This window comes from Phyllostomus hastatus, unplaced genomic scaffold (genome assembly GCF_019186645.2).
Source record: "Phyllostomus hastatus isolate PE091 unplaced genomic scaffold, TTU_PhHast_1.1 phas_contig_86, whole genome shotgun sequence".
Classification (NCBI taxonomy): Eukaryota; Metazoa; Chordata; class Mammalia; order Chiroptera; family Phyllostomidae; genus Phyllostomus; species Phyllostomus hastatus.
The window spans coordinates 58295692-58439870 of record NW_025333977.1 but is presented as its reverse complement, the minus strand read 5'-3'; the positions used below and the strand labels follow the sequence as shown (position 1 = coordinate 58439870).

Here is a 144179-nt window from a genome sequence, read left to right as displayed (position 1 = left end):
GTCTTAGTGAAATTGTTACAGAGGCCCCCTTTCCAGCACAGCATCTCAAGGGTTTCCCATACGATTGTTACAGAAGCCCCTTTTCTCAGCACAGAAGCCCCTTTTCTCAGCACAGTCTCAAGGACTTTCCCTTCTTCCTGTGCTATTTTGCTTGTAATATTTGGGACAACGGGAAATCTTATCAAGCCGAGTTCAGGACTGCTGACTTAATTGGTGAGACATGTCTCCCTTTTGTTTCTAGCCTCCTATATTAAGTTCTTTGTTAGATTGTAATGGCAAGGGCCCTGCCTTTATTTCCCCGCTGGCCACTCATTCCTAGCTGCTGACAGAACAATTCTTATAAATTCTTATAAATTACTCATAGCAATTACTTTAATTTTTCACTTAATGTTAGAAATAATTTAAAGGAAAATACATGGAAAATCACATTTTCTTTACAACCAGAAAGAATTATGTATAACAAGCCCTCCATCATATTTTTCACAGATCAAGTTATAACAACCTATAGTAACTGGAAATTATGGCCAGATCTGATATTTTAGAATAAACAAAATTGTAAAATGGAAAACATTTTACTCTTAAAAAGCTTGTTTGAAAAAATGTTAGGAATCTTTGAGAAGTGAAAACTAACACCGAGGCAAGGGAAATTGAGCAGCTGGGAATAGGCCAGAGAACAGTAGTTGGAATTAGCAACATGGAGAAACATTTGCAGAGACAGCAGCGCAGGGTTGCCTACGGGTTTGGTTGTCACAATGCAAATGAACTAATCGTGATGTTATCTCTGAGGAAGATGAAGGGGAAAACTAGTTTGTCTGTCTATCCAGTGCAACAGTAACTGATACGCTTTTGTGAAACACGATGTATTTTTTTATTAAATCTGACTCCAAGTGCACTTATATCCAAATAAAAAAGCCAGCGAGTAAAAACAGCAAAGCAAACAACAACAAATGTATTTTAATGTCAAACTTTTTAAAACTGAAACACATTTTCTTGAGCTATGTTTCAACTTTCAAAGGCATTTTTGATTCAAAAGTTGTCATACTTTCATCTTTTCCAGGAAATCTTTTTCAAATGAATTTTAGCAGGGGTGATAAAAGAAAAAAAAGTTTGTTACATGTTGGTTTTCTGAAGGATTTTCATTCTGTTCTTGAGTTGAAAGAACAGTTTTGAATAACACAGGGTTCATAAAAATGGTGGAAAAAATCTTGAACTATCAGTAAAGCTCTACATTCAAATATGTGAAAAGAAAAGAACTCGTAAGGCGGGCCATTATAACAGACTTCAGAATAGAGCACTTAGGGAAATCAGCATGGAAAATAAAGTGCCCATTATCAAGTGATGATTTACTGTATAATTTATGGTAAGGTACAGTGTGCTTGAAACTGCACTTATCACCTGGATGCCATGGAGTATAAATTGAAATAAAATGTTTTCATGAAATTCCATAAATAAGGGGTATGATGTTGGTTTCCTTTCTATTTTGTTTCTGTTTACCAGAGAGCAGTGGTAAACTGAGGCAATATTCAGTAGCTTCTACTGGATTATTTCTTAGATTCATAAAACCTTGGTTTTCAGAGTTTAGTAATTATCAGTTATAATCTCTACTTTTTTTCTCTCTCTCTCCTTCTCGCTCTTTCTCTGCTCTCTCTCTCTCTGTGTCTCTCTTCCCTGCACTGTGTTGTCATGCAATAGCCCTGACAGATGCAAACCTAACACATGAAAATACGTATTCTAGAAGATTGTTACTTATTTATTTAACAATTCTATATCATCTATCTGATATGTTTCAGGTATAATTTTTAGCACTTGAGATATATTGGTAAACAAAACTCAATCAAAGTCTTTCTTCATGGACCTACATTCCATAATGGCAAGTGGTGGGGGGCTAGTTCAGGGCACTAATCAAGGTTCTCCAAAGAAACAGAACCAAAAGAATGTGTATAAATCAACAGGAGAAATTTATTTTAAGGACTTACTCATGTGCTTGTAGAGAATGGCAAGTCCAAAATAAACAGAGTAGTTTTGAGTACTGGTGTTCTTGATCCTTGGGTTTTTCACTTAAAGCAGGGATTTATTCCGTCAGTTCCATCACTTTCCTCCTTATTCTCAAGCCTTTGGACTCAAACCTAATTATACCACTAGCTTTTCTGGTTCTCTAGTTTCTAGAAGTTAGATCAGGGGAGTTCACAACCACATGTGCCAGTTCCTATAATAAATTATATGTAATAATTCATATATAATTTATATGCAATAATTCATATACAATAGGTTATATAGCAATTATATATAACTATAATAATGAATTGTATATTTATATAAAACTCTATATAATTATATATATATAATTATATATAATTTTTGTTTTCGTTTTCCTGGAGATCAGTAAATAATACACCACAGAAGAAATGCAGGGCAAGGGTCACCCAGCTAAGCCATCTGTAAGTTCTTGATCCTCAGAAACTGTGAGATGCTTATAGTTGTTTGTTTTAAGCCACTAAGATTTCGGTTATTACATACATATGGGACAACAAAAATTATGTGTTCTAATTTTAACCATAGCTCTTTACAGGTTGTCCAGCCAAAGATGGGTTCCCACTTATGGATGATGGAACAATGTATCTCAGCTATATGCTTTATGCAAATAATCTCTTCTAGCTTCCCACCTCATATCAAATCTGTGTTATGAACCCCTGTCTTTATATGGATTGTGAAATTCTAGTCCCTATGATGTAGATCTTTAAGCAGCTTATTTACTTCACTAGTAGCAGGTCCCCTTTTATATCTGTAATACAATAATTTTTCATTTTTGCACAAAATGAAATAGTCTGGCATACTAGGAAAGTCATGTTTTATCAAAGTATTATAAAAAATTCAATTTCTCACCAGACAAAAATTAAAAAGATTAATACTATTTATGAATCCACCCTCTGCCAATGCAAGTCTTACAGTTTGAACGTCCATCTTTTTGTGACAAAAAAACTTCACCTAGCAGTGCTCATAACATTCCATTAATGCCTGCCTTATTCTATGAAAGTCATTTTCCAAAATTACTTTTTAATTTTCAAAACTAGGATTCAGATTCTGTAAATCCTCCAGAGTCCAATGGAAAATATTAAGAAAGTGTTTGCTGAATGAATAATTTCATTAAAATAAGTAAATATTTATTTGTAATGCAGGATCATGGGTCTCAAGTCTAGGTCTACCAAACTGGGTTATTAAATTTTTCAGAGTGTCAATATCAATAGGATTTTAGCTGAAATTTTAATATGTCCTAGTGCTGTGCTTGCAGAGAATCTGATTTAATATGTCTGAGTAAGAGGCTGTAAAGCTGCATTTTAACAATCAAGACAGGGAATTTTGACAAAATTGAAGTTAATAATCACCCTTTGAGAAATACTGTCAATATTGTTTCTCATATCCATTGATATATTTTTCATTCATTTCTTAGCCCTCATTCTTTAGAAGCATTTTTTTCTTTTCTATGCATTTTTTCCCTTGTTTGTTTGGTTTGTTTTTATATGGCTTTCAAAATTGTGATAAAAGGTGCTATTGTCATAAAAGTAGGTAGAAAGAAAAGGAGCAGCAGCAATTATTCATGAGTGAAGATGTTTGTAAATCATGTTTTAATAAGTCAAAAACAGCTATATAATAATTCTGTGACAATCCAATTAAAATAATAATGTATAATGCAACATAAAATGCAATTAAACTGTAAAATGCATGTCACAACAATGCCAAAATATTCTAAAAAAATGGTAATATAAGCCATAGTAGGCTTTTATACTTGTCTTCAGTTTATTGGCAAGTGCTATTTTATAAATATTAACATAAAAACTGATATCAGGATCAGAAATGTTGGATAAATATGAAGATTTTTGATTGAGGTTTAGGGTTGAAAATACATGTTCAATTTATAAAAGCAATTATGCCTCTTAAAACACAGCAGGTACATCACATTCTTTATAAGATGTGATGTGAAGATCTTAAAGACACATATGCATTTGTTTTTGTTTTTTTTTATCTGATTGATATAAATTAGTTTATGATCCTTATAAAGAGAGAGAAGAAAAGCTACATTCAATGTAAGAGGATACTTAATCATTGCTTCCAGAGCAGCAGTCAGGAAAAAGTAATAAAAAAAATACACACATATTCATGTATAAAAATTTGAAATATATTTAAATACTGTGACATAGGTAAAACTTAAGGAAAATTATAATAGAAGAAATCAGTGAATATTTATATGTGCTTTTAATTTGTATATAAAATAACAAAATTCTTAGTATTACTTTTGATATTGAAAAGTCTACTTGTGTAACCGGGAAAGACACCGGTGTTCGAGCTGCCTGTCATTACCAAATCCAATAAGCAATGACAGTGATTGAATCTTTTATGGGCACTTTATTCAAATGGCCAGCGATCCTAGAAGATGGTGGGTTCACACCCTAACGAACCATGTTCCCTTCCCTTTCCTGGCCAGATCTTTTATAAGGGGGTGTGGGAGGACAAACAAGGTGTGGTGAGGGCTTTGAAATTCAGGGAGGATTAGGTAAGTGAAGCTGCAGCCTTCCAGTTCTTGTCAGTTAGCTATTCCCAAGGTGGGGGGGGTCGTCACACAAAAGTCCCAGATGCCTCCAACGTGTCCCCAGGTGGTAATCTCTAGCCAGTGCCCTAGGAGGTTGGCTGCTTTTCTCAGGAGCCAGGATGGGCCTTTATCTGTAGTTTCTGAAACAAAAGCTTAACATACACATTACTTGCTAGACTTACAGCTTTTTACCTTAAGCTAAAATTTTCCAAGTCTTGAGTCCCCTATCACTTGTGCATTAATACATTAAGATGCCATGTAATTGATTAACAAAATGGGATTTTATGTGCTTATTATACTGTGAAGAAGATAGAACTTGGAATGCAAAGTTCTCATTCAAAATGAGCACGATTTTAGTTTCAGCCATCTATGGATAACCTAGAAAGTTTCTGACTTTTTGTAGTTTGTGATTTTGCTGAGCTGAGGTAAAAATTTTAATTGCTTGTATTTCAAATCTCACAGGAGAAAAGCATATTGAAAAAGGTAAGAGATTTGTGCGTCCTGAAGAGAAACCAGAGTATGGGAGAAAAGCATATTGAAAGTGAATGAACATATTCTGTAGTATATATCACCATCTTAAACCTCTCTTTTAGCCTCCATTAATTATGAAATATGTATTACATGAAGAAAAATGAGTTCAGGTAATCCCAAATATTTTAGGAACATATCTAGGTTAATATTTCCTTTATTTTATAAGAATTTGCCTGAGACTCAGTTTCCTATTATAAAACAATCTGAATATTAATTAGATGAAATTTCCTAAGACTCATGTTATAAGCAAGTACAGAGTGAAGGTCCTCTGAATATAGGAGAACAACCCCCACATCCTTGATTGGAGGAATGAGGGGAGTGGATGAAACCTTGATTAAAATACATTGCATAGCAAAAGGCAAGTTAATAGCTGTGCCTTCCTGAAAGGTAGAGGGCTGTTGCCCAAGGCAAATTGTATAAGTGACTGTGAAAATGATCAAGGACTCTTGACATACCAAGGTAGAGATCACAGTGCACCTGTAGGAAAGGCAGGGAGCAGATGCCCATTCCAGAAGTCACTGAGAACTTTTGCCCTGACTAAAGATGGCTACAGAAAGAAGGTGAAGGATACTGGGGAACTAGCAAAAATTGTGGATACTAACACACCATAGGAAGGGTTGGATATGAGGTCACGCAGGAAGTCCAAGGCCAAGCATCTAAATGAGGGTGGGCTGAAAGTAAGAGAGAGAAGCCACATGGTCTGGAGTATGAGAGAGAAGGTCTAAAAGCCAGAACCCTGGTGAGTTGTCAGAGCTGGCAGTGCAGCAGGGGACCTACCCAGCCACCTAGATTCAAGTCTGGTGGCAGAACTGGTGAAAATTCTAAGCAAGGGAAATGTAGACTTTGTTTAATTAAAATATCTTTACTCAATACTAATAAAATACCGAGATAGAAAGTTGAAATTAAATCAAGTAATATAATAAAATATTAATTCATTAAAACTATGTAACAAATATAAATAATAAATATAATTTTTCATTACATAAACCTTGATTTAAGATATTACTAGTAATCATGCCTCAGTTACCAATATCTTACATATTAATATATTTGCAATTTTATAGGAAAAAAATTTTCAAATTTAAGTTACGTATATGAGTCCCTTTCAGAGTGGAACAACATTTTAACCTATAATTTTAGATTTCATCCATTTCTTAAAAACCTGTTGTTATATCTGGAACAAATAATATTTAAAAATAGCATCAGATTAATTTATATCAATACTTTTCTGAGTAAAATTCAATGTTTTTGAGTGCCAACAATGTGTCAAATATTAGACAAATAATAAATGTACTATGAAAAGTTTACCAAATAAAATTAGATGAAAAAAGATAAACATTTGTGTTAAAAAACACACACAATTTACCAATACTGATACAGAATTTTGAACTGCCTATCTTAAATCATGGCGAATACGTCCTGGAATTTCTTGGACAACAGTCACATGTGCTATAAGAATAATCTTAAGACAGACCCCATTCAGAAAATAGAAGGGAAAAAATGCCCACAGCAGTGCCAGGTTGAGGACTGGCAAATAGACCTTATGTAAAGACTGAGGGTCCGAGGGTGGAAACATTTGTTTATCCTTTTTGATACTATTTCAGGATGGGTAGAGGCCTATCCTACCAGAACTGAGAAATCCTCAGAGGTAATGAAATCTCTACTGAAGGAAATAATTTCTTGTTTTGGCCTACTTGGCAGCATTCAGAGCAATAATGGACCTGCTTTTGCTTCAGAAATGACATAAAAGTTTAATAAATTTTTAAGATAAGATGGAGACATCAGGTTTCTAGGAATGCAGAGAAAATGAATCACACCTGGAAGAAAAATGTAGCCAAACTTTGTCAAGAAACTCATTTCCATCAGTTTCATGCTTTACCTACTGCCCTGCTAAGAATAAGGGTGGCTCCTCGAAATGGGATTCATTTGAGTCCTTATGCAATTGTATATGGTGACCATTTCAGGCTATGACTGAGGTGGGAGACATATGAAGATCAAGAAGTGAAGGTAAATAACTATTGCAACATCTGAGTCAGAATTTAGCTGTGATTAATGACTTTGCTTGTATTAGAGATCTCTCACCTACAGTTTTGTTATATTCTTTTAAGCCTGGAGATAAGGTGCTACTCAAGACTGGGAACACAGGTTCCCAGAAAGCCAACTAGAGGAAAAGTGAACTGGATCTTGAGACATCTGATATTTATAATTGGGGTCCTAGAGTAGCTCTAGAGGACAGGGGAACATTTTCTTTAAAAATCACTAATATAGCCACGGCTATAGAGTGTGCAACTTTTGTCAACTGTGCTAAAAACTTTTTTATGTGCTCTGGCTGGTGTGGTTCAGTGGATTGAGCACGGGCCTGTGAGCTAAAGGGTTGATGTTTAGATTCCCAGTTAGGGCACATGCCTGGGTTGCAGACCAAGTCCCCAATAGGGAGTGCTTGAGAGGCAACCACACACTGATGTTTCTTTTTCTCTCTCCCTCCCTCCCTCCCATCCCTTTGTCTAAAAATAAATAAATAAAATCTTCACAAAAACAATTTTATGCTTTTATCAGATGCAGGCATGAATTATATCACTACCACTAATGTATCTTATGCCTTTAGTTATGTCAAATTGCTTGCAGGATGGTTTCTAATATGTGGAAGAACTGTTTATTCAACAGCAAAATTATTACTTCTATATGAAACTAATCTGATAGAAATTAGATAATTAAAAACTAACAGTGCAGAATGATAGGGGAACTTAAGAGTTAGAGAGTTTAGGTAGAGTTATAGTTGGTAGGCTTAAGTGATTAATGCATGTGGAAAGCTATTATACCAGGAACTGGAATGCATGACCTATGTGACACCAAGAGGTTGACAAACACTTCAACCTTTGTGCCCAGTGGGGCCTTGAAGTGATCGAGACGGTATTGGAGTCATTGTGATCCAGGGAGGGAACATCCCTGATGCAAACAAACAATTGTTAATCAACAGATAAAGAAATACTAGGAAATTGCCACAGAACTGCAACTCTCATTTGATTCACCTTTCCCCAAACCTCTTACCTACCCTTTTCTTCTTCTTATAAAACTGTCAGCTTGAAATAGGATATTAAGATGGCTTTTAGGGGTCATAACCCACTGTCTTTTCAGATCACCAGCATCTAAATAAAGCACCCATAAAGACTCAGTCCTGTCTCTACTTATTTGTTCTGGTAGTGACAGGCAGAACAAATGCTGACTTTTCCAATGTTAGCTATACAATTTAATACAGTATTGAGAACTCATGTATTTAAATAATTACAATGGCACATCTTATTTTATGAAAATTATACCTCAATAAAGTTTTTATGTGTAAAATTTACAAAATATAGTTAAGAAGAAACTACACAAAAAACTAAATAAATGGGATTATATTATCATACTTTTAAGACATTAGACATTTTTATGAATTTATAATGCACCTAAAATAAATTCTAAACACTGTTAAGAAAGCCCTGCAAGAACTGACACAATACGTTTTCCTATCTCTTGAGCCATGTTTCCTCCTTTCATTGTGTTCCAGGTATCCTAGCTACTTTGTTTTTGCAAACTGTGAGGTTGCTTTTTTTAAAAATTATCAGTCAATATTGTGCTCCCTGAACTACTAAGTTTTTGCCTTCTGCCACCTCTAACACTTTAGCCTCTCCTTATTGTTGATGTGTCATCTCATTCATTTGTTTAACATTTGTTGAGCATCTAGTGTGTGTCTGGTTCTTCTCAACTCTTGGATGTAACACCAAACCAGAGATAATCCCTGCCTTTCAGATCTTCATTCTGGTAGGTGATAGAGAAAATAAATAAATATTCAAATACACATGCCATAGGTCAGCTGTTGATTTGTATTATTATTTTAAAAACCAAAAAAAAAGTAAATCCAACCTTCTTCACAATGGAGGAGTGTTGATATTTTATATAGAATACCAGAGAGACAAGATTGGAACAGAAGCCTGAAGAATTGAGAGAGAGAGAGAGAGAGAAAGAGAGAGAACAATATAATTAGCTGGGAAAGTGTGTTTCAGACTGAAGAAACAACATTTGGTTGTTTCCCTGAATTTTCAACTACCTCCATTGCTCCTCTTTGTTGTGGTTTGTTTTGTAGATGTGCTTACTTAACAGCATTTTAATTTTTTAATAATTTTATTGTTATTTTATTTTTTTAAGATTTTATTTATTTTTAGAGAGGGAAGGGAGGGAGAAAGAGAGAGAGAGAGAAACATCAATGTGCGGTTGCTGGGGGCCATGAACTGCAACCCAGGCATGTGCCCTGACTGGGAATCGAGCCTGCAATGCTTTGGCTCGCAGCCTGCGCTCAATCCACTGAGCTATGCCAGCCAGGGCTTTAACAGTATTTTTAGTTGTAATGTGAATAGATTTGTCTTTTTCCATAAACACTATACACTCATTATGAGAATAATCTCTGTTTACCATGGTTTATAGAATTACAGAAAACGAATGCCTATGGTAGACATTAGTTAAATATTTGTTGAGTATATATTGCTATATATAGATAAGTACATTATAGGATATATTTGTTTAATACTATGCAAGTCACAAATATTTGGTTTGATTAAGGACAAATAAATTAGTAGATTATTAATCTATGTCATTTAACGTAAAGACATGCAAAACAGAAAGAAGAGTCAATTTGCAATAACATTGGGGAAATAGTTTTCTTTTCAACATGTTAATTTAAAGATAACTGTGAAGTATTCAGGTGACAGTGCACAAGTAACACATTTGAAGTATTTTAATCTGTGTTCCTCTTAATACACTTACCTTTTTACCTATTAAATATTTTCTCATATACTTATTGCTTTTTAATCACTATTCCTGAAGCTAGAAAGTCACAGATTAAATTTTCCATTTCCAATTATGTATTACTTATAACTTGTCATAGTATCTTTTGAGCAATAAGAGTAAAATGAATTGTTTCAACAAACACACAAATAGATTAAAATCATCATCTTAATCAACATAAATTATATTAATGAGGCTGATGTGATTTAAGTTTTTATGTAGGGCATCGAAAAGCATACTTCAAGTGGTATTATGACTATCACACTCAAATAAAGAAAGTTGAATGGCATTTTAGAATAAGCATAAATTTTGATAATCAAAGAAAAATAATATCAAACATTTCTGGGGCATTACCAAAAATTGAATATTTGTCTAAGCAATTAATACAGATAATCTTATTTGAATCTTATAATTTTGTCATGTGAACATTACTAAAATTTTGCAGATGAGGAAACTAAAGCACACAACACTTAAAACTTGTCCAAATGTTAATTGATAGAAAAGGGTCTAACAAATTTTGAAACCAAGTTGCAGGTTTCCAGAGCCCTCACTTTTTTCTTTTTCTTGTTTTTTTTTTTTCTTTTCATTGAATATACTGGGGTGACACTGGCAACACTTTCATTACAGTTTTTTAATTTGCTTCAGTTCAGATTGTCAGATTTTTCCCCACAACTACTTATGTACTAGATGACTGAAGTTTCATTATTTAAACTATGCAAGAACATGTGGTGTTTTAGGAAATTAAAGTATGTGAATCCACATAATGCTAGGCTTATCAGAGACACTCAGAATTTTTAGTCCTCTCTCCTTTTTCATAAACTTAAGGATGAGAGCTCCTGTTATTTCACATTCTGTTCCTGTTTGGATCAAGTTTCCTGTGGGCTGTCAGAGCTGCTAAATCAGATGTCTTCATATATGCCACTTAGAAGAGGCAGGAACACTGTCTTCCCACAGCTCTTGGGCCCTTTAAATACAGAGGGAGAACCTCTCATAGGTCTCTGGGCAGCAACTCACTGTCAGCATTTCACTGCAGTCTGACCCACACAGGAGCCTGGAGCTCCTTGATAATACAAAGAGAGAAGTGTCTGCTCCTTGACAGACACTGGTGGCAGAGGCTGCCACTCCCAGCGGGCTGTAACTTGGGCCACAACCAGACACAACATGCCACAGGCTGAATTCATTTTGATGAAATCAGATTCTTTTACTGTATAGGAGATTTGATTGGTCTCATTTAAATTAGGTTGTAATTCTCACCGAAGCAGACAGATTTTGATAACAAACAATATTTTCTTGAAATGTACTAAGTTATATAGGAATTTATGTACTAAACTACTCTTGCAACATGACTTTAGGGCAGAACTGCATTTTGCAATTTTTTTAAATTCTGATTTCTAAAACCATTGTTTCACCTGGAGTCTGTTTGTTAAGTTAAAAATATTTTAAAATCCCAGTCTCCCCCTCATTTCATCACTTCATACTTTTTCACACTGGGCTTCCTTAAAAAATGTTTGCTTTTACCTGTATGTTATTTTATTTATTTTTTTTCTTTTCCCAGAAACTTTAGGTTGGCTTAGGGATAGATAGAACATAAAAAACAGAAAGAGGCATAAATATTTGATTTGGTAGCTCATTTTATAGATGAGAAAGTGGAGAGTATCTCTAGCTTTCTTTGTTAATTCAGGGTAAAAGCAAGGACTTAAAAGTCTTTCCCTTCAGTGTAACATACCCTGAAATTTGTCATCCATTCATATACAAGTAAAATGAAAGGCAACATCTCTGAAGTTAAATTTGCATTGTAAATTCTGCTTATGTAGTATCATACACATTTATGTAATCATAACATTAATATACTAATCAGGTTTTTATGATGTATTAAAAATGAAAATCCACTAAGTATTGAGAAACAGGAATCTATTCTTGTGCAGTAAAGAAAATGTTATAGAGCCAAAAAGTAGGGTTAGAACTGTATTATCAATACTTTTCCTTTTAATTTCACTTTTCAAATTTTCAACTATGTAAAATGTTGTGTATTTTAATGTATATCAAGAGATAAACTAATATTCTAACTTAAAGATGGTTTCCCAGGTAAACAAATTTGAACTTCAAAAGTAAATATATTAATTTTCATGCAATAAAGTAATATTGATCAATCAGTCATTTCGGATAGTGTTATAATGAAAGAAGCTCAGACATCTATATTTGCCTTTAAAACCTTGTGTCCAGATTTACATCTTTCATACCCCTTTTAATCAAAGAGCCAAGTTCACATTTCACATCATTCCTTATCTCAGTGTATCAGCAGACCTCTAGTCACTCTAAACCTTATGATACTGAATTTTTCACTATTCTGTTTAATCTAAGAATTATGATTACTACCATAATATTTAGGAAAAAAGTAATCATAAGTGAGAGAGTGTAGTATTACCATATTTGGAAGATTAGAGACTTAAGTTGTTGAATTCTTTTCATTTTTTAGAGTCAAGTGAAGTGCCCTTAGTTTTGATATTTTTCTATGTTCCTACAATAATTCTCAAAAATTAAAAGTGGTAAATAAAAAAATAATAGAGATAAATACAAAATTTACAAAATGTATTTTACATATGTATTTGTAAGGATTGCTCTAGGATGTTAGTTGAGAATTATCTAAAAACAACATTTTAGGCAGTCTGTGAAACAAAAGAATCAAATATAGATTTGGTCATGACATTATTTAAATTTCAGGTTACTCATATTAACTTTAGGAAAACTTTTTTATATATATTAGAAGCTCTCCAATAAAACACAATCATGACTAACAATCATAATTTGGCTAAAGAAAGATATTATAAAAATCATATAAAAATTTCTGATACAAAAGATACAGTAATTTCAAATACTATCATATATTGTTTGCTCTAATTCTACATATATAAAAATGCATAGTTAGGTTAAAACATAATTCAAATATCAATGTGGACTAGAAAAGAACACCAAAAACAAACAAAAAATTAAAAAAGCATAGAACAAAACAAACCAACAGAAATGTCATACCATTGTATTTGTTGAACTATAAAAGTGATATTGAAGCCCCTAGCTAAAGAAGCAAGCCCTGGGGCCTGGGACTTTAGCTGTTTTTGGACAATGAGGACAAAATACGTTTCATTCAAGATGGGTGGCCTGAAGCCAGACTTGAGTCTTTGAGTCCACTTAAGGGGTAACATTCTCTGTCTTATGAAAAGAAGCAGGGCTATAGTCTATAACAATTGATGGCCCAAACGAGAGGAAGCAGAAACTCAGGCTCCTGGCCAGAAGCTGAGGCACAATGCTCTCTGTCATTGTGCCCAAGCACAGTATCTCAACATTCCTGAAGAGATGGAAATTCCAACTAGGAGATGATGTTGTGGACAGAGGACATGGAGGGAATAGAAGATAGGATTATAACATAGCTTCAAAATCATAGAGAGTCAGAAATGAGGAAAAAGGGAGAGGGAAATAGTAACTAAACAAAATAACATAAAGCACAAAAACTTCCTTTCAAAATGAACTTAAAAATTTTGAAAATACAAAGGAGTTTACTCAATAACTAACTTGAATACACATTAAAATTGTCAGCAAAGAATACACTTCTGGCACATAAATGTACACCAGAAACATATACATAAAATAGATTAAATAATCACAAAGAAATACATTTTGAAATGATTAAAAGTTAAATTATTAAAGAGCATATATGTAACATTTTAGAACTAGAATAATATTATATTTAATTAATGACAAATATAGTATGAGAGAAAAATTCTATACTTGAGAATTTAAAGTACAATATTATGTTATATCTGGTTGTAAAATAACTTTTCAACTGAATTACTGTGGCAATGCTATGTATCAAAAATCAAGGTATGTAGTTGAATCAATACTAAGCAGAAAAGTTAGAACCATAATTGCTCTGAAAAGCACATGTATACACTCACTCAAGAAGTATCAATAATAATTTTGTTGAGCATTCTACTAATAATGAGAGTAATGGAAGAAAACTAAATGTAGAAGTGGGAGATAATAAACACATAACATAAATAAATCAATTAGAACACATCAAAAAGGAGCAGCTTAGACCAATAACAAAATTCTTCTTTGAAAAATACAATAGACAAGTCATTAACAAGACACTTTTTAAAAATTAATGATATACATCTACATGTATATATGTGTGTACGTATATATACACCATAATATACTACACATATATATACATAGACATATGTAAAACAAAGTAAGGATTAAATTTTTAAAAAATAAAATGATTAATTAAATTTTTCACTATTTGTGTTTTCTCTCTACTCCAGGAAAGCAATATCAATAGAATTTAAGCACAATTCAAAAACATTTAATGAATATACATGATTCTTATATAAAACTGCTGTTAGAGAATAGTGAAGTTGAAGTTATCTAATACAGTCTACTAGCCTAGTAAATTGTTAATCCTTATGTGGCAGAAGAAAATAATTTTGTAAGAAGAAGTTAATTTATAAAGCAATCTCATGTAAGAACAATTATGCAAAATTACTAATTAAAATATTGAAAAACAAAACACAGTACTGTAATAAATTATGCAAAATCTCAATTGGATTTATTTGAGTAAAAGGATGCTTCAACATCAGAATATGTGCTCAAATGATGCATCATATAAACACATTAACTGAGAATTAAGCATCTGAAAAGTTATGAACACATATCATTTACCATTTGACAAGTACCCATGATTTTAAAAAAATACTCAAAATGACCTAAGAATAAAAGAAAATGTCCTCATCCTGAAAGAAGTCATGAATGAATTATTTATTTTTGTCACCTAGTAAAACATCCTTACCCCTATTCTCTTCTCTGTATTGCTGTGGTTTAGAACCTACAAATTACATATCCCAGAACTCCTTCCCAATAAGCTTGCCTAAATTATGCCAGTCAGAAACAATGATTGGATAGCGAAAGGCAGGAGGAAAAGAGTAATTTTTTCTTGTTATTGTTATGGTAGCAAGTGGCGGCATGATGCCAGAACCCAGCATTTTGAGCAGAAGATATATAATTTGTGCAGTTCAAGTACTAGTTGAGGTTGTGACGTTTGATGAGTTCAGAACAGACTGAAACTGTCTCCAACAGAGCAAGTGCAGGTGCATTCTCTTGGATTTCAGGACTGGATCATTGGCAGGTTAGAAATGGAGTGTTACCCCCAATTTTTTACCCTGTAGACAGGCTTCTCCTTTTGATATTTAATACTTCCAGGTTTTTTTTTTAAACAAACAAATGTATTGAAATGCTATATGAATTATTGTGTTTTTCTGACTAAATATGATGCTTACTATCACCATCTGTACCTAACATTATACTGGATATATAAGGCATTGCAATAGGCCAAGAAAAAGAGGGGAGAAAGTCATAATTTTTGATAGATAATTAGGATAATTGCCCAAAGTTTATCTGAAGACATGGATAATATATTAATTTCAAATACAGCATATAACATTTAATAACATTATTATGCAACAATATTTATCAATTAAAATGTAAAGGAAAATCTCATTTACATTAGTAACATAATTAGAACCAAATTAAGAGGAAGTTTAAGAAAAGCAATACTAGAGACCTATGGGTATTACTAATATTATTAATATTCCTGGAAAAGAGTTAAGCTTAATATATTGAGACACACCCTTGGTTATAAATGAGAAAACCTAGTACATAATTGTTCAATTTTTTCTATAACTTAGATTTATAAAATCTAAGCAATGACTTGAGGATAGACTAGGCAGAACAGATACCATGTTTATACATATAAATTAGCTATATTTCAGAAAAAGCACTGCAAAATGTTGATAAAATTTTAATTATTTGTGAAAAAATGTCTAAATTTGCTTGTTATCCATTTGTAAATACTGGGTTGGCCAAGAAGTCCATTTAGTTTTTCCATAAAAAATACCTTTTTCATTTTCACCAATAGCTTTATTGATTTGGATATTATGATTATGTTGGCAATCTCCTGCTATTGACTTATAATGGGTAGAAGGCAGGGGTGCTGCTAAACATCTTCCAATGCATAAGACAGTCCCACAGAAAAACATTATTTGGCCAGAATATCAATAGTACCAATAAATTTATCAAAATACTTTTGACACATTAAGTCAGTCACAGCACCTTCTCCATACACTACACAAATCTATTTTTGTATTTCAGTTGTTTTTATCTTTCTTGAAATAATAAAGCATAATACATCGGAAATGTGTACTGTCTTCCTTCTTTAATATTAAATGGCTGCACAAAAATTCACCAATTTTGATTTGTTTTAAATGCATGTTGATATGATGACTGCCGCAATACAATCTAACAAAATTGTTTCAAATGAAATTAGACAACTAAGCACTACTAGAGCCATCATATGGAAAAAAACAAATAAACTTTTTGGTCAGCCTAATATAGTAGACCATTCTGTGTGGCATGGGTCCAGATCCCACTTAAAGATGCACAGGATTCATGCCCACGGATAGGTTCTCCTGTAGGGAATCAGGCCTGCAATGTATCTAGGCTGCTATGAGTCTTGCTTTTTTGCTAAAACTTCCTCACCCTGAATTGAGGACATTTACTGCAAAGCAACTTCCTAAAAACTACATTAAACCTTCCAAGGATGAGTGTAACTGGTCCAACTACTATTGCCTATTCATTTGCAAAAATCCCTCTTCTGTGATATGATTAGCAGTATTGGCTCCTTGATTTCTATAAAAGGTAACCACCTAAAGAGAACCTGTGCACAGTAAATGAGGGCCATCATGTAATGGGCAGAGAAACTCAATAAAGGCCTTTCATGGTGGAGACCGTGGCTTTTGCCCACCTTGAGAGAAAAGCCAGGCTGTCCCTTTTCCTCCACTGGACTCGGTAATACATCTGAATGTCTTATTTCATCCATAATGAAGTGGACACTGTGAGCCGGTGTCTGCATCACCTAATATCTGATTTCTTCTGTATAATTTAGACATACAGACAGTAATAGAAACAGACTAATAGATACAAAGAACAGACTGAGCATGCCAGAAGGGAGGAGGGCTAAGGGGATGGATGTGAAGGGTGAAGGGATTAAGTACTCATTGGTAGTTACAAAATAGTCATGAGGATGTAAGTACAACATAGGGAATATAGTCAATAACATTGTAATAATTATGCTTGGTGCTGGGTGGGTACTCAAAATATCAGAACACTTTCTAAAGTGTATGATTGTCCACCACTATGCTGTACACCTGCAGCTAGTACAAAATAATGTTAAATGCAAACTGTAATTTAAAAAATTATTAAAAACTAATAATATACAATAATATTATTTTATTATCTTTAGCAGCAAAGCCATATGAGACTCTCATTATAATCTAGATGTAAAAAAATATATTTTTAAATTTATTTTTAGAGAGAGGGGAAGGGAGGGAGAGAAACATCCATGTGCGAGAGAAACATAGATAAGTTGCCTCTCAAACACGCCCAGCCAAGGATCTGGCCTGCAACCCAAGCATGTGCCCTGACCAGGAACAGAATTGGTGACCTTTAAATTTGCAAGACAGTGCTCAATCCATTCACTAAGCCACGCCAGCCAGGGCTGTCCTAGATTTTGAAAAATATTTCTAAAATTAATGAAAAGAGGCCAATATTTAATCAAATTAGAATATTTGTCTATGGAATTAAAACATATTACATGTGAATATATAAACCATGAAAAAGACAAAAATAGTTGCCATTTCTATAACTAACAGTGTTTTACTGACATATATTGGTTTTGTGTAATAAGTCTTGTGCATTCTTATAGAAAACTCAGAATGGGAGGAATATAATCATGACTAACATTTTCAGTGCATAATTTGTGGCAGGTTGTTTTCCTCACAATACTCCTGTGATTATTATGACCCCCAATTTACAGAGGTAAAATTAGCAACAAAGAACTTAAGTCATATCCTGAGGTCTACAAAACTAGTAAACACCTGGGGTTTATACTTGGTGAAGCTTCCACTCTTAAACAATGAAAACACAGTTCTGATAATACAATATATGTAAGGTATGGAAAGCTTATCAACTCTAAACATTTGTAGAAAAAAAATGTGTTAAAACAATGAAATGACATTTTACACAGTCTGATTAGCCAAACATTAATACACTTGGAAAGCATCAGGTAATTTGTTTTATATTAAGAAATTTGTGTAAGTACATTAATTAAATATACTGCTATTGAAAAATGCATTTGGAGTTTTAGCAACAACCTTAGGTAAATATATAATATGCACCAAATGTTCACCAAAATAATACATTATTTATGCTATGAAAATGTGGGGTCCTTACCATGATTGGGTTGATGATTATAATTAATAATCATAAAATAATAATTATGATAGTGATATTAAACATTCCATTTGATCATTTGAGTTATTTTAATAAATACAGAAAATATGGGGAATATAAAAATATCATCTATACTTCTACAGTTCAAAACAAAACCAACTACTATTGCATTTGTATTAACTGGCATCTTTTCAATATTGAAAACTTGAAGATATATAGCACTATGCTTAAGTTCTCATAAATTTTGAGTGAGGTATTTTGCTTTATAGAATCGATTGTATGTGGTACAGAACACCTTCCTCTCTTTTACTAAATGTAGAAACAGGCTATATTTCCTCTTTACCCTGAAAGATCCTCTATCAAATATAATGTTATAGAAGTTGTTGGAAAAAGTGCTTTAGAGTTGCATTTTTCACTGTTAGATGTCAACATCTGATTAGAATCATTACAGTTTTAATGATTCTAATTATCCATTTAATTTCAATAATTTATTTTCTTGAAAATCAGATATTATTTGTAAAAACTTTAATAAAAAGATACTATTTTATTGTGTATTAACCCCAAATGTTTAAAGTTTCCTAAAATATAACTAAAAGTTAGAAAAAGTCTATATTTAATTAATAAAAAATCACAAGGTTCTTAAGACCTCATATCTTTCAAACTGTAAAATTACTAGAGTTAGTAACATACACAAAAACTTTTTAAAGATTTTATTTATTTATTTTCATAGAGGGAAAGGAGGGAGAGAGAGAGAGAAACATCAATGTGCAGTTGCTGGTGGCCATGGCCTGCAATCCAGGCATGGGCCCTGACTGGGAATTGAACCTGTGACACTTTGGTTCACAGCCCATGCTCAATCCACTGAGCTATGCCAGCCAGAGCTTAAAGATTTTATTTTTATTTTATTTTTAGAGAGGGGAAGGTAGGGAGAAAGAGAGAGAGAGAAACATCAATGCGTGGTTGCCTCTCACACACTCCCTACTGGGGACCTGGTCCATAACCTAGGCATGTGCCCTGACTGGGAATCGAACCAGTGACCTTTTGGTTCACAGGCTGGCACTCAGTCCATTGAGCCACACTACCCAGGGTGCATACACAAAATTTTTAACAAAATTCTCTTGGCATAATTAAACCTGAGAGTTACATCCCTTTGTTAATAGTAGGTAAAATTTTCAAAATGTGTAATCTGTACTCTTTATGTTTACAGTATAATTTAAAACTCTTCTCACATATATTTTATTTAGAATGATGTATTATATTTTTGTTGAATGTAAACACTGCACACAATTTATTTTTCTGTGAAAACACATGGAATAGACAATGGTCTGCCATTAATTTTTTTTTATGGTTAACATTATTACATTTGTCTACCTCCACCCAGCCTCCTCCCTCCCCTCTCCTGGGCTTCAACACACTATTGTCTTGTCCATGGACCATGTGTATATGTGCTTTGGCCAAGCTCCTCGCCTTCTTATATCCATTCCTCTCCCCACTTCGCCTCTGACATCTATCAGTCTGTTCCATGTATCCATGTTTCTATTCCTATTTTGTTCATCAGTTTATTTTGTTCATTAGATTATACATTTAAGTGAGATCATATGGTAATAATTTCAAGTTCCGTCCATGCTGTCACAAAAGTTAAGATTTCCTCCTTCTTTGTGGCCAACTAGTATTCTACTATGTAAATGTATCACAGTTTTTTTATCCATTCTTCTAAAGATGGTCACTTGAATTATTTCCAGATCTTGGCCATTGTAAATATGAACACAAGGGTGTATATATTTTTCCTAACAGATGTTTAGGATTATTACCATATATTCCAAGAAGTAGGATTGTTGGGTCAAAAGGCAGTTCTAGTTTTAATTTGTTGAGGAAACTCCAGATCGTTTTCCACAGTGGCTTCACAAGTCTGCATTCCCTCCAACAGTGCACGTGGGTTCTCTTTTCTCCACATCCTCCCCAGCACCTGTTATTTGTTGATTTATTGATAACCATTCTGGCAGGTGTGAGGTGATATCTTGTTGTAGTTTTAATTTGCATTTCTCTGATAATTGGTGACATTGAACATATTTTCATATGTCCATTGGCCATCTGTATGCCTTCTATGGAGAAGAGACTATTCAGGTTCTTTGCCCATTTTTAATTGGATTGTTTGCCTTCCTGGTGTTGAATAGGATACGTTCTTCATATATTTGGGAAGTTAACCACTTATCAGATGTATCATTGACACATATATTCTCCCACAGAGTTTTCTTTTTATTTTGTTGATGGTCTCTTTAGCTGTGCAGAAGCTTTTTAGGATGATGTGCTATTGTTTACTGAGATTTTTTTTCTCTTTGTTTCCTTTGTCTATACTGTCTACACATTGGGACCTTACTTTGGAGTTCAAATGCATAAATTATTCACTAGTTCGACAAGATAAATTATTTTTAAATAACCATTAACTGAGGACATGTTTCTATTAATTTTAGAAAAAAACGAGAGAGAGAGAAAGAGAGAGAGATATCAAATGACAACCTCCTGCACATCCTCAACCTGATGATCAAACCTGCAACCCAGGCATGTGCCCCAGTCAGGAATCAAACCAGTTTGGTGCAGGGAATGGTGCTCCAAACAACTGGGCCATGTGGCAAGGGCTAGATAAATTTGTTTTTAAAATCTGTGAAATGCCGTGCCTCTAATCAACTATTCTGTGTTATGCACTTAAAAATCTGTTAAAAGGTAGATATCATGTCAAGTGTTCACACACACACACACACACACACACACAGAATAAAACACAAAAAGGAACAAGAGAACTTTTAGAGAAAATGAATACATGTCTATTGACGTGATTGTGGTGATAGTTTCACAGCTGTATGAGTATGTTCAAATTAACCAGTGAAAGAACAGGTTGTGTAGATCTACTGTTTTACAGTTATTAAGAAATAATGCAAGTCATATAACATCTATAAAAACAAAGAATTATCTTAAGTTTATCATTTTAAGGTGTCAGCTAAACAATCAAATCATGTAATTTAAAAATATGAGGTCTGTCCAGAAAAAGTTCAGCCATTGTTAGTATACTGAGAATGATTTGTAGGACTTGATGTAACCTAGCAGCCAAGGAAAGTGGACTGGAATGCACATGTGTGAACAATGACAACTTGATCATACTAGTCAGTGGGGGAGTTAGATGCCATCGAATAAGCATATGTACTTCGTAGCCATCACATTAAAAAATGACTGAGCAAGTAGAGCAACAAATCCACATCCAATTTTGCATTAAACTTGAACATTCCTCCATGGAAACTATTTGGATTATTCAGAAGGTTGCAACTACGGGCAACTGGTGATTGGCAGCTTCATCACGGCAGCACACCTGCTCATGCATAACTGCTCATGCAGAGTTTTTTGAAAAACATCAAATCACCCAGGTGACTCAGTCCCCTACAGACCAGATATGGTACCCTGGAACTTCTGGCTTCTCCCAAAACTAAAATCACCTTTGAAAGGAAAGGGATTTCAAAATGTGAATGAGATTCAGGAAAATATGACTGGGCAATTGACTGTGATCTCAACAATAGATTTTTCAGTGTTTTGAACAGTGGAAGAGATACGGAGATATATGGCTGGCTTCTGGACTGACCTGTATATCGTGAAACAATGTGGGAAAAATGTAGAATATTTTTGTACATTATTAGCATAAATGATCATAGAACATTTGGTATTGATAAAATACAGGAAGTCCTTTTAAACAAAGGCAAAAATAAGTAAACGTAGCATTTCTTGCATAACCAGATGGCCAGGCATAGCAAATCAGTAGTATGTAAATAACAGCATTTCAAGGACACATAAAAAATGACTAGCTACTTGACATCTACTTTATACATAGATGATTCCACATAGACAAGATAAAAAATATGTACTTTTTATTGTTACTAATACAGTCTCTGGAGTTGCTAGTGCCATTTTGAAGTTCATTTATATAAAGGTACAAAAACAGATGTGTCAGGAACATCTGGATCCTATGCTAAAATCAACTATGAAATATAGTACATATGCAATTCAAAATGCACATAAAATAAAATGGGAAAATATAGTCAACTGTTATGTCACTGAAAGCACCGTTATTCTCCATCTTGAGGTATATAGCAAATATCTTCTCCTTAGTATTAGCAAACATTACATAGAAAACAATTTACATTACTCTAATCAGCCAATGACATAACAAACAAACAATTTTGAAAAAGGTACATGAGCACATTTTAATATTGACATGTTTATTAGTGACAGTTTTCTCTATACTAGCAAAAGTTTATCAAAATATTTGCTTCAAAATAACATTCAAGACATATTTCAGGGAGGTTTCCAGCCAAAACAGGTCATCCAAAGCTAATTATATGGCTTTTGTCTTTGTGCATATATTATGATTGGCAAACTGCCAATGAACCTGTGTAAATAATGAGCAAAGTGATGAATTTAAAAATTCTAAACCACTGGACCAAGCTGCTGTCTTAACAGCAAAGTATTAACTTTCACACCTGATCCCCATTCAGATAATCCTGAAGTATCTTTATCACATTTATTTACATTGTCTGCTCTCAAATATTAACACTAGTAATATGGAAGAGGATTACATCACTTGGAAATAAAATGAAGTTTAATTTGGCTGAAGAACTATTTGATTTAATAAAGTTCTATTTTATAATTGCTTCTAATATCACTCACTTTAACCTATTTCTTTAAATCATTTTCTCATAGTCCTCTATGTCTAGTTTATTTCCACTAGTTTATCCTACATTGAACTCATCCATTTTTATAGTCAGAAGTCAGGTTGTCTCTTCCATTGTATCAAACCTAAAAGGAGCTAGTTCAGTGGTATGTTTGCATTGATTATTCAGATTCCTCCTTTAATGGACCATCTGGTCATGTCATAACTTGAGAGAGAAACAACTATTCATTTTTCCTCTGTAACAATATCTCATGCATTTTAGACCATTAATTTACTCTACAGAGTTATTTTTCTAAGACAAATAATTCTCCCCTAATTCTGTTTTTAAAATTTATTTAAAGATAGGTGTAATATTTTGCAAACACATTAATTACAGATGTTAATTATTTGCCAAAAGTTACATTACTTTTTTTCTATTAAAAAAGAACACATAAATATTGAAGGAATTTAATTTTATAGTTTCTTGTATTATTCAAGAAAATCTCTCCCATTATTTAACCTTTACTGTATCTTGATCTTTCTTCTATGTAAAATGAAACTTGAGATACATTTGACATTTATAGAATATTTGGTTTAGCTTTTCCTATAAATATTCACAATAGCTTTCAATTTTGAAAAATTTACTTTTAAGTAAACTTTCAAAATTTAAAGGGCAAATCATTTTCAGTTAGAGGAGCATATTGCAAATATGAATCATATACATCTTGCTTTTGTAACTTTTACTAAGAATGACACACATATACTGTATTTCCCATCATTATAAATTTTTATATTACTAGTAGGGGCTGCTGATCATGTACAACATTTTCAAACTAGGGTGAAGCTGGGCTTTGACATATTTCCTATAATGGGACTACAATAGACTACCAATGAATTGGATTTTGTGTTATAAACCAGCTTTTATAATCAGTTGTCTTAAGAATCATTTAGGAAGTTTTGTCATAATATACACTTTTAGGTGTGCTCCCTGTAGATTCTGATTCAATATATCTAGGAATCTGCATTTTGGTATAAATCCCCAATTAATTCTTAATTAGACTGATATACATTTACAGCCAACATTTAGGAATATATGGTTTTCTGAAATACTCAAATCAGTGGTGTATACACACACACACACACACATTTATTTGGTTTATTATTTCTTTTTATTCGATTAAGTAATGTTATGGACTAAATGTTTACCCACAACTTTTTTTTCTATTGGAGCTTAAACCCCTGTGTGGCTGTATTTAGAAGTGGGGATTCTAAGACAATAATTAAGGTAGGGATCTAATCTAACAGGATCATCATTCTTGTAAGAAGAGGATCAGAAAGCTCACTTTCTCTCTTAGCATGCACGCACCTAGGAATGCCATGTGATGACCTAAATAGAAGACCACGTGCAAGCCAGAAAGAGAGCTCTCATTAAAAATCAATTATGGTGGCACCTTAATTTCGGATTTCTAGTTTCCACAACTGTGAGAAAATAAATTTCAGATTTTTAAAAAATCACCCATTCTATGATAGTTTATTTTGGCAGCTTGAGCAAACATTAGATAATAATTTATTTCATTCTTAATTTTTTAAATTATTGTATTTATAGTAAATATCCTTATTTCTAAAAGGAATGCTTTCATTTTTTCCTTTACTTAGTAATTTCAGGGCTTAAACAAAATAAAAAAAGTAGGGGGAAGCATATCAGAGTCAGATGTCAGCCAAGAAAATAAAGTTACTAAGACAAAGGTGGCCAAAAGGTACAAGACTGTGTGGAATATTTAAAGTTGCTAAAAGAGTGAATCCTAAAAGTTCTCATCACACATAAAAAAATTGACTACTGATATGATAGATGTTAATGAACTTACTGTGGGAATCATTTTGCAATATAATGTCAAGTCATTCAGCTCACCTGTGTACACCTTAAACTTATAGCATTGTATGTTAATTATATCTTAGTAAAACTGGAAGAAAAATAGTTATTAAGCACTATTTGCTTTGTTATATGAATTAGACCTCATTCAAATGAGCAGTGGTTGGGGAAAGTTTGAGGGAAAAAAGATCTGAATGGAGGAAGTCAGTAAATCAGAGAAAAGAGTCTGTCTATACTGGTGCACCAATCAGAGCTGCAGGAAAATTCAAGAACATCTGCCTGCTGAAAAATAATGGGAAGGGTGATCTCCCAGCAATATCTGTACAAAGAGGAATTTCCAACTCTTCAGAAACTTTAAAAATTTTTTTCTGAACTTTATGGAAGTTTTGCTCATCTATAATCTGAAGTCTAGGGGAGGGGATTTATGGAAACAACACTCTCAGCCTTAGCTGTCAATATAACACAACCAGCACAAGAACCAACACACAAAGAACTCTGTAGTTCAGCATTCTCTTCATGTAAAGGTTAATTTTCTTCCTGACTCTACAGAGTAAAATAGAGTGTTGATAAAAGGGCACTGAAATGAGAGTCAGAAAAATGGGGAATGATGCTATTTATTCCTCAAATAGGTATATACCACAATCCAGTTCTTTCAACACTTTCAGGATAAACATTTCCTTACATGAAATGAGATTATTAAATTAATCGTGGCTGAAATTCTTTCCTAGTCTAAAATTTCATTATTCTTTTTATTATTGTTCATTGCCTCTTTGTTGGCTATAGCAAAGGAAATCTAAAAATGTGGTTAGCTATTGTAGTCTTTATATATTAAGGCTGGCTGAGCCAATCACACACAAAATGCATTGTTTATTCTTGCCTTTGTATATTATATCTTCTTCAGTGCCTTACATTTTCCTGCTTTATCCCAGGTAAGATTTGCTTTAGGAACTCATTCAGGTTTGTGTTCTTTGTTCTTCAATATCTATGTTATATTTGATTATGATATTTCATCAATATGCACCCAATTTTGGAAGTTGTATTTGTGATAGACATTAAAGTGATGCTGAATTTAGAAAGTGATATTTTATGTTATTTTTTCTAAATATTTTTATATTTATTTTTAGAGACAGTAAGGGAGGAAGAAAGAGAAAGAAACATCAATGTGTGGTTGCCCCTCATGTGGCCCCCACTGTGGACCTGGCCTGCAACCCAGGCATGTGACCTGACTGGGAATCAAACCTGGGATGCTTTAGTTCACAGCCCACACTCAACCCACTGAGCTACACCAGCCAGGGCTTAGAAAGTGATATTTTAATTATCAACATTGCTTTATTTGAATAAAATGAAGAAGAGTATAATTTCTCTTAAATTGTCATATCATATCAAATTGAAGGATGTTTTCTTATTAATGGTTTTATAAAAAGAGATTATTGTTATGAGGGAGAATAAATTAATTATCTTTTACAAATGAATCAAGTAATTTATGAAAATATTCCCTCTCAGGAAGATGGAACTGCTTTGCCTCCTCTTGAGTATGGATTCTGCTTAGTAACTTACTTTGAAAGAGTAAATTATAAAAAGAGGCAGGGTAACTTTACAGGGAAGAAATCTAGTGCACTGTTTCAGGCAGGTAAATATTGACATCATTTATGAGCCCTGTTCATAGCACATACTTCAGGTAATGTGATGAGCATGGTACTTAACCTCTGTGGAATTCCCTACAGATCCTGTCACTCCCCTTTAAGCCCGGGGAGAAAAATATCAGACAACCCCTCAATTGAGTGACATTGTATAGAATACCATACCAGTACTCCTTAAAACTGTTAAGGTCATCAAAAACAAGAACATTCTGAGAAACATCACAAAGAAGCCTAAGGAGACATAATGATTAAATATAATCTGGATGAGATTCTGGAGCAGAACAGTAACATTAAGAAAACAACTAGTGATATGTGAATAAATTGTGGGGTTTAGCTACTAGCAATTTACCAAGTTTGACTCTTGAGTTGGGACAAATATGCCATGAATATATTAAAAATTAAATATAAAAGTGAAGGTAATAAGGGAACTCTGCTCTGTCAATTTTTCTATAGATCTGAATCTAGTCTAGAATAATGTTTATGAAAATCATAGATTATTAGATAAAACATCATTAGTTTATTTATTCATTCACTCAACAGACATTAAATACCTGCAATTAAACACTACCACACATACATCCAGATTTGATTCCTCCCCAAAAAAAAGAAAAGAAAAAAATTCATTGCTTACTAATATCAGTAACATATTCTTTAATAGTAATAGTTATTTGAAGAGGATTGTCTTTTTCCCTTTAGATAGGGTATGGGCTGAGCTGTTCACCATCTAACCCATCCCTCTCATGTATTTTGTCTTTTCTGTCCTTGAAGGCATTTACATTTGTGACTCACAATCTGAGCAGCGAGACAGTACGTTAAACTAAAATTGGTATATAGTGTAATAAAAAAGATGTAGAAATGTTTTTATATCATGTGACAATAGAAATAACTATTCTTTTCAAATTCTAATTTTTTAATTGTGTTGAATTATGCCTCACTGAAATATTCTCAGATATGGAGTGTGGCAGGAAGAAATGTGAGAGTAGGGCAGGATAGGCTGCGATGATAGCACTATATAAGCTTGGTAAGCAGATAAGTTGCTTACTCTCAGTAAATAACAGTGCTTCTTAACCTTGGCTAGTCACTAGAATTACCTGAGAATTTGTTAAAAACACAAATTGCCAGCTGTAGTGTCTCTTAAAGTGAGACCCCATTGCTGGCAATATTAGCATCATGAGAAATTTTTGAAAAATGCAAATTCTTGAGCCCCAACCTAAATATGACTAAGATGTAAACTCTGGAGATGGAGCTCAGAAAGAAGTCTGTGACTTCCAAAGCTATTCATGCAATTCTAATTTCAGGCTAAAATTTGAGAATCATTTCCTAAAATGTCTGATACAGTTATCTTAGCAGCACTATTTTTATCTGGCGTTTATGAGGAGTGAGTGAAATACTGCCCTTACTAAGATATGAATGTTGTGGAGAGATATGTGACTCCATATTCTACTCAACTCATAGATTGCAATAAGTTTACCTTTGATACAGAATAGTAGAAAACAAATAATCAAAGAACAAAAGCATATATCTGCATGCAGTGCTTATCACCTGAGGCTCATTCTAGATTACTACTTCTATGTAAACAACAATTTCTATGTTTTTTTTAAATGATGTTTTGAGACATTATATGGTAAGTGGGAAGAAGTATTCACCCATTTCACATGCCATCTAAAGAGAGAATAGAAAAGGAATGTAGTTGGACAATTTTAAAAAGTTTTGAAAGATGTATATTTGAAATTTTGTCCTGGTATTAATATATGTACCTTTTAAATTTACAGCTATATTACTGCTGTATTTATGACAAGAAATTAATATATATTAACCCGTAAAAATGATCATAAAGTCTGACCTATGAGCACCATGCAAAATTAATTCCTCCTATTAATTCCTCCTATTAATGAGTATAATTTTAGTGATGAAAAATTTCATCAACAAATTATGATACAGTGAAAATTTTAATTATTTTAAGTTTAAAACTATAATTATAGTTTTTAATTTAAAATCTAGACTATTAAGAATCATTTGCATTCCCAAGAAATTTCATAATAAAAACATATACATTTTAAAAAATATATATTAAGTTTAAATTAAGTCTGGTTACATTTTAGATTTTTTCTGGAATGATTTAGCTTATATTAATGGTTTTGATCTATTGATTTTTATATTTGAGATGAAAATAGATCTTTGAAATACTACCACAAACAATTGTAATGGATACTTCTGATAAGGACTCTTTGACATCTTGAAATGTGATGGCTGCAGTGGGCTTTTCATAGCTGTCTCCTACTTGCCATTTGAAAGGAGAATTATACCACTTTACATTAAAATGTACACAAGATACGAGCCATAATGCTTTGTGCAAGGCTGAGAGAAAACAGGGAAAAGGAGACAACTTTCAGCTAATGAGGTCTAGTGTAACTCATTAATAAAAGTTAAGACAGAGATATGACAATATTTTTTACTTAAAACTAAATATGTGAAATACTCAAGTTGTAATTTATAACACAAATGTTTGCTTAGCATGAAACTTAAATTGCACCAGGTACTTTTTCCTAGCTTGTTTTTATAACCCCTCTCCATCCTCCACCTTAATTTAGTATCAAAATAATTGTTAATTATTTTGTTTTCTGTATTTGTTTTGTTTGTTCTTGGTGGTTAAACCTTGGTGTATCTACTTTCCAATCAGAATATACTTTTAAAAACTAATTTGAAAATATCCTTTCCATGGGTTTATATTTGGGGAGTACTAATAATTCCTATTTTCAAAATGAGAAATGCAGTTTAATTGAGAATTTAACTCTTTATGAAAGACAATATTAAATTATATGAACCAGGGTTACCGATCACGTCATATTCCATATTTTCAGTATCTTCTTTGACCCTCAATTTTCAAAGTTTTCTGAGTTTTTCTTTATTTATCTCAAACTAATACTGAAGTTGTTTTCATTCTACCTGTATTGATAAAGTTCCCCTTACTCTGCTATGTTAGAGGTCTTAATGATTGGCTTGTTACAATGCTTAACAGCAGTGAAGCTCTTTTGCATTCATTTTTGCCTTTGTGTCATTGTGAAGGTGAAAAACTGTGGTGCTGCAGCACATCTTCTCTTAGTAAGACTGGTTTTCTTTCACTTCTTCACCCTAAGCACAGCACACAATTCCTCATGTGTGTCTTCCGTCACAGAGAAATACCAAGACTCAAAAGGACTTGAAAAGAGGGGTTAGTTGGATGGCTTAGTGAATAAAACACCTAACCCTTTACCTCAGAGAACATGGTTTACATTCAAACTCCCAATGTAAGTTAAAAGAGATTTATGGAGTTACTGATATTACCTGTATAAGGATTTTGGAATTGAAGCAAAATAGCTGTAATCACAAAAAAAACAAAAATGAACACAAAATTCAAGACTAAATTTACTGGAAACACCACTAATCTCCAGAGCACATGGCTTTAGAATTCAAAATTAGGATTGCTTTATATCCTGAGTTATTATCAGTTTAGCTTTTCAAAGAGTCTTCATCTCTGAGCCCTTTTTAATTTCTTCAGCATCCATAGAAAATAAGACATTTTTAATTAAAACCACCACCTCTATTTATTTTTAAAAGAAAATGACTATTTTGATAAATTTCAAGTGTGCCACTTTTAGATATTAAATAAGTATAAATGAATATCTCAACATCTTTAAAGATTCATTGAAAAAATTCAACCAACTCAAATAATTTATTGCAAATATGCAGTGATATTAAAATAGTACCATAAAATTGATAATGTGTTATACTATATCTAACCCATTTTTGACATCTCTTTTCAATCTACATAATTGTTTTTATTGTTTTAATATATTATATTTTTTAATTTTTTGATTAGATATAAATCATTATAACTGTCTGACTGTTAGGTTACCTCAGTAGAGCTAATCTTTGTTTCCAATATGTTCCTATAAATCTTAATGCATTTTTCATGTGGAATAATAATTGATTGTTTCCTCATCTAAAGCCATTGCTCCCGAGAGAGCTTCATGTCATAAATTTTCCAGTTATGTATTACATCAAATAAAGCACTAGAAACTAGAAAGTTCTTAATTGATATTGAGGGAAAAATGGAAAAAAAGTGAATGTTTAAGTCTGAAAATTTTAATAATTTTACATAATTCAGGAGTTATAAAATTCTTTTCAAAATTTAACTGCTGCTTTGTAAATTAGGAAGTAGTGTGTCACTGCTGTGATTACATAACTGAGGTTTGTAACATGTGTATAGGAAAAATCACCTAAAATATAGAATCTCTTTAGCATTTTGTTTGCTTTCTTTGTTATAACACAGCATTAAAAATTATGTACACCAGAAAAACGGTCATAATTTTCCACTGAGCAAGTACTTCTTATTTATATGTTGGAATTAATTCTATATTATATTATTATGAATTCAAAATATTCTAAAAGTTTTCACAGTTCTTAGAGAACACTATGGCCTCACTGCATTTTTTAATATTCTTGAAGAACTCCAGTTTCCTAAACAAAGCCATACTCTATTGTAGCTTTATCACATTATAATACTGTATTAAATCCTTTGCATTTTTAATTATTTATTTTTTAAGAATTTGCTTTTTAATGGTGTGTACCAATGCTTTTTACACAATTTCTATCTCTCATCTCTATCTCTATCTGTATCTCCATCTATCTATCTCCATCTCTACCTCCATCTATCTTTAAATAAATTGGTACTTTTTCATGCCATCTGTCCAAATCCCAAATCGTGGTTCTTCCCTGAACGTTTTTTTTGCAGATTTCCTGTGGTTATTGAATAGGGATCAAGATGTGACCAAAAGCAGTTCCAGCTGCCTGCTTCTTTGAAAGTCAATATCCGGGAGAAAGGGTCTAGTGTAAAGGAAAGAGGTTTATTTTTAGGTGCCAGCAACCTAATAAGATAAGGGACTCTTGTCTCAAAACTTTATCTTAACATCTCTGGTCAAGTCAGTGATTCTTATAGAGAGTTGGTGGGGATTTGGGAAGGGAAAAACTCTTAGAAGGGGTGCAGACTTGCCATTTCTCTTGGGAGTTAGGGTAAGGGGACTGACAGGAGAATCACACAGCTTCTTCCAAGTTCACTCACTTTCCAGTGTTATCTCTCTAATTGCATTAGCATTTCCCTCTTCCTTGACACCCATGGTTTATGGACAGCACCAGTGTATCTCACAACTGCAAGAAGTGAAGCACAGGACTGACATAACTTTGCTTACTAGATGGGAGATACTGTATTATGGGTACAACCTAACACCTTAGGGTAAATAGAGATTTTACACAAAGAGAGAGGAGAGAGAACGCAGAACAAAGAGATCAAAGGGGAGGGAACATGCAGGCAGTGTCCTTGCTGGTCTCCAAATGGATCTTTATGGTCAGTGTCCTTGAGTCTGTGGGAGTCCAAGGTCAGACTGTTTCTTAGGTTCACACAGGAACTGAGCCTGTTAATTCTAGTAAAGTACATTTAGAAAAAAAAAAAAAACTTTTAACATATAAACTCTAACTTTGAAGGAAAAATCAGGTTAGAGTAACAAACTGGTTTTAATATTTACTAAGATTAATATGGGTAACTTTATATAAGTATAATGTATTAATTCTCTCTTACAAAGGTGCACTGTCCAGGCCCTCTTTTCAGGATCAAATCATTCCCCCTACCTCCTGAAAGTGTGGTTACTGCTAATGACTGTCAGGAACTATAAAAGGCTTGATATTTTACTCTGCCTGCAAGCTAAAAGTTAGCCCACCACAGATTCATGGATGCTAGTAAAAGACACAAGATTCCTGATTTGGTTATAGTGGACTCGGTATTAGTGCAATCACTGTAATCAATATACTAGCATCATTTCTCCAAGTGTGACCTAAAAAAATGAAAGAAGATATGCATACCTGTGTTGGATTGTATCAGTTAAGATAAACCCTTAACTAAGAGAATTTGAATTTTATATAATAAGCAGTAGCATACCTGTCCTTTGCTCTAGCTGGAGGCATTATCTTTATTATACTGAACAGTAAGCATCCCTGTTATTTGCTTCAGAGGGAGACATGATCTCTGTCTTCCAAGGACCTTCATTATAAAAACATACTTGAAAAGATAGTCAGGAACAAACAGGAGTAGTGTCTCACTCACAAAAATATGCAGAATTATCAAAGACTAATAAAAGGTTGAATTGCACAGGGTTGAAAATAACTGCTTCACACAACCTTACTCTTCTACCAGGAACAATTTGTATATAAAGTGTGGTTGATGTAGGAATTCAAAGACAAAGTTCTCTTTTCCCAATTGGGCCGACTCTGCTGGGATCTCCTAGGATTTTCTGAAGCTTCAGTTGCTCTTCTGCCATGTTAAACTTTTCCCTCTGCCTAATCCTGAGCCCATCAATCCATTATATCTTTTTATTTTACTAGTGAAAATAAAAAAATATGCCTTTTACTTTACAGAAAAAAAATTAATGGACTTTTTGGCCAACCCATTATCTTTCACTCTCTTGACAGCGTCTTTCACAGAGGATAAATATGTAATTTAAATGAAATTCAGTTTATCTTTTTTTTCATGAGTCATGTCTTTGATGTCATGTCTTAAAAGTAATCTCCAAATTCAAGATCATCTAGATTTTCTAATATGTTGTATTCTAGGAGTTTTATAGTTTTGTGTTTTGCATTTATACATGTGATCCATTTTGAGTTATTTTTTGTGCAGAATGTAAGGTCTATATGTAGATTCATTCTTTTTGAATGCCAATATCTAGTTTTTCCAGCATCATTTATTAAAAAGACTCCTTGTCTTAAATTATATTTTGTTGATTATGCTATTAGAATGTTCCTGAATTTTGTCCCTTTGCTCCCCTCCACCCAGCACCAGCCCACTACCTCAGGCAATCCCCCCACCATATGTTCTTTGCTTCGTTTCCTGCACTGTACTTTACATCCCTTTGGCTATTCTGTAACTACCCATTTGTATTTTTTAATCCCCACACTTCTTCATCCATTATTCCCTCCCTCACCCATTTGTCAACTATGTGGTAACTAACTTCTTTTCCCTTGCTGCTTTTAAGAGTCTCTCTTTATATTTAACCTTCTGCCTTTTAATTATGATTTGTCTTGGAGTGGGCCTCTTTGCCTCCATCATAATTGGGCTTCTCTGTGCTTCCTGGACTTGTACATCTATTTCATTCACCAAATTAGGGAAGTTTTCTTTCACTCTTCCTTTTCAGATAGATTTTCAATTTCTTGCTTTTTCTATTCTCCCTCTGACACCCCTATGATGAAAAAGTTGGACTTCCTGAAGTTGTCCTGGAGGCTATTTATACTATCCTCATTTTTTGGATTCTGTTTTTCTTCTTCTGTGTGGTTGTTTTGCTTCCTTATGTTCCAAACCATTGGTCTGATTCTTGGCTTCATCCACTCTACTGTTGTTTCCCACTAAATTGTTCTTTATTTCAATTAGTGTGTTTTTTGTTTCTGACTGGTTCTTTTTATGCTGCTGAGGTCTTCACTAAGTTCCTTGAGCATCCTTGTAAACATTGCTTTAAACTATGCATATGATAGATTATTTATCTCCATTTTGTTTAGTTGTTTTCTGGAGTTTTGATCTGTTCTTTGATTTGGGCCATGTTTCTTTGTCTCTTTGTTTTGGCAGCATCCTTGTGTTTATTTCTATTTATTAGGTAGAGCTGCTCTGACTCTATTTCTTAGTAGTGTGCCTAATGCAGTAGATGCCCTGTAGGGTTCAGTGGCACAGTCTCCCCTATCACCCAAGCTGAGTACTCAAGGTGTGGCCTTCATATGGGCTGAGTACACATTCCTCTTGAAGTTGAGCCTTGGTTGTTGTTGGAAAATCAAGGAAAGAGATTTGGTCAGGCCAGTCAGCTGAAAGCCTGGCCATGGTCACTAACCACCAACCTCTGCCTTCTGTGGAGGATCAACTGTGCAGGGCAGGGTGGTGGTGCTCCACTGTGGTCTGTAGCTATCCACCGAGTTTCCTTGGGGTTTCCCAGGTGGTGCAGGCCAAGGTCAACCTTCACCTGTGTTTTTCCTGGGGTACCTTGCCTGAGCTATAAAGCAATCTGAAATAGCTGTTACTTGTGCTGGGCTTGGAGATGCCCAGGTCAAGGCCAGCTGTAAATCTAATTTGGCTACCTCTAGGGCTTACTGAAGTCAGCAGTTGCTTGTTTGTTAAGATTTAAGAGCCAAGATGAGCCATTCTTATTGAAAAGCAGCTTCAGTGGTCCCATAAGTTGGGTTCAGCCGAGCTTCTGGGTATCTCCAAGGTGGGTCAAACAGTGTTAGCCATACTGATGCAGTCTCAGATATGGCAGTTTGCTGGCTCTGTGGAGGGAGGGTTTAGCAAAGGGACAATGATCTCTGCTCACTCTAATGCCACACAATTCAGTTGATCCCTGTGTACCACTTTTGCCTTTCAAGCTGTTACCCCAGTGCTGGAGCTCAAAGGGAGTAAGTCTGAGCAGGTGAGTCTGTGTGTGGCTTCTTTAAGAGGAATTGCTTGGGGATCCAGCAGTTTCTTCTATGCTCTCAATCTCTGCTGGATTTTGCAACAAGAAGTTATGGGGATTTATATTCCTGGCACTGGAATCCTGGACTGGGGCACCTGGTGTGGGTCTGTGACTCCTCGCTCCGAAGATATTCGTCCTGAAGTTTTATCCACTTGGATGTGGGACCAGCCTGTTCCATTTCTGCACTCCTCTTACCAGTCTGGATGGATGTGGTTTCTTTAATTCTGTAATTGTATCACTTCCATTCAATTTGATTTTGTGGTTGTCAGACTTCCATTCAGCTTGATTTCTGATGTTTCTGAGTGATACTTGTTCAATATTTTAGTTGTAATTTTGATGTGGTTGTGCAAAGAGGTAAGCCATGTCTACCTGCACTGCCATCTTGACTGGAATTCTTGAAGAGACTCTCTTTGTTTCATTGTATTGCCTTTGTTCCTTTGTCCAAGATCAGTTGATTATATATATGTGGGTACATTTCTGGGTTCTCAATTCTGTTCCATTAATCTATTTGTCCATTCTTTCACTATTGCCACACTCTCTTGATTACTGTAGTTTTATAGTAAGTTTCAAATTTGGGTAGGACCAGTCCTCCACTTTTATTTTTCAATACTGTGTTGGCTAACCTGGATCTTTTGCCTCTTCATATTAACTTGGAAATGAGTTTATCATAATCTACAAATTTATTTTCTGGAAATTTGTTTAGAAACTTATTGACTCTAGCTAAAGTTGGGAAGAACTTGCATCTTGATATATTAAGCCTTCCTACCCATGGACATAAAATATCTTTCCATGTATTTAGTTCTTTAATGACTTTAAACATATCTTACAGTTTTTTTCAGAATTTGCTTTTGAACTTATGTTGTTCAATTTATGTATAAGTATTTAATTTTGAGATGTGCTAGTGTAAATTTTGTTGTGCTTTTAATTTTAGATTCTACTTCTTAATTAATTGTGTACAAGAAAATGAATTACTTCTATATATTAATCTTTATCCTGTAAAAGTACTATATTTCTTTTTTAAGTATCTTTTCTTGATTATGCTCTTACAGTTGTCTAATTTTTTTTCTCTCCTCTATCCCTCTCTGCCCTGCACTCCCTTACCTCTGGCATCTACCTGTCTTAGTTTATGCCCATGGGTTGTACATATGTTTTTTGGCTTCTCCATTTCCCATAATATTCTTAACTTCTCCCTGTCTATTTTGTACCTACCAGTTATGCTTCTGATTCCCTGTACCTTTTCCTGCCTTCTCCCCCTTCCCCTTCCCTGCTGATAACCCTCCATATTACCTCCATTTCTGTGATTCTGTTCCTGTTCTAATTGTTTGCTTAGTTTGCTTTTGTTTTTGTTTTTATGTTCAGTTGTTGATAGTTGTGAGTTTGGAAAAATCAGTAGTTTGTGGACTCTTTCTAATTTTATACAGTCAAAATATCACTTGAAAACAAAGACTATTTCATTTTGTTTTTCTCAGTCAGTACACTTTTTTTTAATCATTGTTCAAGTACAGTTTCCTCCCTTTTACTCCTATTCCAGCCCACCCACCCAACCCTCCCGACTTCCCTCCCATTACCACCCTTCCCCTAATTTTTGTCCATGTGTCCTTTAAATTTGTTCCTGTAAACCCTTCTCATTCTCCCCTGAAATTCCCTCTTCTCTCCCCTCTGGTCACTGTCAGTCTGTCCCCTATTTAGGTGTCTTTGGTTATATTTTGCTTGTTTCTTTGTTCTGTTATTTAGGCTCCTGTCAAAGGTGAGATCATATGGTATTTGTCTTTCACTGCCTGGCTTGTTTCGCTTAGCATAATGCTTTCCAGCTCCATCCATACTGTTGCAAAGGGTAGGAGCTCCTTCTTTCTTTCTGCTGCATAAAATTCCATTGTGTAAATGTACCATAATTTTTTGATCCATTCATTTACTGATGGGCATCTAGGTTGCTTCTAGCACCTAGTTATTGTAAATTGTGCTGCTATGAACATCAGGGTGCAAAGGTTTTGTATTGGTGTTTTAGTGTTCTTAGGATATAGTCCCAGCAGTGGAATTGAAGGGTCAAAAGGCAGATCCATTTTTAGTTTTCTGAGGAAGTTTCATACTGCTTTCGATAGTGGTTGTACTAGTCTGCAGTCCCACCAACAGTGCACTAGGGTCCCCTTTTCTCCACAACCTCTCCAACACTTGTTGTTTGTTGCTTTGTTTATGATGGCCATTCTGACTGATGTGAAGTGATATCTCATTGTGGTTTTAATTTACATCTCTCTGATAGCTAATGATATTGAACATTGTTTCATGTGTCTTTGGATCTTCTGTATGTCCTCCTTGGAGAAGTGTCTGTTCAAGTCCTTTGCCCATTTTTGAATTGGGTTGCTTGTCTTCTAAGAGTGGAGTTGTGTAAGTTCTTTATGTATTCTGGAGATTAAACCCTTGTCTGAGGTATCATTGGCAAATGTGTTTTCCCATACGGTTGGTTCTCTTTGTATTTTGATACTGTTTCTTTAGCTGCGCAAAAGCCTTTTATTTTTATGAGGTCCCATTTGTTTATTCTTTCCTTTATGTCCCTTGCTCAAGGAGACATGTCAGTAAAAAAGTTTCTCTGTGAAATATCTGAGATTTTCCTACCTAAGTTCTCTTCTAGGACTTTAATGGTGTCACAATTTATATTTAAGTCTTTTATCCACCTTGAATTTATTTTTGTATAAAGTGTTAGTTGATGCTCGAGTTTCATTTTTTTGCATGTAGCTGTCTAGTTCTCCCAACACCATTTGATGAAGGGGCTATTTTTATTCAATTTTATGTTGCTGCTTCCTTTGTCAAATATTAATTGTAGAGACTTGGGTTTATTTTTGGGGTCTCTATTCTGTTCCCTTGGTCCATGTGCCTGTTTTTATGCCAGTACCAGGCTGTTTTGATTACAGTGCCCTTGTAGTATAGTTTAGTGTCAGGTATTGTGATCCCTCTTACTTTACTCTTCTTTCTCAAAATTGCAGCAGCTATTCGGGGTTGTTTATGGTTCCATAAAATTTTTGAAGTGTTTGTTCTATGTCTGTGAAATAAGCCATTGGTACTTTAATCAGTATTTCACTGAATGTGTAAATTACTTTGGGACATTTTGATGATATTAATTCTTCCAATCCATAAACACGGAATATGTTTCCATTTGTTTGTGTCTTCCTTGATTTCTTTCCTCAGTGTTATGTAGTTTTCTGAATAAAGGTCTTTTACCTCTCTGGTTAGGTTTATTCCTAGGTATTTTATTTTTCTTTTTGCTATTTCGAATGGGATTTTTTCCTTGATTTCTGCTTCTGCTGTTTCATTGTTGGTATACAGAAATGCCTTTGATTTCTGGATATTGACTTTGTATCCCGCTGTTTTGCCAAATTCATTTATTAGACCAAGCAGCTTTTTTATGGAGTCTATAGGACTTTTATGTACACTATCATGCCATCTGCAACAGTGACAGTTTTGTTTCCTCCTTTCTGATTTGGATGCCTTTTATGTCTTTTTCTTGTCTAATCGCTGTGGCTAAAAGTTCCAGTACTTTATTGAATAGAAGTGGTGAAAGTGGACAGCCTTGTCTTGTTCCTGATCTTAGTGGAAATGATTTTAATTTTAGCCCATTGAGTATGATGTTGGCTGTAGGTCTCTCATATATGGCCTTTATTATGTTGAGGAATGCTTCTCTATTCCCACTTTGCTGAGTGTTTTTATCAAAAATGCATGCTGTACCTTATCAAATGCTCTTTCTGCATCTATTGATATAATCATGTGATTTTTGTCTTTGCTTTTGTTTATGTGATATATTACATTTTCTGATTTGTGAATATTGTACCATCTTGCATCCCTGGGGTGAATCCCAGTTGGTCATGGTGTATGATCTTTTTAATGTACTGTTAGATGAGGTTTGCCAGTATTTTGTTGAGCATTTTAGCGTCTATGTTCATCAGCAATATTGGCCTGAATTTTTGTTTCTTTGTTGTGTCTTTATCTGGTTTTGGAATTAGGATGATGTTGGCCTCATAAAAAGAGTTTGGGAGTCTTCATTATTCTGGATTTTTTGGAATGGTCTGTGAAGAATAGGGATTAGCTCTTCCTTAAATGCTTTGTAGAATTGTCCTGTGAAACCATCTGGTCCAGGGCTTTCATGTGTGGAGAGTTTTCTGATTACTGCTTCAATTTCTTTTGCTGTTATTGGTTTATTCAGGCTTTCTGCTTCTTTTCCATTGAGTTTTGGAAGATTATATTTTTCTAGGAATTTATCCATTTCACCTAGGTTTTTAGGTTTCTTGGCATACAGTTCTTTGTAGTAATTTCTTACAATCCTTTGTATTTCTGTGGTATCTGTTGTAATCTCTCCTCTTTCATTTCTGATTGTGTTTATTTGGGTCTTCTCTCTTTTTTTCTTGATGAGTCTGCTTAAAGGCTTGTCTATTTTGTTTATCTTTTCAAAGAACCAGCTCTTGGATTCCTTGATCCTTAGAATTTTGCTTTTAGAGTCTATGCCATTTAATTCTGCTCTGATCTTGGTTATTTCCCTCCTTCTGCTTGCTCTGGGCTGTCTTTGTTGTTGTTCCTTGAGTTCTTGTAGACATAGGGTTAGGTTGTTTGTTTGAAATGTTTCTGTCTTTTTTAGGTGTGCCTGTATCACTATGAACTTCCCTCTCAGGACTGCCTTGGCTGTATCCCATAAGTTTTGGGTTGCTGTGAGTTCATTTTCATTTGTTTCCAGAAACCTTTTAATTTCTTCCCTAATATCATTCTTGACCCATTCATTGTTTAATAGCATGCTATTTAATCTCCATGATTTTGAGTGTTTTGGGTTTTTTTCCTTGGGGTTGGTTTCAAGCTTCAGTTCCTTGTGATCCCAGAAAATGCTTGGTATGATTTCATTTTTTTTTTAATTGTTGAGGCTTGTTTTGTGTCCTATCATTTGGTCAGTCTTTGAAAATATTCCATGTACATTTGAAAAGAATGTGTATTTAGCTTCTTTGGGCTGGAGGGTTCTGTATATATCAGTAAAGCCCATTTCATCTAGGGTATTGTTCAATGCCACAATATCTTTGTTGATATTTTGTATGGAAGATCTGTCCATTTTTGATAGTGGGGTATTAAAATCCCCCACAATAATTGTGTTGCTGTCCATATCTTTCTTGAAGTCCTCTAAGATTCTCTTTATGTATTTGGGTGCTCCTACATTGGGTGCATATATATTTACAATATTTATGTCTTCTTGGTGGATTCTTCCTTTGAGTATTATGAAATGACCTTCTGGGTCTCTCATTATGGTCCTTTTTTGGAAGTCTATTTTGTTAGATATGAGTATTGCTAACCCAGCTTTTTTTCCATGTCCATTTGCTTGGAAAATTTGTTTCCAACCCTTCACTTTCAGCCTGTGCAGGTCTTTAATCCTGAGGTGGGTCTCTTGTAGGCAGCATATGTGTGGGTCATGTTTTCTTATCCAATCAGCTATTCTATCTCTTTTGATTGGAGCATTTAATCTATTTACGTTTAAGGTTATTATTGATAGGTACTTATTCATTGCCTTTTATGTACGTGTGTTCCTCTCTCTCTCTCTTTTCCTTCCCTTTCTTAAAGCAATCCTTTTAGCATCTCTTTCAGAGCTGGTTTGGTGGAGGTGTATTCTTTTAGACTCTTTTAGGTGTATTCTTTTGTTTGAGAAACTTCTTATTTGGCCTTTTATCTTGATGGAGAGCCTTGCTGGGCAAAGTAGCCCTGCTTGCAGACCTCTGGTTCTCATTACTTGGAATATTTCTTGCCATTCTCTTCTGGTTTGGAGTGTTTCCATTGAAAAGTCCGCTCTTAGCCTTATCGGGGCTTCCTTGCATGTTACGTCTGTTTTTCCCTTGCTGCCTTTAATATTCTCTCTTTGTCTTGAAATTTTGCCATTTTAATTATGATGTGTCTTGAGGTGGGCCTCTTTGGGTTCCTCTTGATTGGGACTCTCTGTGTTTCCTGGATTTGTGTGACTTTTTCTCTCATCAAATTAGGGAAGTTCTCCTTCATTACTTTTTCAACTAGGTTTTCGATCCCTTGTTCTTCTTCTTCTCCTTCTGGTATCCCTATTATACGGATATTGTTACGTTTCATATTGTCTTGCCTTTCTCTTAATCCTTCTTCATTCTTTCTGAGCCTCTTTTCCTTTTCTTACTCTTTCTGGGTGTTTTCTTCTACTTTGTCCTCTAGCTCGCTGATCCAATCTTCTGCTTCATTGATTCTGCTTTTCATTCCTTCCTCTGTGTTCTTTAGTTCAGAAATTGTATTCTTCATTTCCTCTTGGCCCTTGTTGAGAGATTCTATTTCATTTTTCATGTTGATGTAGTTTTCAGTGAGATCATTGTAGCTTCCTTGTAGTTTCTGGTAGCTCATTGTGAGCTCATTGAGCTTCCTGGTGATCATTGCTTTGAACTCAATATCTGATAGTTGAATTGCCTCTATTTCATTTAGCATTCTTTCTGAGGCTTCCTCCTTTCCTTTCATTTGAGGATTGTTTCTTTGTCTTCTCATTGTTTGTGAGACTCTTCTTGTTAGCCTCAGCTTCTTAAATTGATCTCTTCTGGATCTCTGGGTTTGTGGTGTGAACTTCTGTAGTAGAATACCAGTGGGTTTCAGTGGTTCAGTTTCCTTGATCTCCTAAGCTCACTGGTCTTGGGCTGTCATTTAAGTTGGCTTTGTGTTTGTCTTTGGGTTTTGATTGTTGTTGGGTCTTTCTTTGGTAGTTCCTTCCCACCAGCTGCTTAAATGAGGGTCACTCTGTCCACCACCTCTTGTATTTTGTTGTGCTGGTGAGGGCAGGTTGTGTTGTGCCTGGTTCTTCCGTGTGTATAAGGTTTAAAAAATTCTCTCTTGCTCTTGTTCAGTTGTTTGTATTGGGTACCATTTCTACTGTTTAGTTGTATTTCCAGATAGGTCCTGGATTGAGGATTGTGTGGTTACCACTCCCTCCTTCACCTTCTTCTACTGTTATCTGTTAGTGGTTCCTTTGTTGTTGGGTTTCCTCTTCCAGTGGGTATCCTGGTGTTCACCACCTCAACCTATTCTTTTTTGTCATCAGTTGGAGAGGGAAGGCAAAATGGTTCAAGGCAGCAACAGATAATTCTATGATATTTACAGTAGCAGCCAGTAGGGAAGAAATAGGAGATCCTTTGTCTATGTATAGTGTGAACCATGATATTCCACCCAGCTAGCTGATTTTTAGAAAGGATGGAAAGAAGATGAGACTCCTGTTGGGGAAGGAAGGATTGTGAGTTGGATAGAAAGCAGTGAGGTTGTGGGAGGTCAGATTCTGAGGTAAGGTGAGAGTAAATGATAGCAAATAGGTCTAGTGTGTGAGAGAATAGAGTTAACCACTACAGTAATAGAGTTCAGGAAACTTTGAAATGGGCTAAGATTTGGGAGGGGTATTGGGGAGTAATATTATTGTAAATAACAGCAGTTATTTACAATAATATTATGGCAACAATCATATGACAGGATCTATGAGATCTAGGTAACAAGAATAGGGAGTACAGAACCTTGAGTAGTGTGCTAATGGAACACAGGTGAGTTAAAGGACAGTAAATTAGCAATATAATATGGAAAGAAATATCAGGGGAAAGTTGTCAGATCATACAATATAACCAGCCTAGCAAAGCAGACTATACAAAAAGAAAAGGGATACAAAAATGCTATTAAAAAAGATGTAGGAGTACTGGAAAAATAATAATAATACAAATATGCAATAACTTGCAGGTTGTCTGTAATAGCAGAGTGAAATTTGTCTCACTGTCCCAGCTGTTGTGATGCCCCTTCTTTGGGCTCAACTTTGGTCTTTTCACAGATTCAGGATTTTGTCTCACTTGTAGGTATTTAGAAAAAATTTAAAAAAATAAAAATAGAAAAGGCAGATGAAGGAAGGAAGAAGAGATAAAATTGGAGGAAAGGAAGGAGGAAGGAATAAAACAAGAAATCAGGAGAGAGAGGAAAAAGAAATCAAAAGAGAATAATAACAATAAAAATTTAAAAATTAAAAATTATTTAAAATAATAGAATGAAATTAAAAAGTCTCTTGGTTTCAAAGTGGCCAAACTGTTTTTTCTGCTCTTGCTGGCTGTGGCAGGCTGAGGGGTTGATCGGTATGGCTTTTCTTCCTCAGTCAGCGGAGCTCACACTGGCTCCCTCACTGTCTGGGAAGCTAACGTGGCTCCTCAGCCTTGTGCCCTGGGTGTAGGGAATCAGGTCTTTCCCCAGGGTTACTGCTGTGGACTGGGGTGCGGGGATGCTCTCCCTTCACGCGCACCCTCGAGCCCACAGCTGGGTGGCAGGGAGGCTGAAAGGACTGATCACTTTAGGAGAATTCCCCAAACAGTGTCTGTCTATTCACTCCTTCTTCTTGAGAAATTCCTCCTGTTCAAGCCTGCCTCTCCGAACAATGGCCTGGCTTTTGCCGCAGCCCAACTCTCCAGCCAGACTGGTGACTTTGGGGTTCAGGGCCTGCTTCATGACCCAGCCTCTCCAGTGTCCACAGCCTCCAAAGGTGCTCACAGCCCTTGTGTGTCTGCTAGCACCTGGATTCCTCCCAGTGCCTCTCAGACCTTGTTTGGCTGGGGAGGGAGCAGTTTTCCCGGCTCTCTCCCAAGGACTCTGTGGCAAACCCAGCAGTGGGCCCTGGGCCTGGGGCTGCAGCCCCCAGACCACACGCTGGTCCCCAGGACCCTACCTTGTTGCAGCACTCTTCTTAGTGTCCATTTTTTTGGTTCTGCCACACTCCTTGGTCCCCTATTTTCACATATGCTGAAGTATGTTGGTTGCTTGCCTCTCTACTCCATAGATTGGTCAGGATTTTCTCCCCTGAGCAGAGGGAAGCTGAATCTGCTCCTTCCTACTCCGATGCCATCTTAGCCCCCCCGCCCCAAGTCAGTACACCTTTTCTCTCATCTACTCTCCTCTCCCCTCCTCTATCCTGCTTGATCCTCCCATCTTCTCTCAGCTTGTCTTATTCTATCTTATTTAATTAGCTATGGCTTTCAGTATGATGTGGAATAAGAATAGTGAAAGCAGACATCCTTGCTGTGTTCCAGATCTTAGTGGAAATGCTTATAATGTCTTATTATAAAGTATATTAGTTGTCAGATTTTGTAGATATTCTTTACCAGTTAAGAAAGTCTCCCACTATTCTTTGTTTACTGCAGGTTTTTATTATGAATGGTTGTTGGATTTTGTCAAATGATTTTTTTTTGTTTTCCATCCATATGATCAAGTAATTATTCTTCTTTAGCCTGTTCATGTAGAGAATTACATTCATTGATTTTTGAGTGTTGCCCAAACTTGAATACCTGGGATAAATCCCATTTGATCAAATGTATAATTATTTTTATACATTGTTAAATTTAGTTTGCAAATATTTTGTTGAGCATTTTTGCATCTATGTCAATAAAAGATACTAGTTTACAACTTTTTTCTTTCTTTTCTTTTTTTTTTTAATATCTTTGTCTGGTTTTGGTAATTGAGTGATGCTAGACTGATAGAATAAGTTAAAGAGTGTTCCCTTTGCTTTTATACTCGGAAAGATACTGTAGTGAATTTATATAATTTTATTCTTAAATGTTTGGTAGAATTCATCAGTAAAACCATCCGAGCCTGATGTGTTTTGTTTTAGAAGGTTGTTAATTATCAATTTAATTTCTTCAGGAAATAAAAACCTATTTAGATTATCTATTTCTTCTCTTGTGAGGTTTGGGAGATTGTGTTTATCAAGGAATAGGTTCATTACATTTAAGTTATTAACTATGAGGACGTAGAATTGTGCTTAGTAATTATTCTTCCAATGGGATCACAGTCATGTCCTCTTTTCATTTCTATTATAGCAATTTATGCTCTTTATTTAATCAATATTTATTTTTTTGGTTAGCATGGATAGAGGCTTACCAATTTTATTGAAGTTTTCAAAAATATTGAAGCCTGAAAACTTCAAAGCTTGAAGTTTTCAAGCTTTGGCTTCATTGATTTTCTCTACTGATTTTCTGTTTTCAATATCATTGACTTATGTTCCTTCTTCATTCCCTTTATTCTGCTTACTTTGAACTTAACTCAGTCCTATTTTTTTTAGTTTTTTCCTAAGGTGGAAATTTAGATTATTGATTTCAGATCTTTTTTTTTTTTTTGTAATTCAATGCAAATTTACTTTCAATACTACAAATCACCTCAAACACTGCTTTGGTTGTACCTTACAAATTTTTATAAGTTGTATCTTTATTAGTTCCAAATATATTTAAAATTTTCTAATGTTTCTACTTTGACCCATATGTTAACTAGAAGTGAGTTGTTTAAAATCTATGTAGTTTGGAATTTTCCAGTTACCTTTTTGTTTTAATTTTATGGCTGTCTGAGAACATTGTATAATTTGTATTACTTTAAATTTTTAAAGTGTGCATATGACACAGAATGTGGTATATCTTGGGGAATTTCCATGTTATTTTGAAAAGGATGTATATTCCACTATTGTACAAAATAGACTATTGATGTCAATTATATCTAGTTCATTGATGATGTTTTTAATGATTCCGTTTACTGATTTTCTGCCTGCTGGATCTTTTGATTTATGAAAAAGAGGTGTTAAATTCTCCAACTATAATAGTGGTTTCATCTACATCCTCTTCCAGTTTTTGTCTCATGTAGTTTGATATTCTGTTGTTAGGCATATACATTTTAAGAACCGTTATGTCTTCTTGGATAATAAACCCTTTTATCATTACATAATACATTCTGTATATTTGATATTTTTGCTTATTTTAAATAATGAGTCATAAGTTTTTATAGCTGACCCTGATTAGTGTTAGCATTGTTAACTTTATTTATCCTACTACTTTTAATATATATGTGTCTTTATATTGACACATATATAATAAACCACAGGTTTCTTATAAACAACATGTATTTGAGTATTGTTTCTTGATCCATCTGACATTCTCTATCTTTTAATTAATACATTGAACATCGATAAATCAGTGTTTAGTGCTTACTTAGATTAATATTTAATATATTTGCCACTGTTTTATATTTTTCACATTTGATCTTTATGATTATTCTTGTTGTCCATTCCTTCTTCCTTTTGTACATTTCATTGAGCATTTCAAATTATTTCATTTCATTTTCTTTCATAGTTGACAATTATATATTTTTTCATTTTTTCGTAGTTTCTCTAGATGCTGCAAATGCATTTACAAATGTTCCAAGCCCACTTTAAAATAACACTATAATGCTTCACAAGTATTGTGAAAACTTTATAATAAAAAATAACCCTAATTTTGTCCTCCCAATCTTTATATTATTGTTGTTACTCATTTTCTGATATATGAGCACATATATAAACATAAATATATATTAATTATATACACACGTATAACTGAATGATCTTTGATATTATAATTTAAAAAAACTGTTATCTCTTAGGCAAATTAAAAATAAGACAAGGTTTTTATTTTACTTTCACTTGTTCCTTTTTAGATGCTCTTCCATTTTTTATGTATATGAGTTTCTGGACTATTATTTCCCTTTCTTTCCAGGAGGTCTTCCGGCAAAAGTTTCTGATTTTTTTTTATCTGAGAAAATTACTATTTCTCTTTCAATTTTGAAGAATATTTTGCAGGGTACAGAATTCTAGATTGGTGGTCTTCTCTTTCATTGCTTAAAATATTTCACTCGATTTTTTTGTTTGTTTGTTTGCATGGTTTCTAAGTGTAAGTCTTCTGAAAATCCCATCTTTGTGGCTCTTTAGGTGCTTCTCCATTAATTCTTTTAGAATTTCTTATTTGATTTTCTGTAGCTTGACATTTATATGCTTAGGTGTAGGTTTTAGTGCCATTAATGAGTTTATTGGATATGTGCTTTTATATCTGATATTTGGAGAAATTCTCAATCATTATCATTTCAAATATTTCTTCTGTTTCTCTCTTGCTTCCTTCTGTTGCTGGTATTCCTATAACAACTGTGTTATATAATTTGTAGCTATACCACAGTTTGTAGATATTCTTTTCTATTTTTCTTTTTTGTTTAGCATGTGTGCTTTGTGTTTCAGTGTTGGAGGTTCTATTACTATATCCTCAAGCTCAGAAAATGCTTAAATCTCTCCTTAAGCCTGTAATTGAAGGTGGTGAGAAAGTTGGCAACATCCCACCACTACCAGCTCTCCTCCACTGAATGTTCATTCTTCCCATTTAAGAAAATGTTCCTCGTGAATATTAATAAGATTCTGTACTATAAGTATATATTAATTGTAAATAAAAGGTGCATAATACATGTTGCCTTACTCTGAGGAGATATTTTAAAACTTCATTTTCTAAAATTATTATTTTAAAACCCAAAGCATTTTTCCAGGATAGTCACACCTAACAGCAATTATATGATTACTCTAATGCATAAATAACTAAATTTTGATTAAGTTTACCTTTTATAAATCATTTTATATGATATTCTAAAATAAATTTTAAATTAAATTTTAAAGATGTGCATTTATGTGTGTATACTCTTCAATAATCGAGTGGTTTAAAGTGTTCAGCTGAAGCTCCATCTGACTGTAAATTGCGAGTGGATTTTCATTAAGCATACTAAGATAAAACATTTATAATTTTAAATTTTTGACTTATGGAATACATATGCATTATACATATGAGAAGTAAAGGTTTTATCTCAGTAGAGTCACTACAAGGAAAAAAAACAATGATATGAAGGACATACATTTTCCAACTCTACACAATCAAGTTTATAGTATGTCATGTTTATCATGTAAGAGAATATTGGGAGCACCATATTTCAATGATATCACCCATGTGTTTCAGCATCAGAAGAAAATCTGTGGAGTATGAACAAGTAACTAGTAACACTGTCTGTATTTAATGACTTTACACATAATACTGGGCACATTTCTAACTTTAAAAATGTGTTGGCTGATATTGCCACTATCACTGCCACTATGGAAATAGTCCTTTTAAAATGATTTAATAAGAAGTGCAAAAAAAAGTGATTCTCCAACATGTGAAATATAAATTGCATAAAATCTTGTGCTGCTCTATTGAGAAAAGAATATTTAGAAATAAAATAGTTTTCTAAAATTAGACAACACAATTTTGACCATTTTAAATCCAGTTGTACCAAATATATGAAAATGTTAACACTTGGTGTTCAGAAGCATGGTATTGATTAAACATATGTAACATTATCTTTAAGTGTTAGAGGAGCTTTATTCATAAATTGGCTCTATCCTATTCTTTAGAAGACACTGTTTTTCAGAGACAATACAACAAACCTACAAGTCATGTAGCTGAAACACACACAGAGGAAAACATGCTTCAAATTTCACCTAAAACCAAAGTTTCTCCATGCCCCCTCCCTTTCACTGGAACCAAAAGCCTGGATATGACTGTACCCTGAAAGCTGACACCATTTTAGAAGTGAAAGATCCAATGCTGAAACCCATTTTGTTCTACCTCAAACCATTGATCAAAAAGACAGATTTGAGTGGCCTCCTGACTCCTTGTCAGTTGACTTCACAATAAAGCTTTTTCTTTTCTCAAAAGCCAGTGTCATACCATTTGTTTATCAATGATTAAAGAAAACAAGTTAAACAAACTTATTTCAAGAGGCAAACAGTTTTGTTTCAGAGAACTGCAAAATGGGGTGGAAAGCAAGGAGTTTTTATAAGATAAATAAATAATAAAGAATAATGAAGAGAAAAATGGTAAATGTATGATTGATTAGGGCCACATAGTCTATCTTATTTGGGATGAGAAGGAACAGGGAAGTGTAGAGCTGGAGTTGGTTTGGCATTTGGAGAATGGCACACTAGATATACATGGTTTCTGTTAAGGAAGAGCAGTTACAGGTAGATAAATTTGGGGTGGATGACAATCCAGTGCAGGAGTAGTTCCATGTTGGACTTAAAAAATTATGTCAATATAGTTGTAAAAAATGTTCAGTACTTTATTATGTATTTTTAAAAGTACCTAACTTCTTCAGAGTAAATATGTAGCAATTTCTAAAGTGGAACAATTACATGTAAAATTAAGTGATACATTGCTGTAAAAAATAAGGAAACATTTAAGAAGTGGTATAATAATGTAAGATACAATAGAACAGAAATAGACCAGAGGTTTTTTTTTTTTATTCAGAAAAAAGCTTTCCAATGAAAAAAATATTAAAAGAATAAAATAATTGTAATGTCTCTAGTAAACAGAGGGAAGGTTGGAGGGGATAATGGGAGAAGGGGTTTTCAGGAACTACTATAAAGGACACATGGACAAAACCAAGGGGGAGGGTGGAAGCAAGGGAGGGAGGTGGGTTTGGCTGTGATGGGGAGGTGGGGGGAAATGCAGACAACTGTAATTGAACAATAATAAAATAATTTTAAAATATAATAAAATAAAAATATAGACAAAAATTACATTCAGAAAGTGACTGTATTTCTGCCTAATAATTGATTGCCCTTTTCACAGTTATTGGAATACCCACTTAGAGTTTTTCCATGTTTGCATTGTTAGTTTTTATATTGTTAATGCATTTATATTACATTTTTACTTATGTGCTATTTATACAATTGAGATACATACATTCTTTTTTGATTTTTAAAATGTATAACCTTTTATTTAAACTTTCTCGATTATATTCAGTATTACATATTGTAACTGAAATAAATTAACAGCTTACTAATTAAAGTATAATGATGAAGGTTAATATACTTGTTATTAAATTTTTATACATGTTTTCTTAATTTTTCCATGTATGTGAATGACAAAGATATTCTTGTGTGGAGTTAATTAACTTAGATAATTTAAAACAAAGTAGAGTAAAATGTTAATTATATTTAACTAGTTTTTTCTATTGTAATTATTTTCATTATCTTTTATGATTTTGGATTTTATGCCTCATGTTGAGACAGAGATAAATATTGTTTATGGCTACCCAACATCTCTTTCCATTACTTTTCTTATTTTTTCTTTTAAACAGAACAAGCTTTGTATAGTACAGATCTTCTTGCAAGGCCACAAGTGGCAACCAAAGTATAGATCAAGAAAGAAAAATCATAACAACAAAGCACTGTATGTCTGTATGCATAAATATACGTAACCGTATATACATACACATGTGTCTGTACATCCATACATTTATATGAAAAATTCAATAGAACCAGGGGACAGAATATTGTATTACCACATTGGAAATCATGCATAAACTGTAAATGTCTATTCATTTCATTTTATAATGCATAGCACAAGGATTATAAATTGGATAACATTTTAACCTGCAGGAATTGTTTGCTTGTGATTAATTCTTAGGTTTTACAAAAGCTTACTTTGCCATTATTATATAAGCCACTCCTTTGAGTCAAAGTGCATTCAAAGCATATATGCATTAAAAATGATAAAGAGATATTATCTGGTCAAAATTATTTTTGTGTAGGGAAAAAAGTACTAGCACTTAATAAACAAATGTGTTACAAACAAGTCAAATTAAATATGATAGATTAGTACTTAAATTCTTTTTCAGTCTATGTCCCATGCTGAGTTGTAAAAAATTAAGAATCATATATATATATATATATATATATATATATGTGTGTGTGTGTATGTGTGTTTGTTATATATACATACTTATATATACCTATATATATTTGAGTTATTGTTTTATAGAAATCTATACCTATATAGATTTGAGTTATTGTTTAATTGCTCCTTTAGTAAGCTGTAAGAAAAACAAAAATTTAAAGGAGAGTAAAATTTGAAAACCTATCTTATCCTAAAGTTTATAATTTAGAAAAAAAAAATTTGAGAAGTCAACAATGCACATTACCTATGTTATTTTATTTTCTCTTAATTCATTATACTAGCAAATTAATTAAAAAATACTTAATATCCTCTTATTTTCTTGATGCTATTTACATTAAGAAAAGTAGGTGTTTAATGAAAAGAAGGCAGGTCAGTGCTAAACACTAATTATCTAGTTAGTAGAATAATAACACTCAATAGTTGTTTTCTACAAATAGTGTTGAATGGAAATAACACTTTAAATGATGAACAAAACTGCATGTATGACACTAGGATAGTATAAAATAACTTATGGTATAATAATACTCATATTTCATAAGTAAAATTGCATAGATAGCATATTAAGAAAATAATCATGGTCCATAAAATACTGACAACTTCTAAATTTTAAAATTCTTATTAAAAAGTAGTTTGTAAATAAAATGATTTTTCAATCCTTATTTTATATCCCAGATTCTTTTACCTTAAAGTGTTTTAGAGAATTGCATATCTGGAACTAATTTAAAGGAAAGTTTCTATCAAGAGAAGACCTATATTAAAATAAAAAAGTGTTAAACTATGTAATATGTGAAAAAAGAGCCATTTTGCCTATTGAACTTCAATTTTATTCATAAATCAACTGTTTATAATTTATTGAATGCTTTTATAACATGAAGTAAATAAAATTTTTATAAATAGCCATTAAAACTCATTACAAAATTATTATGGCATACATATAAACTTTCAACATCTCTTTTAATCATTTAACAAAATAGATTAAGATAAACGTATATGAGTAAAATATTCACATGTCAGCTTTGAAATGGTAGAAGTCATAATATTAACTTTGGAAAACTTCCACCAGCATAAAAGCAATGACATGTGTTTGAAGCTGTGGACATATATGGGTCCATGTACTGAACCTGACAAGCACCAGGGAGGCTTGTATGGTGGGCCCTCCAAACTCAGAGACCTAGAGTAAGCACATAAGATGGTCTGAGATTAAAACTTCCTAACTAAAATTGAGTCATGGTGGGTAGTCATGTCCTAGGCCAGAATTGTCCTTGATAAAAGTCAGTCTTACCTGAATTGAGCCTGTGTACTGTCTTTTTGCATTTATGATAACATATCTTTGGAATTCTCTTTTTCCAGACACCTCAGGTCAAAATCTCCCACCAGAATGTGAAAAACCACAGAACCCCTCATTGTTAGCTTGTTCCCCAACACACCATCTCTATGTGCTGTAAGTATTAATTATTAACTATCCTGAACCCAACAATATAAAAGAAGTATTTACCTCTTCATTTTACTTTTTATTCAGTCATAGACATCTCCCACTTTACTTTCTCCCACCTCCCTAATCTACCACCTATAGATTTCATGTACCCCCCTAATGTCTTCCCCTTTGATTCTGACATATAAAATAAGTGGTAAACTGTTATTTTTCAAATCATTTTCTTAATGCACTAAGATTTTGCTTACTAGTAATTGTCATCAGTTTGGCTCAAAAAACTCGTAACAATGCTGTAACGATTTGGTCATTTCTTACATCAACAAAGGAAACAACCCAGACACAAGTGTCTTCCAGAAAAGATAGAGAATATCCTGGAAAAATCATCACTAACCCCTTAATTTGGGGGTTAAGAGTTGGCCAGCATTTGGCCATGTAAGATAAATGAGCCCAGTTAAGAAAAGTCATTTTTGTCTCAGTGATCATCCTCATTCCAGACAGCAGAACGGGAATTGTGAGAGACAGTGCAGAAACAGCAAAAGTAAGTCTGGGAGTAACAGAGAGTTTCTCTAACTTAAAATCCTATACACATGACAGATTTTACATTAATTCATTTGCAAAGTGACTGAATTAGATAATTAGTACAATGATATCTTATAAATTGATCCACCAAAAGAAAAATTAAACCTTTGGAAGAGCTCATTTAAAGAAAAGATAAAACATATATAAACACTCAATCTATTGATGTATATTGATGGGAAGGTTTTTTAACATTTGATAAAGAGTGTATTTTAATTTTATATGAACTCTTGCTGATCACTTTTAAAAGTATAAATACTCAAAATATATATAAAGAGAGAAGTCCAAATAAGTTTAATTTCTCTGATGAATGTATATATTTGTTATATAAATTCAACAAAATATATTTCTTACTATTTTATTTATTTATTTTTAGAGAGAGGAAAAGGGAAGGAGAAAGAGAGAGAGAGAAACACCAATGTGTGGTTGCCTCTCGAGCACACCCTACTGGCGACTTGGCCCACAATCCAGGCATGTACCCTGACTGGAAATCAAACTGGTGACCCTTTGGTATGCAGGCCAGAACTCAATCCACTGAGCCACACCAGCCAGGTCTTCAAAAGAATGTTGAAAGGATACATTTACATGTAGGGTAATGGCAAAAATCCAACAGTATAAAGATTTTAAGAAACAAAATTAATTTGGCATATATGATTATTACTAATGGAAACTTTAACTTTGTAGAACGTGGTTGTCAAATCAAAGAAAGAAAGATTTAAACAAAGTTGACTTATTAAAATGAAAAGTACAATTGATTAAATTCTTTAACTAAATATTAAGATATGTCCCCAATGAATTCAATATATAATTATCAAAAGTTTCTCAAATAGCAAATAAAAGTTAAATGTGCATAATTTAAGATGAATGAAACTTTTCTAAGAAAAATATCAAGAGCAAAATACTTAAAATATTTATATTTAAAACAATATAATTAATACATTATTCTATCAATAAATATAATAAAATTTAAATAATAAGTTAAGATGTAATAAGCTATGGAAAAAAGTATTATTTGATTAATCTGATTGAGTTAAAATGGGTGAATGCAATGATTGACACAGCAAATTGTAAAACTGACCCATTTGATATAAATGAATTAATCAACCTTATTATTTGAATCGAACTGTGCAATTAATAAATTATTTTAATTTTAAAATTATCAAATTATTTTGTAATGATTCTAAATAATTTACATGCATTCCTAAACTCTTATTTTGCATATAAGGGAACCAAAACACAAGAACTTCAATTCTATGTATTTAAACAATGGAACATTTAGAGAATAAAATATAGATTCTACTGGCTTAAAGAAAAAAAATACACTTTTAAGTGTAAAAGAAATCTGTGGTGGGATCCTCTGCCAAGCTATTCTAGAACCATTGTTCACAAACTTCTTTTCTTTATTTCTTTGATTTTTTCACTTGATTAATTTTACAGTTTCTCACTTGCTTATTCACAAAATACTAAATGAAACAATGATCCCACTTACCCTGAAATACAAACACTGTTGAAAATAGCATTAATGTTTCCTTCTCAATGCACAAACCTTGGATCTAGTAAGATAATTTTCTAAATGTAAGAATAGTGAATGCTTTTTTGAATAGTCAAAATACATTACCATTTTTTTTCATTTTGTACCTGTGTTCCTCTCTCTGTCACTCTATACCTTCATCTTCTTAAAGCAGTCCCTTTAGTGTGTCTTGCATTGCTGGTTTGGTGGAGGTGTATTCTTTTAACCTTCTTTTTTTTTTCTGGGAAACTATTTCACCTTCCATTTTAAATGACAGCCTTGCTGGTTAGAGTATTCTTGATTGCAGGCCTTTGCTTTTCATTACTTGGAATATTTCCTGCCATTCCCCTATGTTTCTGTTGAGAAATCAGCCACTAGCCTTATCAGAGCTCCCATGTGTGTTGCTTGCTGCTTTTAAGATTCTTTGTCTTTAAAACTCGGCATTTTAATTATAAGGTGTCTTACAATAGGCCTCTTTGGGTCCATCTTGATTGGGACGCTTTGTGCTTCTTGAATTTGTGTGTGTGTGTGTGTGTGTGTGTGTGTGTTTCCCTTTCCAGGTTAGGGAAGTTTTATGTCATCATTTTTTCTATCCCTTGCTCCTTTTCTTCTCCTTCTTGCATTTCTATGAGTCAAATGTTGTTGTGTTTCAGTTGTCCTAAAGTTACCTTAAGCTGTCCTCATACTTTTGAAATCTTTTTTCATGTTGCTGCTCTAACTGGGTATTTCTTTGTACCTTTTCTTCCAGCTCACTGATTCAGTCGTCTGCTTCATCCACCCTGCTTGTAATTCCTTTTAGTGTATTTTTTACTTTAGATATTGTATTCTTCATTTCTTTCTGGTTCTTGTTTATACTTTCTATTTCCTTTATCATGCTATTGTACAACATAGGCAGGAAAACTTCAAATATCTCATGCAGCAATATTTTCACTGATACATCCCCTAGGGCAAGGAAATAAAGGAAAGAATAAACAAATGGGGCTACATCAGATGAAGAATCTTCTGCATGCCTAAAGAAAACAGCAACACCAACTATATGGGGAAAGATATTTGCCAATGATACTTCAATCAAGAGTTTGATCTCCAAAAATAAAAAGAACTCACACAAGATCACACCAGGAAGACAGGCAATCCAATTAAAAAATGGGCAAAGAACTTGAACAGATACTTCTCCAAGGAGGACATACAGAGGGCCCAAATTCACATGAAAAAATGCTCAATATCAACAGCCATTAGAGAGATGCAAATTAAAATCACAGTGAGATATCACTTAACAAAGGTCAGAATAGTTATTATTAATAAATCAACAAACAACAAATGTTGGTGGGGTTGTGGAGAAAAGGGAACCCTAGTACACTATTGGTGGGAATACAGACTGGTGCAGCCTCTGTAGAAAACAGTATGGAATTCCCTCAAATAAGTAAAGATGGAACTGCTTTTCAATCCAGCAATTCTATTGTTAGGAATATACCCTAAAAATCTTGAAACACTATGCACCCCAATGTTCATAACAGAACTATTTACAATAGCCAAGTGCTGGAAACAGCCTAAGTGCCTATCAGTAAGTTATTGGATCAAATAACTGGTACATTTATACAATGGAATACTATGCAGCAGAAAGAAAGAAGGTGCTCCTACCCTTTGCAACAGCATGGATGGAACTGGAGAGCATTATGCTATGTGAAATAAGCCAGGCAGTGAAAGACAAATACCATATGATCTCACTTATAAGTGGAATTTATAACAAAAGAAAAAAATGAGCAAAATATAACTAGAGACATTGTAATAAAGAGAAAACAGACAGTGAACAAAGGGGTTGGGGGAGGAGGGTAACAGGGGAATGAAGGGGGAGGAGCAAGAAAAGAAACATGATTAGAAGACTCAGGAGCATGGACAATGGTGAGGGATTGACAGTGAGAGTGGTGGGGTAGGAGTTAGCAATGGGGAAAAGGAGGGAAAACTGTAACTGCACAATAATAAAAAAAGTTGAAATACACGAATAAAAATTCTGGAAGTAACTAGTGGGGAAAAAGGTAACAGATGGCCTAAAACTCTTCCAACATTATAATTTTAGTATGGGCATGTAACTCAACCTGAGCCAATACAAATAAAGAGTTGTTTGCTAGAATCTCCAGGAAAAAATTAGGTATGAGAATGTAAGTAAATCTTAGTGATTGTTGCAAGGGTTACTGTAAGTGTAAAGATTAGAAACAGAGATCCAAGATGCAGAGAGAGTAAGTCCTAATGGCATGTCTGGTTTCTAAGCTTACAGGTATAGTTTTACATAAATTTGATTTATTCAGCCAGTTAAAGCTGGGCTTCTGTCATTCCCAACATAAATCTTTATTAATGCAATTGTGTACAAGAGAGTATGACTGGATTACATTTCTATAACATATAAATTAAAAATCAAGCTGAAAATAACAGACTTGAAATCCAGTTTGCTGCCTGTTTTTTGTCTTCATAACATAATTTAAAATAAAGAATTATTTAATCATTTCTAAAGTAGCTAAATGAGTTCAAATAGTATTGAAATTAATGATAATTAAAACAACTATGCAGTAGCAAATGTTTCTCGGTTTCCATCTTTTTCTTTACCAAAATCAGCACTTTATAACTAAGATAATTTTTTTCATCCTCATTCACAAAAATATTGATAAGATAGATGGGGGGACATCAATGTGAAAGAGTGGAATAGAGACATCAATTAGTTGCCTCTTAAATATACACAGAACGGGCATCAAATCTGAAACCTAAACCTGTGCCCTGACTGGTAATTGAACCCACAACCTTTCAGTGTATGGAATTATGCTCAACCAACTGAGCCTCCAGCCATGGTTTATAATTTTTTGGAAAGACAATTTTATAGTTTTGACCACAAATATATGTTTTGGTTAAATGTGAAAAAGTGCCACTTGCAGATAAGCTTGATAAATTAGTTTAGTGCTCTAAGCATTTTTCTCCCTACACTACATTATATAAGATGATCAGCTCAAATTCTGTTTCTAAACAAAATCCTAACTAATGTATTCACTAATTGTAGAATTCTATTATTTAATTACTGTTCATTTGAACACCTGTAATGGAAACTACAATTGACCACTAGTGCGCTAAACTATAATTTAGCTTTAAAACTTTTGCCTTGGAGTGTTCTATAAATAAGGGCTATTGTCACCAAAATTGAGAATTATTGAGCAATATTTTTTAGAGTTTTTATTTTAAAATATTGTACATAAATTTATTTCCTTTTTGTATATTTATGCAATGGTAAAATTGAATCAATAATGAAGATTAATGCCATGCTGTCTAATATTTCGTGATCTGTAATTTAGAAGTGTTAGAAATTTACCTTGAGAAAGTGACAGTAATAAGGAAAAATCTTTAGTTTAAAAGAATGAAACAACTAAACACATTTTATTTCCTTTTTAAATTATGTTTATGTTCTTAATAGAACAGACATTGGAAGATTATCACTAGGAGAAAAAAAATAAAGACCCACATCTGTTCTTTCTCACAGCAAAGATCATGATTCTGCTTGTGGCAGAGGGATTCTGATGAAAAGTGGAATGCATAATACATTTAGTAATCCATGTTGTTTTAATTCACATATCTTATTTAAAATTATGCAGATGAATTGGAACATCAAGCTTTTTAATTTATTAACAACAGAACTAGGAAACTGGATATTTTAATGATACCTAAAAAATACAATAGGAAAAAAAGCTTACTAATATTTAAAAATATGGCCCTTTATATTTAATTTACCAACTGTCTCTCACAAGGTAGATGAAATAATTTTGGCTGTTATGCTCAATCTTTGCAATAAGGAAAGTTAAATTCTTCATATTATTCTTTCTTATTTCCATGAGCCTATCTACTTTTCTTGCTTTTAATTAATCACTATTTTTTCCTATTTTATTTAAACTCTAGAGATCATCGATTTTCAACTGTTGTGCTGCAGCACACTGGTGTGCAACAAGAATTTTAAAACATGCACTACCTGAAACTATGCATTCAGGGATCATTTATACTTTGTTACTAGAGAGTTTCTCTGAACATGTAGAATATCTGATTTTATCCCAAAGAAGAAAAATATACATTCTTTTAAAATATATTGTATTGATTATGCTATTATAGTTGTCCCATTTCCCCCCTTTATTCCTCTCTGCCCTGAACATCCCCTCCCACCCACATTCTCCCCCTTTAGTTTATGTCCATGGGTCGAACATATAAGTACTTTAGTGTCTGCATTTTCTGTACTATTATTAACTTTCCCCTGTCTATTTTCTACCTATCATTTATGCTACTTATTCTCTGTACCTTTCCCCCCTCTCTTCCCTTCCTATTCCCCCCACTGATAATTCTCCACGTGATCTCTATTTCTGTGATTCTGTTCCTGTTCTAGTTGTTTGCTAATCCTTTGGTTTTGTTTATTTTTTTAGGTTCAGTTGTTAATAGCTGTGAGTTTGCTGTCATTTTACTGTTTACTGTTTATTTTTGCTTCTATTTCTTAGATAAGTCCCTTTAACATTTCATATAATAAGGGTTTGGTAATGACAAACTTCTTTTTTCTCATTTTAATCATTGTTCAAGTACAGTTTTCTGCCTTTTACTCACATTATAGCCCACCCATCCATCCTCCCCACCTCCCTCCCATTTCCACCCACCCCTAGTGTCCTTTATATTTGTTCCTGTAAACCCTTCTCATTCTCCCCTGAAATTTTCTCTATTCCCCCTCTGGTCACTGCCAGCCTGTCCTCTATTTCAGTGTCTTTGACTATATCTTGCTTCTTTCTTTGTTTTATTGTTTAGGTTCCTGTCAAAGGTGAGATCATATGGTATTTGTCTTTCACTGCCTGGCATATTTCACTTAGCATAATACTTTCCAGTTCCATCCACGCTGTTGGAAAGGGTAGGAGCTCCTTCTTTCTTTCTGCTGCATAAAATTCCATTGTGTAAATGTACCATAGCTTTCTGATTCATTTATTTACTGATGGGTACTTGGTTGCTTCCAGCACTTAGCTATTGTAAATTAGGCTGCTATGAACTTGGGGTGCAAAGGTTCTTTTGGATTGGTGTTTCAGGATTCTTAGGATATAGTCCCAACAGTGGAATTGCAGGGTCAGAAGGCAGATCCATTTTTAGTTTTCTGAGGAAGTTTCATACTGTTTTCCATAGTGGTTGTACCAGTCTGCATTCCCACCAACAGTGCACTAGGGTCCCCTTTTCTCCACAATCTCTCCAACAATTGTTGTTTGTTCCTTTGTTTATGATGGCCATTCTGACTGGTGTGAAGTGGTATCTCATTGTGGTTTTAATTTACATCTCTCTGATACCTAATGGTATTGAACATTGTTTCATGTGTCTTTGGATCTTCTGTATGTCCTCCCTGGAGAAGTGTCTGTTCAAGTCCTTTGACCATTTTTTAATTGAGTTGCTTGTCTTCTTAGAGTGGAGTTGTGTAAGTTCTTTATATATTTTGGAGATTAAACCCTTGTCCAAGGTATCATTGGTAAATATGTTTTCCCATATAGTTGGTTCTCTTTTTACTTTAATACTGTTTTCTTTAGCTGTTCAGAAGCCTTTTATTTTGATGAGGTCCCATTTGTTTATTGTTTCTTTTAGGTCCCTTGCTCTACGGAACATGTCAGTAAAAATGTTGTTGTGTGAAATATCAGATTTTCCTACCTATGTTCTCCTCTAGGACTTTAATGGTGTCACGGCTGATATTTAAGTCTTTTATCCACCTTGAATTTATTTTTGTGTAAGGTGTAAGTTGGTGCTTGAGTTTCATTTTTTTGCATGTAGCTGTCTAGTTCTCCCAACACCATTTGTTGAAGGGGCTATTTTTATTCCATTTTATGTTGCTGCCTCCTTTGTCAAATATTAATTGACTGTAGAGACTTGGGTTTATTTCTGGGCTCTCTCTCTGTTCCCTTGGTCCATGTGCCTGTTTTTATGCCAGTACCAGGCTGTTTTGATTACAGTGGCCTTGTAATATAGTCTGGTATCAGATATTGTGATCCCTCCTACTTTGCTTTTCTTTCTCAAAAGGTTAGCAGCTATTCGGGGTCATTTATGGTTCCATATAAATTTTTGAAGTGTTTGTTCTATGTCTGTGAAATATGCCATTGGTACGTGAATAGGTATTGCATTGAATGTGTAAAGTGCTTCGGGACATTTTGATGATATTAATTCTTCCAATCCATGGACATGGAATATGTTTCCATTTGTTTGTGTCTTCCTTGATTTCTTTCCTCAGTGTTATGTAGTTTTCTGAATAAAGGTCTTTTACCTCTCTGGTTAGGTTTATTCCTAGGTATTTTATTTTTCTTTTTGCTATTTCAAATGGGATTTTTTCCTTGATTTCTGCTTCTGCTGTTTCATTGTTGGTGTACAGAAATGCCTTTGATTTCTGGATATTGACTTTGTATCCCGCTGTTTTGCCAATTTATTTATTAGGTCAAGCAGCTTTTTGATGGAGTCTATAGGATTTTCTATGTACACTATCATGTCATCTGCAAACAGTGACAGTTTTGTTTCCTCCTTTCCAATTTTGGATGCCTTTTATTTCTTTTTCTTGTCTGATCACTGTGGCTAAAACTGCTAGTACCATATTGAATAGAAGTGGTGAAGGTGGGCAGCCTTGTTTTGTTCCTGATCTTAGTGGAAAAGATTTTAGTTTTTGCCCACTGAGTATGATGTTGGCTGTAGGTCTCTCATATATGGCCTTTATTATGTTTAGGAATGCTCCCTCTATTCCCACTTTGCTGAGTGTTTTTATCATAAATGGGTGCTGTACCTTATCAAATGCTCTTTCTGCATCTATTGATATAATCATGTGATTTTTGTCTTTGCTTTTGTTTATGTGATGTATTACATTTACTGATTTGCGAATATTGCACCATCCTTGCATCCCTGGGGTGAATCCCAGTTGGTCATGGTGTATGATCTTTTTAATGTATTGTTGGATGCAGTTTGCCAATATTTTGTTGAGGATTTTAGCATCTATGTTCATGAGCAATATTGGCCTGAAGGTTTCTTTCTTTGTTGTGTCTTTATCTGGCTTTGGGATTAGGATGATGTTGGCCTCATGAAAAAAAGTTTGGGAGTCTTCCATCTTTTTGGATTTTTTGGAATAGTCTGTGAAGGGTAGGGGTTAGCTCTTCCTTAAATGTTTTATAAATTTCTCCTGTAAAACCATCTGGTCCAGCCCTTTTGTGTTTCAGGAATTTTTGGTTACTGCTTCAATTTCTTTTGCTGTTATTGCTTTATTCAGGCTTTCCGCTTCTTTTCCATTGAGTTTTGGAAGATTATATTTTTCTAGAAATTTGTCCATTTCACCTAGGTTTTTAGGTTTCTTGGCATACAGTTCTTTGTAGTAATTTCTTACAATCCTTTGTATTTCTGTGGTATCTGTTGTAATCTCTCCTCTTTCATTTCTGATTGTGTTTATTTGGGTCTTCTCTCTTTTTTTCTTGATGAGTCCACTTTAAGGCTTATCAATTTTGTTTATCTTTTCAAAGAAGCAGCTCCTGGATTCCTTGATCCTTAGAATTGTGCTTTTAGAGTCTATGCCATTTAATTCTGCTCTGATCTTGGTTATTTCCCTCTTTCTGCTTGCTCTGGGCTGTCTTTTTTGTTATTCCTCGAGTTCTTGTAGATGTAGGGTTAGGTTGTTTGTTTGAAATGTTTCTATATTTTTAGGTAGGCCTGTAATGGTATAAACTTCCCTCTCAGGACTGCCTTGGCTGTGTCCCATAAGTTTGGGGTTGTTGTGAGTTTGTTTTCATTTGTTTCCAGAAACCTTTTGATTTCTTCCCTAATATCATTCTTGACCCATTCATTGTTTAATAGCATGCTATTTAAGCTCCATGATTTTGAGTGTTTTGGGTTTCTTCCCTTGGGTTTGGCTTCTAGTTTCAGTCCTTTGTGGTCAGAGAAAATGCTTGGTATGATTTCAATTTTCTTGAAATTGTTGAGGCTTGCTTTGTGCCCTATCATGTGGTCTATCTTTGAAAATGTTCCATGTGTGTTTGAAAAGAATGTGTATTTTGCTTCTTTGGGATGAAAGGACCTATTATATATATATCAGTTAAGTCCATTTCCTCTAGCGCATTGTCCATGCCACAATATCTTTGTTGATATTTTATTTGGAAGATCTGTCCATTTTTGACTGTGGGGAGTTAAAATCCCCCACTACAATTGTGTTTCTGTCAATATCTTTCTTGAAGTCCTCTAAGATTTTCTTTATGTATTTGAGTGCTCCTATGTTGAGTGCATATGTATTTATAATATTTATGTCTTCTTGGTGGATTCTTCTCTTGAGTATTATGAAGTGTCCTTCTGGGTCTTTCTTTATGGCCCTTTTTTAGAAGTCTATTTTGTCAAATATGGGTATTGCTACCCTGGCTTTTTTTTTTCCCCTGTCCATTTGCTTGGAAAATTTGTTTCCAGCCCTTCACTTTCAGCCTGTGCAGGTCTTTAATCCTGAGGTCGGTCTCTTCTGGGCAGCATATGTGCATCATGTTTTCTTATCAGTTCAGCTATTCTATGTCTTTTGATTGGAATATTTAATCCATTTATGTTTAAAGTTATTATTGATAGTATTTATCCATTGCCATTTATGTATGTGTATTCCTCTCTCTCTCTGTCTCTCTCTCTCTTTTCCTTCTTTTCCTAAAAGCAGTCCCTTTAGTATCTCTTGCAGAGCTGGTTTGGTGGAGGTGTATTCTTCTAGAGTTCTTTTATCTGGGAAGCTTCTTATTTGGCCTTCTATCTTGATGGAGAGCCTTGCTGGGTAAAGTAGCCTTGGTTACAGACCTCTGTTTCTCATTACTTGGAATATGTCTTGCCATTCTCTTCTGGCTTGGAGTGTTTCCATTGAAAAGTCAGCTGCTAACCTTATTGGGGCTCCCTTGTATGTTACTCCCTCTTTCTCCTTTGCTGCCTTTAAGATTCCCTCTTTGTCTTGAAATTTTTTCCATTTTAATTATGATGTGTCTTGATGTGGGCTTCTTTGGGTTCCTCTTGATTGGGACTTTCTCTGTTTCCTGAATTTGTGTGACTTTTTCTCTCATCAAATTAGGCAAGTTTTCCATCATTACTTTTTCAAACAGGTTTTCTATCACTTGCTCTTCTTCTTCTCCTTCTGGTATCCCTATTATACAGATATTATTACGTTTCATATTGTCTTGCATTTCTCTGAATCCCTCTTCATTCTTTCTGAGCCTGTTTTCCTTTTCTTCCTCTTTCTCTGAGTTTTTTTTTCTTCTTTGTCTTCCAATTCGCTGATCAGATCTTCTGCTTCATCGATCCTGCTTTTCATTCCTTTTACTGTGTTCTTCACTTCAGAAATTATATTCTTCATTTCCTCTTGGCCCTTTTTGATAGTTTCTATTTCCTTTTTCATGTTGATATAGTTTCCAGTGAGTTCGTTGTAGTTCCTGTAGTTTTTAGTAGCTCATTGTGAGCTCATTGAGTTTCCTGGCAATCATTTATTTGAACTCACTATCTGATAGTTGAGTTGCCTCTATTTCATTTCGCATTCTTTCTGAGGTTTCCTTTTTTCCCTTCATTTGGGGACTGTTTCTTTGTTTTCTCACTGTTTTTGAGACTCTTCTTGTTAGCTTCTCTTTCTAAAGTTAATCTGTTCTAGTTTCCTGGGTTTATGGTATGAACTTCTGTTGTAGAATACCTGTGAGATTCAGTGGTGTAGTCTCCTTTGGTATCCTGGTGTTCACAGCTTCCCCCACTCTTTTTGTGATCAGTTGGAGGAGTAAGGCAAAATGGTTTAAGACAGCAAGAGAGTATACTATTATATTTACAGAAGCAGCCAGTAGAGAGGAGATAGGACATCCTTTGGCTACATATAGTGTTAACTATGATCTTCCACCCCACTAGCCATGTTTTGGATGGAAAAAAGATAAGATTCTTATTGGGGAGAAAAGGATTGTTAGTTGGATCTAGAAAGCAGTGAGTCTGTGGGAGGTCAGATTCTGAGGTAAGGTGGGTGTAAAGAATAGTAAATAGGACTAGTGTGTAAGAGAATAGAGTTAACCACTGCAATAATAGACTTTGGGAATTCACGAAGTGGGCTGAGATTTGGGAGGTGTGTTGTGAAGTATTTATAATTGTATGAAATAGGCCTTATTTACAGTAATATTAGAGCAACAGTCATATGGCAGAATCTATGAGATCTAGATAATAAGAATAGGGAGTATAGAACCTTGAATAGTGTATTAATGGAACACAAATGAAGGATAGTAAATTAGCAATACACTATGAATGAGTTAACAGGGGAAACCTATCAAATGATGCAGTATACCAGTCAAGCAAAGAAGACCATACAGAAAGAAAAGGAATACCAAAATACTATTAAAATAAAAAATGTAAGAATAATGAGAAAACGATAATACAAATTTACAGTAACTTGCAGGTTCAAAAAAAAGATGGAATGCAGGAGAGATAAATTTTGAAAGGAAGGAATAACACTAGGATGAAAGGGAGAGAAACATAAGGAATTGAGAGATAAAAAATAATTAAAAAATAAAAAGTTACTTAAAAAAGGATAAAATCAAACAATCAAGCAACAACAACAACAACAACAAAACTCTCTTGTTGGTTTGTAACTGGCCAAACCAGTTTTTCTGGTCTTGCTGGCTTCAGCAGGCTGAGGGGCGATTGGAATGCTTCCCAGTCATAACTCAGTCAGACTCTTGTGTAGTGTCCCCAGGGCTAGCCACATGCTCTCTCCAGAGCCAGTCTGATGCCTCTCCACAGGGCCCTGGGTGTGGGTCTGGGTGCTCCCAAGCATGCTCTCCAGAGCTCACTGCCTCAGGCCCCCAGGCTCTAGGGTCCCGCAGAGCACCTGCATCTTTTCCAGGTTCACAATGTAAGCTCCAGGGATCGTGAGGAGGCACACACTTCCCCCAATTTCACCGCTGCAGGCTCCAGCATCCCACGAGTGCCCGTGCCCTTTCCTTGCTCAGGGCTGTGGGGTCTGGGTCTTCCACAAAACTACACACTCACTGGGTTCAGGGTGCAGTTGCACAGCCAGGCCACCCTTGGTCATGCAGGCTGGGGCACTCACTCTTCCCAGGGCTATGCATGGGTACTCACAGCCTCTGTGTGATTGTCTCTCAGTCCTCACTTCCCTCTCTGTGCCCTCAGCAATAAGGCCTCCCCCGGTGCTGCTCAATCATTGTTTGGCCAGGGAGGGAACAGTTGACTCCACTCTCTCCTGAGTGGTCTGAGGCATATCCGGGAGCACAGGGCTTGGGGGCTGCAACCTCCCTGGTCCACATGCTGATCCCTGGGTCCTTAGTATACTGAAGCAGTCTCCTTACCATCTGGTTTTTCAATGTCCACTATAATTTTTGATGTCCTATTTGCATAAATGTTGCAATATTGTTGGCCCCTTGCTCTGTTCCTCCTCAGATTGGCCAGTTTCTCCCCCATGCATAGGGGGAAGGGGAATCTGCTCCTCCTACCATGCCACCATCTTCCTCCCTGATGATGAACTTCTTTAACTTGACTTTATCTGGGAAACACTTTATCTGCCTTTCTATTCTAAGTGATAGCTTGGCTGGATAGAGTAATCTTGGATGTAGGTCCTTGACTTCATGACTTTGAACACTTCTTTCTAGCCCCTTCTTGCCTGCAAGCCTTTCTTTCTTTCTTTCTTTCTTTATTTATTTATCTATCTATCTATCTATTTATTTATTTATTTATTTTTGAGAAATCATTTGGTAATCTAATGGGAACTCCTTTGTAAGTAATTGTCTCCTTTTCCCTTGCTGCTTTAAAGATTCTTTCCTCTTTAATTTTGGGTAATGTAATTATGATGTGCCTTGGTGTGTATTTCCTTGGGTCCAACTTCTTGGAGACTCTCTGAGCTTCCTGGACTTCCTGAAAGTCTATGTCATTTGCCAGATTGGGGAAGATCTCTCTCATTATTTTTTGAAATAAGTTTTCATTTTCTTGTTTTTCATCTTCTCCTTCAGGCACCCCTATGTTTAAGATATTGGATTGTTTAAAGTTGTCCTCTGGAGGTTCCTAAGACTCTCCTCATTTTTTTGAATTCATGTTCCTACATTCTGTTCTGGTTGAATGTTTACTTCTTCCTTCTGCTCTAAAGCATTGATTCAAGTCTGGGTTTCCTTCCCATCACTGTTGGTTTCCTGTTCATTTTCCTTTATTTCATTTTTCATAGCCTTCATTTTTTTTCTAATTTGCAACCATATTCAACAAATTCTGTGAACATCCTGATTACCAATGTTTTGAAATATGAATCTGATAGGTCAGCTATCTCTTCTTCTCTTAGTCGTATTTTTTTCTGTAGCTTTGATCTATTCTTTCATTTGGGCCATTTTTTTTGGCTCTGTGTGCCTTTTGCCTTTTGTATAGACAAAAACACTATTCATGAGATTTTCTGTGCTTTCATAATTTTCAGAAGTTACACCTTATAAGGAATACCATCAACTTGATAACAGTTTTTGTTAGTTCTATTAATATGAGGTATGAAGATGATAATACTAACACAGTAAACCATTAAATAAATATATTGATTATACACCTTCTTTCAATTCTTGAGAAGGTAATAAATAATTTTTTAAAAATATGTAAGAGGCAAAATATCATTCCAAATGCAATGTAAGAACTCAGCATAACACTAATTTAAAAAATCCATACATAATTAAAAAGAACTGAAGTAGATATGTGTATAAACATAATACTGAAAATAAAATGTTAATAAAGATTACTAATAACAAACATTTCTTTTTAGCAGACTAGATGTTATATTTTTCATTTTTTATAATTATCCTTACTAATAACCAACTCTAAATTTTACCTTAAGTGTGCCCTAGTCATTGTTCATTTAATATTTGTAAAGTTGGCTTACTTCTTGAACTTCAAATGAGTAACTTTTCAAATTTTATTCCAAATATTTTTAAGTTCCAGGTGGCTAGAGGACATATTTTTTAAATGCTACATTCTAAATTGCAATTATTTTTTCTACCCCTGAGCACATTTAAGTCTGAATTTGTTACTTTAATTAAACTGAATAATTTAAATATTAAATAATACTGTGTAACCTCAACTAATTGAGAAATGAGTGAGCTGATTACTGAATGGGAAGATAGACTTGAAAGTGTAGTTCTATATTAAAGTCATATTTATTTTTAACTGTCTTCAAAGTTTATATTCTTTATGAATCTGAACTAAATGAGAAATTCTTACTTTTGGGGAATGGGTGTATATATAAGCGTGTGTTAAAGAAAATTAAAATATTCCATCAGGTTTTCTGCTTGATATGCTTATCCCCAATAAAATGTTCTCTGATATATTCTACCCTTCTTAATGAAAATGTATAAGTTTCAGTCTTGATAAGCATCATTGATTAATATATGATTTTAATAGTAAACTTGAATTTAATTTAGTTAGGACTTAAGCATTTGAGAAATCTTAACTGAATTAATGAATATATAAGGAAAGAAAAAGGTCAGGAAAACATCCCTATTGCTTTTATTCTTAAATTTCAATGGTTTTGCTGACAGAAGTTTGCTTAAATATGAGTGAGTCTGATTAAGAAATTTTTGTCTAAAGTGTTCATATATGTGTATGTGTATATATACACACATACATATATACATACATATATGTATGTGTGTGCATATATGTAAACACACATATGTATGAACACTTTAGACAAAAGATATATTATATATATCTGCTGTGTGTATGTGTGTGTGTGTATCCAGAAAATGTCCAACTGTTGTTAATATAGAGAACAGTTTGCACGACATCAATGTAATCTGGAAGCCAAGGAGATGGAGATTGGAGTGGAATGGCCGTGCTTGAACAATGCCAGCTTCACTGTACCAGTCAGTGTGGGCAGTAGATGCTGTTGAGTGAGCATGTGTACTGTGTCACTGTCATTCAAAATGACTGAGCAAGTAAAGCAATGAATTTACATCAAATTTTACATTAAGCTTGACCATCCTTCAACAGAAACTTTCCAATTATTTCACAAGGCTGTAGCTATGGGCAACTACTGATCATCATCTTCATCACAACAATGCACCTATTCATGCAACATTTCTCATGCAGAGATTTTGGTGAAACATCAAATCACCCAGGTGACTCAACCCACTTACAGCCCAGATTTGTCACCCTGCAACTTCTGGCTTTTCTCAAAACTAAAATCACCTTTGAAAGGGAAGAGATTTCAGATAGTCAATGAGATTCAGGAAAATATGACAGGGCAGCTGATGGTGCCTGGGACAACTGTGTGAGGCCCCAAGGTACCTATTTTGAAGGAGAATCAGGAGTCATTGTCCTCTGTACAATGTTTCTTGTATCTTGTACTTTCTTCAGTAAATGTCTCTATTTTTCATATTGTATGGCTGGAGAGAGAGAGGAAGAAACTATTATAGTTTAAGTAAGAACATTGAATACTACAAAAGTATTCACCTTATAATTTTTAATAAGCAAAGCATTACATGTTAATTATTTATAATTTCAATACCAGCAGTAATATAATTTAAGTTTGATTCTCACAGTGAAATGAAAATGTCATTAGATTTTCCCTTCAATTAAGCATATGGCCTAATGAATCTTATAAAGCTAGTTCTGTAAGAACTAGATTTTTTTTTTACTTAGTTACCTGATAACTAAAGATGTACCACCTTATCTAGTTTTATGTCCTTGTTCCTTTGTTAGAATAAAATTATTTTATTTTATTATAAACTCTCCTCTAAACAATCAAGTACATTCAAAGAATAGCTGAGAATTCCCTAATTATTTTTTGTTCCAATACATTTCTAATTTATTTTCTTGATATTAACTACATCAGAAAGAGAAGTATCAATGTACTATGCCTGCATGTATAGCTACTATAGGTCTAATAAAGCTCAATTATTTACCACATTTACATTTAAATGATTTTCAAAGTCTAATTATGAAAGTAAGCCAGCTGTTCCTGAGTATCAATTTATAGGTACTGGATTTATCTCTCTCTGCATACCAGAATTACCTCTTAATCACCGACAATCATTCAGTTAAGGGTTACAAGTTTGCTTTTTCATTGGGACAATATTAATAGATAGTCAATATCATCTCTTCCTTCTGGTCCAGTCACCAGTGAAAGACATTCGGTCCTAGTAGTAATCTAGCAACTGTTTTTCACGATGTACTAAAAAGAAAACAAACAAAAAAATACAATAGTTAAATAACCTGAAAAAAATTTATGCTCTATTAACTTAAGGAGTCTACAATGATGCAGTTGAATAGATTATTAAAGACTAGTTTGAATAATAAAGAGATAAATTTTTATCCAGATTGATGAAATTCATTAGTATCCATTAGAAGGTAGTATCTTACTGATTTTTTAACATTTATTTTCTTAACTGGCATATGTTGACACTACCTTTATATAGCTAAAATCAGTTATTATTATTATTGGCATAATAATGAGAAATGTAAGAAGGTATACTTAAGATTACTAAGGAACTGAAAGAAAAAACCTCATATAAATTTATAGACCTAAAAGATCATGTTTTCTGAACTATGCTCACTATGATTTAAGTTCTCTCCAATGCACTAATGAATACAAGGTCTTCCTTTTTCATAGTTTCTGGTGTCATCTGTCAATCTTTGGTATTTCTTAGTTGGTAGCTGCATAAATCTAATTTCTACTTCTTGCTCTTTATCACCTAGTCCTTTCTGGATGTCTTTTTCTCTTCTATTTGTTTAATCAAACATTGCTTCACTTTTACAGGGACAAGTGTCATTGACTTTAAGGGCTCACCCAGATAATTGATTATCACATTGTGTCAAAATCCTTAATTAATTAAATATCCAAAGTCAATATCCACATAATATTCACTGATCACAAATATTAACATATTATTAGGACTTAGACATATATTTGAGCATACCATTCAACATACTACAAAGTTTATATCAAACTCATAAAAACACTTAGGTTTTAAAATTACTCTTAAAGTTTATAATGCTATAATAACTATAATTCTATTCTATTACAATAGAATTAGAATTCTTCTATTGAAAATTTAAAAATAATATTTCAGTAAGTCACACAGAAATATAAAGTAGAATAAATGCTCCTGAGATATATTACAAAAATATTTTATGGGAAAATTATTTAGCAATTTATCTGTGGAATGTCTTTAAATAAACAAGCCCAATACAAATTGGTTGTTTCCCCCAAAACCATTTGTATTGCTTATTTAAGTAATTTATTAAATTTTATTTCATCTATCCTTCATATTAATTCAAGGTGTATTTAAGAGGATAATTAATTTTCATTTATGCATGATTTGATAGCTGAGAATTTCATATTTTTTAATTTCACCATATTCTTTTTTTAAAGATTTTGTTTGTTTATTTCTAGAGAGGGAAGGGAGGGAGAGAGAGAGAGAGAAAAACATCAATTTGCTGTTGCTGGAGGTCATGGCCTACAACCCAGGCATGTACCCTGACTGGGAATCGAACCTGCGACACTTTGGTTCACAGCCTGCTCTCAATCCACTGAGCTATGCCAGCCAGGGCTTCATTTTCACCATATTCTTAAAGTGACATAAAAAACAGTAAGATCAATTGCACCCTTTTGCTGAAAAATCCATGTTTACCTCCCAGTGCTGAACTTATGCAGATAAACTGTTTCTGGAATTTAACCAATTTCCTGATAGAATGAGCATTATATTCTAATGGCCTTTTTCCTGCCTACTGTTTTCCATATATGTCATTCTCATTAGTATTTATTTCTTCCATTATGTGCTACATTCAATTTAAGTGTTGTAATTTATGTTCTGTACATTGTGCTACTGGCTTTGGGCAATGTGTACATTTTAAATAAGCTAAATGAATAAATTAGTTTTGCTGTTATAACTGCTTCTTACCTCCACTGTTTCTCTGTAAACATATTGCTTAAAGCATTATTGAAAGCCCTATTTGTCATACTTCTTAATAAAAAATCAGAGGCAATTGCAAAATATTTATGTAATGTAAATATTTAGATAGAAAATATTTATGATAATATATGTTATATTTACTGACATTTCCAACATGTATAATTAAGAGATTATATATGAAAAAATCACAACTGTGGAAACTAGTATTTTGGGACCAAGTGTTAAGATAAAATGGAATAATATTGTGGAGGAAACCTCATCGCTTTATATTTTATGTCACTAAGCTTATTTGAAGAACAGCTGTAGAAAAGTCAAGAGTTAAAATTAGATATTTATAATAATGACGGTGAAAATCCTTATTTTATAATATTTTGTTTTTTACTATAATAATAATTAGGGAATTATTTTATAAATGTTAATTTAGATATCAATAGAATACCAGTAACATATTATTTCCAAAACATTATTTCCTGATACATTACAAGTTAGTAGTTTCATTATTATTTGATCCTAGTTAACAGTTTTAAAGCAATTGTCAATTTGTTAACCAAATATTTATTGATGATCTTTAAAATGAAAGGAATTTGGTGTTAGCCTTCTGAAACACCACTTCAAAAGAACCTATGCACCCCAATGTTCATAGCAGCACAATCTACAATAGCCAAGTTCTGGAAACAACCTCAGTGCCCTTCAGTAAATGAATGGATCAAAAAACTATAGCACATTTACACGATGGAATTCTACACAGTGAAAGAAAGAAGGAGCTCCTACTTTTTATGACAGCATGGATGGAACTGGAGAGCATTATGCTAAGTGAAAAAAGCCAGGTGGTAAAATACAAATACCATATGATCTCAACTATAAGTGGAACTTAATCAACAAACAAGTAAGCAAAATATAACCAGAGACATTGAAATAAAGAACAAACTTACAGTAACCAGAAAGGAGGGGGGAAAGGGATAAGAGGGAGAAATAGAGGAGTGTCACTAAGGAACATGTATAAAGGACAGATGGACAAAGCCAAAGAAGGTAGGGTCAAGACTGGGAGGTAGGGAAGGATGGGGCAAGGGGGAGTGGTGGGGTAAAAATGGAGACAACTATACTTACACAACAATAAAAAAGAAAATGAAAGGCACTGAATGCAAGTTGAATGGGATAGAGTCCCTGCTGACTCATTAGTCACATAATATATTTAAGGATACAGAGAAGTTCATAACTTTTTTTGAGGTGGATGTAAGGCAATATTTTGCTTTGTTGTTAAACATAGATGTGACCATGATTAATTTTGAATGAGCATTACAGGACCTTTAAAAGGAGATGTTTCATCTGACACACATCATTGATAACTTGTTTCCTGGGTCTGTTTTCTGACATTGGCAGGTATTTTTGCCTCTTACCTAAGTATGAACCTCACCTTTACCTGATTCCTTTCCCTCATATGCAGTAGGCAAATTTCAGGATCCTTATGCTATAGTGTTGAAACTCTTCCTTTTGAAAATTATCTTGTTATTTATATGACATAGGTTAGAGTGCAATTTTCAACTTTTTCATCTCATGGTACATATAAACTAATTATTAAAATTCTGTGGCACAACAAATATATATGTTTATTTATATATATCATTTTATATATTTTTATTTGTATATAATGCACATATAATAACAAATATATATACATGCACAAATACATGCATACATGCATACACATATGCAGGGTCTGGCAGAAGTAATGCCTGCTTGAGTGGGTGCATATGGTAATAATATGGGCATAATAATTTATAGTTTTAATTTGAATGTTTCACCTAAAATGTCATACAGTGTGCTTCAGTGTGATATTGTTATGTTATAGAATTTCATGTTTATGATTTTGTAATAAAAGTTTGTAATAAAGAAGAGGTGTTATTTGTGCGTGACCACCAGTGTATGTGTGTGTGTGTATATATTGCCGTTCTGACCAGAAAAATAAGTATAATCTCGATTAATTCACACAAGATGGCTATTGTTGTGTTGGATATTGTCATTTTTTCATTTGACAATCTAAGGAAAAATGTCAGTGCCTCTGACCAAATAGTCAAGTATTGCATGTTTTAAAATATCTTGTGGCACACAGTTGAAAATAGCTGTGTTAGATGAATCAGTGGTGCCCTTCCTTCTCCCAGCTGTGATGGCATTGCAGCCTTGCACTGAGCCACAGTTCTTGGTATCCTTTATCCTACAAATAACTCTCTTATTTTGTAAGGGATAGTGGAAAGGGATTTAACAGGAATTAACTATGGTGGCTAGCCTGAACTTAGTTCACTCCACTGGCCTGAATAAGTGGGTCAGATACATCCTTCATTTTCTCCCTAACCCTCCCTTGCAACAGCCTAGTGAGCTCTGGATAAAGAGACTATAAGTGGGTGGAGATTGCCCAGGACTTCTACATTCAGGAGCTTTATATGTTCATGCTATCCCAGCAATTTGCCAACATTACTGGTCTAATATCCTACTAGAATATATTGTGTCCAGTGGCATTTGACTGATTAAGTGAATACTTAAGTTCTACATCTCTAGATTCCAATTATGACTCTCTCCTGGAACCTGAGTTTTCTAAGTTCATGAATAGTCATTCACTTATACTTTTCTGGCTTTTTTTCTCTCTCTGTAAGAATGAGAACTACTTCTAGCTCTCTTCATCTCTGAGCAGAAATTAAAAATCATTTTTTAATAATATTGAGTCAATATTTTATATATTTATGAATTCCTGAAGCTTAGAGTAATGGTTCACAAAATTGGATGGAAATCAAAACAGGTGGTGTATAGTATGTATTTAGTAGGGTGGAATAAAATAATGCCTGATTCTAATAGATTTATCCATTTTGTTTTAATGTATAGAAAGACATAAAGTGAGTGGATCACTATTAGAGTAAGTGATAATAAGGAAGCATATATGTTAAGTACAATGCAATGATTAAATATTTAATGTTTTTAAAGCTGATGTGTACTATGCAAAATGGAGCAAGGCAAGAGCTATAGCATCAACAATACTTCTAATATTTTAGTGTAAATTCAGGGAAAATGTTACCATTCTGAGGTATTTATTTTTTTCTGAAAAAACATATTTGGAATAATAAATAACAAGAGATCATAGAACTAGATTAGGGTTTTTAGATACTAATCCCTGAGATCTGCTTTCTAGACGTTGAGAATAGATTTTAAATACCTGGATGAAGAAAGAGTACAACTGCTAGTACAATATGGATTATAGTGTGATGATAGAAATTCCCTTTTATCTTTTGTCTAGAAATTTTAATGTGTTGAGTATATATTTTTACAGATATAGAGGGGTATTTATTTATTTGTAGATAGAGGGGTAAGGAGGGAGAAAATGAGGGAGAGAAACATCAATGTGTAGTTGCCTCTTGCACATGCCCAGCTGCAGACCTGGCCCACAACCCAGGCATGTGCCCTGACTAAGAATCAAACCAGCAACCCTTTGGTTCACAGGCCACATAAGCCAGGGCTGAGTATAATTTTTAAGCTTGTATATTTAAGAGAAAATAAAATTCTTATTGGCTTGATTAATTTTAAAATAAAAATTTTGAATCATAATATCAACTAAACATTTCCTATTATTTTAAAATACAGAGTTAGTTTTGAAAACAATCATCTAGAAATTTGTAATTTTTGAATTATATTATAAATTATGGCTCTAATATTCTGGTTTAACTAAATGTCTCCCAATGTTTTTCTGGCATGATCTACAATTGTAACAATCTTTTGAGCTGGAAAGGAGATAGAAGAAAACATGACAATTTTTTTCATTTTATTTTATTTTATTTTATTTTTTATTGTTTTTCAACTATAATTGTCCCCATTTCCCTCCTAACAATCTCCTCCACCTTACCTATCCCCACCTCTCACACTTAATCCTACTCACCCATTGGCTTTGACCATGAGTACTTTATATATGTTCCTTGACAACCCTTTCCCTTCTTATTTGTCATATCTACTAACTTATAAAAACAATTCTAGCCCTGGCTGGGTGGCTCAGTTAGTTGGAACATTGTCCATTCACCAAAATGTAGTGGGTTGGATCCATGATGAGGGCACATAACCAGGTTGAGGGTTGGGTCCCTGGTCAAGGCATGTATGGGTGGCACCAATTAATGTTTCTCACATTGATGTCTCTGTCTCCCTCTCCCTTGCTTTCTCTCTAAAACTAATAAACATTTCCCTGGGTGAGGATTTAAAAACTCCACATTGTTTCTTTATTAAAACACATTATCAGGAACTGTAACCTATATGTATGTGTGTTTGTGTATCCATTTGTTAGAGTGGGAACCACTATGAGCAGGTTCTAACAATCGTCAAAAGTTTTGATTTTTTCCCTCAATATTGTGTATAATGCAAACACATTACAAATATCTGTTTTAAAATAAATAGCCACTGATGATCAAGAGGAAATGCTGAATACTTGGCTTAATTTATTCTTGCTGTTGTTAATACTAGATAACGTTTTAAACAAAGACATCATGTTTGTTTTTGTGTATATTGTTGGAACTTTTCTTAACTTTCAAAGAGAATTACCCCTTATTTCTTTATACATTTTATTTGTTCATCTTTTGATTATTAAAAAATTGAAAAAACAAGAAGTGCAAAATTCCAATCTCAGAACATAAAAATACATATTTTTTCAAAGTCAACATTTTGCTAAGCAGATTTGAAAACAAACTTTCATCCCCCTGGAGCCATTAAACATGCCTTGTTTTATCATGCTTAAAGAGCAAAGAAAATCACTTCCTTGTTAAGCACTACTCAGAGTCATGACTGTCTGGCAGCTTATTTCATTAAAAATATCTTTAATTTATTATTTTTTTATTTTTACAGATGTCCAAGAAGCTGCAATGCATTAGAGCACTTATATGTGCTGATATGAGAAATTAAAGTTTATTCCCAATGTGAAATATGCATTTTTAAATTTTTAAGTTTAGGAAATACTGATTTCTTTTTCTCTTCCTTTTATGCCACTTCATTTCATGATCAAACTTCTGCCACAGTTGCTATGCTTTGTGAAACCTTGTAGGTATGTTTGTGTGTGTATGCATATATACACATATACATATATACACATATATACTCTTTAAATTATTGTTTTTAATTTGATATAGTCTCATTTTAAAAATTTTTTTCTTTATTTCCCTTGCTCTAGGAGATATATTGGCAAAAAATATTGCTATGTGGGATATCTGAAATTTTACTGCCTGTGTTTTCCTCTAGGACTATTATGGTGTCACAACTTATATTTTAGGTTTTTTATCCATTTTGAGTTTATTCTGGTGAATGGTATAAGTTGGTGGTCTAGTTTAATTGTTTTGCATGTACTGTCTGGATCTCCCAACATCATTTATTAAAGAGGCTGCTTTTACACCATTGTATACTTATCCCCTTTTGTCAAATATTAATTTTCCATAGAGACATGGGTTTATCACTGGGTTCTTTATTCTGTTCCATTGGTCCATGTGCCTGTTATTATTCCAGCACCGGACTGTTTTGATTACAGTGGCCTTGTATTATAGTTTGATATCAGGTATTGTGATGTCTCCTATTTTGTTCTTTTTCTCAAGATTGCTGAGGCTATTTGGATCAAAATAAAAAGGGAACTGATCGTATGGGAGAACATGTTTGCCAAAGGTACCCTGAGCAAGGGTTTGATCTGCAAAAGATATAAAAAACACATATGATTCAACACCAGGAAGATAAATAATCCCATTAAAAATGGGCAAAGGACCTAAATAGACACTTCTCAAAGCAGGACATACAGATGACCCATAGACTTATGAAAGAATGCTCAGCATCAGTAGCCACCAGACAGATGTAAATGAAAACAACAATGAGATAACACCCCACACTGGTCAGAATGGCTATGTTAATAAATCAACAAGCAACAAGTGCTGGTGAGGGTGTGGAAAAGAGGGAACCTTAGTGCCTTCTTGGTAGAAATGTAAACTGGTGCAGCCACTATGGAAAACAGTATATAATTTCCTCAAAAAACTAAAAATGGAGCAGCATTTTGAGCCTAAGAATTCCAAAATACCAATTCAAAAGAACTTACACACCCCTATGTTCATAGCAGCATTATTTACAATAGCCAAGTGCTGGACACAGCCTAAGTGACCATCAGTAAATGATTGGATCAGAAAACTATGTATGTTTAAACAATGGAATACTATGCAGCAGAAAGAAAGAAGGAACTCCTACCATTCATGACAGCATGGATGATCTCGCCTATAAGAGGAACCTAATGAACAAAACTAAACTAACATAGAACACACTGATAGTGACCACAAGGGAGGGGGATGTAGATAGTGGTGGAAAGAAGGAAGGGCTTAGTAAAAAAAGCACATATAAATGACCCATGGACCTAGATAACAGTTTAGGAATTAACTGTGGAGGGGTGGTCTGGGCAGAGGAGGGGGAAAGGGGAAAATGAGGCAACTATGAAAGAAAAACATTAAGAATGGTAAAAAATGTTATTGTTATGTTCACTTTATTGAGTGGATTCACTGCTTTTAGCTTATTTATACAATCAGAGACAAGTAAAGGCATGTGACTTTTCTTAGGCTCATTAAACCCTCTTTATCAACTTTCTTTCAAATTTATTGCACTTTCTAATTTTTTTTTGCAAATTGAATGTTTCTGATAACTCTGTATGTAGCAATTTTATAATTATTATTTCTCTCACAGCATTTGCTCATTTCATGTCTCTGTGTCTATTCCTGGTAAAAATGTTGTATGTGATATCAAACTATAATACAAAACATGACAATCAAAACAGCACAGTACTGGACTAAAAACAGACATATAAATCAATAGAGGATTTTAGAGAACCCAGAAATAAACCCACCCCTTATGCTCAATTAATATTTGACAAAGGAGATAAGAACATACAATGGGGTTAAAGAGAGTTTATTCAAAAAATGGGAAAATGGACAGGTACCTGCAAAATTGAAAATAGACCACCTCCTCACACTATACACAAGAATGGATTCATAAAGGATTAAAGACCTAAATGTAAGACTGAAAACCATAAAAATTCTGGAAGGACACAAGCAGATATCTGATATTGTGTACTTTACATACAGTTATTTTAAAACTATATTAAAATTAAGAAATCAATTTTTATTTTATGTGACAAAAATTTCCACATATACAAGCATAGGTAGAAGATAGTTTGGCAGCATTATCTTTGGAATTTTCTCTTCTTTGTTTTATAACTATTTCTATATACCATTAATTACTCTTAAGCATTTGGATAATACTCTTGATTCTTGTAAATTCCATGCTGGTTCTAGTAGAATTCAATTGAATTCTTCATATTTCATTGTGTAGTCATTAGGATGACATTATTTCCTTGAAAAATGAGAACAGGTTTTTTATGCTTGAGCCTGAAAAAAATTATGACAGATATAGAGTATGAATATAGATAGAAAGGATTTCCAAGCACATAGGTGTTGTTTCCAATTTAGTTTTTTTTTTCATTCTTTCTATACTATCAGTAGTGTAAATCTGAATTTTTCAGGTCAAGCATAACGTTGAAGGAATTATATTTGAATAGTCCAATAACATTACACTTAGTAGCATTATTCATAGAGTTACATCTTCTGTTGAAATGCATTTTCAAGAAGTCTTTCTATACTTTTAGATTAGAATTTGAGATCCCAGAAACTCAAGCTATCAAGGAAAGAAATATTGGATAGCATATATGAAGGACTCATGGACATGGACAAAGGTGTGGGGATTGACTATGGAAGTGGGTGTGGGCTATGCTAAGGGGAGATAAGGGAGAAAAATTGGGGCAACTGTAACAGCATAAACAATAATAAAAATAAATTTTGTATACTTGTAAGATCTTTAAGAATTCTAGATAAAAAATAATTGAAAAAGACAAATTAAGCATCCAGAAATCACAATCAACTTTAAAATTTACTTCCTATGCTTCCTTTAAATGTTCTATATTAATCAATAGATTTTTGCTTATTGTTTGTTACATTGAGTTAATGTTTTGTTCAGTATCTTTAAGAACATTGAGTTACCTAATAGTTTGATAAAAGGTAACGTAGTTTAAGCTTGTCATTTTAGATACACTACCATAATAACATAGGATTAAATTCTTCCTAAAACTCTGTTGATTGTTTTTAATTTATGAATGACTAGTGCAATAGAGATTGGCTTCCCTGAGGTATTTCCTCAACCAGCTGTGTAATTCACATGAGAACATTTTTTAAAGTTAGTGATTTAAGCCACTCTAATTTGAAGGCTGTTTCTACATTATAACTTAGAATACTCTGGATAATATGCTACTCAGAGATAATGTGAATGGTTATATGCAGAAGAGTCACTTACAAGAGAAAACAATGTTCAAATGTCAAGTAGGAAAAAAACACATGGTATTTTGTTGGAAAGTGAGAAGTTCAATATAGCTTAATTTTATTAAAAGTAAACAAAGTGGAGTTGAAAATTAGAGTGAATTATCTTCACTTATAGAGGATATGTTTAGAAACAGTATGTTTAGATTTAATATATGGACAAATGGCATCTTGTGAAGAATTAGAAGAAATGCTATGTAAATGCATTTAAATATTAGAAAGTGTCTTGGCTGTAGTATATAAAATAATCAGTTAAAGCATATAAGAGGATTAATAAATAATTTGCTTGAGTTGATGGAAAAAAGTTTATGTTTTTCCTTCTCAACATTTAAAAATTGTTGAACCATTCTCTCTACTTGACATTGTCTCTGATGAGTAATCAGCCACTCTTTTTATATTTGGTTTCCTCCCTATATTATATTTTGTCTATGACAGCTTTCAATATGTTCTCTTAATCTTTGTTTTTATTAGTTATCCTATGATTTAACTAGTTAAAATTTTCTTTGTATCTGCCCTCCTAGAATATTTTATTTTATTTTTAGAGAGAGGGGAAGGGAAGGAAGAAGAAAACATCAATGTGTGGTTGCCTCTTGCGCCCCCACCACTAGGAAATCAGCCCACAATCCAGACATGTGTCCTGACTGGGAATTGAACCTGAAACCCTTTGGTTCTCAGGCTAGCACTCAATCCATTGAGCCACACAGGCCAGGGAACAACTAAATTTTCTTAAATCTGTACATTAGTAATTCTTTCTTTCTTATTTTAGAAAAATCAGTTATTTTATCTTCAATTTCTTCCTACTCTCATTTTAGTCTTCTATTAAGATTCTAGTTAAGAGTCCTGAAACAGTAATTCAATAGATTTTTGCTTATTGCGTAATTCAAAAGAATCTATGTACCTCAGAGTTCATACTACCATTATTTACAAAAGCTGAATGATGGAAACAGCCTAAGTGCCCATCAGTAAATGAGTGGATCAAAAAAATTTGTGGTACATTTACACAACAGGATACTGCACAGCAGAAAGAAAGAAGGAGCTCCTATCCTTCATGACAGCATAGATGGATCGGGAGAGCATTATGCTAAATGACATAAGCCAGGAAGTGAAAGACAAATACCATATGATCTTACCTATAAGAGGAATCTAGTGAACAAAACAAACAAACAAGCTAAATAGAACCAGACGCATAAGGAACAAAATGACAGTACCAGAAGGGAACAGGGAGAGGGATAATGAGGGAAAGGAGAAGGGTCCAGTCAAGGCAAATGTGTAAAGGACCCATGGATATAGACAAAAGGTTGTGGATTGACTGTGGGAGTGCAGGTGGATGTGTGGATGGGACAGGGGAGAGCAATAAGGGAAAAATTGGGACAATTGTAATTGAACAAAAATAAAAAAACTAATAGATATTTGGTATTGTACCCGAGGTTCCCTGAGTCTTTGCTAATTTACTTTATTTTTCCATCTATTCCTCGGATATGATTGTTTACATTGGAAGTTTCTTAAGTTATCTAACTGTATTTTGTATTATGAGAATAAGTCTACTAAGACATTATCTGCTTGGGGAGGAAAGGTGGCAGATCTCTCAAAGGAGAAGGGCCAGGAGCCTGTTCCTCAATGAGCTTTTATTGGGTTCATTTGCACAGGAATACAGATAAAGCTCTTTAATCATTGTCAGGCAGTAAGGATCAAACAATAGATAACAAAGACCTCTGAGGGCCTATTTTGAGTCAGGGTCAGATAGCTAAAGAGCCATAAAAGTTTGAGGAACAAACCTACTTCTTGCTTGGACCCTTATCATTTAATTGAGAACATTCTAAACAAAGCAGTTTTCACAGGATTATACATACTCTTTCTTAGGCCTGATTGCCCAGGGAATCTGCCCTTTCCAGCATAGGGCTGCACCACCCTCTGTCATTGTTTCAGGCTAATGTCAGGCAGGAGACGTAAGGCAGCCAAGAGATTAGACTTCTTAGAGACAGAATGAGGACTCAGGCTTTGTTAACGCTGAGGGGTGAGGGTCCATCATCCCCTTTTGCTGTAGCCCTCCAAATTCTTCCTTGGGGGCCTCCCACGTGATTGTGCCTAGCTTAGGTCATTCCCCCCTTTGGGGAGTCTTACCCATCATTGACTAACCGACCAAGCATTGGAGGCCAGTTATGGATGAAGTGAAAGGAGCAGAAGGGGCACTCCTACCAGGGAGGTAAGCTTTGTCTCCTCAGTGGCTTATGGTCCCAAGATCACTCACCCAGCCTTAGTCATGGGGGGGTTACAACTTCTGAAACCAGACAGGGTGGTTCCCAACAGAACTACTGACTAATCATGTTGATCTTTTGTTGCATTAAAATTACAATTTTTAAGGGCAGTACTGTACAGAAGTCCAAGGTCTTTTTAAAGATCTTCTAACTCGACATGACTTAAAATCCAATCTCTTCATTATGTAAAAACCTTATAAAGCCTTGTTTTTTGGCTTTGTTAGAACATATGTAGAAGATGAATTTTTCTCATGTATGGTCATTGTGATTCTCACATGTACTGCTGGTATCATTCACATGCCTTTTGTATTAAACTTATCTCTCTTCTCTGTAAGAACCAAAAATCTAAACTTTTGCAACACTGCTTGGCTCCTAGTGCTATCTGCTTATCCCTCAAACCTGTATAGTAGACTTGATGAAAAGATACACTCTCTACTAACCTTGAGTGTTTTTCCTGTGCATATACAGCCTACCTGTCATCCAAGGATTCATGGAAGAAGTCTGAAAATGGTTTTGGAGAACTCCCACTTTCATAGACACTTCTTCCCTAAGAAACTGTCCTGACATTTCAGATGCTTCTGTTGATCTGCTCATTTTGTTCAGGAAACCACTTTGATTTTTTCAACTCTACTTCAATGTAGTTTGAGCAAGGCCAATCATATGGTTCATATGCTCATCATGCTCATGAGTTTTCTTCCTATCATAAAGTATATAATCAAAGTTGCTATTTTCCAATACCTAAAAAAACTTTCTCATATTTTCTCTACTTTAAAATGTATTATGTTAAGACTGATCAAGTGACACAATCTATTACAGGTGGAAGTGGAGTTCTACATAACTTAGTTTTGAAAAACGAATTGAGAAAAGAGTAGTCTAATAAAAATAGCCTACTTCCCCCCCCCAATTAACCCACTAGCATTATATTTCAGCAATACCTCCCTGTTTGTCCAGACAGTTTACAGATGGAATAGAATAGCTAAGGTCCATTCATAGGTAGAGAAACTATAATGGATTTTGTTAATGGCCTATAAACTTTCCATAGAGTTCCTACTCATGTTTGGAGCACAGCATTGTTCTTTGTCAGCTTAGCTGGGCTTCTAACAAAGCTGAGCTTTGCTCACTCTGTCTGAGCTTCATTTTATTCTGCTCCAATGTGCACCCAGCTCAGTTTATTTCCTTTACAGTTCTCCAAGCTAAGCTCATGTTCCCTGACCTTTCCATACCTGTGCATTTATACTAATGGCATGATTTAATATTACTTATTCAGTAGATTTTGTTAAGGTATTTAAGCTGACCTGGATAAAGGTTTAGTCCCCTGGATTTTAAAGAGACAAATGTATTCATTAAAATAATGACTTGTGGCAAATGTACAAAATTAATTTTTACAATTACCTTAATAATCTGTATACTGATAATTTAGATTTAGAAATACAATGCTGTGGAATAGAATACTAAGAGATTCATATAGTACTGGAAATAGTTATGTTTTAGGTGAAAACTATGTGAATGTAAAGTTCTATGCAGTTGCTCTGAGCAACTTTGAATGGGAATTAACAAAATACCCTGGCTGGCGTAGCTCAGTGGATTGAGCGCGGGCTGGGAACCAAAGTGTCCCAGGTTCGATTCCCAGCCAGGGTACATGCCTGGGTTGCAGGCCATAACCCCCAGCAACCGCACATTGAAGTTTCTCTCTCTCTCTCTCTCTCTCTCTCTATCTCCCTCCCTTCCTTCTCTAAAAATAAATAAATAAAATCTTAAAAAAAAAAGCATTTAAAAAAAATAAATTTTTACACATTTTTTAATATTACTATAAAATGAAATACTTTCACCTGGTCAGTTTTACAGATTCAGGAGTGGTTATAAAAATTAGGTATTGGAAGTTTATTAGAATCATAATTCTTGATATCCTGGCAACAGATGATAATCCCTACAACATGAATTTGATTCTAGCAAAAAACATATGGAGAACAGCAGGTCTGAATGAAAACATTCTATGTAGTCTACCTATTCAGACTGTTAAGGCTCAAAAAAAGGTTCTTGGATGTGAATTCTCGCTTTGAACTTATTGAGATTTAAACTGGTAATTCTGATTTGAGCACAAAACTATGGAGACTCAACAATGTAATAAATTATATTTATAGGTTGTTGGTAACCTCCTTTGAAGACAGTTTGATTATTTATTTGAAGTAAATTAATACTTATTGAACATAATAATGAAATTATTAACATTAGGAGTTTGACTTTTCAAAAATATTTATGAGCAAAATTAAGTTTTTTATAAACTTTTTTTAAGCAAACCTTTATAGTATGCCAAATAATTATTTCCCTTTAAATAATAAAGTCTTATACCTTATAAATTTCTCAATCTTACATTTATAAAAAAATGCTTTTTCCTTTCATTTGAGGTGATAAATCGAGATCAAGGTAAGCAAAGCTCAATTTATTTACCATATTCTTTTATAAATTCTTTCTTTTTATTTTAAATTGTCATTTATCCTGGATAGTCAGTGCTATCTAGGCCCATAGCAAAAGTAGTAATGAGATAAAGCTAGAATTTTTATCTTACTGGTGGCACACTGAAGAAGAAAAACACTGGAAATAAAAATATGAATCCTGTCCTGGGTCCATTACTAACTAGATAATATTTTATAATTTTCTTACTTACTTGCAAAACAAAACGTATGACTATAAAATAAAAGTATTACCTGTAGTTACATAGTACCACCAAATATTAGCACAGTATGACTCCAAAATTATGCAGCAATTGAAGAAATAATGCTTCCAGATAAAAGTGATGAATTCTTTAGTACTGAAATAATCCAATCAGGCAAATAGAAGAATAAATATAAAAACGTGCTCTCCAAAGCTGTGTGAGGAGCAGCACCTCGCATTTTTGCCTTACAGACATATTTTTACCTTTACTGTTTAAAAACTGGTATTTTCAAACAGAAACATATTCAATATAAATGTAGAGCCCCCATGAAGTTCTTTTTTCAACTTTATAAACCCTAAATCTAAGCAAAATAGGTCTATATTGAAAAAGTATTAACCTTAATTTCTGCTTAAGTGTAACAGAAATATAACTATACAGATTCTATACCTAATTTAAAGATTCATTTTGTGTTGACATTCTACTGAACTTGTGTGAAATCTTAACTTGAACCTCACTTGTCATTTCACACCACCCCCAGGGTGGTGTTAAGCTTTGGAAAAAGGAGTATATTTGCTTCTGCTTCTTGAGTGATCTTTAAAACTTTAAAATATCTTATGTCATCATATATCTTTAGGTTCAGTTACTCACTGCCCATAGTCTCATTCACCTATAGGAAGTTTGGATCCATCTTCTTCTAGTTTCTCCTGGGGTATTGCTCACACCAGCTGCTCTGTCTGAGAAGTAGGGTAGTCATTCTATCTGTACAGGGAACCACACAACTCTTTATTCTTATCAGCTCTTCCTAACTGGGGGATTCATTTATATAAATAAATAATAGTTTTAATCTTAAAATATTTCATTTGTAAGAGTTAACTAATTCATAGAAAGGATGTTTTATGAGATGAATGACTTCAAATAATTCAGGCACATTCCCATTCAAATATACAGCCAGCAGCTGAGAACAATTTATAAAAATTCCTTAAATGCAATTATTCCATATACTCTTCCACCTATTACTAGAGCTATAAGTCTAGGAGCTCTGTTACCCAGACTCCCTTGCCTACAGATCCACCTCATTTGTGAACTAATGAGGTGGAATCATGTGAGATCTACATGTTCAAAGAGAGATCAAGGTAATGTTCTTATTCCCACATTATCAGATGTGTATGGGCTTGGGAGATAGAATTTCAGCTATGGTTTTGAAGTCTCTCTTTCTGACTCACCTGCCTGGTTATAGCAGGAAGCTGTACACACCCATAGTAAAACCTTACAGTTCCTTACCTGAATAAGAGGGGCACTTTTTTGATTCTCTGAAAACTATAGGTAAAGCTCTGGCATCCATGTTTGACTTAGATCCAATAACCTATTTAATTTTAAAGAACCATATTTCTATGATAAATATCACACAAATTACATAGAGAGGAATTCTAGAATGGTTTCTGTGTTCTAATGAAACCCTACTAAAATAAATGAATTTGTGTATGGTATTGTTAGACTCCCTGCTCAAAAATAATTAGTAATCCAACTGGGGAGACTAATTGCTTACATTCAGAATTGTAAAACAAAACCATGTAATATGTAAAAGTACTGAAATATGATCAGGTAACTATGCTAAATTATGCTGATATTATTAGAGAACATGGCAGTAAGTTACATTCACATTCCAGGTAGTTATTTAATAGGAATGCCCCTTATAGGAAATCATCATCATTCAAGAAACATTCCTGAGGAAGTCAGACATGGAGAAATGCTGAATGAGGCTAGACAAGAAGAGGGGCATTGTACAGAGCAGAGGTAGATTCTGGATGTGAACAATGTAAAATGCATTAACAAATACTGGCTTATTTGTAATACAATAGAAGTCTCATTTTGGAATTCAGTGGGAGGTATAACTAGACATAAAAAATACCAGACTTTGAAAAAATCATACATTTTTATAATGTAATTTAGATTTAAATATCCCTTTAAGCTTCTGAAGTGCCATTTTTGCACTGTGATACAGCACCATCACCACAGGAAGACTCTCTAATAGTGACAATAAATTACTGGAATGGGAACATTATATTAAGTTATATAAGTTATTATCTTCCTCTGATATTTGTAATTTGCATCATTTGGTTGACTATTTTTACCCCAATCATTCCTTGTCATGTTATCTATTACTAAAGATAGTGAAATTCCTTTTTTGAAAAGTTTATTCCAAGTATTAGAGAAAATTATGGTAGAGGAAAGCAGGATTATTAATTCTATAAATACCTGCCATGATTAATTCCAACTGAACTATTAAACAAACCAAGATAGATGCACCTGCCCCAAAAGCATTTCCCTTCTTAAGACACCCCTTTCAGCAACAATTCCTCCTTTTCAAACAGTATTGATTTGTGTGTTGGAGGACAGTTTGGTTTCACCCGAGTGTTATTTTTGCAGTGTTTATTTCTTAAAGTACAGCAGACTAAAGGATGTAGCAGGGTGGCCTCCAACCTGGATTATCAACTCTAAATTCTCATTGACTTCAATTTCTCTCCTAGCTATCTGTGCTTCATGGGGAATGGCCACTCAAGTCTTTTGTTTATATTTCTGGTTGTGGTTGGAGACCTTTTTCTTTTTTGATGGACTTTCCCCACTGATATATCACCACTGATTTTTTCACCATTTGCTGCTCTAATGCTTGTGTACCAGATGGTGTAAAATGTCTAGGCATGTATTTGCTGAGAGAACATAAGGAAAGCTGTCACTTAGCTTACTTCTCTTTTATTGCTAACATTTTGCTATTAATGATTAGATAAGAAAATGCTTGATGGAAATAGCAAGACCTAAACTTTTTGTACTTTCTGAAATAAAGTAGAAAACTTTTTATTTCCATTGCTGTGGAAGACTTTTTCATGAAATGAGTAATTTAGTGAGAGTGGCATCTTAACTTTATATTTTAAAAATCCCTATTATATAAATAATAGTCAGGTTTCTTTAGTTTCTCAGATTTTCCTTCTTCCCTTCCTTCTTTCTATCTTCCCTCCTTCCTTCCTTTCTTCCCTTCCTTCCTTTTCCTTTTTGTGCTTTTTCCACAGTTTTAGTGATTATTGCAATGATATGTTTGGTAATTTCTTAATTATTTTTGACATAATTGGTGAAGGGAACTCTTCATTTGTTTTTTCAATTAATAATACATTAGGTCCAGGCTAGTGCAGTTCAGTTGGTTGGACATTGTCTTGCAAATCAAAAGGTTTCAGGTTCTATTCCCTGTCATTGCACATGATGCCTGGGTTGTGGGTTCAGTCCCCAGTCTCGACCCATATGATAGGCAACTGATCAATGTTTCCTATTACGTTGATGTCTCTCTCTCTCCCCCTCCCATCCTCTCTCTAAAGTCAGTGACATGTCCTCAAGTGAGAGGAAAAATAATAACAATATGCCAAATTGTTGTATCAGAATATAAAAAGATGAGGGACAAATATAATTTTTTAAAGTATCTCTTGGGTAAATGGAATTTTGCTTTCTACTACCAAATCTTCTGTGTTTACATTTTAACCACAATGCCTACTTAGGCTTTATCAGAGATAATATACATAATGCTTCACCAGCAAATTGTAAACTCCCATGCTCTCTGATAGAACTAAATTTTTGTTTTTGAGAACTGTTGTTTTGGAAAAAAATATGTTTAATATGTTTTCCTTATTTATCTTATTCTCTTTTTAGATCACTTAGTTTAGAGAATTAATATTTTTAATGTTTTAACTCAACCTTATATTGGTCAACCAGAAAACATATTCTACATTTAACCTGTAAGAAAATCAACAAAAAAGAAGAGAAAACTAAATGTTATATTACAGAAACATATTGAAAGTATACTGAGGTAGTTGAAATCTATCAATATTGTAATAGAAAGTTTTAAGTGAAATATGAGCACAATATGTTCAGCCAATCATTTTTTATAAAAGAACAGTTTGATCATTTTATGTGATCAAATAAAAATAGTTGTATTCCACAAATAATTGGAAAGGAATAGAAAATATAAATTCAATAATATCTTAAAACTTTAAGCTACTTTATAATCATTTTTAAAATAGTACCTATTTAAATTAATTGAAATGAAAATCTGTTTATTTTTTTTTTCCCTTTAGGTGCACTGGCTCTTAGAAGAGTAATGTCCAAGGATAGTAGCATGCTTTTTCGAATGCTTTTCCTAACTCTGCCTTATTAACATTAGAATTAACAAACTTCCTGAGTGTTCTTTCCCAGCTTTTAGGTTTGTGCCCTGCCTTTTCTTGGACTGTATAGCCTTGGCCTTACTTTTGTCAGCTCTGTCTCTAAGGGAGAAACTCTTTCAAGTTTCCCCAATCTTACCCTAGGCAAACTCTCCTCTAATTGTAAGCCACTGAGCAGACTCTGCTGGTGTTTTTACACAACTTATTCCTGTAACTTCAGATAAATCTTTTCGGTTTTTGTTGTTAAATTTGTTTGTTGATGATAACATTTTTAAGTTATTATACTATTACATATAAACCAAATGCTTTTTTAACTATTTTATACTCTGTGACCATAAATACCATTTTTACCTTATTTATCACCATCATGTTTTATCAAACAAGTATTAAAAAGTAGTGTGCATGCGTTTTAGTATGTTTTTAATTGTAGTTGATATATTTTACTTAAGCTGTGTACTCCTGGCAAAAATTATAAAGGAGAATTAAGGTAAATAAAAATTATGACATTCTTTTAAAACTAGAATTAAATCCCTTAAACAAATATTCAAAATAGGTTCAATATTAAGGAATATATTTATAAAAGAAAGAAAGTTCTTCCAAGATAAACACACAATATAGGAAATTATATGCTTATAAAGTGTATTAAGCAAGAAACATATCTATCTTACATATATTTAAAACATTAGAAAGGAGTTAATCATATCAGTAATTGTTGGAAAATATTCAAGGTCAGTATTTTGATATCAGGCATACTATTATCCTATTTATAACCATTTAAAATACTTATGACACATTACTTTAATAGTATTATCTTGTAGTTAAATAATATTAGCTTTGAAGGCTAATATTTATTAAGCACTTAATTTGAGTCTAGTGTTAAGTGTTTTATAAATGTTATCCATTTTTTCCTTATAAAAACCTTTGTTAGATAAAAAATATGTATTTATTTTTCAGGTGAGTAAAGCAATATTTAGAGAGTTTATCTAGGAACGACCTATACTCTTACCTATTACAATACACTGATCTTTTAATCAAAATAAAATACCATGCTCCAAAAACAAGTAAGGTGGAAAGCTAGACAAAGTGCTATGGATATCATCTGATAATTATAGATTATATTTAACAGTCATTGTACTCCTATTTACCAACTATTGGTAATGTTATACACATTTTCCTAAAATGGTTAAATAAAAAATTCACAGACCTGTCTACAGTCAAAAGAAGTATTGGTACAATAAAACACTGTAAATTGTATCATATTTATAAGAGAAAGCTAATTTCATTTTATTTATTTCTGATTTTTACAATTGAATCAGTGAGATACACTCAAATAGTATAAGAATTTATCTTATTTAAAATGACAACACCCCATGAAGAAAATAAATGCAAAATCTTGTTATTGTGAACTTTGAAAGTTATAGATGCTTCATGGAAGTTAGAGAGCCTAAATTCTTCTGGGCTTAGAAAAAGTGAGAGCGACTGAAGGTATGATAAAGCATTGGAAGGGAAGCTGTGGCCTGTGAAATCAGCTAGTATACTATTTTGCTTAGGTCTGGCCCTGTTTAATACCACATGATGGAAATGAGACTAGTAACCTAATTTATCTAATCCTCTTCTTTAGACTGTAATGGCCATGTAAGCAGTCTCCAACTCTTTCTGTCTGTATGTTAGCAAAACTTTTTCTCCCTGAATATTGTCCTCAGTATGGCAAAACACATAGGTTCAAAATGAAGTTTTGATTAAATGTTTTCAACCCTCTGTGATTTTCTGTCCCTTGCCAAACTTTGGGTACAGTGAGTGAAACTTTGGGTAAGCAGGGATTAACTTAACTAAAAGAGTTAAATAGTAGATAATTCTTTGCTTTTAGTACATATGAACTCTATATGAGGTATTTCATATAGCCCACAGGTGAAAGAGAAACATTTCATTTACTACACTGAATTATTACAGATATGTATCTTCTTTACTTATAGAAAAGTTTATGAAATAGAAGAGCAATGAATCAGTGGACACTATGCTTTGGCTAGGTACTGCAACATGGTGTCATCTTAGCCACAATTTAATAGTATTATAGGCAATTCTGAAAGAGGGATTAAGAAAATTCTATGAAACCAAAGCCATTTCTTTTTAGTATTTAATGTGAACGCAATTTATCATTACTCTTTACTAGCATTATGCAAGGAAAAGCAAATTTAAAGGCAGTAGTTATGATTTTTTAGCTGTATTTCTAATAATCAATTGTATTATTTAAGACAGTGTTTCTCAGTCTCTCTGGGTCCTGCGGGAGAAGCCTATCTCTTAAACAGCAGGAATGTTTGCATGTATGGAACTGTGTGGGAGTTCAAAATCTTTCCTAGGCTATTTTCGAGATAATACATGAATGACATCTACAAAAGAATCTCAGAAAGTATAGTATTTATGTTGGAAAGTGTAGAAATTATTAAGCTTAATAAATCCATTTCAATGTATTGTGTTTAAGGGGTTCTAGAAATATTACTTTATATTTAAAACAACATGAGATTTGATATCAGTACTCATAGAAATGAATTGTCCTGCTAACTTACAACTAATGACAAGCTCTTGATCATGTAAATATGATTGGTTCATGTGTTTTTAATATATCCACATTGAATTTTTAAAACATTACAGGATACAGTAATGTTTTAAATAAAAAATTATTTTAACAGAACTAGTTTTGTCTGTTGTTGTTCTCACATGGCTGAGATATTTGTTGAAAGTCTTAATTTGATGTCTCAAAGAGAGTATTAATCACTATATAGCTGAAACTGAGGATCTATGAATGGCCAGAAAGATTCTTCATGGAAATGAAATTACATATATATGTATGCTCTGAAAGAAAATATACATATGTATTAGCTTCAAAATAAGCTTCAATCAAATGACAGAAGAATCTTGTTATAGAAGGTATTTGCTAATTAGTTGCTTCTAAGCTCGGGAAAACAGAGCACTGTAGTCTTAGTGGCAGGAATGTTTTGTGCCATAATAGTTATGTCATTGTGGTGAGCAGCCTAGGATATCAACCAGTTAGTATTACTGTGATTGTAGATGTTTACTAAGCTTTTTAAAACATATTCAATATAAAAGTATATGTATAAAATGCATAATAGTAAAAGAAGCAAAAGTTAAATTAACCTAAGCATCATAAATATATTTGTATATGATAGAATAGTAATAGCTACATTGTCTTCATGGCATTTCCATTTAATAAAAAATAAATAAGCTAATATAAAATATTAGAATACTTGAATATAATTTAAATATATATAATATAAAAATAGCAAAAATATATTTTTATAAAAAGGTAAGTTGAAACAAATTCCAAGATAAAATTTGTTATATAAAAAGTTTTTAATCAATTTTCTTGGACTTGTTGAGGCTTGTTTTGTGTCCTTCCATGGAGTCTATCATTGAAAATATTTCACATTCATTTGAAAAAAATGTGTATTTTGCTTCTTTGGGATGAAAGGTTCTATATGTATCAGTTAAATTCATTTGATCTACTGTGTTATTCAGTTCTACATTATCCTTTTTGATCTTTTGTTTGAAAGATCTATCCATTTTTGACAGTGGGGTGTTAAAATCCCCTGCAATAAGTTTGTTGCTGTCTATATCTTTCTTGAAGTCCTCCAAGATTTTGCTTATATATTTGGGTGCTCCTATGTTGGATACTTATATGTTTACAATGTTAATATCTTCCTGATGGATTCTTTCCTCAAGTAGTATGAAGTGTCCTTCATTGTCTCTTTTTATGTCTTTTATTGAAGTCTATTTTGTCTGATATAAGAATTGCTACTCAGGCTTTTTTTTTTTCCTGTCCCTTTGCTTGGAATATTTTTTTCCCAACCCTTCACTTTCAGTATGGGTAGGTTTTCTTTTTGTTATTATTCTGAGGTGGGTCTTTTGTAGGCAGCATATATGTGTGGGTCATGTTTTCTTACTCATTCAGCTATTCTATGTCTTTTGATTGGGGCATTCAATCCATTAATATTTAAGGTCATTATTGATAGGTAATTATTCATTTTTCACCTGTTGTACCTGTGTTCTTCTCTCTCTCACTGTTTTTCTTCATTTTCTTAAAGCAGTCTTTTTAGCATATCTTGCTGAGCTGGTTTGGAGGAGGTGTATTCTTTTAGACTTCTTTTGTCTGGAAAGCTTCTTAATTTACCTTTCATTTTGAGAGCTCCACTGGGTAGAGTAGTCTTGGTTTCAAGCCTTTGCTTTTCATTACTTGGAATATTTCTTACCATTCTCTCCTGGATTGGAGTGTTTCTATTGAAACATCAGCTGCTAACTTTATCAGAGCTCCTTTGTATGTTCCTTCTTGGTTTTCCCTTGTTGCTTTCAAGATTCTCTCTTTGTCTTTGAAACTTGGTATTTTAAATATGATGTGTCTTGGAGGCGACTGCTTTGGGTTCATCTTGATTGGGGCCCTCTGTGCTTCCTCAACTTGCATGGCTTTTCTCCTCTTAAGGTTAGGGAAGTTTTCTATCATTATTTTTTCAAAAACAATGTTTTCTATCCCATGCTTCTTTTAGTCCCCTTCTGGTATTACTATGGTTCAATTGTAGTTGTGTTTCATGTTGTCATGTAGTTCCCTTTAGCTATCTTCATGCTTTTTTAAGTATATTTTTCATGTAGCTGCTGTACCTGGGTATTTCTTTGTACCTTATCTTCCAGCTCACAAATTTGGTCCTATGCTTCATCCAGCCTGCTTGCAATTCCTTCTAGTGTGTTTTTTTTATTTCAGAAAGTGTGTTCTTCATTTCTTCCTGGTTTTTGTCTATAGCTTCTATTTTTTCCTACTGTTGTAATTCTCACTCAGTTCTTTGTAGTTGTCTGTGAGTCCCTTGAGCATCCTTATAACCATTCTTTTGAATTCTATATCTGATAGTTTGCTTACCTCCATTTCATTTAGCTCTTTTACTGGGGAGTCTTCTACTCCTTTTGATTTTGGGTTCTTTCTTTGTCTCTCAATTTTAGGTGATCCTTTTGTTTATTTCTGCAATTCCTGGTGATGTGGATCCCAGCTCCTGTGGTCCACAATGTGGATGAGACATGACAAATTCACACAGATTGCCTAGTCCTGAGGAGGAAAAGCAACAGTGCAGCCACTCTCTCAAAGGCAGAGTGCCTCGGCGCACCTCCCTCACCATCTCAAGAGGAGAGCGCCCCAACCTTTGCCTTGACAAGCTTTTATTGGGTTCAATTTGCACAGGAATACAGGGTATATATATAAAGCTCATCTGTTGCGCGTGGGTTACCGGCCAGCAGTGACCACGGAACGCTGTGGATGGCTCGACGATAAACACGTGAGAAAAAACACCACATGCACAGAGACAGACTAGTTTCTGTGGGGAAAGTAGGGACAGAATGGCCACCCCCCCTAGTGGGGAGCGCGCTGATTTACCGTCCATACCTGCTTTTATTAGGCTCATTTTGCATAATAATTCAGGTAAAGTACAGTACTCATTAGAGGGAAGTAAGGAACCATAGAAAACAAAGAACTCTGCCGGTCTATTGAGTTGGGGTCAAAGAGCTGTAAGACTGAGGAATAAACTAACTTCCTCCTAAGACCCTTCTCATTCAACTGAGAGCATTCTAAACAAAGAAGGTTTCACAGTAATTTACATGTTCTTTCTTAGGCCTGATCACCCCGGGAAATCCGCACTTCCCAGTACCGAGCTGTACTACCCTGTCATTGTTTCAGGCTTAGGTGGAGCGCGGGAACTAAGGCCACCGAGAGATAAGGAGATTTTCTTCCGGACGCTGAGAACTCAGACTTTGTCAAAGCCGAGGAGTGAGGGTCCATCACCCCCTTTTGCTGCAGCCCCCCAAGTCCTTCTTTTGGGGGTCCTCCCAAAGTGATCGTGCCTGGCTTAGGTCGTTCCCCCCCGTGGGGAATCTTACCCGTCTTTGGCTAACCAACCAAGCTTTTTGGGGTTCAGTTATGAATAAAGCAGCAGAAGCAGCATTCCTGCCAGGAAGACAAGCTTTTGTCTCCTTGCTGGCTTACAGTTCCAAGGGCGTTCCCTTAGCTTTAGCCTAGGCAGGGGTTTCAGCTTCTGATACCAGTCAGGGCGGTTCCCAACACTCATCAATCATTGTCAGGCAGAAATGATTAAACAATAGATAACATTCAAAGAACTATGAAGGCTTATTCTGTGTCAGGGTCAGATAGTTAAAGGGCCATAAAACTTGGGGGGACAAACTCATTTCCTGCTTGCACCCTTATCATATAAATTGAGGGTATTAGCAAAGTAGGTTTCATAGGATTTTATGCATTCTTTCTTAGGCCTGATCACCATAGGGAACCAGCCCTTTCCAGCACAGGGCAGGCACCCAACTTCAGCATTGTTTCAGGCTTAAGGCATTGTTTCAGGCTTAAGTCAGGCAGATGAATTAAGGCAGCCAAAAGATCAGGGGACTTCTTGCAGACAGAATGAGGACTCAGGCTATGTCAAAGCTGAGGGGACAGGGTCCATCACCCCCTTTTTCTATAGCTCCCTGAGTCCTTTCCTGAGGGCCCATTCATAACTGCTTGTCTTAGGTCATCCTTCTTTTGAGGAAACTTACCAGTCGTTGGCTAATCAGTCATCCACCTGGGGCCAAGCAGGGTGAAGAGAAAGGGGGCATAGGTGGTGCACCTACAAGGAAGATAAACTTTGTCTCTTTAGTGACTTACAGTCCCAAGGTCCTTTACTGAGCCTTAGCCATGGGGGATTACAGCTTCTGACACTAGGCAGGGCAGTTCCCAGCAGCCCGGTGCTCGTAGTCAGCTAGTGGGGGAGGGAGGTTAGAGGGTGGAAGGATTGAGCACAAAGGGAAAAGGACTCATGAACATGGAAAACAGTGTAGTGATTGCTGGGAGGAGGATAAAAGGACTAAATGGTAATGGAAAAAATACAATAAAGACTAAATGTTTAAAAATTTAGTTGATAAAAATACAACAAAATGGGTAGTTCTCCTGCTATGAAAACATAAAATAGACAAAACTTTATTTAATACTTTTTTAAAATAAAGTACTATTTTAAAGCACAAACCCAGTCAATTAGATTTCAGTTGAACCAACTTTGAAGCCTAGAAAACACTATATCTTAATCATGGGTATGCTTATTAAATGTGCTGTTGATTTAGTGTTGGTAATTTTTAGCAATTTTATTTTTATTTCTTTTTGTTCTTTCCATTCTAATTGTTTTTTCTTTTTAATTTTATTTTAATCATTGTTCAAGTACAGTTTTCTCCTTTTTACTCCCAAACCAGCCCACCCACCCAACCCTCCCTTCTTCCCTCCCATTACCACCCTCCCCCTAATTTTTGTCCATGTGTCCTTTAAATTTGTTCCTGTAAACGCTTCCCATTCTTCCCTGAAATTCCCTCTTCTCCCCCCTCTGGTCATTGTCAGCCTGTCCTCTATTTAGGTGTCTTTGGTTATATTTTGCTTGTTTCTTTGTTTTGTTGTTTAGGTTCCTGTCAAAGGTGAGATCATATGGTATTTGTCTTTCACTGCCTGGCTTGTTTCACTTAGTATAATGCTTTCCAGCTCCATCCAAGCTGTTGCAAAGGGTAGGAGCTCCTTCTTTCTTTCTGCTGCATAAAATTCCATTGTGTAAATGTACCATAGTTTTTTGATCCATTCATTTACTGATGGGCATCTAGGTTGTTTCCAGCATTAGCTATTGTAAAGTGTGCTGCTATGAACATTGGGATGCATAGGTTCTTTTGGATTGGTGTTTTAGTCTTCTTAGGATAAAGTCCCAGCAGTGGAATTGAAGGGTCAAAAGGCAGATCCATTTTTAGTTTTCTGAGGAAGTTCCATGGTGCTTTTCATAGTGGTTGTACAAATCTATAGTCCCATCAACAGTGCACTAGGGACCCATTTTCACTACAAACTCTCCAACACTTGTTGTTTGTTGCTTTGTTTATTATGGCCATTCTGACTGGTGTGAAGTGGTATCTCATTGTTGTTTTAATTTACATCTCTCTGATAGCTAGCAATATTGAGCATCATTTCATGTGTCTTTGGATTTTCTGTATGTCCTCCTTGGAGACGTGTCTGTTCAAGTCCTTTGCCCATTTTTTAATTGAATTCCTTGTCTTCTTAGAGTGTAGTCGTGTAAGTTCTTTATATATTTTGGAAATTAGACCCTTGTCTGAGGTATCATTGGCAAATATGTTTTCCCATACAGTTGGTTCTCTTTTTATTTTGATACTGTTTTCTTAAGCTGTGCGGAAGCTTTTAATTTTGATGAGGTCCCATTTGTTTATTCTTTCCTTTATGTTCCTTGCTCTAGGGGACATGTCAATAAAAAAGTTTCTGCTTGAGATATCTGAGATTTTCCTACCTACGTTCTCCTGTAGGATTCTCCTACTTATGTTCTCCTGTAGGACTACATTCTTCTGTCACATTTTATATTTAAGTCTTTTATCCACCTTGAATTTATTTTTGTATAAGGTGTAAGTTGGTGCTTGAGTTTCATTTTTTTTTGCATGTGGCTGTCCAGTTCTCCCAACACCATTTGTTGAAGAGGTTATTTTTACTCCATTTTATGTTGCTGCCTCCTTTGTCAAATATTAATTGGACATAGAGACTTGGGTTTATTTCTGGGATCTCTATTCTGTTCCATTGGTCCATGTGCCTGTTTTTATGCAAATACCAGGCTGTTTTGATTACAGTGGCCTTGTAGCATAGTTTAGTGTCAGGTATTGTGATCCCTCTTACTTTACTCTTCTTTATCAAAATTTCAGCAGCTATTTGGTGTCGTTTATGATTCCATATAAATTTTTGAAGTGTTTATTCTATGTCTGTGAATTATGCCATTGGTACTTTTTTAGGAATTGCATTGAATGTGTAAATTGCTTTGGGTAGTATGGACATTTTGATGACATTAATTCTTCCAATCCATGAAAACACAGTATTTTTCCATTTGTTTGTGTCTTCCTTGATTTCTTTCCTCAGTGTTATGTAGTTTTCTGAATAAAGGTCTTTTACCTCTTTGGTTAGGTTTATTCCTAGGTCTTTTATTTTTCTTTTTGCTATTTCGAATGGGATTTTTTCCTTGATTTCTGCTTCTGCTGTTTCATTGTTGGTATACAGAAATGCCTTTGATTTCTGGATATTGACTTTGTATCCTTCTGTTTTGCCAACTTCATTTACTAGGTCAAGCTGTTTTTCTGTGGAGTCTATAGGATTTTCTATGTACACTATCATGTCATCTGCAAGCAGTGACAGTTTTGTTTCCTCCTTTCTGATTTGGATGCCTTTTATTTCTTTTTTTTGTTTGATCACTGTGGCTAAAACTTCCAGTATTATATTGAATAGAAGTGCTGAAAGTGAACACCCTTGTCTTGTTCTTGATCTTAGTGGAAAAGATTTTAATTTTAGCCCATTGAGTATGAGGTTGGCTGTAGGTCTCTCATATATGGCCTTTATTATGTTTAGGAATGCTCCCTCTATTCCTACTTTGTTAAGTGTTTTAATCATAAATGGGTGCTGTACCTTATCAAATGCTTTTTGTGCATCTATTGATATGATCCTGTGCTTTTTGTCTTTGCTTTTGTTTATGTGATGTATTACATTTACTGACTTGCGAATATTGAACCATCCTTGCATCCCTGGGGTCAATCCCAGTTGGTCATGGTGTATGATCTTTTTAATGTATTGTTGGATGTGGTTTGCCAGTATTTTGTTGAGGATTTTATTGTCAATATTCATCAGTGGTATTGGCCTGAAGTTCTGTTTCTTTGTTGTGTCTTTATCTGGTTTTGGAATTAGGATGATGTTGGCCTCATAAAAAAAGTTTGGGAGTCTCCCAGCTCTTTGGATTTTTTGGAATAGTCTGTAAAGGATAGGGGTTAACTCTTCCTTAAATGCTTTCTAGAATTCTCCTGTTAAAAAATCTGGTCCAGGGCTTTTGTGTGTTGGGAGTTTTTTGATTACTGCTTCAATTTCTTTTGCTCTTATTGGTTCATTCAGGCTTTCTGCTTCTTTTCCATTGAGTTTTGGAAGATTATATTTTTCTAGAAATTTATTTATTTCATCTAGGTTTTCAAATTTCTTGGCATACAGTTCTTCGTAGTAATTTCTTACAATCCTTTGTATTTCTGTGGTATCTGTTGTAATCTCTCCTCTTTCATTTCTGATTGTGTTTATTTGGATCTTCTCTCTTTTTTCCTGATGAGTCTGCTTAAAGGCTTGCCGATTTTGTTTATCTTTTCAAAGAACCAGCTCTTGTGTTCATTGATCCTAAGAATTGTGCTTTTAGCCTCTATGTCATTTAATTCTGCTCTGATCTTGGTTATTTTCTTCCTTCTGCTTTCTCTGGGCTGTCTTTGTTGTTGTTCCTCGAGTTCTTGTAGATGTAGGGTTAGGTTGTTTGTTTGGAATGTTTCTAACTTTTTTAGGTGGGCCTGTATCACTATGAACTTCCCTCTCAGGACTGCCTTGGCTGTGTCCTATAAGTTTTGGGTTGTTGTGAGTTTGTTTTCATTTGTTTCCAGAAACCTTTTGATTTCTTCCCTAATATCATTCTTGACCCATTCATTGTTTAATATAATGCTATTTAATCTCCATGATTTTGAGTGTTTTGGGTTTTTTCTTTGTGGTTGGTTTCTAGCTTCAGTCTCTTGTGATCCGAGAAAATGCTTGGTATGATTCCAATTTTCTTGAAATTGTTGAGGCTTTCTTTGTGTCCTATCATGTGGTCAATCTTTGAAAATGATCCATGTCCATTTGTAAAGAATGTGTATTTAGCTTCTTTGGGATGGAGGGCTCTGTATATATCAGTAAAGCCCATTTCATCAAGGGTAGTGTTCAATGCCACAATATGTTTGTTGATATTTTGTTTGCAAGATCTGTCCATTTTTGATAGTGAGGTGTTAAAATCCCCCACTATAATTGTTTTGGTGTCCATATCTTTCTTGAAGTCCTCGAAGATTTTCTTTATGCATTTGGGTGCTCCTATGTTGGGTGCATATATATTTACAATATTTATGTCTTCTTGGTGGATTCTTCCCTTGAGTATTATGAAGTGACTTTCTGGGTCTCTCTTTATGGGCCTTTTTTGGAAGTTTATTTTATCTGATATGTTTTGCCACCCTGGTTTTTTTTTCCTGTCCATTTGCTTGGAAGATTTGTTTCCAATCCTTCACTTTCAGCCTGTGCAGCTCTTTTGTCCTGAGGTGGGTCTCTTGTAGGCAGCATATGTGTGGGTCATTTTTTTCTTGTCCATTCAGCTATTCTATGTCTTTTGATTGGAGCATTTGATCCATTGATGTTTAAGGTTATTATTGATAGGTACTTATTTATTGTCTTTTATATTTGTGTGTTCCTCTCTCTCTCTTTTCTTTCCTTTCCTTAAAGCAGTCCCTTTAGAATCTCTTGCAGAGCTGGTTTGGTGGAGTATTCTTTTAGACTTCTTTTGTCTGGGAAGCTTCTTATTTGTACTTTTATCTTGATTGAGAGTTTGCTGGGTAAAGTAGCCTTGGTTGCAGACCTCTGGTTCTCATTACTTAGAGTATTTCTTACCATTCTCTTCTGGCTTGAAGTGTTGCCATTAAGATGTCAGCTGTTAGCCTTATTAGGGTCCCTTGTATGTTATTTCTTGTTTCTCCCTTGCTGTCTTTAAGATTCTCTCTTTGTCTTGAAATTTTTCCATTTTAATTATGATGTGTCTTGAGGTGGGCCTCTTTGGTTCCTCTTGATTGGGACTCTCTTTGTTTCCTGTATTTGTGTGACTTTTTCTCTCATCAAATTAGGGAAGTTTTCTACCATTACTTTTTCAAATAGGTTTTCTAGCCCTTGCTCTTCTTCTTCTTCTTCTGGTATCCCTATTATATGGATATTATTTCGTTTCATATTTTCTTGCATTTCTCTTAATCCCTCTTTATTCTTTCTGAGCCTTTTTTCCTTTTCTTGCTCTTTCTGGGTGTTTTCTTCTACTTTGTCCTCTAGCTTGCTGATCCGATTCTGCTTAATCAATCCTGCTTTTCATTCTTTCTACTGTGTTCCTCATTTCAGAAATGGCATTCTTCACTTCCTCTTGGCCCTTGTTGAGTGCTTCTATTTCCTTTTTCATGTTTATATAGTTTGCAGTTAGATCATTGTAGCTTCCCTCTAGTTTCTGATAGCTCATTGTGAGTTCATTGAACTTCCTGATAATCATTGTTTTGAACTCACTATCTGATAGTTGAGTTGCCTCTATTTCATTTACCATTTTTTCTGATGCTTTCTCCTTTCCCTTCAATTGGGGATTGTTTCTTTGTATTCTCATAGTTTGTGGGATTCTTCTTGTTAGACTCTGTTTCTTAAATTAATCTGTTCTGGTTCCCTGTGATTATGGTGTGAACTTCTGTGGTAGAATACCTGTGAGATTCAGTGGTGCAGTCTCCTTCATGTATCCTGGTGTTCACAACTTTCTCCTACTCTTTTTTGTGATCAGTTGGAGGAGTAAGGCAAAATGGTTTAAGACAGCAAGACAGTGTACTATGATATTTACATTAGGAGACAGTAGAGAAGAGATGGGTTATCCTTTGGCTCCTTATAGTGTTAACCGTGATCCTCCACCCCACTATCTATGTTTTAGAAAGGATGGAAAGAAGGTAAGACTCTTACTGGGGACGAAAAGATTGTTAGTTGGATTTAGAAAGCAGTGGGGCTGTGGGAGGTCAGATTCTAAGGTAGGGTTGGAATAAAGATTAGTAAATAGGAGTAGTGTTTAAAAGAATAGAGACAACCCCCACAATAGTATAGTTCAGGAAATTGTAAAGTGGGCTGAGATCAGGTAGGGGTATTGAGTAGTATTTACAATTGTATGAACTAGGTCTTATTTACAGTAATATTAAAGCAACAGTCTTGTGGCTGAATTGATGAGATCTAGCTAAGAAGAGTAAGGAGTATAGAACCTTGAGAGGTGTATTAATGGAACACAGATGAAGGATAGTAAACTATCAACACACTGTGACTGAGATAGCAGGGGGAACCTATCAAATGACAGTATAACCAGCCAAGGAAAGAAGATTATACAGAACGAAAAAGAATACCAAAACACTATTAAAATAAAAAATGTTGGAAAAGTGTGAAAAAGATAATACAAATTTGCAGTAACTTGCAAGATCAAAAAAAAAAAAAGAAAAAAAGCAGACAATGGAGTGCAGGAGAGATAAATTTGGAGTGGAAGGAATAATACTAGGATAAATGGAAGAGAAACATAAGGGACTGAGAGATATAAAAATAATAAGAATTGAAAAATAAAAAGTCACTTAAAAGATAAAATCAATCAACCACCACAGCCAAAAAAACAAAACAAAACAAAACAAAAAACAAAACAACCTCTTGTTAGTTTCTAACTGGCCAGACCAGTTTTTCTGATGTTGCTGGCTTCAGCAGGCTGAGGAGCATTTGAAATGCTTATCACTCTTCCCAGCCAAATCTCAGTAAATTTCTTAGGTACTATCCCCAGGACCAGTCTTACTTTCCCCTACAGGACCCTGGGTGCTCTCCAGCACACTCTCCAGAGCTCACTGCCCTGGTCTCCCCACCTCCCGGGCCCTGCAGGGCTCCTGCATCTTTTTGGTTTCAGGGTGCAAGCTCTCAGGATTGTAAGGAGATGTGCCCTTCCCCCAAATTCCACTGCAGTGAGTTCTATGTTCTCAGGAAGCACCCGAGACTTTTTTGGATTCACGGTGCCATCTCTGGGGATCATAAAAGGGCCAGCCCATCCACCAAATTTTTGAGTTTTGGACTCTAAGAACGCACTAAGCACCCCGTCCCTTCTGGGTTCACAGAGCAAGAGTCAGGATTCCTGAGGAGGGGTGTGCTTCCACAGTTCAGCACCGTAGGCTTAGGAAACCTAAGAACGCCCACCTTTTCCTGGAACTGGGCTACGAGGTCTGGGTTTTCCACTGATCCACACTCCCACCGGGCTGGGGGTGCGGGTGTACTTCCAGGCCATCCCTGGTCGTGCTGGCTGGAGACACTCACATCTCCCAGGGCTATGGGTGGGTGCTCACAGCCCCTGGGCGATTTTCTCCCAGTCCAGCTGCCCTCTTGGTGCCTTCAAGCCACAAGGTCTCCCCTGGTGTTGCTCTCAACCCCTGTAGTCTGGGGAGGGAGCAGCAACTCCACTCTCCTGGGTGCCCCGAGGCAGACCCTGGAGCACTGGGCCTGGGGACTGCAATCCCCCTGGTCCCCACGCTGATCCCTGGGTTACTTTTGTCCTGAAGTAGTCTCCTTACTGTCTGATTTTTCAATGATCACTATAATTTTAGATATCCTGTTTCCAAAAATGTTTCGGTAACCTAGGCCACTTGCTATTTTCCTCCACTAACCTGCGAGCTTCCCTCCTCTTCACAGGAGCCAAGAATCACGCTGCCTGGAGTAAAGCCGCCATCTTTAATCTCAGCAATTTTACATGTATGTTTATTAAGGATTTTGGCCTGTAGTTTGCTTCTCTGGTAGTGTTCTTGTCTGGTTTTGATATCAGGGTATAGTTGGTCTCATAAAATGAGATTGGAATACTTCCTCCTCTACAGTTTTAGAAGAATTTCAGAATGATTGGTATAAAGTCTTTAAATGTTTGATAGAATTCAGCAGTGAAGTCATCTGGTCCTGGACTTTTGTTTGTTGGCTAGATTACTGATTTAATTTCCTTACTTGCTATTAGTTTCTTACTTGTTATTAGTTGGTTCAGATTTTCTGTTTTGTTTTGTTTTATTTTTTAAGATTCAGTCTTGGTAGACTTTATATTCCTTGAAATTTATTGATTTCTTCCAGGTTATCAAATTTGTTAGTATGCAATTATTCATAATTAACCCACAATGTTTTGTATTTATTTGGTATCAGTTATAAAACCTATTCTTTTATGTCTAATTTTGAGTCTTCTCTTATTTTCTTAGTCTGAGTAAAGGTTTGTCAATTTTATCTTTTCAAAAAGCTAACTCTTTGTTTTGTGGATGTTTTCTATTCTTTTTCAAGTCTCTATTTCATTTATTCTGTTCTGATTTGTTTTTTTTTCATTCCTTCTTCTAACTTTGGCTTAGTTTGTTTATCTTTCCCTAGTTCCTTGAGGTGTAAAGGTAAGTCATTTATTTGACATTTTTATTTTTTCTCAATATTGCTATAAACTTTCCTCTTAGAGCTATTTCTCCGTTATCCTTTAAGTTTTGGCATGTTCTGTTTCCATTTTTGTTTGTTTCAAGATATATTGTTTTTGAATTTCAGATGCAATTTCCTTTTTCTCTCTCTTACCTTCTCTCCTTCCTTCCTTCCTTCCTTCCTTCCTTTCCTCTTTCCTTCCTCCCTTCTTTGCTTCTTCCCTTCCTTTTACATGCAGGAAATGTCTTATTAAGACATAATTGTTTATATATATTTTTAAATCTGTTCTATGGATATCCCAAATATTTAAATGATTTAGAAAATAATTGGAACATCTTCAGTAAGCAAGTTCCACTTTCATAATTTTCTCTGCCTCCACCTTCAATAATTAGCTATAGATTATGCATTTTTAAGTTCATTAATTCATCTATCATACAGTCATTTTTCAAAGCCTTTGTTGAAAACAATACATTTCTTAACAATTAAATGCACACTGGAAAAATATGATTAGACACTTTCAGGTTTGACATTTTTAAAAATAATATGAAAGAATATGTTTCCAAGAAGAGTGGTAATATCTTTCCATTTATTTTGGCATTTTGGTCTTTTTTCAAACATTTTCTCTCAATTCTGTGTAAGTCTCATTCTATAAATACTGATGAGACATCACCCTGACTGGCATAGCTCAGTGGATTGAGTGTGGGCTGCGAACCAAAGTATCCCAGGTTTGATGCCCAGTCAGGGTACATGCCTGGGTTGCAGGCCATGACCCCCAGCAACAGCACATTGATGTTCCTCTCTCTCTTTCTATCTCCCTCCCTTCCCTCTCTAAAAATAAATAAATAAAATCTTTAAAAAAATAATGATGAGACAGGATGCTGATAAAATAAAATGCTCTGGTATGTTTTGTATCTTAAGCATTTGAAAAGTTCAAGGGAAGGAGAAATTATAATGACTATGCAAGAATAAACATTACTAAAGGTTTTCAAATCATTGGAGAAATAGATGCAAGGTGGAAGGAGGCAATACCTACTTTTGGAAAAGTATAAAAACCAATAGATTTCCTTGGTAACATATAAAGAATGACTGATCTCCTGTAGGTAGAAGCCTCCTCATTCTGAGGATCAGGACCATGATTTAATTTTATTGAACAAAAGCTCCAGGGAAGGCTAACTTATCAACCTCAGAGAATATTCTATACTATAGGGAAGAAGTAGGATACTGAGATTTAGTATAGGCATCTAGTCAAGTGTTTAAAATATTTTAAATCCCCAGATCTCCTGAAGAGTATGTGGTTGCTAAAATGATGGTGATCCATTCATTCTATTCACTCCATGCTTAGACATAATTAACATGTTTTTGCCCTGTAAAACAAATCATGCCTCCCACTGCCTGAATTTATAATCTACCCCATCTTTTTTCATGGTGACTAGAACAATCATTACAGTAAGTTTAAAATACAGGGTCCAGCATAAATAATACCCCTTTTATTATAAAATCATAAGCATGTAATTTTATAATATAAAAATATCACACAAGCACATCATATGACATTTTAGGTGAAATGTTCAAATTAAAACTATAAAGTATTACCCTACTAACCACACTCAAACAGGCATTACTTCTGCTGGACCCTGTATAATCTGATCAGATATGGGCTGGACCTACCACATGAAAAGAACTACGGTATTTTGCCATGTATAATACACATGTTTTTGCACAAAATTTTGAAGGAAAAATAAGGATGCACATTATGCATAGGTAACATTAGTTCCATAGCTATGGAAGTGTTTTTAATTCTTTTATTTGTGCTTATGTGTTAAAAGTGTAACACTAGAAAGCAATTATGATATCCATATGCAAAATAATACCCTGGAATGCAATTATTGGTTTTGTTTCTAACTATAAATAAATAAAAAATTACCCTGTCTGGTGTGGCTCAGTGGATTGAGTACCAGCCTGTGAACCAAAGGGTTGCTGGTTCGATTCCCAGTCAGGACACATGCCTGGGTTGCAGGGCCAAGTCTCCAGTAGAGGGCACGTGAGAGGCAACCACACACTACTGTTTCTCTCCCTCTCTTTTTCCCTCCCTTTTTCTCTCTAAAAAGGAATAAATATAACCTAAATAAATAAATAATTGAATTAAAAATTAAAACAAAGGATTTTTTTCCCTGAAGGTTTGGGCAAAAATTTGGGTGTGCAGTATACATAGGAGCACATTATACACAGCAAAATATGACATTTGCCGAAGAAATTTAAAGATCTAACCACCACAAACCAGCAGGAACTGGGAGAAAATATGGTCTTGCATACTGAGGTTAGTATAAGAAGGGGGCCATAATACAAAATTTGTGTTGATTGATATTTAAAACAAGATTTAATCCTGAGAAGGAAGCCAGAAAACAGTCCTCACATGTTGGTAGGATGGTCCTTGGAAAGTTAGATTAAGTAGTGGCCCATAGTGAATAAAGTAGAAAGGTTAGAAATTTCACAACAGTTGAGGAGAGATCAAAAGGTTTAGATAAATGAGCATGTCAGATGGGAAATATTATACTAAAAGCCTGTTGTATTAGTTTTCTGTGGCTGCCATAACAAAGAATCATAAACAGGGCGGCTTAAACAAACATCAATTTTCTTTCCGTTCTGGAGGTGAGAAAGTCAAGATCAAAGTGTTAGTGAGGTTGATGTCTTCTAAAGTCTGGGGAAGAGTAGTTCCACATCTCTCACCTAATTTCTAGTAGTCTGCTGGAAATATTTGGCATTTCTTAGTTTGTAGAAGCATAACCTCACCTTCTGCCTTCATCTTCACATGACATTCTTCCTGTGTCTGTGCCTGTCTATAAATTTCTTTTTTTTTATAAATCATCTATTATATTGGATTAGAGGCAGAACTTCTCTAGCGAGACCACATCTTAATTCTACTAATTACATGAGTGTTGACACTATTTTTCTGGAGATACATAGGATGACTATTTCAACATATGCATTTTGAGATGACAAAATTCAACTCATTACCCTACTATCTAACTAATATGACTATAGGAGGACATGAAGAGCACTCCATTTTCCTATTTGATTAGAGAGATGGTTATAAAATAGGTATTGATATTATTAAAGAAAAACTACCAGTGGCCAGAGCTGACAGAGTAGATTTTTTTACAAGACTGGGCTCCCTTTTTTTCTTATGGAGATAATAAGATCTCAATAAATAAAGATCAAGCAAGGTCACTTAACCATTAGAAACATAGTAAGCACAATTATTGTCCTGAATTTTCAAGGTCAGAGTGCATCCAAGGGGCCTTGACTTAGCTTTGTAAATAGTTAACATAATTTTTAGGGACAATACTGATGGACAGTCAACAAATCCATTGCTTAGTTACTTAACTAATCAAGAATAGAGTATTAGAAAGCTGGGGAAGCTCTATTCATGCAATAGTTCATAATTCCTTGCCTAGTTTTAGGACATTAGAGAATTTTCACTGGGAATTCTTTGTTTAAAAGAGAGGCCTATTCTCCAAAAAAAAGGTCCTTGGCAACAATATTAAGTTTATATGTTTCCTCAAAGGACACTGTAGACATTTATTTCAATAGCAATACACTAGGTAAAAGGGAATACACACACATTTTAGAATATTTGGACACATAGGAAAAATTGATATCGATTCTCAGAGACTTAAAGTTTACCTTGTCCATTCTCAGAGTACATGGCTTCTTAGTCAAGGTTCAGTTTACAAAACACAAATTCACCCTGTGGTCATTTCTCTTTTTCAGAAAATACAGTTAAAATGGATATAACTAGTAGTTGGCAGAACAGCCTTATTTGTTCTTAATCTTGTAAGATAAGACAACAATCCACAACAAAGGCCATGTAGAAGTGTCTAAATTCTTTTTCTAACCCATCCCCATACAAAATGATACATCAAAAATAATATCGTGTGTTAGGGAGAATAGCAGAGATAAATTAAAAGCAAAAATTATTTTAAAACCTAAAGAATGCTAGAGTGGTAGTTCCCATAATATCTCATAGAGTTTCCTAAACTGGTTCTTACAAAAACTTAATGGATAGTATATTCCTGCAAACTTAACTTATTATTATATTAGCTCCCTCTGAAACTGTACATGTGATGTCTTGCTAGAGCAGGTTGACATGAATCCAAGCACAAATGTTCATTTTTAAGACTTTTTATGAAAAATATTTTTTATATTTTTATATTTTTATGTGATATGGATAGCTATACACATTTATAGTTTTGCAACTGGGCTATGTTAACTTTCATGCTTTCTATCATGAAATAACTCTGAGGAACATGGACCATATGGGCAGGTCAGACACATTATGTTGGCCAACTATACTAATGGTATCATGTTAATCATACTGAATGAAAAAGGATTTGCAAATATTGAAGAATTTAGTAAGATAAATAATCTCCAAATAGTTTCAGAGGAACATGACATTAGGGACATTTTCAGGGAACCAGTGGTCTAGAAGATATTTGACAGTCCAAAAAGCAAATGATTGCCTCTTAAAATTTCCAGCACTAAAAAGAAACCACAGTGCCTGGTAGGCATCTTTGCATTCTAGAAGCAACATATGCATACCTTTTAATTGTCAAAAGTATAGCTAAGCTGTTTCAAGGTATTGCTGCCTAGCATCTATTTTGGCCAAGCAGCCCACAGTAACCTTAAATTGAAATTAGCATGATCTTGTAAGTGAAGTACCCTAAATAGCAACCTGGAGAGTCACAAGCCAATGTGAGTTTCTAATAATTTTCCCAACAGCCCTTCTGATGAAGAGTCTCCCCTGCTTCACAGTCTTCCACTGGCGCTCCTCCTAGGGAAGATCCCTGTGTAGTTTACCAACTCTCTGCTCATTTTGTTTGCATTGACCAGTTTGGTGTTACTCTCAAACTCCAAAGCACTATACCATTGAATTTTGGTGATTTTGCCTGTCTCACCTACCTGTGCACTTTCTTAAAGCAGGTGGGTTACTTTCTTTAAACTGTGGGTGATAAACTTTTTGATTCCAATTCCTCTTGATTTCTGTTTTTGAAACTTGACTCACCAGCCAGCATCCTTTGCTCCAGTTAATAAATGATACTTTGAAAAATATCATAACAGTGATATTACTCAGTCACTTACTGAGTGACATAAAAGGATATCAGGATTAAGTGCAGCCAAAAGCTCAAACTCTGCATCAAGTGTAGCCCTGGCAGTGAAACTATGTGACCCAGCAGACCATATATTACTAGAAATATCTATGATGAAAAACATGCTGCATAGTGTTTTTGACAAGTCCAACAGAAGAATCACAAGGTACACCCCTAGAGGTATAGTGAAAGCTATGCTGTGTATGAGGGAGAAATATTCATCTTTCTAAATTCAGCTCCTAGCATCCTATTGGGCCCTAGTAGACATGATTTCAAAATAAGAGATATGAAAGACACATATGGCCATAATTGTCTTCATGATCTATGTTCTCTCGGACCTGTGATGCTATAGAGTTGAGTTTTTTTCAATACCAGTCTATACTAAGGTAGTATATTCAGGTCCAGGCACAAGCAGAATAATAGATCATAGATAAATTCTTTATTTATGTCTCTCCCACCACCAAGGAAAGATGTCAGTGCTTGGCCAAAATTGAGAGTTGATACAGACAGGTTCATGATAATATGGATTTATCAGTAAAAATGAATGGGATAAATTCCTGATAACATTATGCTTTGTGAATAAATTTATTTAATGTTAATTTAATTTAATTTAATTTCTTCATGTGTAAAATTAAGGCAAATCTTAAAATCACTGTACTGGCTATATAATGCTTTAACGTATTACTGTCATTATCATTAATTGTGACTATTGTTAAATATTACAAAAATAATTTACATTGTTCTGTTAGGATTATATTACCACAATTGGCATAGATTAATTCTTATATCAATGATGCATTATTAACATTGCTTTAGAATATACTCATGTGATTGTAAATAAATGCATATAAGGCATAATGCAAATGTAAATAAGGCATATGTGTCTGCCTTATGTGTATATTACATTCTCTCTAGTACTGTGTGAGGGTTGCCATTCCTCCAAATTCTAGCTTTAAATTTTTAGATATTCTAATAAGTCAGAAATATTATCTCATTGTGGATCAATCTGCATTTTTCCACTTACTAACAATATTGAACATATTTTCCTGTGAATATTTTCACATATATCTTCTACAATAAAATGTCTATTCAAATTTTATTTTTTAATTGGGTGTTTTCCTTCTTTTTACTAATTAGTACTAGGTCTTTACATATTTTAAACATATGTCTTTTTTTCAGATATATAATTTACTGTATTCTACTAGCATGTGGCTTGCTTTCTCTTGTGTTAACAATGTCTTTTGAAGAACAAAAGTTTTTATGATTTATTTATTTATTTTATTTATTTTTTTAAACTCCACAATTTTTTTCTTAAGATTTTATTTATTTCTTTTTAGAGAGGAGAAGGGTGGGAGAAAGAGAGGGAGAGAAATATCCATGTGTGGTTGCTTCTCCAGTGCTCCCTTCTGCAGGCCCCCTTGTGGGGGCCCCCTTCTGGGGACCTGGTACACAACCCAGGCATGTGCCCTGAATGGGAATTGAACTGCCGACCATTTGGTTCGCAGGCTGGTGCTCAATCCACTGAGCCACACCAGCCAGGGTAATTATTTTTATGAAGTACAATTTATCAATTGATCTCTTATAAATCTGTTGTCAAACCTAAGTAAGCTTTCCCTAGCCAAAATCACAAAGGTTTTCTTTTATGTTTTGTTCTAGAAGTTTCAAGTTCTACATTTACCTCTATGACCAAATTTGAGTCATTATTTGTATATGATAAAACATGTGGATTGCAGCTTCTTTTATTGTGCATATAGATATCCAATTATCTAAACACCATTTGTTAAAAAAATTATCTAATCTCTACTTAATTGCTTTTGTAGCTTTTTTTACATCAGTTTTCCATTATGTGTTTTTCTATTACCTGGCTCTCTGTTCTATTCATTAGACTATTTGTCTTACTTGACACCAATACCACAGTATTTTGATTACTTCAGTTTTATAATAAGCCTTAAAATTAGATAGTGTTGGTACTTCAACTTTGTTAATCAGTGTGTAATTGGAAATGTGTACCTAGAATAGTCAAAACAGCATTTTTTCTAGTGCTGTTTTTAAAACTAATGTTTTTACCTTTGGCTTTCAAGAGCTTGAATCTAATTTTGAATTGGCACAGCTTTTGAAAATATATTTAGCTTTCCTGGTGTTTATTAAATATCTAAATATATAAATTTATGCCTTTTATCAAATTTGTTTATCTTCACTATTTAATAAATGATTAGTTTTCTTATCCTCTCTCTTTGCTTTTCCTATAACTTCAATAACATTTGCCAGACTCTGATAATATCTAACACTTCTGTAATTTTGTTTATATTTTTCAATATTATTTTCTGTTTCTCAGATTAAATAGTGCTTACTAAACAATATTTAAGTTTACTAGCTGTCTTTATCATAATTCTACTGTGAAGTTTATGTAATAAATTTTTTAAGCTTTTTTACTTTCAAGAATTTTTATTTGGTTATTTTTATAGTGTTATTTGATTTTGGAGAAATCCCATCTTTTCATTCCCTGAGAATACATTTTAAAAATATTTTCATTTTAAAGTATACTCCTTATCTGAGTCATCTGGGTTGTTCATATTAACTATCTTCTCTTTAAAAATGGATCCACTTTTCTTGTTCTTCAAATGACAAATTACTTCAGATTGTATCTTAGATATATTAAATACATGTTGTGATATTTCTAAGTTTTACTATTTTATTCTAATTATTATTGTATTATTTGTTTTGGCAGGCAGTACACTCTGTTGGGCATGAACTACAAACTGTTTCTTAGGAAGCACCTCAACTTCACTCCTTTTTTTTTAATCTTTAGATGAAGTTTGTTCAGTCTTTTCTACACATGTATGCTTCAGAGATCAGCAGAGGTATTGTCAGACAAAATTTGAGATCCCTTCTCTGACTTTTCTTATTTTGGTCTGTTCCTCCATCCCAAGCAGCCATTGTTCCTCCAAATCAGTACTCCAATTCACACAGACAGAAAGTTTGTAATTTTTCCATCCCATATTCTGCAGTAACTGTACCTTCTCCCATCTAAAAGAAATGAAAATGGACACTTACCTACTATATATCCTCTGATGTGTAAGTGAAATTTTTACCAGAGTATCACTGCTCTTTTTTAGTCTCTGCTGTCTTCAGATAATTATTTTTCTACTATGCTCAGAAGCTATATAGGATCTTTTGATTATAACCATTTTTTTATCTTTACCTGTTAGACATCACTAATACAACTTAAAAGGTAAAATAAAGAACAAAAAACCCAACCAAATAAAAGTTTTTTAAAATGGTATCTTCTTGAATCTTACATCATTTTGGGTATATTTCTTTTTTCTTTATATATGTCCTTTAGCAGTTTACTTATAGTGGAATTGCTAGTGGTAAATTATATTTTATAATTCTTTTTGTACTGCATTTATTTTTTATTAGGGTAAGAACACTTAAAATGAGCTTTATACTCAACAAATTTTTCAGTGTAAAATAGTATTGTTAACTATAGGCTCAATGTTGTACAGCAGATTTCTAGCCTTTACCCAATTCAGAGAACCACAACCTTATACCTATACTTAATTTAATTTATTGTTGAAATAAGATGTTCCTTGATATATAATTATGTTAAACACTGTTTCTATGTCCTAGCTTTGTAAGTATTTTTCCACTACTTTTTTGCCTTTCATTTTATTTAGTTGTTATTCTTATTGTCATCATACATTCTGTCACTGAAATGATAATTTTTAAAATTGTTATACCTACCTTTCTGAGTGACTTAAAAATATACATCTTAAATGATTTTTAGTTTCAGAAGACTAAGAAAAAAAGAATTAATAATTATTAATAAATTAATCTGCCTAAAATATGATTTTTTTAGTATCAGTAGTCATGTTTTTCTTCAGTTCTGGGAAATCCATACTCATAATTTTTTTTCACTTTCCTTTCCATTTTCTTTTTTTTTTTTTAACCTATGGCATTTTAATTATAATGTGTCTTGGAGTAGGCCTCTTTGGGTTCATCTTGATTGGGACCCTCTTTGCTTCCTGAACTTGTGTGGTTTTCCCCTCTCCAGGTTAGGGAAGTTTTCTGTCATCATTTTTTCAAACAGGTTTTCTATCCCATGTTCTTTTCTTCTCCTTCTGGTATTCCTATAATTCAAATGTTGTTGCATTTCATGTTGTCCTCCAGTTCCCTTAAGCTGTCCTTATATTTGTTTAGTAGGTTTTTTTGTTTGTTTGTTTTGTTTTTTTATGCAGCTGCTCTACCTAAATATTTCTTTCTACTTTGTCTTCCAGCTCACTAATTTAGTCTTATGCTTCATCCCACCTGCTTGTAATTCCTTCTAGTGTTTTTTTTTTTTCCGGAAACCATATTTTTCATTTCTTCCTGGTTCTTGTTTGTAGTTTCTATTTCCTTCTTCATGCTGTTTTAGTTCCCACTCAGTTCCTTGTAATTATCTGTGAGTTCCTTGAGCATCCTTATAACCATTCTTTTGAATTCTATGTCTGATTGTTTGCCTCCATTTCATTTAGCTTTTTTAGTGGGGAGACTTCCATTCCTTTCAATTGTGGGTTCTGTCTTTGTCTCCCCATTTTAGGTGACTCTTTTTGTTTGTTTCTGCTATTTCTGATGCTCTGTTTTGCCAGATGCCTTTGTGGAGTGAACTCCTGTGGTAGGGGCTCTATGAGACTCACTGGTGCTGTCCCTTTGATCTACTTTTCTTTATGCTATAGGGTTGCCCTTTCTTCTGTTTGTGCGGGCTCTCTTGTTGGTCTTGGACTTTACCTGTTGGTGGCTTCTTTGTTGGTGGGTTCTCTCCTCCAGTGGGCTTACTGGTAGTCACAACTCTTGCCTTGCCTTGTATACTATTGTACAGATGTTAGTTAAAAAAGCAGTGTTACCAGACAACCAAACTTATGCAGCAAAAAGAACCCCCTACCACATCAGCAGTCTCAACAATTGAACTAAGATTAATAAAGACTAAGAGAGACTGTGGATATTACAAGGTATGACAAACGGAATATGAGATGACTGAAAGAGGCAAAAATGTTATTGAGTGGTAAGAGGGAGGAGAATTTTGTAGAATTGGGATAGAACCAATGTGAAGAAAGGGAGAGAACAAAATTTAAAACTTAAGTAAAACACGAAAAGGCAAAGGGAACAGTGGGGTAAAGAAAGGGGAGAGTATACTATGAGGTTTGAAGTAAAATTTAAAAAGTACTGAGACAACAGGTAAAACATTCCAGAAAAACCACAGCAGGATTGATAGCAACAACAGCTGAATGAAATTTAATAAAGGTGGAATGGGAATAAGAATATTGTAGAAAAGCAAAAATTGGATATGAGATGTCCATAGTAAAGAAAAATGATTTTGAGATGATGGGGGAGGCAAACTAATAAGAGGAGGGGATAAAGCCCAAATTGAGAGAGGGAGAGAAAAAAGAAAAATAGAGAGAGAAACCAATAAAATAAAATTTGTCACTCAGCTTATCAGGGGTATGGTGAAGGCAAAAAGGAGTAAGACAGAGGGAGAGTATTCTATGGGATTAAAGTACAAACAAATAGTGAATAAATATGAGTTCCTTTGGAGATATACAGTAATAACCATAGTATTTTACACAACCTGCCACTGTTTAGAAAAGGTGGAAAACATAGTAAGACTCTTATTAGTGGGGAAAAAGAATGTGGGCTGACTTTAGAAGGAAGAGGGCTTAATTGAGGTTAGATGGAGGAGAAATTCTGAGAGTAAGGGATAGAAACTTGGCCTTTGTGAAATTAAAGTTTACACTAACAATAATAAAGCTCAGAAAGATGGCAAAATGGATTAAGATCAAGGATGGGTGCTGTGTGGGATCTGGAATAACAATAGTATGGTAAGAAATATATAATCTGAATAAAAAGAATTAAAGTGAAAGACCAAGAGTAGTGAGCTATTTGAAACACTAGTGAAGTGAAAGAAGATAAATTAAAATGCAATATGAAAGGGAGAATGAAAAAAAAAAACAAAACAAATAATAAAACCTAAATAAATGGAAAGAAGAAAGATAAATTAAAAAAACATGCAAGTTCTGATGGACAGCAAAGTGAAATTTGTCTCAGCTATTGGTTCACCTTTTGACTTCTTTCTGGATCTGTGTCTGGTTTTTTTTCTCTCTGCTCCAAGTGTTACTGTCCTACTCTTGGGGGTAAAAAAAGCCTCCTACTGATTGTTAAGTCTGCCCAACAGGTTTTACAGATCTTCCTGGTTGCTGCAGGCAGAGGGGAGCTGGGCTCCAGTTTTTTCCTTTCCTGTTGTTCTGCAAGAATAGGGGCTCAGCCTGGGCTACAATAATCACAGGTGCTCAGTTTCTAGCCCATGCCCTCAGAGCACCATGCGTCTGCACTCTCCACTCTGCTCAGTTGGGCCAGCCTGGCACTGAAAAGCCACCTTTTTTTGCACCCCTTTGATCAGTCCTGAGGTTTACTGAATGGGAGCAAATTGTCACCACACTCCTCCCTCTTTGTTGGCCTGCCTGTTGTGTATGAGATCTCTGCAGGATGTGCCTCAGTTCCTCTTTTGAAAAAAGTCTCTTTGGGTGCCACTGCCACTCCGAACCACCACCTGGCTTTCCACACAGTCCAGCCCTCTGTCATGTCCAGGGTCTATCTGGGTCATGGCCAGTCTTGTCCCACTTCTTCTCTGAGCTCCAGGTGTCACCAGGATCCCCCAAATTCTCTGGCCCTGTCCTAGCCAGCCAGTGACTATCACCATAGCCTGGGTACACCACTGGCTGTGTTTTGCTTGCTGCCTCCACTGCCTGGTCCCCCACCCCCAAACCAGTGACTTTATGCTTCCAGGTCTCTCCTGGTATGGATCTGGGACTTCCCCACCATGGGAGAGGAGGGAGCTACTAGGCTGCTCTTTCTGAGTAACCAATTTTGATGCATCCTCTGCACACTTTGGCTTCCAAACTTCATTTCAGCTGAGATTCTGCTGGCTGTTCACTTCGTTTTTTTTGAAGATTGGTTAAGTGTCCCATTTGAGTTCATGAGCAAGTGGGCTTTTAGCTTCCACCTACATTGCCACCATGTTCTGACCCCTCAGAATGCATTTTAAAAAATCTTTTCCTGTATTTAGGTTAATTTTCTTATCATTGAGGTCCCTCTTATGAGAACAGAATGCATATCCCCTTCTACTTGATATATAGTTTGGCCATTTTTCTTGTTTGGTTCAGTTGTTTCTGGGTGAAGTGACAATGTCAGTTCTAAGCACAAGCCTTTAAAGAGCACCATGTTTTTATTTGCTTTCTTGCACTTTACCATTTCTGTGATAAGCACATTCCTCATATATTCTACTGATTCCAGAGAGTGAGGGTCACACAGAACAAAAATGCCCCAGATGATTCTCAAAACTGGTGCTCAAAGCAAATTCATGCTGGTCAACCTGTAGATCCAAAATCTGAAGCTGGGATTTTCCATGTGATTTTTCCAATGAACATAATAAACATCCACTTTTATGCTGTTTTGCATTCCTTTTGTTTGTATCATTAGTGATACACATGATACCCAAAATAACATCCTTTCTACAGTAGCCTCGATTGTTTTTTTCTACAACAGTGGTCACCAAATCTACAATAAGGGCTACCATATTTACTTAATTTGGTGTTTGGTATGTGATATACTTTTGGTAGGCACCAAAGCATTAAAACTATTCTCCATAACTCCAACACTTCATCTAACTTCTTACTTCTTTAACATTTAGAAAATTTAACTTTTTACCAAAAATACTTCATACAAATTTATAGGTCTTTTTCCCCATAGAAAAGTGAATTTAGCCCTGGCTGGCATAGCTCAGTGGATTGAGCACGGGCTGCAAACCAAAGTGTCGCAGGTTCGATTCCCAGTCAGGTTACATGCCTGGGTTGCAGGCCATGACCCCCAGCAACCACACATTGATGTTTCTCTCTCTCTCTCTATCTATCTATCTATCTGTCTGTCTGTCTATCTATCTATTTATCATCTATCTATCTATCATCTATCTCCCTCCCTTCCCTCTCTAAAAATAAATAAATAAAATCTTTAAAAAAAGTGAATTTGAGGATTATTTGTGTCTCTATCCTGTTGTCATTTTTCTCCAAGTTTTCTGGAGGAATGGTGTTCCATCATTCATTCCTCATCAATTTCAATGTTTTTTGCCTCATGTTAAGTGAAAAGGAGTAGAGCCAGGAAAAGTAAAAATAAATCTCTCCATTGAAGTGGCCCTTCTACATGAGTGTGGCTCAGTAATACTATTTTATAAGAACATTATAATAACTTTAATAAAGATAGAATACAACTAGAAAATATCTGAGAAAGGAATTTTTAATGAATATGTATATAGAAATATATAATTTTATTTTATTCTTATCTACATATATTTTATAGTTATTTACTTAGAGTTTTCATGAATAGAAATTATATACTTTATTTAACATAAATAACTCTGTAAAATCTCTATAGATGTAGAATCCTCAGAATTTTATGTTTAATAACATCTTTTTATATGTGCATACAATTTTAGTTCCAAGATATTATTTTTATATGAATATTATAATGTTACAGTGTGCATATTGGGTAAAGTCTACCTATATCACAGCAGAAATCACCTTTATTTTATTTTTTTATTTATATTTAATTTGGCATGGTTTATCAGGAATCTAAATTATATTTTAACATTTTCAAGTGCACCAACGTTAAATATCACAGTTATTCATTTAAACTAAATGGAGATTTATCATTCATATATGTGATTTAAAGGGATTTATCAAAAGAGAATTGTTATTGAAAAAAAGATAATGGTAAAATATAAAGTTTATAAAGAGTATCTCATATGTCTTTACCAAAATTAAATTTTAATATTTGATTTTAAATGCCCTGATAGTTGATAGAACCATAATCAAGGAAAATAGATAGTAAAGAGATAGCTGTATTGCATTTTACTGACCTACAACAATGAAGCTGTCAAATCATAAAAAGTTATGCCCTGGCTGGTGTGGCTCAGTGGATTGAGCACCAGCCTGTGAACCAAAGTCTCACCAGTTCGATTCCCAGTTAGAGCACATGCTTGGGTTTTGGTCCAGGTCCTTGGTGGGGACGTGTGATAGGCAATAACTTATTGATGTTCCTCTTCCTCTCTTTCTCCTTCCTGTCCCCCCTCTCTCTAAAAATAAATTTTAAAAATCATTTTATTAGGTAGTAAAAATTAAACATAAAGAGTTACATATGGCTAATGGGAAATATCTAAATGCCCCATTTAAAATTTGGACATGTATAATATTATAATGTGCTTGAAATGACATTAAACATACCTAGTTGTATGTATATCTTCCTAATTACCTAGGAGGAGATTGTCTTCATCATGAACATAAACATCTAGACTCCACAAATTATAATACTGATGTTACTTAAATATACACATCTCTATAACATGCCTATGGGTTAATTTTTGTTGATGATTTTATTACTCTGATTTCATTGCATTGCAATGAATTCCTATAGGCAAGCACCTGGAAGTAATTACCTGCAGAATTTAACTATACGCACAGGTATGGCTTAGGAAAGCAAAAATAAGCTTTAGTTCATACAAAATTCAACAGCCTGCCTACTGGGTTACATTTCTGACTTAAGTGAAAATCATTGCACTAAACTTTTAAGGTCTAACTAAAGCAAATCTTTAAAATTCAACCTGTTTTCTTTGCTCATAAATACTTTTAACCTTCATGCTCTCTATATAACTAAGACTAGTTTCCAAGATAAAGCATAATTTTAGAGCAGGGAAAAAAGTACCTCTACTCCATGTTGTGAAATTAAGTCCTTGCAAGACTTTCTGATTCTCTGGCCTGTAGTTAAGTTCTCTAGAAAAGTGGATTCCCATATTGTAGCACTAAGACAAGGGAAGACTCCCAAACTCTTTTTACAAGGCCAGTATTATTCTACTTCAAAAACCAGGTAAAGACACAACGGGCAAGGAAAACTATAGGCCCATTTCTCTGATGAATATAAATGCTAAAATCCTGAACAAAGTATTAGCAAACTGGATCCAGCAATGCATGAAAAAGATCATACATGTACCATGATCAAATGGGATTTATTCCAGGGATGCAAGGATGGTATGATATTTACAAATCAATATGCATGATATATCACATAAGAACATGGAAGACAAAAATCAAATGATCAGATTAATAAATGTTGAAAGAGCATTTGATAAAATCAAGTACCCATTTATGATAAAAACACTCAGCAAAGTGGTAATAGAGGTAGCATACCTCAACATAATAAAGGCCATATATGAAAAACCTACAGCTAATATCATACTCAATGGGCAAAAACTACAATCGCTTCCCTTAAGGTCAGGAGCAAGACAAAGGTGCTCACTTTCACCACTGTTATTCAGTATGGTACTGGAAGTTCTAACCATGGCGATCAGGCAAGATGAAGAAATAAAAGGCATACAAATTGTAAAGGAGAAAGTAAAAAAATGTCATTATTTGCAGAAGACATGATCATGCACATAGAAAACCCTATAGTTTCCCCCCAAAACTACTCAACCTAATAAGTGAATTCAGCAAAGTAGCGGGATACAAAGGCAATATTCAGAAATTGATGGCATTTTTGTAAAGCAACAATTAACTATCAGAAAGAAAAGCTAAGAAAAAAACACTGGTACTATAGCAACAAAAAAGTATTATAATTAAATATTAAAAATGAATGACTTAGTAAACTCTAGGCACATTGTAAGATGTTTAGTAATTTCAACAACAATCACCATGACCATCATCCTCATTATTGTCCCCATGATAAAACATGATTAATCATCAATGTGCTTCTTAATGCATTCAATTTTATTCTTTTAAAAATGCTATTAAAATAACTAAATTGTAAATTATCCACATTATTGCTATTAAGCATTATATACTAACATTATATTTATTTAAGAAAAAATTGATTTCACTTGATATCAATATCAATATTTCAACTTTCTTATGGCATATTTATAAATAGTTGTAGTTTATTTATTATTAATAAAATATGTTTAGCTCTGATTTAGCTTACTTTTCAATGAGGTATGATAATGATGTGCATACATAAAAATCACATATAATAAAAGGTCCCTACAATCTTAGTTAATATCTTAACTGTGGAAATTATATATTATTCTTGAGCCTTCTTTGCAATTATAGTTCATTCACTCTTATTTGTTGATCAATATATATAATTTTAAATCTGTTTAATTTTGAGTTTTGTGAAAGGACTAATTTTTCCCTTATTATTTTCTTCTTTATGTTTATGTGCTTTGGATTCTTCAGTGAGAAACAACAAAAATGTTTGCTTACTAAATTAAACACAAATCAGTGGTTTAGCACAAGTACACTGAATAGAAAAGAGAATTGAAGTAACATCCAATGTACCTGATCTCAGGATGAACAGGACCTAAGCCAAGTCCATTGATCTTAGTCAAAACAATGTGGGAAACAATTCTTATTGCTGTGCAACCACACAACCCATCATTTGCTTTCTTTTTTCTTTGAAGTCTCAATAGATGGTTCACAATTTCAGGAAAGAGAATGTGGTTGTACTATCTTTGATCACATGCTACTTCCTATAGTCAGTATGTTGATGATATTTATGTGAAAATTTGGACTTGAGATTTGATGCTGTCATTATTATTTCTTTAGGGATGAAGAAATTCAATGATTTAATATATGTACAGACTAAAACATCACTTGGTACACAGTAAGCTCTTAATAAAAATTTTAGCCATTCACTAAAATATAAATTAGCAAATTAATTTTCCTATCTTTTGAAGGTGTTGACAGGTTTATATAAAACAATCCATAAAAAAGACAATACCTGGGAAAGCTTTTAGTTCATATTAAGTACTCAATCAGAATGATATATCACTTTGGTAATTATTATTACTATGATTATTTGTATTTTACTTTATTGAAATTGTGTGTTATAATACAGACTTTTTACATTTCTAACAACAATGATATGTTATTAGTAATTAGATGCTATCATAACTTGGTAAAACAGTATTTTCACATATGTTTGAGAAAAGATGTGAACTGATAATTATGTAATTAAATAAACACAAAATTAAAAAGGAGTTTTGACACTAGAATTATTAAGGCTTTTCTTGTTGTTGGGATGGGGTAAACATTCCTTGAACACAGTAAAGACATGGATTCAGAAGGGCAGAAGGCAGACTCTTAGGTGTTAAGTCGTGTCCTTTCAAAATTACATTTTGAAGCCCTAATTCTTAGTACATTAGAAAAATATCTCTATGCATTTAACTAGCTAAAATGAAGTCAAACTGGAATGGGGTGAACCCATAATGCAATATGACTGGTGTTCTTTTGAAAAGCAGAAAGTTGGACATAGAAATGCATACAGAATGTCATATGAAAATGAAGGTAGAGATAGGGATGATTTTTTTTATACCAAAAAAACATGAAAGATTGCCAGAAAACTACCATAGCTACATGAGAAGTATGGCAACTATGCTTTGTATAACCCTCAGAAGGAATCAAACTTACCAAAACTTGATGTTGGATCTCTACCCTCCTTTATTGTTTAAGCCACCCAGTTTATGGTACTTTTGTAATGGCAGTTATACCATGACATACAATTATACCCACTTTCCCTTTTAGAAATGAATTCTAATGACAATCCAGAAAGTCTTATCTTTGAGTATGATGTTACTTGTAGATTTTTCAAATCCTTTTTTAGGTTGAACAAGTTCAATCCATTCCTGCTTTTCTGAACATTTTTATCATAAAAAATGGATTTTGTCAAATATTCTTTCTGCATCATCTGGGATTATGTGGGTTCTGTCTTGTTCTACTATAATGGCGTATTACACTGATTTCCTTATTGTGAATACTGTTTTATTTCTACAACAAATTTTATTTAGTAATAATGCAAATTTTGTTAATATAGTGCTAGATTGTTTAATTTTGTTGAGGTTCTTTGTATATATACTCATAAGGGATATTGATTTTTCATTTTACTGTATTGCTTTTCTTCACAATGCAATAGAAAGTGTTCCCTCCTATTCAATTTTTTTTTGAGAGTTTGAGAGATGTTGGAGTTAATTAATTTTCAATGCTTGGAAAAATTCACCAGCAAAGCCACTGTTCCTGGGCTTTTGTTTATCAAAAGATCTTTTGTTTACTAATTGAATCTCTTTATTGTTAAAATTCTGTTGAGATATTATATTTCTTCTTAAGTCAGGTTAAGTAATGTATATTTCAAAGAATGTTTATGTTTCTTCTGAGTTATCAAATTTGTTGGTATATAACTGTTCATAGTCTTCTCTAATAAACCTTTTTACACTGTAATATTAATAGTAATATCCCCATCTTATTTTTTAAACTGTCACCCAAATCATTCATTTCAATATTAAAAGATATGGGTAAAAATTACAAAAAAGCATAATGAAACTCGGAGCTTTAAATTTGCAGGTTGTCAGATGCTGACAAACAAGAAATAAGATCTCTGTACATTGAGATTTGGTTCTTAATGCATGTGAAGGCCTGAGGAAAGGTCTATTTACAGGCTTTTCTGGGGCTATAACCCCTAATTTTCTACTGGATCCTGGTGCCACCTGACAACTACACACAGCTGATCTTCGTCCAACCTATGCTGGAGAATTTAATTACAGAGATATGTTTCTGCATATTGTGGACCCCAATTTTGTCTTGAAATTACTGAAAACAGTTTTTTTTTTCCTTTTGGAGTTGTAACAGACTGTGCCCTTTTACTTTTTCTTTTGTTTTTGGTCTTATTTACAAAGTAAATAAGTAAGAAGGTGTAGGTGTTTCCTCACTGAACTCCTTAATGCTGTTTCTCCCGATGCCTTTGCTGTCAGATGGGCTCATCTGTAAGAAACTTGTCCTCAGCAAACCATGTCTACTCAGAGTATTTCTGTAATAGCTGAATCACTTGTGCACCACATTTTTTTGGTTTGTCTTCATAAACACTATCAATTTGAAGCAAAACCTTAGGATCAGAAGATAAAGATTCTTCAAACTTCTTGGAGTAACAGTGCTAAAGATATTACAGTAGTGGACACCAAAAACTTTCCCCAGAGATTTGCAGACTTCTGTAAGTTTTCCAAGACATTTCTTAACCACTTCTTCTCTTTGAGATCTCTGTGTCACTAAGGCATTTTTTAAATATGGCTGAAATTTTCTGTTTCCATAAAAAGGCTATCGTTAAATGCCTATTTAGTAGATTTGGGCTGTACTTTCAGGCGTCACATAGGCAATTGCATGGTCAATAGTATTGATATAGAAATCTTCATCCAAGATCATGTCAAGTATTAGCTTTTAAAAAGTCTTTTGCAAACTTCCAGCACACAAAAGCTCTGGAGTGGATGGTTTCACAGGAGAATTTCACAAAACATTTAAGGAAGAGTTAACCCCTATCCTTCACAGACTTTTCCCAAAAATCAAAGTAGAGGGGAGACTTCACAGACTTTTCCAAAAAATATAAGTAGAGGGAAGACTTCCAAAGTCTTTTTATGAAGCCAGCATCATCCTAATCCCAAAACCAGATAAAGAAACAACAAAGAAAGAAAACTACAGGCCAATATCGCTGATGACTATAGATGCTAAAATCCTCAACAAAATATTGGCAAACTGCATCCAGCAATACATTAAAAAGATCATACGCCATGAACAAGTGAGATTCATCCCAGGGATGTGACGATGGTACAATATTCGCAAGTCAATAAACATAATACACCACATAAATAAGAGCAAAGACAAAAATTACATGATTATATCAATAGATGTGGAAAAGGCATTTGATAAGGTATAGCACCCATTTATAATAAAAAGCACTCAGCAAAGTGGGAACAGAAGGATCATTACTCTACCTAATAAAAGCCATATACAAGAGACCTACAGCCAACATCATACTCAATTGACAAAAACTAAAAGTTTTCCCATTAAGATCAGGAATAAGACAAGGATCTCCATTTTTACCACTTCTATTCAACATAGTACTGGAAATCCTGCTATAGCAATCAGACAAGAAGAACAAATAAAAGGCATCCAAAATGGAAAGGAAGAAGTAAAACTGTCATTGTTTGAAGATGACATGATAATGTACATAGAAAACCCTACAGACTCCACCAAAAACTATTCTATCTCATAAGTGAATTTGGCAAAACAGTGGGATACAAAGTAAATATTCATAAATTGAAGGGTTTTTTGTACACCAAAATGAAATATCAGAAAGACAAATCAGGAAAAAAAATTGCCTTTGGTATAGCAACAAGAAAAATAAAATACCTAGGAATAAACTTAATCAAGGAGGTAAAAGACTGGTACTCAGAAAACTACACAACACTGAAAAGGAAAATTAAGGAAGACACAAATAAATGGAAGCATATACCATGTTCATGGATTTGAAGCACTAATATAATCAAAATGTCTATACTACCCAAAGCAAATGATAGATTCAACACTATCCTTATTAAAATACCAATAACACATTTCGCAGATACACAACAAACACTTCAAAAATTTATATGGAACCATAAATGACCCCGAATAGCTGCAGCAACTTTGAGAAAGAAGAACAAAGTAGGTGGGGTCACCATACCTGAAATCAAACTATATTACAATTCCACAGTAATCAAAACAGCCTGGTACTGGCATAAGAACAGACACATAGATCAATGGAACAGAATACAGAGCCCAGAAGTAAACCCAAGTGTCTATGGTCAATTAGTATTTGACAAAGGGGGCAGAAAAATAAAATGGAATCAAAATAGCCTCTTCGACAAATGGTGTTGGGAGAGCTAGACAGCTACATGAAAAAAAAATGAAACTCAACCACCATACACAAAAATACACTCAAGATGGATAAAAGACTTAAATATAAGTTGTGATACCATAAAAGTCCTAGAAGAGAAGATAGGCAAGAAAATCTCATATTCCATGCAGCAATATTTTCACTGATATGTCCCCTAGAGCAAGGGACATAAAGGAAAGAATAAACAAATGGGGCTTCATCAAAATAAAAAGCTTCTGCATGGCTAAAGAAAACATTATCAAAATGCAAAGGGAACCAATTGTATGGGAAAATATATTTGCCAATGATATCTTGGGCAAGGATTTGATATACAAAATATATAAAGAAATCATATGACTCCACACCAAAAAGATGACCAATACAATAACAAAATGGGCCAAGGACCTGAACAGACACTTCTCCAAGGAGGACATACAGAGGGCCGAGAGACATATGAAAAGATGTTCAGTATCAGTGGGAAAATGGAGACACGTGTATTCAAACATCAGTAGCCATCAGAGAGATGCAAATTAAAAGCACAGTGAGATACCACTTCACACCAGTCAGAATGTCCATTATTAACAAATCTACATACAATAAGTGCTAGCGGGGTTGTGGGGAAAAGGGGATCCTAGTACACTGTGGATGGGAATGCAGACTGGTGCAAAACAGTATGGAATTTCCTCAAGAAACTAAAAATAGAATTGCCTTTTGACCTAGCAATTCCACTGCTGGGTGTATACCCTAAGAATTCTGAAACACTAATTCAGAAGTACCTATGCAACCCAATGTCATAGCAGCACAATTTACAGTAGCCAAGTCCTGGAAGCAGCTGAGGTGGATCGACAAACTGGTACATTTATACAATGGAATACTACACAGCAGAAAGAAACAGGGAGTTTCTACCTTTTGTGACAACATGGATGGAACTGGAAAATATGCCAAGTGAAGTAAGCCAAGCTGTAAAAGACAAACAGCATATGATCTCACTTATAAGTGCAACCTAAGTAACAAAACAAACTGGCAAGCAAAATATAGCTAGAAACATTGAAATTGACAACAAACTGACAATAACCAAAGGGGAGGGGACAAGGAAATAATGTGGGAAAGAGGGAAAGGATGTAAATGAACATGTATGAGGGATCCATGGACAGGGCTAAGGGGGGTGGAATTGAGGGTGGGAGGTAGGTGTGGGTAGGGCAGGGGAAAATGATGGTGGGAAAATGGAGACACGTGTATTCAAACATCAATAAAAAAAGTAAAACAAAATGAATAAAAAGTATTTTGCATTGTGTCATGCATACATAGACTCTTTTTCAAATATCCACAACTGAATTTTTGCATACTTATTCTCCAAGAAAATGTCAACTGGCATATTCATAGCAAATCTCCCACAAGGAGCTACAGGTTTTGTATTCCTCATTTCTTGTGGTGAACTATGTACATCCTTGAACAAACCTTACAGTATTTTTTATGTTGCCAGTCACATCTCATATCTTATAAGCCTTTGTTTTACAGAAATTATCATAAGACAAATCTTGGTATTTCTTACAAAAATCAGGATTAAATCCAATTTCACCAATGAAAGCCAAAAGCTGTGTTCTGCATTCTGTTATATTTAAGTAGTAATGTATCATACTATAAAAAATATTGAAGTGTGTCTCTCTTGTATGATGATTTCCATCTTCCTCCATCAGTATAAGTCACTTCAGTCTGGTCGACAGGATAGTTAAGTATACAAAAGCAGGCAGTGAAATATTTCAACATCTCTTCCAACTATGCTAGATTTTTGGCAGTAACACTACATGGATTTAGGGAGAGACACGTGTATCACAAATCACACATTGGGTTTGCCAATCCCCATTCCAAAAACCAGTGTCACACAGATAACTCTGCAGTCATCCTGACTGGTCCCCTTGTGCTGCATGTTGTCTCTGGCAGAATCACTGAGGCTAGTGCGATAAGCAAGAGCAGTAAGAACATCCTTTTTAAGGAGTGAACCATTGTGTCACATTCCCACCTGGAGAGACAGTAAATTATCCCTGAATCATGTGGATGGTGCTTTCTGATCCACTGTAAACAATCAAATACCACCTTTTTTTAAAATAACACATATTACAGATTGCAGATATTAATGTTCATGTTAAACACCTGCGGTCGGAGAATCTTTAGTTGAGTATGATGTCCTTCTGGATCCTGGGATTATACGTAGCAGTAAACGCCATCACTAGAACCAAAGGAATCTTCTGGGGAAGCATATTCATTCTTTTGTAATCTTGATGAAAATCTTGCCTCCCCTGACTGATACAATATGCATCATCAATAACAAACTTTGCCAAGAATTTCTTCTCATGCAGAGTTTCTAGAAGAAAACACCTTGTTGCTTGCACAAACATTCTCTGGAGTAACCTACAGAAATTTTATAATTGGATTTTTTTATAATTGAAGGTAAATTTTATCACTCCTAAATCAATTTTATCACTTCTTAGATATGTTGCTAGAATATCCAATGAAGTTAGTTTTTGGACTTGATCTACTGTAAGTGATCTCCAGGGAGAAATGACAATAGTGACCCAAAAAGAAACACAGGTAGGGAACTAGTAACATAAACTTCTACCATTTTCAGTGGGCATTAAGATACAATATGCACCAAGCAGTGCATCATTGATTGCTTCTAGCTGGTCAGTTCTAAAATTATGCAGAATTAGCTTTAAAATTATTTCTGATTTTAGTTATGTCTCCTGTCTTTTTATTGTTGTCAGTGTAGCTAAACATATGTTAATGTTCTTTAACTCAAGGACCCACATTTGGTATTATTGGTTGTTCCTGTATTCTAAATTTTATTTATCTCTGCTTAAGCCTTCATTATTTCTTTTCCTTTCAGCTGACTTTGGGTTTGGTTTGTTTTTATTTTTCTAGTTAGGTTATTGATTTGAGATCTTTCTTTTTTTTTAATATGTTTCTCATTATAAATATTTCTCTGAATAATACCACTATATTTTATGTTTTGATATGCTGTGTTTTGTTTTTGACTCTAAGTATTTTCTAATTTTTCTTGTCATTTTTCTTTGATGTTGATTTTTAAGAGTTTGTGGTTTACTTGCCACATATTTTTGAATTTTCAGTTTTTTTCCATTATTCATTTTCAGTTTCATTCTAATATAGGAGAAGAATCTTTATGTGATTTCAGTCTTTGTAAATTTGTTGAGATTTATTTTTTACCCTAACATAGGGTCTATCATGGAGAATGTTCCATTTGCACTTGATAATGTGCAGATTATCTTTGCTGGATGGAGTGTTCTAGATATGTTTATTAGGTCTGGTTGCTTTATAGTGTTATTCACATCCTCTATGTCCTTATTGATTCTCTATTTGTATGTTCTATCCATTATTGAAGGTGGTCCTTTGAAGTTTTCAACTATTACTGTAGAAATGGTTGTTTTTCCATTTACCTTTGTGAATGTTTCCTTCATGTATTTGCAACCTTTTATGGTTAGCTAATAAATGTTTACAATTGCTTTATCTTCTTTATGATCTTTTACTCACATCTAATGCTAATAAAAGGACTGTTTTTTTACTTACAGTGTATCTGAATGATATTATGATAGTCACCAGCTCTCTTTTGGTTATTATTTTCATGGAATATCTTTTTTTCCATCTTTTGTATTCATTTGTCTTTGCAACCGATGTGTCTTACTTGTGAATAGACTATAGTTGGATTTTTATGCCCTTTTCTAATTTCAACCATTGGATTGGAGATTTTAATCCATTTATATGAACATTAATAACTTACAAGGAGAAACTTCCACCATTTCCCTAATTTTTCAGTGTTTATCAAAATCTTTGGTCACTCATTTCCTGAATTACTGCCTTTTTTGTGTTTAGTTTTTTTTTAAGTTAACCATTTTATTTTCTTGTGTCTTTTTGTCTGCATACTTGTACATTATTTTACTTTCATTCACCTAGATTTAGATTATTTTCAAGTCAATATACTCTATTTTTAAAAAGTAAGATTTTGTGTTTTTAGAGTAGTTTTCTGTTAACAGCAAAATTGAGTGGACGTCACAGAGATTTTCATGTGCCCCCAGCCCTCACAAATGCATAGCCTTCCTCATTACTAATATTCCCCACCAGAGTGGTATATTTATTATAAGTGATTAGCTTATATTGGTACATCATAATTATCCAAAGAGTTTATTACTTAATGGTTTATTTTTGATATTGAATCATTAGATTACATTTAATGTCTTATATTTATAGCAATCTAGTTTGATTTGATATCAACTTACTTTCAGTAGAATATAAAACAGCTGCTGCTCCACAGATATCTGTCTTTTATATTATTGTCAATAATATTTTGATATCATGTTTCACAAAGTAGAATTATGAAAATATTTAGGCACTGTATTTACATCAGGTAGAAAATAAAAAGTAGAGTTATAAAAAATGATGTTACTAGATTTTGTGTTTGTCCATGTAGTTATCTTCACCAGACATTTTTATTTCTTGTAGGGCATATCTGATGGTAGCAGACTCCTTTAGTTTTTTGCGTTTTTCTTAATATGGAAATATCTTAACATCACCCTCTTTTTTGAAGAACAATTTTCCCACATATAGAATTCTTGGTTGGCATTTTCTGTTTTTCCTTTTAGCCTTTCAAACTTATCATTCTATTGGCCTCTGGTTTCAATGATTTCTGATATGAAATTGGGTATTAATAATACATAGAATTTTTGTACATAATAAGATAATTTTCATGCCTTTAAGATTCTTTGTTCTTCATTATTCTAGCTTCATTTTGCTGATTTCTTGGAATATAAACTAATACTTTCAGCAAATATGGGAAGTGTTCTGCTTTTATTTCTTTAAGTACTCTTTTTTACATCTTTTTCTCTCTCTTGTATTTCTAGGACTCACATGCTCTATAAGTTGGTGTGCTTGATGGTCTCTTACAATTCTCTGACAGAACTGTTTTTTCTTCTCATACTGGTACATTTCAAGTGTCCTCTCTTAAAATTAACTCTAAAAACTTCCTGATTCTGGCCCCTCCTTGAACAGATCTGATGTGGAACCTCTCTAATTAGTTATTCATTTCAATTATTATACTTTTCAACTTCAGAATTTGTGTTTGTTTCCTTTGTATAATCCTGTTCTCCTTATTGATATTCTTTATTGTTTATACATTCTTTCTTTGCTTCCCTTAACTTTTTTTCACAAAACTTTCTTACAACATTTAAAGTGACTTTTTCTTGATTTAGTATTCATTTGGTTAATACAAAATTGTGACTGTATCCTGAGTTCTCTCAAACTTGGTCCCAATTTTTCAGCATTTTGTTAAGAATAGAGATTTGTTGGTGCCTATTCCATTATCTTGCTGCTATCTTTCTCAGATATAGTCATTTTGAAAGATCAATGCCTATTTGACAGTTAAGATTGGTGGGTTTTTTGACACGTTATTATTGAAGTTTTCAAATATATATAGAAGTAAATAGAATATTATAGTGACTTTCCATGCATCCACCAATCAGCTTACATATGAACAATTTACAAGCACTTTAGTTGAATTTATAATTCTACTCATTCTCCCTGTTTCCCTTATATTTGAAAGCCAACCCCAGACTCACTATATCATTTCATCAACCCATCTAAGTATCTCCAAAGACAAAAACTCTTTAAAAATCAATTATATTACCTTTATCACAAACACAGTTAACAGTAATTGATTAATATTAATAATATCCAGTTAATTTTCTCAAAAGTGTAGTAATTTTTTGAGTTAAATTTTTTATGCTAAATTTATTTTTTGTCTGTTTTTAAACTTAGAAAGTGCATATGGCTCCTATTTTGTGTCATTATCTTATTGTTTATCCCTGAATTAAGCAATCTGCATTTTAATGAAGATTATCAGTCAATTAATATCAAAAACATATTTTTAAAAATGATAGTTTTCTAGGTATGTCTTTTCTCTAAGTCATGAGTAAAGAAATTTAATATTGTATTGACCATAAAACTATACGTAGGCTTAAATTGTTATGGATTTGAAGTTCTGTTTATAAGTTAATACATTTTGTGATTTTTTTATGTCTTAGATTTTATGACATGTTAATTATTATTAAATACATTCTCAACAATAGAATAATAAGTACTATTATTATAATTTTAGAGATTAGGAAATTATAAGAAACTAAATATTGAACCAAGGTCACACAGCAACAATGTAACAATGCTAGAACTTAATACAAGACTGTATTTGAAAGTTAAATCTGATTAAGCAAGAGGCTACTCTGAGTCTCATGTTTTTCTATATCTTTACTTTTTTTGAATACATGTTGGTTTATTAAATCATAAAATTCATAAATGATACTATATATATATTGTATGTGCTTTTGTGCTTATTGTGTTTGTTATTATATTCTGTGAAATGTCCAGGTAGTAGTACATGTTTATTTAGGAAATTTTACTCAGAGGAGATAATTCAGTTTTTTTTTTTAATTATAGAATTTTAGGTTACACAAGTATGTTAGATAGTAGATAGTAAAAATATCTACAGTTCAGTATTAAACAGAAAATATAAATATTGAATTCAAACTTTAAGCAATAGCAAAAGCTTTTGCATAATAGACAAAATTCACATTTGATTATTTGTCAAACAAATGCTATTTTATTTATTAAAATAACTATATCTTAGTGCTTTTTGGTGTCTGAGCATTAAGTATTATGTTAAAATATTATGGGTAAAAGCAAAATGATATGTAAACTAGGTGTTTTCTTTTTATCTATTATGTAACAAATTGCATTTAATCTTTCATTTTGAAGGTAAAATGAATCTGCATCTTGTAGATTGCAAAGTTACAAATATGCATTTCAATGATACTTTATTAAATATTGAATGACATATTAGTTTTATGTATTCTAAAATTCTAATCATATCAAAGATAACTTGATGGTGATATTAATAGTCAATAGTTCATATTTTACTATTGAGCTATAAAAGATGAAAAGCATGAATATGGACCTGTCTTACATAAACTAAAATTATTTCTAATTTTTTCCAATATGACAAAACTTATCATTAAATTACATAAAATTTCAATGATAAATATTTTCAAAAACAATGACATAGTTTAAATAAACACTTAACAATTCTCTTTAAATAAATATTTATTCTCAAATTTTCTGCCTTCAGTGATCTGACAATATTTTGGCTTAGATGAGTTTTACCTACAATGCTATTTGTAGTGACAAATTAGAAAAAACAGAGCATAATTATGAGATGAAATTAGGAAAAAGAATTAGCTGTGTATGAACAATAATTCTTTTATTGACTAAAAGAAAATGTATATCCTGTCCAAAAGCTCTGTTACTCATTACTTCATAGAGTTGGAAAAGAATAACATTATTTCTATGCTATTTACAGTCTTCTCTGAATCTAAAATCCAGGTTTTTGTGGTTTAATAAGAAAGAATGTGGGGAGGTGTATATACACAAACAGCTATTATTTGAAAGTATGCACATATGCCATCTGAAAAATTTACATGTAGAGATCTGGGAGGATTCACTTTTAGGATAGAACAAAGAGGAACTCTGTTTTCAGATGTATAATCATGAATGGGAGAAAAGTAAAGTTTGTTCTTTTTTTTATGATCAGTACATTTCAAAGCAATAAATATTACTTGATCAGATTTCTTGTCTACCACATCTTTGCATCACTTTATAATCACCTTCAGATATGTTATATATATATTTAAAACTAAAACAGAAAAAGATACATGTCATTAAACAAGATATCTTGCAATTTTTTTAAGACTGGCTAAATATAAAATAAATAATGAGCTTTTATACCAGTTGGATATTGAATTATTTTAAAGATGCTGAGCTACTGCATCATCTTCATTTTCACACGTTAAAGCCAGGGATATGGTAAGTAATTAATCACATACTACTTTATTGTTTTGATTAAATGTATTTTATACACTTTCTGTTTAGAATTTAATTTCAAATCATTCTTATGTGAATCAGTCATTAATTTACAATGTTTTGAAAAAGAAAGGGACAACAGAAAGAGAGGAAAATATGGCTTTCTGTTAAAATAAGAATGACACTTTGGATGTCACTAATTTTTAATAAAATAAATGTGACATTATTAATTATATCTAAAACTGAATAACATTGACCAAAGTATATTTACTCTTTTATGAAACAGATAATACAGAACATCCAAATAACCTTATTTCTATTGCTATTTAAAAATTACTGGGAAGGCATGTTTTAAGGATGAAGATGGTGAAAGACATAGTTACATTTCAATTTTTGAAAAGAATTTACATGCTTAAAATCTGTGTGGGGATACAAGAAAAATTATTTTTAATTATTGCAAGTAACTGTCAGCTAAATATTAAGACATTGTATTTTATTCACTGCTTATTGCCAATAAAACTTTAAAATAAGGATTATTCATGGGTTTCTTATTCATTATTAGTCTGAACATTTTTAGACAATTTGTTTTTAGGTGTTCTAATAGATATGTTTTCACATACCTAATTTAGTCATTAAACTGGAAAATACAAATGGTTTTAGACAATTTATTGTTATAAAAATGTTGTATGTATAAGTTGGTTTTATGAATAGCTTATTTTAAAATAGCATAAGACTAGTCTCTTAATAGAAACTCACTGTAAATTGAATTCCATGACTAATGTTCTTCTCAAGTAGATATTCTCTAAAAAGAATGATAATTAGTTTCTCACACTTTAATAAACCAGTAAACTTACAGAGTAGTACAGTTTTGATTCTACTTATCACAAGTGTTTTAGTAATTGTGAATTTTTTTAATGTACAGTAGCAAGTGAGTTGTTACTTAGAGGCACTTAGAGTTGTAATAGCACCCTCACTAGTTTTTACTTAATATTATTGTATTGAGTTTATGTGGAATATTCATTCAGTTACTAATAAAATTTTCTTAGTGTAAACTGTACTTCATTTTTAATGCTGGAGTTCTTACTGTCCCAAGACTTTTGAAGATGCTGCTCTATTTGTCCTATTTCTTCACAACTTTGATATTTGAAATTTAATAAAATTTATCTTTTCTGTTAACAGTGACTTTTCATTGGTTTGGTTGCTCTAGAGTTATAATCATTGTTTCAAAAGGGTCAGGGATGGGTAAGGAGGGATTTACACATGTCTTAACTACTAGGGAAACAAAAAGAGATGACAGATGGGAAGCCAATCTTGTATCAAGGCTCTGCTAAAACATATCACTACTCCAGGGTGTCCTTTTATTTAATCATTTTTTATTGTTACTCTATTACAGTTGTCCCAACTTCTTCCCCTTTGCCCTCTCCATGCATCCCACCTCCTGGTGTTCTTGACTTTTTAATATTTATTGTTCTTTGTATAGACAGGATTTATTAACCTCTTTGAATTGTGATGCTTAATTAAATAACATTATTTATCAATTATGCACCTTTTGTCACTATGTTTTTTAAATATTGTATTCCCAAATTGTTCAGATAAGGCAATTTTCGATGCATCTGACTATTGTTTACATTTACATCAGTCCAAAACCAGTAGTTCTTTATTATCTTGTTATAAAATTTCTAGAATTTAAACTATTGAGAAACTAGAGTATTACTTTACATTTTCAATTTATTTTTAATATGGTCAATGGCGTAAGACTTTTAAAATGACAAACCATGCCAATATTATGTTTCCTAATGATTAATATGAACTTATGTTTATTGAAATATGTGCCATAGACTATGATAATAAAGTTTAACTACTGTAGCCATAGGAATTATTCGTACTATTAGATATTTTCACCAATTTTAATCAATCAATTTGGATGTCTACAGGTTAATTGTTGGGTAGGCATTTTATTTTAATAATTTATAATTTTATGTGTCTTTTTCATTGTTTAGACTTACATAAATCAAGTTATAAGAGTGAGTAAGATAATGATGGAGGAAAAGAGAAAGAAAAGGAAAGTGGAAAGAATAAAATATAAAACAACAAAATTCTGAAAGTTCCTTTTTTAAATTATAGGTTTATGGATAATTTATTAAACTCCAGTGAAGCTTAAACATGTACTGAGCACTGAAACTAAAATTTTACTTTTAATTAAAACAATAGAGCCTTCAATAATATAGCTTTTCCACACATACCTGACATCTTTTATGAAATTGCTTCAAAAAATAAAAATAACAAGTCATAGGTAATAATTATCAAATACCTCAATTAAATGTGATGAAAAATTCTAGCTTTAGAATGCAATTAAAATTTCTTTTTGGTAGAATATAAAGGAATTTCTTTTCATTGTATAAATAAATTAACACAAAATGCTTCAAATTCATGTTATCACAAGGCATTACTTAACATACTAAGGAAAAGGAAGTATTATAAAAAATAACAGTGGTAAAATATCCACTTGACACTCTAGAATTCATAAATACTTCCCCAGAGGCAGTTTGTTCTTTGGGAATAAACACTATGATAATTTGAACTGTAATAAGTAATATTTAATTGACTCAGTATCATACCACTTGATTTTAAATGGGACTTTAAAAGGAAATAATACATGAATAAATGTGTGTATACCCATCATATAATATTTTTATTAAAATATAAGACAAGCCCAGCCTGGTGTGGCTCAGTGGATTGAGTGACAGACTGTGAACCAAAGGGTCCCTGGTTCAATTCCCAGTCAGGGTACATACCTGGCTGAAGGCCAGGTCCCTAGTAGGGGACATGTGAGAGGCAACCACATATTGATGTTCCTCTCCTTCTCTTTCTCCCTCCCTTTCCCTCTCTCTGAAAATAAATAAATAAAATCTTTAAAAAATAAAAATATAAGACAATGAATACAATTATATATTCTTAGGAATCTATATTGAAGAAAATATTAAATTCCTATGATGCATATATTAAGGTTCAAACATTTCTTCTCTTTTCTTAATATTCTTATAAAGATGGACAGGCTTAAACATTAATTTTAAAAATGTGATTATTGTTTTTCAAGATAAAATAACTTTGTATTTTTCTAAAGTACTTTCTTAGCATGATTATTAGTTTCCAAATATTTTCTTAATTACTGTTTTAATTTCATAAGTTATAACACAAATTATTCCTGAAAATCAGCAATGTTTTAGGAGTATGTCAATTTTTCTGAATGACTCTCTACCAACTGCCATTTAATTTCTCTCAATTACTTTTCCCGAATTCTATTTCTTTTTTTGTAAGATTTTATTTATATATTTTTAGACAGAGAGGAAGGGAAGGAGAAAGAGAGGGAGAGAAACATCCATGTGTAGTTGCCTCTTCTGTGCCCCCTAATGGGGCCCTGGCCTGCAACCCAGGCATATGCCCTGACTGGGAATATAACCAGCAAACCTTTGGATCACAGGCCAGCGCTCAATCCACTGAGCCACATTAAACAAACCCCAAATGCTATTTCTCCCTACATATTTGTTTTAAAAATTATGTGGGAGGAGACATGGAGTACAAAATTGTTTCAGTCCTTCATATCTCCAACTATCAGAAAAAACATGTATTCATTATACTTTTAACAGAGTTCTTTGTTGGGTTATTTTTTTATAGAAACATAAAACCTAGGTTCAAAAATATTATCAAATTTCCATTGTCTGAAAGGTTGAGAATTGTTGATGAAGTTTCTGGTTAAACAAACAAGACTAAGAAAAAGTTCGAGATTTATGGAAAAGTGGACTAAAATATCAATAATTTGGACTATTTACATTTTAAGGAGAAAAAAATAGTAAATATGGCTACTTAACATTAGACATTTATATACAAGTGATAAGCTTTTAAACAAGATTAAAAGACATCAACTGACACAAACTATATACATCATGAATAGCAGGAAAACTATTAGTGATTAGAATGTATACCATATTCTACATATTGATAAGAACTGTGAAAATCATGTAACTAGAAATTATTTTAAAGCTATGAATAGGCCTATGAGTTTTGAGTAGAAATGTCTTTCGTTATTTTAATCAAAGCATTTAGTTGCTTTCATGAAAATCCAGTGTTTTCTTCCCCTTTAGACAAAAGAAGATGCATGTTCTAGCTCTAAGATTTAGCTGTGAAGTTATATTGAATCACTCATGGCCATGTTTTTTCTGTCACCAGAGAGACTCAAATTATGGGGCTTCTTTGCCTTGATTCTTGTCTCACTTGTGATAGATTATTCAGGCTAGACACAAAACCTATAGTGAAAATGAGGTATTATAGGGTAAATGGAGGCAGTCTGGCTTCCTCACCCAGATGTCTGGGCCTCTCCAAGCAGTTTCCTGTAACCTTGAGAATAGGCCTGATGAGTAATGTTCTCATAGTCTTGAGACCAGGGCTGACAAATGGTTCCCACAGCCTTGAGTGCGCCCACAGGCACAGAATCTTGCTGTGTTGCACAATGTTCTGGGACCCTGTCAGCTTTGTCTATATTTTATTATATATGGGAGCCGGGACTTTTTGAGAGAGAGGGGACAGATGACATGAAGAGACACCAAGGGGACACACTACGTGCAGCATGCGTGGATCGCCCCGCCCTTGAATAAAGGCTTGTCAAGCAGCCCCATGGCTCTGGGAATACTTTTCTCTCTACCCAAACCCCATGAGCCTGTTTGGCCTCGAACAGTCACAACACAGGTACGAAGTTTTGTTTAAAATACACTGGAGTGTTAATGCTTGTAGACAACCACTAGATTGCCCCATTTCCTCCCCTCTCCAGACCTGGAGATTAATACCCAGTTTCAAAGGTGTCTTTTCCCAGAGAGTGGAGACAAAACACACAAAATTTCAAATGCTTCCCTCCTCCTGTGCTTATCATGGTCTCTCTTGTGATCTTTGGAATCCTACCTGATCAGGCTCAAGCCTGCTGAATTAATGGGTGAGACATGTCTTCCTTCTGAGCCCTGCCTTGGTTTGCTATCTATCCTGTGTAACAGTTCAGGTGCCTTCTGAATTTTCGGAAACTATCCTGGGCTTAAAATAAACATGTTTTCTATCAACAATATTAGGGTTTTTTTATGGTAGCACAATATGGACAACCCTAATATTACTTTTGAGAAATTTGTACATATGTTTAAAAATAAGCTCATATGTTGTAGGAACCTCTAATTTCAGCTAGGTAAATATATTTAAAGATTTTATTTATTTATTTTTAGAGAGGGAAGGGAGGGAGAAAGAGAGAGAAAGAGAAATATGAATGTGCGGTTGCTGGGGACAGTGGCCTGCAACCCAGGCATGTACCCTGACTGGGAATCAAACCTGCTACACTTTGGTTCGCAGCCCGTGCTCAATCCACTGAGCTACGCGCCAGCCAGGGTAAATATATTTAAATCACATAATAAAAACTATCCAGCAGTTAAGTGAACAGCCTTTTTCTTTACATATAATAAAAGAAAGTAATTGACTGAATAATCTGGACTCTGGCATACAAAGGGACAAAACTACATTTTTTTCTTTTTACAGACTTACACATGTTCCATTGACCATGCATAACCTTCTCCACTTAGTGGTGACCTGGGCAGATCCCATGCCTCGTCACTTATTCTCAGCTAAAAGTTTTCATCAGTCCAAACTGATGAAAACTTCACACAAATGTACAGTTCAAAGCACATGCACTTCTCCAGTTTAGGCCTTTCCATTGAATTAAGGACAAATATTTCTCAGCTTGTGTTCCCTGAGACAGATCCCAAAAAGTAATTTGCTGGTGGAGTGTTGCAGCACTGGGTACCAGTTTTTTTTTTTAGGAATAGCCTTAGGGCTAGTTCCATTCTGATACAAAATATTTTTAAGCATATAGAAGAATGCAAAGCATGCATAGTACACTAAATAAATATTTGATGGATTAAAGATAGAAATAATTATAAACATATTTGAAAACTTAGATGACAAATAGTAAAATTTCTGGAAAAATACCATTACCAAAATTCACTTGAATAAGATATGGAAAACCAATTAACTTTAAGAATATGACAGATGTTCCTGGCTGGCATAGCTCAGTGGATTGAGCATGGGCTGTGAACCCAAGTGTCACAGGTTCGATTCCCAGTCAGGGCACATGCCTGGGTTGCAGGCTATGGCCCCCAGCAACCGCACATTGATATCTCTCTCTCTCTCTGTCTCTCTCTCTCTCTCTCTCTTTCTCTCTCTCCCCCTCCCTTCCCTCTCTAAAGATAAATGAATAAATAAAATTTTAAAAAAGAATATGATAGATGTTAAATAATATTTTAAAAGTTTCCCCTAAAAGTTGAGCAAATAACTTTTAGGGGAAACTAAGGCAAAAAACAGGCAAGTGTTTTTTTGTTTTTTTTTTTTTAATTTCAGGGTGCAGATAATTTCTAGTGCCTACTAACTGTTTCAGGAAATAGAAGGAGAGAAAAACCTATTTAACTCAGTTGATAAGACTACTAAAATCATGAAAGTAAAATTACACAACATGTTATAAGAAAATGAAGATATAAGCTAATTTTCTTACAAACTTGAAAGAAAAATGTGAAATAGGTACATCACATCAAATGGAGAGTACTTTGAAGGTGACTGAAGTTGAAACATGTAAGAATAAATACCGAACTTTTATTAATAAATTCCAGTTTTGGGGGGTCCTCCCTGGTATCTAGAAACTTTGATAGGGATGTGTGAGTATGTGTGTGAAATTTATGAAAGAACATGCCTTGATTCCATGACTGATCCATGATGGTAGCTGGTTTTGGAGAAGGAAATGAGCACTGAGGTCTGGGAAAGAAAACAGAAGCAGTTTGAGATGTCGACTACATTTGTAATTTGTTACTTAAGTTAAAATCTATGAAGGAAATATAAAAATATTTACATGACATTTTTGTGGAATGTGAAGAAAGTTATGTCCATTATATTAATTTTCACAGCTTCTGTATACATTTTATTAATCATAAGCATATGAAACACAAAAATAAGAAGAAAAATGGGAGATAGAAACATATGGAATAGGCTTGAGTAGTATAGTTCTGCTGTATTAAAGATGGGAAAATATTTGAATGCCAGTGGGAGAAACTCCCTTAAGGGAAAAAAACAACTGATGACTCACGAGTAAAAGAATGTAGTTTTAGGAGCAAGCTCTGGAGAAGGTCCTATTTGTAGGTGAGGACCTGGATAGAGGTATTGGGTGCTGATTGCTGCATGAATTAAGCATAAAGGATGCAACCTTAAACACTGGGCCTTGATAAGTAAGGAGCATTGTTTTTTTTCTTAAATATATTTGAAGGGGAAAAGCAACTCACTTGAATCTTCTCTCCTCCATTATAGTTTAGGTGTTCTTTGTTTTATTATTTATTCTTGGCATAAACATATTAAATTGGTAGCAGCATCTTTGTGTATATGTATCATTTTATGTAAGTATATGTACATAAAATATATATTCATTCTAACTATGAATAGATGAAAACATTATGTCTTTGTTATATCTTAAGGAAATCTTATACAAAGGGCCACTTTGTGACTATGTATAATTATATTTCTTTGAAATTTATTTGAAAGACTGTACAAAAAATAGCTCACAACCTGTGACAGAAAACTATTCTGTCCTTTAAAATAATGCTGTTATTTTATCTATTTTAATTTAATGCATTGATTTTCTGATTTGACACCAAAGCTTCAATGAATTAAATTGTACTGGCTTAACTCTTTTATTCCCTTTGGTTCAGTTCATAATTCAGCCATCCATAATTCTGTATATAAATTTCACCTTACTGTTTTAGTTTATGTGCTTAAAAGCCATGAGCTTGAGTCTTAAGAAAAATAAGCAGACTGGTTAATGAAATTGTCCAAAATGTATTACAACAAAGACAATGTTTTATTGTATGTATACACACAAATATAGAAAATTGTTCCAAAAATGTGCTAGTACTCTTTTTCTTTCAACCATAAATGTCAACCAGTACAAAAGGGTGTGGGATTTTCTTGAAAATTACAAAATTTAAGCATTCAAATTAGAGTGTGGTAAGCAGCAAAGAAGCCTAAAAGAGACCCTTGATTACAAGATAAAATAAAAATGGCTTTATTCAGAAATACAATCTTTGTCTTTCAACAACAAGTGCAGCATACTTTTTTAGTTTCATGTAACAACCAGAATCAAGATCTCTTTAAGGGAACTTATAAAATCTTTTAGTGTTAAGTCATATTTCCATATTTCTTTTTCAAATTTTCATTGCTTAAAAGAAAATTTTTGGTGTCAGTGATATAAATATGACCCTGAAAACCCCATATTAAAGTTTATAAAAATAGTAATGATAAATATTTATGTGAGTAGTTCATTATTTTAATGTGAACAATTGTGTTATTCTCATTTTTTCTAGATTGTTATAGCCTAAGTAAGCAGTCTGTTTGACAAATCAGTATTTCTCACATATATCTGTTTTTAAACCTTAAATTAATTCATATTTAATTTAACATATTATATTTATATTTACTGAACTTATTAAAAGAGGCTCAGAATAGCAACACTTAATTTTCTCTGTAAATGAAAATTTTAGAACACATTTTGAATAATTGTAGCTTTCAGTCAAGGTGGTGGGTAGCTCACAACCATACCAAAATTACAATTAAACTACAGAACAACCATTATTCAGAACCACCTGAAGTTTAGCTGAACAGAAGTCCTATAACTAAGTATATAAAGAAGCCACATTGAGACTATAAGGAGGGGCATGGGATACTCCTCTTTATAGGATATCAATTTATTGAAATAGTAATATAATGTTATAAGAACATGTTTTCTATAAAGTGAAATGAAAATGGGTTCATGGATAAATTGAATAAATCTGAAATTGTTGTACCAATATGATACAAAGCAAATGCTCTGAGTCTTCATTATGTGTCCTTAGAGGCTCATAGCTCATATCAAGAAACATAAAGAATTGTCTTCAAAATGTAAACAGAATTTAAAATTAGGTCTAAAATTCTGAATGAGTAGAAACTAATAAACTAAAGGCCAAGGAACTTAAAATATTTTGCTTACTATTTTATAATAAATAAATCTTCAATCAATGGCAAAAAATCAGGATATGCCTGTCACATAAATTAATACCAGTGCTTCATGTTCTAATAAAGAAAACATTTTAATAAGATTTTGTAATGAAATCTCAGAATGCTTAATAGAATTTAATATGATACTTGGTAAAGATTGGCGCATGAGTATAGATTTCCTAGAAAAAGTTACCACTTGCCCTAATAAAACAATATTATAGACAAAATGTTTCAATACTCGTGTCTTTGTTTATCTTCTTTGCTATGAATAATCTTTGGAGTTATACTTTCTGTAAGAGAACTTTATTTTTTTAATTAAGATAATTTATGTCATGTAATCATATACTTTTCAGGGTAAAATGACCTTTGCATTTTTATTAATCAGCTTGACCAAAATATTATTTTGGTCAAACTCATCCAAATCAGTTGATTAACCAAGAAATGAATACACATTTATAATAGTCAATCTCAAATGAGAACATGATGTTGCCTTACATTCTACTATGTTTTTTTGGTTAAATCATTTTCTTCATACTAATTCCTTACTCCTTCCTTTCTTTCTTCTTTCCTTTTGACTTTGTAATTCTTCTTAAAATTTTATCTCTTCACTTTTTCCTGTATTTCCCATTATTATTTATCTCAGACCCTCTTCCACCTCCACTGCCTCCGTATCCCCCGCAGTCATCACACTGTTGTCCATGTCCATGAGTTCTTCCTCTTTTTAAAAAATACATTTTTTTGTTTGATTTCTCCACCTAAAGATCCCCCCTCCAGAGCTGTCAGCCTGTTCTCTATCTATGACTCTGTTTCTATTTTGCCTGTTTCTTCAGTTTGTTCATTAGATTTCACATGAGTGAAATCCTATAGTATTTGTCTTTCTCTGACTTGCTTATTTCACTTAGCATATAATTCTCTAGGTTCATCCATGCCATTGCAAAGGGTAAAACTTTCTAAAGTTGGCAAAGATGTGGAGAAGTGGGAACCCTCATGTACTGTTGGTAAAAATGCAGATTGGTGTAGCCACTGTGGAAAGCAGTATGGTGTTACCTCAAAAATTTATAAATGGAACTGTTTTATGACCCAGCAATTTCACTTCTGGGAATTTATCTGAAGAAACCCAATTTGCTAACATGAAAGAATGTATGCACCCTTATGTTCATTGCAGCAATATTTATAACAGCCAAGATTCAGAAACAACCTAAAAATCCATCAATAAATGAGGGGATAAAACAGCTACTATGTATTTGCATAATAGAATGCTATTCAGCTATAAAGAAGAAGAAAATTTTACTTTTCCATACTATTTGTATTCATTAACTTATTTCTTCCAAATCATCTTTTTATAAGTATCTACAAACTTACTAGTTGCAATTTCAAAAATCATTAATAACAGTATAAATAATAAAAGCTGCTACTTTGCACGGGGAAGTCCCTAAAATCCCTGAGAAACTCACTTCCAGTTGTCACATTTGTCCTCCCAACACCTGTATGCAACAGAAACTCTCTTCATCACTATTTTACCTTACAGTAAAACTGAAGAACATGATTCAGAAACTCACTGATATCATGGAGAATAAGTGGCACAAACTTCCTACTTTAAATTTCAAAAATCATTAATAACAGTATAAATAATAATAAGTTGCTACAACATTGTACTAGGAAATCCCTAAGTCACTTCAAATAATCTTATTTATCTTCCTAACACTCATATGAAATGGTTCTTTTCATCATCATTTTACTTTAAAGTAAAACTGAAGAACACAACAATTCAGAAACTTTATATCACAGGATAGATGGCAGCAGTGAAAAGACCTGAATTCAAGCAAAGTCTGTATATTTAATCACTGCACAAATTTCTCCTGTACCTTGTGTAATAAAAGCCTTATATTTGAAATCCATTGATTTCATGACACTATAGAGTAAATTTTTACTTTCCTAACTTTTGTTGTTTGAAAAGACAAGCATGTTCATCTGCTAAAGCTAATTTTTGTAATTACCAATACAAACTCACCACCTTCACCCCTGCAGTGGCATCTTTCATCTGCTGTTTCATTCTTTCCTGACCAGTGTATCTCTCCTTCATTACAAACTTCACTCCATAAGAATTCAGTCAAGGTCAAGGCCTACATGGCTTAAAACAAAGAATAAAGAAACAACAAAATCTCCAACTAAAGATATCCCCCCAGCTATACCCTAATTTTCTTCTTTCCATCAAAGCTTAATATTTTACAATAATAATCAAAAAGCACTCTTCTCACTTTATGTCTTCTCTTTAACCTGGAGACCTTTGTTTTATCTCCTGAAAATAATTTGTCTTCCACATCCTGTGAAAAATCCATAAGACAAGTTCTTTTCACTTATCATTTTGTAATCTGTTATTAATTACTTTCTTCTTGAAATATTCTTTCACACTACTTGACTTTCAATAACTCTTCCTTGTATGCCTTCTCATTGAGACTTCTTTTTTCCCCTCTCCATTCTCTCTGTCATACTGTTAATCCTTTATGGAGTACTCCTTACCTCTCTTCATAAGCT

General features: G+C 33.8%; 1 pseudogene; it reads right to left on the bottom strand.

The window, feature by feature from the left end:
• Positions 1 to 69265: 69265 nt before the first annotated feature.
• Positions 69266 to 129623, bottom strand: LOC123827386 (annotated as a pseudogene).
• Between the last annotated feature and the right edge of the window lie 14556 nt (positions 129624 to 144179).